Source organism: Capricornis sumatraensis, chromosome 3 (assembly GCF_032405125.1).
Source record: "Capricornis sumatraensis isolate serow.1 chromosome 3, serow.2, whole genome shotgun sequence".
Classification (NCBI taxonomy): Eukaryota; Metazoa; Chordata; class Mammalia; order Artiodactyla; family Bovidae; genus Capricornis; species Capricornis sumatraensis.
The window spans coordinates 141565978-141710156 of NC_091071.1; the positions used below are offsets into that span (position 1 = coordinate 141565978).

General features: G+C 38.8%; 1 protein-coding gene and 1 pseudogene across 1 annotated transcript; one reads left to right on the forward strand and one right to left on the reverse strand.

Moving 5' to 3' along the window:
* The first annotated feature begins 6051 nt into the window (after positions 1-6051).
* On the forward strand, positions 6052-8334 carry LOC138076120 (gamma-crystallin F). Its single transcript, XM_068968347.1, has 3 exons — positions 6052-6060; positions 6140-6382; positions 8062-8334. The coding sequence occupies exons 1-3, from the start codon at positions 6052-6054 to the stop codon at positions 8332-8334; spliced, it is 525 nt and encodes a 174-aa protein (XP_068824448.1).
* Positions 8335-9142: 808 nt separating this feature from the next.
* Positions 9143-69775, reverse strand: LOC138076325 (protein salvador homolog 1-like; annotated as a pseudogene).
* Positions 69776-144179: the final 74404 nt, after the last annotated feature.

The following is a 144179-nucleotide window of genomic DNA, read 5'->3' on the forward strand; positions in this document are numbered from 1 at the left end:
TAGGATGGACTGGTTGAATCACTTTTATAGTAATGTTTAAAATTTATGAATTTGTTTACTTTTTAAAGAGTCAAAAGAGGAGCTAAAAATAAAAACCTCTTTGATTCCTTAGCATCCCAAAGTCATGAATTATTCCAAAATTATCAGTGTATATGTTTAGCCTTACTACTTAACACATTAATATGCTTTACAGAGTGACACAAGTTTGGCTAAATTAAACAAAATATGCTTTTCATGAAGAACTGGACACTATAAGAAAGTATAGAATAGTTATTGTACATTTACTATTACTGCCTTTTTCATTTTTCTAGCAGTGGTGGTTTAGACACTAAGTCGTGTCTGACTCTTATGACCCCAAGGACTGTATAGCCTGCTAGTTTCCTCCGTCCATGTGATTTCCCAGGCAAGAATACTGGAGCGGGTTGCCATTTCCTTCTCCACATTTTTATAGTAAGCCCTGTCAGTAAATAATATTAATTTAGGATCGGGTAAAGGAAGCTTCAAAAGCTCTGTTTTGTGACTGAACACAAATTGAACAAACATAGTCATAACATTCTCTTTCATTGGATAAGATTAGTAAGATTGGTTGTTACACTAGTTATGTGAAAACAGTTAAACAGTTATATGAAAAAGAAAAAGTAGAAGTATTTCATAATGCTGAAACAAAACTACTAGAAAGAAGCAGGTTAAATGATTCTAGGAACTCTTATATGCTGATATTAGTTCATGATCCCACCATCCAGAGTGGGAAAAACCTTTTGTAGCTTTCACATGACTTATCACATCTAAAATTCTAATTTAATTAGTCTACTTTTAGCATCCATCTACATTGGCTAGAATAAAATTCAAAAGGGTAGGCTCTCCACCTATTTTGTGCAATAATTATTCTAAACACCTAGGGCAGTTATTTGGCAAAGAATAGTAAGAACATTCAATAAGAATAAACTTTTCTTTCTGAATCATAGTAGTAAAAGGATAAAGTTTAAGAATTTTAGAAATTAGATATTAACTAGGGTGGGACTATGGGAAGTATTATTCAATTATTTTAGCTGCTGCTTTATGTTCTTGTCCTCTATGAAAAGGTAATTTGATGATAGAGGTCTGAAACAGATTTCTCTATGGAGTAATAATTCTTTTTGTAATCTGCACATAGAAGAACAGTTAATATATCTGTAAAACTAAATAACTTGAAAGAACAACAGAAAGTACAACATACTATTTCCTCATATCTTAATTTTCAGTTTTTTAAGAAAGGATCATAAAACCTGTGTGGCTATTTTTGTATTTTCTGACACTTGTTTCTCTCTTTTTAGTGATGAATAGAATATTATGTGATAAAGATAAGTATCTTCTAAAGCCTCTGGTATCTCCAAACTGAACATCTTCATTTTGTAGAAAAAGTAAACCAGAGAGATTTCTTGAGTTATTTACTGTCATAGAGCTAATTAAAATACTAAATTTCTTTTAATCATAAATTATATCATTATATATAATTCAAATGTTCAAATATATACTATCATATATTCTATTGTAGTGTTTTAGTATGCAGCTTAATTTTAGAATTCAATATTATTCTTTTCTGTTGTAGCAGGCAATTTTAAAAAAATTTTCCTGTTAAAAATGAAAAAAATCTTTGCTACTTTTTGAGAAGGAGGCCAATTATATTTTTTCATTTTCCTTAGAACAAAATGTAGACTTCCTGTTGTTGAGGTTGAATTACATAACTATTTATTTAATAATGACATATAAGAAGCTCTTAGAACAAAAAGGAATAAACAATTGAGAAAAGTTTTCTCTAGGCTATGATTGCTGCTACTGCTAAGTCACTTCAGTCGTGTCTGACTCTGTGCAACCCCATAGACGGCAGCCCACCAGGCTCCCCCGTCCCTGGGATTCTCCAGGCAAGAACACTGGAGTGGGTTGCCATTTCCTTCTCCAAAGCATGAAAGTGAAAAGTGAAAGTGAAGTCGCTCAGTTGTGTCCGACTCCTAGTGACCCCATGGACTGCAGCCTACCAGGCTCCTCCGTCCATGGGGTTTGCCAGGCAAGAGTACTAGAGTGGGTTGATTAGATTTTTCTTATTCATATTTTATATATAGGATATGTATGACAATAGCACAAAGAAATGAAGAGTGAAATATGAATCAAGATCTGTTTTTGATGTTTACTGACTTATGTGTTTCTTTTGTTTAGGACTTAATATTTTAAGAAGATTAAAAAAAAAAGTCTGCTATAATTCCCAGTTTAACCATTAATGACTGTTTAGTAAATAAAGAAAATGACTAAAATCTTTCAAGTAAAAAAATTCACCAGTCTTGCTTCCTGAGTAATTTTTAATATCTTTTTCTTGGTTTAATTAAATTATTTGACATCAGACATTTAAAATATATTATGCTTTAAGAAGGACTCCCCTGGTGGCTCAGATGGTAAAGAATCTGTCTATAATGTGGGAGACCTGGGTTTGATTCCTGGTTTGGGAAGATCCCTGGAGGAGGGCATGGCAACCTACTCCAGTGTTCTTGCCTGGAGAATCCCCATGAACAGAGCACCTGGTGGGCTATAGTCCATGGGGTCACCAGAAGTCAGACACAACTGAATAACTAAGCACAGCACAGAGAAAAGTTTAGCAATTTTAAAAGAGAAAGAATAATCTTGTACTTTAAATGTAAGTTTATTTTCTCCTCTGCTATTCTGAGGTAGAATTCTTCTCCAGTAAATACATGTTTTATCACAGAATGTATTTAGAATTTGGATAACTTAAAGTGCATATGATACAATTTACTTCTTCCTCTTTTTCTTATTACCATGAAACTGAAAATTTTACTTCATAAAAGGAGAGATACTTTATACATTTTATAGTCTGCATTTCACAACTGCTCTCATAAATCGATCAAACATGAATTGCCTTTAAGTTATCTCCTGTTCTTAGCATGATTACACTAAATACATTAAAACAATGAATTCTCATATTAAATATGCAGACAGCTTGTAAGACCTTGATAGAAGACAATTTGGGGTTCCCTGATAGCTCAGTTGGTAAAGAATCCACCTGCAATGCAGGAGACCCTGGTTCGATCCCTGGGTTGGAAAGATCCCGTGGAGAAGGGAAAGGCTATCCACTCCAGTATTCTGGCTGGGAGAATTCCATGGACTTATTGTCCATGTGGTCATGAAGAGTCAAACACAACTGAGTGACTTCACTAGACTAGTGATGGAAAGAGTTGCCTTTGCCTCAACTGATTAATATTCAGGCTAATACTGCTTTGTATGTTTATACCAAGCTCCCTTGAGAACCCTGGTACCTTTCTGTGACCAGTGTTAGGGAACTGCAGCTGCTTCTTATTGAAACAAACTCAATTACAAAGTTTCATGGTATACAGCCTATGATTTTTAGAGTAAAAATATAATTTGTTAGCTTTAAATATTTTATTCTCAGGAGGCCTTAAAAATACTTCAGGAAAGATTACAGTTACTAGGAACTTCATTATTTGATACATATCTTTGGGAAAATAAACATTGATCCAGTTTCAAATAATAAATAATCGTTTGGGGGAAAGTTTGCCACATCCTTTTGGGAAAGCCTGCTTATAAGCCTTTAGAGGATAGACCCTCGTGATTCAAGCTTTTCACATTTTCTTGCCAACATACTTAGTCTTATATGCTTTATTTGACAGTGCTTCAATTCCCCATTTTATATCCTGAATTGTTTCCCAAAATACTGTTGTTACTCTTGTTGCTTTTCCCCAAGAGCTTAGAGGAAAAGCTTAAATGCCCTAGCAGCACATTTGGAATATGCAGGATAAGAACAGATTATATCATTGCTAACCTCTGTGCCCAATGTCTCTATACTACTTGTTTTTTTCTGTTCATACAGTAATAAAATCTTTCCCCATGACTTCCTAACTAATATAAGTTGATGCCCTCCAGTTTCAGTTTCCTGAAAAGTTATACTTACAAGGAAATCAACTCAGCTTTAAAGTTTGCAGGTTAGAAGGTTGAGGGTAACGGCGAAATTTAAAAAGCAACATGAATAACCAACTAATCCTCCAGGATCTAAAAAGCAAACCAATAAATCGCTGTTAAGATTCAGATGAAACAATTTCATCTTCAGACAACCGTTTAGAAACCTTCAAAATAGAGCCCCAAACTGCAGTCAGCTTCTAGACCAGGTTGTGAATTTGTCAAAGCCCAGTTTTAGTGCATTCTCATTGCCAGTGCTTCACAGCCCCCTTTCCCCAGCCCACTGTTCACAGACTAATCCCCAGTTGTCCAGAACTTTCCATGTGATATCCACCTCATTCTTTTTCTTTTTGGCCCAGTGCCATGAGCTAATGTTTCCAGAATTTATCACATCAGGATTTATCAGGCCCGTGTTTTGTTCTCTCAGGATCTTTTCATGATAAATTAGCAAGTCGTACTGGGAAATTCATCTACACTGAGCTGTAAAGGGAAAGCAATTTCATTATGTCCTGTGGCTAGCAGATAAAATATTTGTAGTTTAAAGGGTATTATGAGATTCACAATACCTTAAACTAGTAGTCTTCAAATATTTATCTTTTTAAAATGATCATCATCTAGTGATCAAACCGTGTTTTCAAATAAAATTTTCTATAAAATAGGTACAAGTGAAAACACTCCCATTCAAGTAGGGGATAGGACAGGGATACTCCATTTTCTCCTCTTTCCTGCTCTCTGAGTGGCCTCAGAGCATCTCTGAGGAATTTCTGCCGTTCCACAAACACAGCCTGCAAATGATCCTATTAATGCAGGGGGATAACTGCTTGTAAGAATGTCAGGTACATGTCTAGCACTTTGAAATCAGTGGTTTTTAACAGGACTGATTCTGCTCGCCATGGGGACTTTGGAAAATATCTGAACACAGTTGTCATAACTGGGAGAGGAAGGAAGCAGGTGCTACCGGCATCTAGTGGGCAGCAGACAGGACGTTGTTAAACATCCTACAATGTTCCAGCCTAAAATGTCACAATAGTACTGAGATTGAGAACGCCTGCTCACAGAGAGTAGGGCACCAGAAGCTGCTGGGAGTTGGGGGAGGAAACAGGGACTATAGGGGAGGAGGGAAGACTGATTCCAGTTCCTGGAATCAGAGACTTACCTAATGAGCAACCTAGGCTTGCTCAGGGTTGGGGAAGGTAGAGAAGGCAGAAACTTTGCAAAATTGTGGGATTTAAAACTTGGTTATATTTTCAGGGTAACTTGCATTTGACAGCAGCTAGATCCAAACAAAAAGGCTTAGCACTTAGCTAGCAAAAATATTAAATAGAAATTTACTATGTGACTAATAACCACCATGAGTTGCCTCATGAACTCCAAAGTTGAGGGCTTCCTGCCTGTGGTGCAGGAGGAACCGGCTGCGTCTGGAGGTGACCCTGGTCCACTCAGTCTCCAGGGAGCAGAGCTGAGCCAGGTGCATGAACAGGGCTTCCTGGGGTCCAGCGCCCCCCACCTTTCTTCCTCCGGTGTAATGTCTACTGCATCTGCTCCTGAGCCGTGAGAATGGGAAAAGGTTCTCCGGGGAAAATCCCATCCTCCTTCAACCATCCTGTGCAGAAGGCAGGTGCCTCTGTGTCCCACATCCTCACACCAAGGAAACGCTCTCTCATCTAGACGCCTCCCGCCGGGGCCCATCCTGACCTCTGACCTGGTCACTACCCCGTGTTGTTCCTCAAAAAGAGATCACTTAGAATATTTAAAAGATAAATAAAATATTTCATTACAAGTGTTAACCCGGTTAAGCGCGCTTTTGCTCGCTTCCCATCTCCTGAATAGGCTTCATTTAAAGGCCCCAGAGGCACCAAGTGACAGTTTTACGCGGGTCATCAGTTCGAAAGCTCTGGAGAGTCTAAGAGAAAACATACAGTGAGTCCCCCACCCCACCCCCGCCGTCATTATATAGAAAAGAGACAGAAAGGAAATCCTCCTCACCCGGGGGCCCCTTTTGTGTTGTTCCTGCCAACGCAGCAGCCCTCCCGCTATATAGACCGCGCGCCAGCCGCACCGCACTGAACTCCATCCCCGCGTCCAGCAGCCATGGGGAAGGTGAGCCCCGCGCCGGCGGGAGGGGCCCGCAGCCCGGCTGGAGGCCAGGCCTCTGAGCCTCTCCTTCCCTTCCTTGCAGATCACCTTCTACGAGGACCGGGGCTTCCAGGGCCGCCACTATGAGTGCAGCAGCGACCACTCCAACCTGCAGCCTTACCTGGGCCGCTGCAACTCCATCCGCGTGGACAGCGGCTGCTGGATGATCTATGAGCAGCCCAACTTCCAGGGCCCCCAGTACTTCCTGCGGAGGGGCGACTACCCCGACTACCAGCAGTGGATGGGCCTCAGCGACTCGGTCCGCTCCTGCCGCCTCATCCCCCACGTGAGTCCGGTCCCCCTGGGCCTGCCGTGGCCTCGGGTCAGCTGTGGTCAGGCTGTAGGATGGTGGCCTTCCTTTGCTGGTCCTAACCGGATTCTCTTTTCCTTTTTAATCTCTCTTAATTGAGAATGCAATGCTCTTAATTGAGATTGCATTTTCCTTTGCTAATATAAACTCACCTCTACTGGGGAAAAGTGGCATGGGATCTGTTCAGAGTGTCTGTGTGCCACAGGTGATGAACTCCTCACACTCAGGTGGTACTTGGGCTAGTCCCTGGGCTATTTGTCTCTTTCCTCACCTGTAAAATGGGGCTACTAGGGCGGCTAATTCATAGAGCTGTGATGAGGCGGATAGGAGATTGCCTGGTACCTGGCAAGCCACCCTTCCCCCTCCAGAGATTGACTACTTTGAACATCCAGGGTCGCTCAAGTCCTGCTTTTTGATTCGTCAAAACAACTAACCAGCAATGTGATTCCAGTAGCCCCTGCAAAGCCATTGCTATCCAAATAAAGCCCAAACAGCCCGGAATTCCACAGTTAGGGATGCTGTAATTTGACTGTGACCCAGTCCTGTGGAAAATGTACCGCTTTGGGTAAGTTTGAAAGCCCCTCAGAGGGTTTAATGCCTTGATAGGACCCAGACTGGCATTAGGAGCCTGGAAATCTCAGCTTCCACCTTCCAGTGCTGACTCTTCTGATTACAGCCTGAAAGCTCTAGTCATTAGTTTCTCATAAAAGAAGACAACATGGTGTGTGTCAGGCGGTTGTGAAGATCAGATTAGGCAACGGACATGTGAACCCTTTGCAAACCATGGGAGATGCCTTATTAGCAGTTTTTATGCCTCAGAATGAATTGCTTATGAGGACCTTTGCTAAGGAGGGTTTGATGGTGGAAGAAGGAAAACTGAATATGTACATGCCAGGAAGAAACAAGCAGATAAAAGCACAAGTGCTTAGAAGAGACAGACAGGATTCACCCAGGACTAACAGCAGCCTCCCTTCCATTTTCCTAAAGGTCTATAACCTATCCATCTAGGCAGGAATTATTTTGACAGATCACACATTAGAGCTGAGAAATGAAACTTAACTGTTAACAATGGCTCTTGCTTTTCAGGACTTCAGAATAGCAGGACTCAAAGCAGAAAGGCAGAAATTAGATGTCTGGGCTGAATAGTCATCATTCTGTGCCTTACTTACTCTGGGGAAAGGAATTCTGCTTCCTCTCTCCCCAGCCTCTTCCAATGCTACTGAGATCCAAAATAATGCCTTTTGCAAGGGATATATTTGCTTTTTTACTTTAACATCTAATTATTTTATATCCTCCAAGGGGACTCCAGACCACCAGAAATCTATCAAGGAAAGAACAAAAAATTATATATAAAAACTGTTACTTAAGAGTAGTACTATGTAGGCACTAAATATGGTTCATGTAGTTTGTGGCCCTGGAAATCTCTAGGGAGAACCATGCATATCTTGATCTATGTGAATAGCACTCCCTTCAGTTCTGCAGTTTGCATTCTACCCTGTGGCACACAGTGGCTCTGGTGTTGCCTGTCTTTTAAACTTGTCATCTCTGATGTAAACAAGATTTTGTAGATGCCCATTCCCCCAGGGCTGTGAGTGATTAGTGGCTAAGGACTAGGTTCTCTGACTTCTCCCATGTGCCGATTGCTGAACCCACAGACTGGTTCCCACCGGCTGAGGATCTATGAGCGAGAGGACTACCGAGGCCAGATGGTGGAAATCACAGAGGACTGCTCCTCACTCCACGACCGCTTCCACTTCAGTGAGATCCACTCCTTCAATGTGCTGGAGGGCTGGTGGGTCCTCTACGAGATGCCCAACTACCGGGGGCGGCAGTACCTGCTGCGGCCGGGGGATTACAGGCGCTACCACGACTGGGGGGCTACAAGTGCCCGAGTAGGCTCCTTGAGGAGGGCTGTGGATTTCTATTGAAATATTTTTACTCTACCCTTTTCTCCACATGAAAGTTAATAAAATATTTCTTGTGTGCTTGATGCAATAATGCGTTTCTCTCTTCCTTTCAAGCTCCTTGAAAGGGCTCAACAAAAAGAAAGCTGGGAATGATGCAAATTTTCTTACAAGTATCAGCGGGAAAGGTGATGCAGAGTTGCAGTAAAGAGGACAGGCTCAGGACAGAATGCCTGGTGCCACAACCACTAAAGAGCTTTAGTTGATCAACAAGTTGCTCAACATTTCTGTGCCTCAGTTTCCTAATTTGCAAAACTTGGTGTAATGATACTCTTCATTTCTTAAGTTTGTGGGGTGGACTAAATAAGTTCTTATTTTAAAATCCTTGACACATTTCAGCTTTGCATATAGTAGTTTTTAGGAAACTTCTGCAAGCTTGCTGGTGAAACATCTGGTCATCTTCTTAGTACTCTTTCCTTAGTAGAACTCCCTTTTGGAGACCACAAGTAAGATGGCTATGTGCAATTGCATCAGAGGAAGACAGAGTTAGATAGAGATAGATGTGTCTAACACATCTTTGGTATAAATATATGTGACTACCAGAATAGTTTAATTAATATATATGTATCCAGAGCACAAGGATAAGAACTAAGCGCTACCTAATGAACAGCCCAACAGTCTCTTCCAAACCTTTTTCTACTTAGGCGGGATACAAAACATTCAGATAGTGTGCACTGATAAAAATAAGCACAGAGGGACAGAAGTAAAGGCACAAGGCACATGATCAGGAAAATTACTTGCAACCATGCAAAGTTCTTGAATCTACCATTGGCTAGGCTGATATTGTCCCCATACTTGGATCAATTTTCATTACCTCTTGCTCATGAATCAGCATTTGATAATAATCATAGCACTAAGGATGAAACAGGGGGACTGATCATTTAATTGAATTCAAAATTTCTTTGCAGGAAGATAAAGTTTATCAAATGTAATCTATGTAGGTATTCTATTATCTACTGAATTTTCTTCAGTTGAAAATACTAGACTTCTTGATTTCAGATGCTGACACATAATTGAGAAAAAAAAAAAATTACTTCCCAGCTTAAGGGTTTGACTTAATTTTGAAAATGGCAACCTCTTATTGAAATAAGTTCTTGGTGAGTTGAGTGGCCATGATTAGCAAAGAACTACTGCAAATCATTTTTTTACTTGAAAATATCTAGCAGTTAAGAAATAAGTTGTTCCCGAAATCCTAAATATAGTAGTCAAATTATGTAACAGTTTACTTTCCTAACACACATGCACATTACAAGATATTTGAAGAAGCTCTAAGGATATTCAGATCTGTGCTAAGACAGTAGTCACTATCATATGACTCTATTTGGCTAGACTTCATCTGGCTAAGTCCAGATTTCAAAGACTTAGTAGGGAAATAAGAATGCAAAATATCTGAATATTTTTCCAATTCATTTAATGTTGAAATGATAATATTTTGGATATATTAGATTTAATAAAATCTGTTATTAAAGTTGATTTTACTTGTTTGATTTAACTGTTTCAGAAAAGTTACATTTATGCCTCTTACTATAATTCTGTTGATCAGACTTTCAGGCTAAAAAGATGAGTTGTAATTTGTTTTCAGATACAACTCAACCTGAAACTTGAGTTACATGAAAACCTCACAGTTAGGAGATGGCAGAGAACATGGTTAAGCTTTACATAGTCATTGAATATCCACTGCCTTATGAGGAGATACACAATGAAATTATAATATCCACCTATCACTGACTGAGGGAGTGGGAGAGTGGGCCCTCATTTTGTCTTATCATAGGTTTGTTCCATTAACTACATTGAATTGAAGTTTCAGCAACAAATGAGAATGATCCTACCTTCTACAGATAAAAGTCCCCTCTTTCCACAGCTAATTTTCCTTCCTTTCCCTCTCCCTGTCCAGGATGGCCCTTCAATTATAGCATTTTCTTTCTGGAAGCTGCCATGGTTGCCTCCCTAAAGTTTTTCAAACACTGTTGACAATGTTATAGATTTTATAAAGAGCTTGAAAAATAACTGGCTAAAAATAATCATCTTTGACCCTTTAACTACTCTGGCCAAATCAATGCATTAACCATTGTGGAGCAAGATCGCATGCTACTATTTAGGAGAACAACCAGTTTTTTAAGAGTTATAATGATGAGAAAAAGACAGCCAACTGCTAAAGAGATTTTAAAAATGGTAAGTACATGGAAAGTGAGAAAGAATAGTTGAACATTCTAGAAGCCACGTCATCCAGTACTGGAATATCAAGAGGAATTAGAGCTGAATAGAGGTGGTACAAGGCTGTGGTCCATGTGATTGGTTTGATTAGTTTTCTGTGACTGTGGTTTTCATTCTGTCTGCCCTCTGATGGAGAAGGATAGAGCTTATGGAAGCTTCCTGATGGGAGAGACTGACTGTGGGGGAAATTGGGTCTTGTTCTGATGGGCGGGACCATGCTCAGTAAATCTTTAACCCAATTTTCTGTTGATGGGTGGGGTTGGGTTCCCTCCCTGTTGTTTGACCTGAGACCTGGGCTGCAGCATGCCTCCCCTGATTCAGTGGCATTCTTTGGAAGATACCATGGCTGTGTTCATAATCCCTATGGTCTTTGTGTGCATGATCTCCAAGTGGGCGCCTCCTCCGACCATCAGAATAATTATCTGAATAATAATATTTGGAACCAGAGTCTCCATTTTAGGAAATAAAGTTAACTTTTGTTAAAAATGACTGAGAAGAGCCATATTCCCTAGGGACATATGCTAGCCTCCCGGCAAGGTAAGAAAGTGCAGATAATCTGTTGCTTTCTCTTCTCATTACTTCATGAGGTGTTCTTTGAATTGAAGTTCTAAGGAAACTATGGTTTCTTGAAACTATTCCATCTCCAGAAGCTGAAAAGGCATTAGTGCTTGAATTTGGAAGACAGTATCAGTTTGTCTTGGAATTGTTGGGCCATGCTGGATAAATGCGGAGAAGGCAATGGCACCCCACTCCAGTACTCCTGCCTGGAAAATCCCATGGATGGAGGAGCCTGGTGGGCTGCAGTCCATGGGGTCGCTAGGAGTTGGACATGACTGAGAGACTTCACTTTCACTTTTCACTTTCATGCATTGGAGAAGGAAATGGAAACCCACTCCAGTGTTCTTGCCAGGAGAATCCCAGGGATGGGGGAGCCTGGTGGGCCGCCGTCTATGGGGTCGCACAGAGTCGGACACGACTGAAGTGACTTAGCAGCAGCAACAGCTGGATAAATGACGGCACAAGATTCCACAGCAGAGGTGATGTCTCCTTCTTCACCTACTTCCCCTGTACTTTGGCCAGTTTGGACACTTTGTTTTTGGTTTTCTTTCGGGAAAGAAAACAACCTTGACCATGAGGCCCCAGACTCTCATAGAGTTGGATACAACTGAGTGACTGAACTGAACTGAACTGAAGAGGTGGTACAATTCTGTTTTTTAAAAGGTTATATATTGTGCATAGAATTCAGATTGCAAATGTTCAGCAAGAGGACACCAGTTCTCATTCATACACAGGAGGTTTGTTTTTTTTTTACCATCTATTTGTTTACTCTACTTTTTCAATAATTGGAAAAAATCAGATAAGGTGGAGTTTAATTTATTAATCCCTGAAATTTAAAGAATGTATATATGGTCCTGGAGGAAGGGTAAGAAAACAAGAGGGATCCTAGGTTTTTCCTTCCTTATTAATGGTCCTGATGAGAGGATAAAAGGCAGGAAGGCTAGAGATCTTCAAATGGAAGAAATAGGCTGCAAGTGTCAGACATTTTTTATCTCTCTCATAAGCAGCAGGAAGAAACAAACTACAAGTGTCAGATTTTTTCCCCTTTTCTATACAAATTTAAAAGGAGGTTTCTCTTAAAATTCTGTGTTTCCATGACGACATCTGGTTCCACCTGAACTTAACTTTTCTCAAATCTTGAACTAACCAACGCATTTTTCTTATGGAAATGTTTTTCTTAAGCTATGTTACTGAACTATGTATTTACCCCAGACTCTTTCTTCAAGTCCTTTGCCTAAGACTCAGAACCTATGTTTTACTCATGCAAATATTCTAAGCTACATTTCCTTTATCTAATTAGCAGCCTGCTAGTAGCTTATACCACTTCCTGCTAAAGACTAGCAGGGGAGCACTCTTTTCTGCCCCCTTTTGATATCTATGTCAGAAGCTTTCTCTAACTCTTTTATACTTTACTAAAACTTTATTACACAAATGCTCTGAGTGATCAAGCCTCATCACTGGTCCCGGATTGAATCCCTTTCCTCTGGAGGCCAAGAATCCCGTCATCTTTCATGGTTCAGCAACAACCTTTCACTGACACATCCACAGGCTTTTTCTAGGTATAAAGAATAAATTCTTCCTCCAAATATGTGTGTGTTTAGGTATGGGATAACAATTTTGCATTTTATTTATGTTGTTGCTGCTGTTCAGTTGCTAAGTCATGTCTGACTCTTTGCAACCCCACAGACTGTAGCATGCTAGGCTTCTCCGTCCATTGTCTCCCAGAGTTTGCTCAAACTCATGTCCATTGAGTTGGTGATGCTATCTAACTATCTCATCCTCTGCCACTGCCTTTTTCCTTTGCCTTTAATCTTTCCCAGCATCAGGGTCTTTTCCAGTGAGTCAGCTCTTCCCAATAGGTAGCCAAAGTATTGGCACATCAGCTTCAACATCAACCCTTTCAATGAATGTTCAGGGTTAATTTCCTTTAGGATGGACTGGTTGGATACCCTTGTTGTCCAAGCGACTCTCAAGAGTCTTCTCTAGCACCACAATTCAAAAGCATCAATTCTTTGGCACATAGCCTTCTTTATGGTCCAACACTCACATCAGGACACGACTACTGGAAAAACCATAGCTTTGACTATATGGACCTTTGTTGGCAAAGTGATGTCTCTGCTTTTTAATATGCTGTCTAGGTTTGTAATGTGTGACTTCCCTGGTGGTCAGATGGTAAAGTATTTGCCCACAATGCGGGAGACCCAGGTTTGATCCTTGGGTTGGGAAGATCCTCTGGAGAAGGAAATGGCAGCCCACTCCAGTACTCTTGCCTGGAAAAATGGAGGAGCATGGATGGAGGAGCATGGTAGGCTATAGTCCATGGGTTGCAAAGAGTCGGACACGACTGAGCAACTGAACTGAACTGAACTGGAACTTGCCTGGCACCTCTGGGTGTGTCATTTAGCTTGCAGATTGAGGATCAAGGTTTAGTTGAATTTGACTAGTCATCTTAGGCCCATTTGATTTTAATCAGTTTATGTTATGTCCTTGGGCTATGTCATTCTTTCAAAAGTTGTGCCCTTCCCCCTTCCCTCCTGTTTCTTGCTCTTTTCCTGAGCCCCATCTGGGCCCACAATGTTGCCTCTACAATCTTCAGGGGGACAACCAGAAAATAGCTGGTTCTTGGGAGGGAAATACTGTATAATACCCAATCCCCCTAGATATTCAGGCCTTCATCTTCCGCAATTCCTACAACTTGTGCAACAACAGCATTTCTCAGTGAACCCGCTAGGGCAGATGACAGGCACACAATGCCTGCTAGAAGTCCATCTATTGGTGGCATCCTTTCAAGGGCAATTGGGCTTCCAGGGATAATGTTTGCCACTTTGGGAGTTAGCCCTGCAGGCTATTTGTGCCCAAACCCTTGCTACCTTTCTCCTAAAGTTACAAACATACCTACCCCTGGATCAAGTCTCCACTCTACTTTTATGGAACATCTGGTCTGTTGCCTCTTCTCAATTTGTTCTTAAGCCACTTACTAATTCCTGCAACCAGGACCCTGCCCTCTTATAGGCAACATTGTTCCACCTCACTTATTATTAAAATACTCTTAAGGCCCCTAACAGGACCAGATAACCCACTCCTTTGTCATTACTTCAGTTATTACCTAGGGCATGACAATAGAGTGGATCTATGACAATGAAATGTTTACCACTGGAGACATCCTAAGCTGCTCTTATGAAAGACTAGGGGAGGAAATCAGTGACTTACCTTCCCTCAGAGCGATAAGAGGATAAGGCTTATGTCTATTTCCAGGTTCCCAGTCTCAGGGCATAGACTTGAATTACTTTAAATCATGGTATCTATTCCCATCTGCAGTGGACAAACCAGCAATAAGTTAAGATTACAACCTCTTATTCCTACCCAGTACATTGGGGACACCCAACTCCAGCCTGGGGATCCCAGAGAGTCAACCTGCCTTGACCTGCCCAGGGATCTGGTCCTCAGAAGGTTGTCACACCTGAATCTGTTCAGGGATCCACCAGTCCAGGGGTCCCAGGAGGTCAACATGCCTCAACCTGTCCAGGGACCCAATTCTCAGGAGGCCAACCTGCCTCAATCTGCCCAGGGATTTGATCTCCAGGAGGCTGTCATGCTGCAGCCTGCCTGGGGACCTGCACGCTGACCCAGGGACTCCTGGATCTCAGATTGCAAGAGTACTGGCTAGAATAAGCTTCAGAACGACTCACCCCTAAGTCCACCCATGGAATTAGAAAGAAGCCCATTAGTGGTGGGACTGCACCCGGTCTCAGCAATAACTCAGGAGTCCAGTGGAAAGTCTGAAAGAGGCCCTCCAAAAGTTCACCAATCTGGACTTACACTCTTACGAGGGACAGGTGATTTTAAAGGACAAATCTCTGCCCCAGTGTGCATCAGACATCAGGATAAAGCTACAACAGCTACAGCAGCAGGATCCTGATGCCTCTTTTGATAAGATGGTCCAGACAGCCACCAATATCTTTTATAACAGAGAACAGGAGATGGAAGCCAAGGCCCAGGAAAGGGAGAAAAGGAAAGAGACAAGGCATGCCCAGATGCTGGGTGCCCTCCAGGGAAGCCCTATGGCAAACCCCGAGTCCTTAAAAGACAAGGCACAAGGCAAATGCCTAATCTGTAGACAGGTGGGACATTAGGCCAAAAAGGGTCCAAAATGTGACAAGTCTCCTAAAATGGCTTGCTACAAATGCCATCAATTAGGACATTGGGCAGCACTCTACCCTCAGTACCCAAGAGCCTCAAGGTCAAGCACCAAGCCTTCCCTCAGGGTGGTTCAACAGGACTGAAGCAGCCTGTTCCAGCCAGCCTGCCTGTCACAGATAACCATCATGAGGCTGGAGCCAAGGGTGTCACTGGATGTGGTAGATAGGTCCAAGAATTTCTCGGTTGACACAGGGGGTACCTACTCTGTCCTGACCTCCTACTTTGGAGACTTCTCCTCCCAAACCTGTGCTATTTTGGGTGCTACAGGAAAACAATTACAAAAATATTCACCCAAGCACTTCTTTGTTACTGGGATGGACAAATATTTTCCCACCAGTTTTTGGTCATCCCTGAGTGTCCTACTCCCTTATTGGGAAGAATCTTTCCCTACCTTCAAAATCTTACAGCTATTCCACTCCTGATAGAAGACACTTTAAAACTCTCTTGGGGCAAACTATTTTCACCAGCTACCAAGTGAAACAACTCCTGAATGGGAGAGACCACTTATGGATGTCTGATGAAAGGATCCTCAGATATCAAGTAGTGCTGATGGAAAATCCAGGCCTGACTATATCCCCTTGTGAAGTTCTTAACCCAGCTACCCTCCTGCCTACTCCTGAGGGCTCTCTCCCCTTTCACTCTTGCCTAGAAACCTTAGACCACTGGACAAAACCCCAAGAGGGGTTGTCAAAAGATCCTCTGACCAATCCTGAGGAAATCTGGTACATTGATGGAAGCAGCTTTGTCTTGGATGGAAAAAAGAAGAGCTGGATAATGCAATAGTATCCAATGTTGAGACCATGGAGGCTAAACCTTTGCCGCCAGGTACTTCAGTCCAAGTAGCTGAGCTCATAGCCCTGATTTAGCTTTAGAGCAGGGAGAAGGGAAAAGAGTGGCCATTTACACTGACTCCAAGTATGCCTTTCTGTGCTACTTGCACTTGCTGCTATTTGGAAAGAAAGAGGCCACTCGACCATCCGAGGGTCCCCAGTCTAATATGGTGATAAAATCCTAGGCTCTTGGAGGCAGTCCATCTGCCCACTGAAGTTTCAGTCTTCCACTGTAAAGGACACCAAAAAGGGGGCACAGAAGTGGTGCAAGGAAACGAAGCAGCCAATCAGGCAGCTAAGAGAGCAGCATTACAGAACCACGACCTAATAGGGGTGGCCACCCTACTTCCACAGACTAATTTGCCAGAAACTCCTGCATATTCTGAAGGTGAGACTCTTAAAGATAAGAGTGAGGGCTTTTAAGAAGATCATATGGGGTGGGTCCAAAAGGAGGGACTCCTTTTTCTTCCTGAGAATCTCCAATGGAAGTTAGTTAACTCCTTATATGCCATCACTCCCTTAGCGGAGAAGGCCCTCCAAAGATTACTAGAAAGATCCTTCAGAGGAACAGGCCTTGAAACAACTATAAGGCAAGTGGTCTCCTCTTGTCCCACTTGCCAGTTAAACAACCCCCATGGAGCTCGAAGTCCCCAGCTGGCCCTGGCCATCCAATGGCATGGGACCCACCCAGGAGAGGACTGGCAGATGGACTTCACCCACATTCTAGTTTCTCAAGGGTATAAATACCTACTAGTCATGATACATATATTCACAGGATGGATTGAAGGCTTTCCCACTCAGACAGAGAAGGCTGAGGAGGTGGTAAAAGAACTGCCCCGTGAGATTATTCCAATATTTGGTCTGCCCAGGTCATTACAAAGTGACAGTGGGACATCATTTACTTCTAAGGTCACCCAAGGGGTCTCTAAAGCACTGAGCATTACTTATTATCTCTGATGTGCCTGGAGGTCTCATCTTCAGGAAAAGTAGAAAGAGCCAACCAATTCTTAAAATTAGCGATAAAATAGATAACCCAGGAGATCTCCCTGGGATGGAAGGCGGCTTTACCAATAAATAGCTCTCCTTTGCACCCATACTGCCCCTAAGGAACAGCTTGGTCTTAGTCCTTATGAGATGCTATATGGGAGGCCTTTTGTTATGTCAATGGCCCCTTCCTAGACCCAGAGGCTCAGACCCTCTGGTCTTATACCATGGCCATTGGGCAATTCCAACAAGATATATCTTGTGGGATGTCAACCAGGACCCAAAATATTCTAAAGAGCCACCACTATATGCTCCAGGGACTCAAGTCCTAATTAAAGTCTGGAAAGATGGGTCCCCAAAGGCTCAACTCCAGCCCACATAGAAGGGCCCCTACCCTGTAATACTTTCTACCCCATAAGTCAGCCAAGGTACTAGGACACGACTCCTGGATTCACTACTCATGAGTCAAGCCCTGGAAGAAAACAGAAGAGGACACTCAATACGCCTGTGAGCCCCTGGGAAATCTCAGATACCTATCAGAACTACAAATGAGTGCCATTCTAATGAACACCCCCAAAATTAAGTTTCTGGGGATAGGATTTCTCAGGACAGCTCTAAAGAGCCAACACAACTTGGCAGGGGTTGTACTCCAAGATAGACAGGAAATAGATCTCCTGATCCCTTAGCAAGGAGGGACTTGAGCCATCTTGAATGAGACATGTTGTTTCCGGATAAATATCCCCAGTTATGTTAAAAAAAAAAGTCTCACAGTCCTCAAGAAAAACACTCTAGATCCTACAGGACCTCAAAGAACAGGCTTGAGAGTTCTTGGGGGGGATCCTTCTCCTGAAAATGGGGAATTTGGAGTTGACTAATGCCCCTACTAATCCTTGTTATCACCATATTGATGCTGCTTATGATTGCTCCATTTATTATCAATTGTATAACCCATTTTGTCTCTGCCCAGGTCAACAGGCTACAACATGCAGTGCCAGTTTAACAAGGATATATAAAATTATAGCTGACCATGGAAAATATCACTCACCTTTAGATGGACACGACTAAAAGGACTCCGAGCCTTGAGACTAGCAAGAGGCGGAGGTCCAATGCCCCTCACTGTTCCAGTCAACTGGAAGTAGCCAGAGATAACTTGACCCCCCTATTCCCAAAGAATTGGGCCTCCAAGGGGGGAAGGTTATGTAGTTTGAATAGGAAAAAGGAGTCCAAAACGGTGGTGGCTAAAAGACAAAGAAAGGAAAAGCCCACGAAAATAGAACAAAGGAAGATCCAAGGACCGGAGTGAGGACCTCAGGTAAAACAAACAGCCCTCTTGGCCAGCCCAGTTTACACAGGGCAGGCTCAGGGGGAGGAGAAAAAACATATAAAAGGAGGAACCAAAATTGAGCCGGGGGCTTCTCTTCTCTTCCGTCTTTTGGGTCAACCCGCCCTCACTCCTTGAGGATGTATTTTCCTTTGCTTTCTAAATAAAACTGAGCTGAAACATGGAACTATAACACTGATCTATCCATTGCTTCAAAGTTTTGCTGCAGCAATACAGAACCGAGGAAATTACAAGCTCCCCTGACAAAATATTCCCTTGATATCTCCAGTTTTCTTGAAGAGATTTTCAGTCTTCCCATTCTATTATTTTCTTCTATTTCTTTGCATTGTTCACTTGACATCCTTGTCTCTCCTTGCTATTCTCTGGAACTGCATTCAGTTGGGATATATTTTCCTTTCTTTGTCTTCCACTTCTCTTCTTTTCTCAGCTATTTGTAATGCCTCCTCAGACAACCACTTTGCCTTCTTGCATTTCTTTCATTAGGGAAGGTTTTGGTCACCGCCTCATGCACAATGTTAAGAACCTCTTTCCATAGTTCTTTAGGCACTCTACAAGATCTAATCCCTTGAATCTATTTTGTCACCTCCTCCATATCATCATAAGGGATTTGAATTATAATCATCTCAGTTATAGATGAATTCAAAGGGAGAGATTTTCCCTTCAAGATGCAAGCCTTAATATTTTGCAGAAACACATGAAAATATTTGTCAAATAGCTGGATGAGAGTAACATTTTATGGAATTCTAAAACTAAAACCTAGAGAATTTGGATAATGATGAAATATTTATTAACATGTGCAACAGAAAACCTGAAAATGCTGTTCTCTGTGAACAGAATGCTAGTAGATCAAAGGCAAAGAAAAAGACATACCAAAAAGGGAAACTTTTTTGTTTGTTTCAAATCATATGCTACCTTTCAAAACTCAATTCAAGTACTTTTTTTTGTTGTTGTTTTTAACAAGATGAGGCCAACAGAAAGTTTCCAGGATGTTTGTTCTGACACGCAGGTTTTTTTTACCCTGCCACATTTGTAGCCATAGAGAAAGATACTGTCAGGCTGACTTATTGAAGGAGTTCTCCACAGTCAAGCAAAATAAAATTTTGATAAAAGACTAAATAATGAAGTGATAAATTGTTTATGGCACTTGAAAGGTAAAGAGTTACTTTTGCAAGAGTTATATGTATTGATTGGCTTTATGAAAAATCTTTGCCCTAGACAGCAGAGGAGCTGTGTGTCATACTTAATAATTAAAAGGAAAAAGAAACACTGAAAGATTTAATAATCACTCAACCTGACAAATAGTGTGCATTTCACACAAGAGGTTCAGTAGTGATACATATGTATGGATTATGTGCACTCACATGCTTTTGTCAGATGTTAGCCAAATCAATTATAATATCAAATTAGAGAAGGGAAGGGGAGCATGCAGAAAGAGTGGATTTGTCAGCAAGGTTCAGAGTTTACTTAATATTTTATAATTTATATATCAACTTTGTGAAAAATGATAACAGTGAAATATTTTCCAAACTATATTTTCAGAAACTCTCAGGCTACAGGCAATGTCCTCAGAACAGCGATTAGTGAAGGAGAGGATATCACACATTCTCAATTAATTGAAAATCCATGCCGTGGAACACCATCTTTGGTAGTACAGTGGCTAAGACTCTGTGCTTCCAATGCAGGGGGCTAGGTTTGGTCCCTGGTCAGGAAACTAGATCTCATGTGCTGTGGGTAAGAGTTCACAGGCAGAAGTGAAGATCAAAGATCCCACGTGCCCCAACTAAGAACGACCTGGCACAGCCAAATAAATAAACAATTTTTTAAAAAAGAAAGGAAAAGCTATGCCTTTCTCATGTCCTTTTTCTTTGAGTGAGTGAGTGAAGTTGCTCAGTTGTGTCCGACTCTTTGTGACCCCATGGACTGTAGCCTATCAAGCTCCTCCGTCCACGGGATTTTCCAGGCAAGAGTGCTGGAGTGGATTGCCATTTCCTTCTCCAGGGGATCTTCCCGACCCAGGAATCAAACCCGGGTCTCCAGCATTGCAGGCAGACGCTTTACCATCTGAGCCATAATTGGGTGCATATTCTTTGTATTTGTTAAAACTGGTATTCCCAATTACTAACAGCTCAGTTCCTGTAAGAATACTTCCGTGTTAGTTTGCTTCTACAGGCACAGACCTGTAGCTTTGGGCATATCATCAAATCTTTCAAAATCGATTTATTTATTTATTATTTACTTTGTCAGTTAAATGGAGTGAGATATTTTATTAATTGGTAGTCTCCTTGCACAGTGCCAAGACTGGGTGTTCAGTAACTATGCATGTCTTTTCCTTTCCTCATAGAAACTGATTGCTCTGTCTACCTAGTGATTCATGATGGGATAGTGCTATTTTGAAAGCATTAGGAAAATCATGGATTTCAGAACCTTCCCCTTGCTCATCAGTCATTTGAGGATATTGAGAAAAGTGAGACAAAGCATCTAGCTGAGCTGCTAGCATGTAATATCATAAATGCTAGTTTGATTTTCTTTCTTTTCTTAATTTAAAGGGACTGTTTTTGAGACAATAATTGACTACATTAGATTTAAGAAATATAACAATCTGATCTTTCCATTATTGGATTGGTTTTACCTAAATGAGTAAATGCAATTTGTTGTTGCTTAGTTGCTAAGTCGTGTGTGACTCTTCTGTGACCCCATAGACTATAACCAGGCTCCTCTGTACTAGAGTGGGTTGCCATTTCCTACTTCAGGGGATCTTCCCAACCCAGGGATTGAACCTGTGTCTCCTGAGATTCCTGCATTGGCAGGAGGATTCTTTATCACTGAGCCACCAGGGAAGCCCCATAACAAAATTTACTTGTTAATAAATAACAACTTAATTTTGTCATCTCTAACTAACAAAATAATTTTTTAAAGTGACTTAGAAAATCTTGGTTCTCTGAATTCCACTTTGTCTCTATTACATATTGATAAGATTACAGCCAATCTCTTCCTATTTTAACTCTGTGAGTAAATTATTTCAGCCTATAAAATATTGTCAAAATACAGTCAGGGTTTATCACCCATTCATAAAGCTTCACTTGTCCTGGTCCTGGTCTTCTTTTCTTAGAAAGGAAGCTGATCAATGGAAAAAGGGAGGGAGCCAGGAAGCGGATGTTGACATCTGAACTGAAATCTGCTCTGATCTGAGAAATGAACTTCTGGATGTTTTGTCTTCTTTGCTGCAAATGCTGTTTACAAATTGCCAGTCAATGCACTGTGATGCACAAAACCTAGTGCGAAATGGAAATTTCTCTTTTAGGAACCAGGAAATAAGTTCTGAATAAAAGAATACTCATTCAGTGAAAGGAGATGGTTATTCTCTCTGGGCATCAGAGTTGACTGGATGCAGAGAAACTGGAAATTTATTCAGAAGTTTCTGGAACTCTAAAGAACAACAAAAAATCACTGAACATCATCAAGATTCTCAAATTCTATCCAATATGGAAACCAGATGAGTAGTGGTTGCTTTGAATAGTTTTTAAAACTGAAATCTGATGGTTTCTAGAGTGGTACTCCTGAGAGACCATATTTTATTCAGGCAGGTTTTATGCATATTGTCAGCCAAGTGTTAAAAGAAGAAACATCATTGTCACAAGAATAATTTGTCTCTGTATTCCTCATCAATTGCTGTCTCTTCCTTTCTGAATATGGTTGTGTCCTGACCATTGATGGCTAAATATCCTCTGTCTATTATCTCTTTTCTTCTTTCAAAATACAAATCCTGTTCAAGTCTTCAACCTTCTCTATGTGCTCTATGACTCCCAGGAAAGGTGATCCCATCTCCAGCTCAAAAGTGATTACTAGTCCTGGACCAGCTGTGAGAATCCTACCTGCCTGTCCAATAACAGATTTCAGCTTTCAACCAGACAGATCACAGCACTCTCCTGGAGACTGATAGGAGATGAAAGTTGACATATGACCCAAATCGGTCCAAACATACTAAAATAAATGTTGAGTAAATGTAACTTTATTTTTGGAATAGTTTTTTCTTTGTCCTTCTGGGTCATTCAAGTTGCTGTTTTTGCTACCTTCAAACTTCATGGGTAGGATAATAGTACTTGAAAAGTCCAGAAACGATCCCATCTTAAGAAAGCCAATTCATGGAGACAGGCAGAGCCAAGGAAACTGCAGAGAAGCAGGAGTCCTATTTTAACTATACTTGGAGACTGCTTTCTCAGAACTTCCTACTATTCTACATACTAAATATTGTTTAAGCTAATTAGAGAGGGAATTTCTATTACATGGTGTCCAAGGCATTGTATCTGAAGGGGAAAAACTGATCCTATCTTAAGCTCCTGAGAAGGCCCTCCTGAGTTTAATTACACTTTTACAAATTACATTTTACAATTATATTTTTCCAAATCCGAGACACTAGATAGATCATGTTCGACCCATGATGGTCAAAGATCTTCAGATCCACAAACTCAAAATTTGGGGAAACTGAACTTTCTTTCAATTCCTCACTGGATAAGAATGAACCAAGATAATGTATCAGGCTCTGGTGTGTACAGTAAACCAATGATCCCCCACCTTTTTAAATGCCATTTTAGATCAGATTTTCTGTTCCTTGCAACTGAAAGCATTTACATGAAAGTTAACCCTCTAGAACATATGAGTTTTGGTATATGTCTCACTGAGTTTTCACTTTTTGAGTCTGTGATTGACAGTCTAATGACATCAGTCACTTTTCAAAAAGTCTGAAGGATTTGGAAGGGCCAGAAACCCATTTTTTAAAAAAAAAATAAATAAATCTTCAATCAGGAAATTAAACCAATGTGAAGAAATGGAAGACATATCTTTTCCCTTTCAAAACTTACAGCCAATAGAGAACCTCTCCTGAGTTCCTTCCTTTTCCTTCCTTTACTCCATTCCAGTAGAGACTGTAGCAGATTGGTTTCCGTGAGGCCCTGTGTTTTCCAAGCAGCCACGAGAAATCGAGAGAAAGTAAGAGATCATCTGATCATAATAGCTGTGCTGTGTCTTCACTTGTCTCAGGCCAAGCACAGTCCATATTCCAGAGTAGAAAAATGGCAAAAGTTCATACCTGCAAAAGTTTTATTTGTATAATAACATGCTTCACATTTTTTAAAAACAGTTAAACACTGATATTAATGCTAGATTTTTCAAATAGTCCTGCTGGGAGATTATTTGCATTTTTATTGTTCAGAAGTAGTTCTGGAATTACATTTTTTTGAAACCCTGCTATAACATTTGGCATATTCTTTTGATAACTGTCCATGAAAACAGATTTTGTATTCAATGTAGAAATGACATTCATCAACATCGATGACTGAGAGGGACAAATTAGGTGAGTGATTAAACTGGGCAATATGGTTTTTAATCAAAAAAGAATTAACTGATGTCAATTAAAAGAAAAACCTATATGTTCAAGAAAATGCAAAATATTTCCCCTCCAATTTGAATAAGACCAAATCTTCAGAAAAATTCTTTAAAGTTTAATAAATCAACAGAAATTCTTCTGGAAGAATACTAGACCTCTAGGAGAAATGCATTCTTATGGTTACGGAAAGGGCTTCCCAGGTGGGGCTAGTGGTAAAGAACTTGCCTGCCAATGCAGCAAACATACACCAGAGGCAGGTTTGGTCCCTGGGTCAGGAAGATCCTCTGGAGGAGGGCACAGCAAACCACTCCAGTATCCTTGCCTGAAGAATTCCATGGACAGAAGAGCCTGGTGGGTTACAGTCCATGGGGTAAAGATCGGATACAACTGGAGCCTCTTGACATGAACACATGCATGGTTATGAAAGTTCTTTTCTCTTTAAGAATATTCTTTAAAAGTGAAAATATTCCTGTTTGGGAGTGTTGGAGAATAAACTAATAATCAAAAATAATTTGGCGAAAAAAGTGGGAAGTGGAAGAGATAGGATTAAGTATATGATTGTTGAAAGGAAAGGCGAGATATCTACCTGAAAAAATTCTCTATCTACTCTGAAAACTTGCCTAGGTCTTACCTATAGGGCAGGAAGAAAATAGCTACTATGTGCGACCTCCACATAACGAAAATCCATTGCAGGTAATGGGAACAGGTGCAACCATCAGTTCAGTTCAGTTCAGCCGCTCAGACGTGTCTGACTGTGACCCCATGAACTGCAGCACGCCAGGCCTCCCTGTCCATCACCAATTCCCTGATTTCACTCAAACTCACGTCCATTGAGTCGGTGATGCCATCCAGCCATCTCATCCTCTGTCATTCCCTTCTCCTCCTGCCCCTAATCCCTCCCAGCATCAGAGTCTTTTCCAATGAGTCAACGCTTTGCATGAGGTGCCCAAAGTACTGGAGTTTCAGCTTTAGCATCATTCCTTCCAAAGAAATCCCAGGGTTGATCTCCTTCAGAATGGACTGGTTGGATCTCCTTGCAGACCAAGGGATTCTCAAGAGTCTTCTCCAACACCACAGTTCAAAAGCATCAATTCTTCAGTGCTCAGCTTTCTTCACAGTCCAACTCTCACATCCATACATGATCACTGGAAAAAACATAGCCTTGACTAGATGGACCTTAGTTGGCAAAGCAATGTCTCTGCTTTTGAATATGCTATCTAGGTTGGTCATAACTTTCCTTCCAAGGAGTAAGCGTCTTTTAATTTCATGGCTGCAAACACCACCTGTAGTGATTGTGGAGCCCAAAAAATTAAATCTGACACTGTTTCTACTGTTTCCCCATCTATTTCCCATGAAGTGATGGGAACAGATGCCATGATCTTCGTTTTCTGAATGTTGAGCTTTAAGCCAACTTTTTCACTCTCCATTTCCACTTTCATCAACAGGCTTTTTAGCTCCTCTTCACTTTCTGCCATAAGGGTGGTGTCATCTGCATATCTGAGGTGATTGATATTTCTCCTGGCAATCTTGATTCCAGCTTGTGCTTCTTTCAGTTCAGCGTTTCTCATGATATACTTTGCATAGAAGTTAAATAAGCAAGGTGACAATATACAGCCTTGACATACTCCTTTTCCTATTTGGAACCAGTCTGTTGTTGCATGTCCAGTTCTAACTGCTGCTTCCCGACCTGCATATAGGTTTCTCAAGAGGCAGATTAGGTGGTCTGGTATTCCCATCTCATTCAGAATTTTCCACAGTTGATTGTGATCCACACAGTCAAAGGCTTTGGCATAGTCAATGAAGCAGAAATAGATGTTTTTCTGGAACTCTATTGCTTTTTCCATGATCCAGCGGATGTTGGCAATTTGATCTCTGGTTTCTCTGCCTTTTCTAAAACCAGCTTGAACATCAGGGAGTTCACGGTTCACGTATTGCTGAAGTCTGGCTTGGAGAATTTTGAGCATTACTTTACTAGCATGTGAGATGAGTGTAATTGTGCAGTAGTTTGAGCATTCTTTAACACACCACAGGGAGTTTTAGGCTTCATTCTCAACGATACTGCTCATTTTCTGTGGCATAAAGGGAAAAAAATCGACTTTTTTCTTTAAAAGATAAAGAATTTTAAGTACATTTGACACATCTCACAGCATTTTATATCAAAGATTTGCCATGTCTGTTTCTGAAAGGGATTAGGATGACTTAGATATGAAAACATACCAGAAAGAGGCATTTAAGCCTAAAACAAACCAGATCCCATTTCAAATAAACAACATGAACTTTAGGTGAATAGATCTAAAGCATTTTTGGGCAGTGAAGTAATTGTCTCCAGGCTCTGAAGCATCTACCACAAATATGAAGAATACAATGGGCTGTATAGCTTTCATTTTCTGACAATATAAAGTGGGTTCATTCATCTCTAGATAAACATTTTTGCTCAGATTGATGTATGTGCTCATTCACTCAATCATGCAACTCCATGGCATGTAGCCTGCCAGGCTCCTCTGTCCTTAGGATTTCCCAGGAAAGAATACTGGAGTGGGTTGCCATTTCCTTCTCCAGGGGATCTTCCCGACCCAGGTATCAAATATGCATCTTTGGCTTAGACTGAAACCCCAGCTTACATTTAGCATGAAAATCCTTGTTTACAAATGGAGGGGCTTTCTTCTGGAAAATGTATAGTCAGGAGAATGTGGTTATCTAGGAGCAAGTAGATACTTTTCTTCATCAAGTAAAACCAACTGTGCCAGGAATAACAGGACTTGGACACTTGGAAAAAACTGGAGAAGGGAATGGCAAGCCACTTCAGTATTCTTCCCTTGAGAACCCCATGAACAGTATGAAAAGGCAAAATGATAGGATGCCAAAAGAGGAACTCCCCAGGTCATTAGGTGCCCAATATGCTACTGGAAATCAGTGGAGAAATAACTCCAGAAAGAATGAAGGGATGGAGCCAAACCAAAAACAATACCCAGTTGTGGGTGTGACTGGTGATAGAAGCAAGGTCCGATGTTGTAAAGAGCAAAATTGCACAGGAACCTGGAATGTCAGGTCCATGAATCAAGGCAAATTGGAAGCGGTCAAACAAGAGATGGCAAGGGTGAACGTCGATATTCTAGGAATCAGTGAACTAAAATAGACTGGAATGGGTGAATTTAACTCAGATTATATTTACTACTGCGGGCAGGAATCCCTCAGAAGAAATGGAGTAGCCATCATGGTCAACAAAAGAGTCCAAAATGCAGTACTTGGATGCAGTCTCAAAAACGACAGAATGACCTCTGTTCGTCTCCAAGGCAAACCATATAATATCACAGTTATCCAAGTCTATGCCCCAACCAGTAACACTGAAGAAACTGAAGTTGAACGGTTTTATGAAGACCTACAAGACCTTTTAGAACTAACACCCAAAAGAGATGTCCTTTTCATTATAGGGGACTGGAATGCAAAAGTAGGAAGTCAAGAAACACCTGGAGTAACAGGCAAATTTGGCCTTGGAATGCGGACTGAAGCAGGGAAAAGACTAATAGAGTTTTGTCAAAAGAATGCACAGGTCATAGCAAACACCCTCTTCCAACAACACAAGAGAAGACTCTACACATGGACATCAGCAGATGGTCAACACTGAAATCAGATTGATTATATTCTTTGCAGCCAAAGATGGAGAAGCTCTATACAGTCAACAAAAACAAGACCGGGAGCTGACTGTGGCTCTGATCATGAACTCCTTATTGCCAAATTCAGACTTAAATTAAAGAAAGTAGGGAAAACCGCTAGACCATTCAGGTATGACCTAAATCATATCCCTTATGATTATACTATTCCACTATATTATATATAGTGGAAGTGAGAAATAGATTTAAGGGTCTAGATCTGATAGATAGAGTGCCTGATGAACTATGGAATGAGGTTTGTGACATTGTACAGGAGACAGGGATCAAGACCATCCCCATGGAAAAGAAATGCAAAAAAGCAAAATGGCTGTTTGGGGAGGCCTTACAAATAGCTGTGAACAGAAGAGAGGTGAAAAGTAAAGGAGAAAAGGAAAGATATAAGCATCTGAATGCAGAGTTCCAAGGAATAGCAAAAAGAGATAAGAAAGCCTTCTTCAACGATCAATGCAAAGAAATAGAGGAAAACAACAGAATGGGAAAGACTAGAGATCTCTTCAAGAAAATTAGAGATACCAAGGGAACATTTCATGCAAAGATGGACTCGATAAAGGACAGAAATGGTATGGACCTAACAGAAGCAGAAGATATTAAAGAGATGGCAAGAATACACGGAAGAACTGTACAAAAAAGATCTTCACGACCCAGATAATCATGATGATGTGATCACTAATCTAGAGCCAGACACCTTGGAATGTAAAGTCAAGTGGGCCTTAGAAAGCATCACTATGAACAAAGCTAGTGGAGGTGACGAAATTCCAGTGGAGCTGTTTCAAATCCTGAAAGATGATGCTGCGAAAGTGCTGCACTCAATATGCCAACAAATTTGGAAAACTCAGCAGTGGCCACAGGACTGGAAAAGGTCAGTTTTCATTCCAATTCCAAAGAAAGGCAATGCCAAAGAATGTTCAAACTACCACATAATTGCACTCACCTCACATGCTAGTAAAGTAATGCTCAAAATTCTCCAAGCCAGGCTTCAGCAATACGTGAACTGTGAACTTCCTGATGTTCAAGCTGGTTTTAGAAAAGGCAGAGGAACCAGAGATCAAATTGCCAACATCCACTGGATCATGGAAAAAGCAAGAGAGTTCCAGAAAAACATCTATTTCTGCTTCATTGACTATGCCAAAGCCTTTGACTGTGTGGATCACAATAAACTGTGGAAAATCCTGAATGAGATGGGAATACCAGACCACCTAACCTGCCTCTTGAGAAATCTGTATGCAGGTCGGGAAGCAGCAGTTAGAACTGGACATGCAACAACAGACTGGTTCCAAATAGGAAAAGGAGTACGTCAAGGCTGTATATTGTCACCCTGCTTATTTAACTTATATGCAGAGTATATCATGAGAAACGCTGGACTGGAAGAAGCACAAGCTGGAATCAAGATTGCCAGGAGAAATATCAATCACCTCAGATATGCAGATGACACCACCCTTATGGCAGAAAGTGAAGAGGAGCTAAAAAGCCTGTTGACAAAAGTGGAAATGGAGAGTAAAAAAGTTGGCTTAAAGCTCAACATTCAGAAAACGAAGATCATGGCATCTGTTCCCATCACTTCATGGGAAATAGATGGGGAAACAGTAGAAACAGTGTCAGACTTAAATTTTTTGGGCTCCAAAATCACTGCAGATGGTGACTGCAGCCCTGAAATTACAAGACGCTTACTCCTTGGAAGAAAAGTTATGACCAACCTAGATAGTATATTCAAAAGCAGAGACATTACTTTGCCGTCTAATGTCCATCTAGTCAAGGCTATGGTTTTTCCTGTGGTCATGTATGGATGTGAGATTTGGACTGTGAAGAAGGCTGAGCGCCCAAGAATTGATGCTTTTGAACTGTGGTATTAGAGAAGACTCTTGAGAGTCCCTTGGACTGCAAGGAGATCCAACCAGTCCATTCTGAAGGAGACCAACCCTGGGATTTCTTTGGAAGGAATGATGCTAAAGCTGAAGCTCCAGTACTTTGGCCACCTCATGCGAAGAGTTGACTCATTCAAAAAGACTCTGATTCTGGGCAGGATATGGGGCAGGAGGAGAAGGGAATGACCGAGGATGAGATGGCTGGATGGCATCATGGACTCGATGGACATGAGTCTGAGTGAATCCCGGGAAATGGTGATGGACAGGGAGGCCTGGCGTGCTGCGATTCATGGGATCGCCAAGAGTCGGACATGACTGAGCGACTGAACTGAACTGATTACAATTCAAAAATTAAAAGAAACAGAACTGAGTTTAAAATGAGTGAAAAGGGACTTCCCTGGTGTTAGTCCATGTGCCAATGCAGGGAACACAAGTTTGATCCTTGGTCCAGAAAAATCTCACATGCCACAGAGCAACTAAGCCCATGCGCCACAACCACTGAGCCTGTGCTCTAGAGCTCACATCCATGGCCCAACTACTGAGCCCACATACCTGCAACTACTGAAGGCCGCACGCCTAGAGCCCTGTGCTCCACAACAAGGAGAGCCACCACAATGAGAAGTCTGTGCACAGCAAGAAAGAGTAGCCCCACTCACTGCAACCAGAGAAAGCCCACACAAACGAAGACACAGTGCAACCAAAAATAAATAAATAAATGAAATAAAAATAAAATTAGTGCAATGATCTGAATAGGTATTTCTCCAAAGGAAATGTAAAAGAAGCTCAACATTATCAGCCATCAGAGAAATGCAAACCAAAAGCCCCATGAAAGAACACTTCACACTCACTGCTGCTACTGCTGCTGCTGCTGCTGCCACTGCTGCTGCTGCTACTAAGTTGCTTCTGTCGTGTCCGACTCTGTGTGACCCCATAGATGGCAGCCCACCAGGCTCCGCTGTCCCTGGGATTCTCCAGGCAAGAATACTGGAGTGGGTCGTCATTTCCTTCTCCAATGCGTGAAAATGAAAAGTGAAAGTGAAGTCGCTCAGTTGTGTCCGACTAGTAGCGACCCCATGGACTGCAGCCTACCAGGCTCCTCCACCCATGAGATTTTCTAGGCAAGAGTACTGGAGTGGGGTGCCATTGCCTTCTCCTTCACACTCACTAGTGTGGTTAAAAAATAAAATAAACAGATAAAACAAGTGTTGGGCAGGATGTGGAGAAATTGGAAGTCTCATACATGACCAATGGAAAGGTAGACACATAGTACAGTACAAGAAAACAATCTGGCAGTTCCTCTAATAGTTAAAGTTACATTTACCATGCTACCCAGTAATTCCAATTACCCAAGAGAAATGAAAACATATGTTCACATAAAAGCTTTCAAATGTCCATAGCAGCATTATTTATAATAACCTAAGATGGAAACAACCCCAAAATATCCATCTACTGATGAATGGGTAGAAAAAATATGATATATAATGAACCGTGAAATTCCAGATGTTCAAGCTGGTTTTAGAAAAGGCAGAGGAACCAGAGATCAAATTGCCAACACCCACTGGATCATGGAAAAAGCAAGAGAGTTCCAGAAAAACATCTATTTCTGCTTTATTGACTATGCCAAAGCCTTTGACTGTGTGGATCACAATAAACTGTGGAATATTCTGAAAGAGATGGGAATACCAGAGCACCTGAACTGCCTCTTGAGAAACCTATATGCAGGTCAAGAAGCAACAGTTAGAACCGGACATGGAACAACAGACTGGTTCCAAATACGAAAAGGAGTACATCAAAGCTGCGTATTGTCACCCTGCTTATTTAACTTATATGCAGAGTACATCATGAGAAACGCTGGACTGGAACAAACACAAGCTGGAATCAAGATTGCCAGGAGAAATATCAATAACCTCAGATATGCAGATGATACCACCCTGATGGCAGAAAGTGAAGAGGAGCTAAAAAGCCTCTTGTTGAAAGTGAAAGAGGAGAGTGAAAAAGTTGGCTTAAAGCTCAACATTCAGAAAACGAAGATCATGGCATCGGGTCCCATAAATTCATGGGAAATAGATGGGGAAACAGTGGAAACAGTGTCAGACTTTATTTTGGGGGGCTCCAAAATCACTGCAGATGGTGATTGCAGCCCTGAAATTAAAAGACGCTTACTCCTTGGAAGGAAAGTTATGACCAACCTAGATAGCATATTGAAAAGCAGAGACATTACTTTGCCGTCTAAGGTCCGTCTAGTCAAGGCTATGGTTTTTCCTGTGGTGATGTATGGATGTGAGAGTTGGACTGTGAAGAAAACTGAGTGCCGAAGAATTGATGCCTTTGAACTGTGGTGTTGGAGAAGACTCTTGAGAATCCCTTGGACTGCAAGGAGATCCAACCAGTCCATTCTGAAGGAGATCAGCCCTGGGATTTCTTTGGAGGGAATGATGCTAAAGCTGAAACTCCAGTACTTTGGCCATCTCATGTGAACAGCTGACTCACTGGAAAAGACTTTGATGCTGGGAGGGATTGGGGACAGGAGGAGAAGGGGACGACAGAGGATGAAATGGCTGGATGGCATCTCTGACTCGATGGACGTTAGTCTGAGTGAACTTCGGGAGTTGGTGAAGGACAGGGAGGCCTGGTGTCCTGCGATTCATAGGGTCGCAAAGAGTCAGACACGACTGAGCGACTGAACTGAACTGAAGATGGAAACAACCCAAATATCCATCTACTGATGAATGGGTAGAAAAAATATGATATATTCATACAATGAAATACTGTTCAACAATGAAATAACTGATGTGGGACAACATGGATGAATATTTTGTTAAACAAAGAAAGAAAAATCACAAGGATCATATATTATATGATTCAATTAATAGGAAATTTCCAGAATAGACAAAGACAGAAAGTACTGACGGTTGCCTAGGGGTCAGTGAATTACTGAGTTATGTACATAGACAAAGGCTTCAGGGTATACATCTCAGAATGCTATAAACAAAATAACCTTAGAATTTTAAAAACCAATTTTCCCTTCCTACACATAACTTTCTTAATTTCCTGCTCTGCAGTAGAATTTTATATTTGATTCTTTAGCAGTGAAGTTGATAAAAAGATAAATTTTTTGAACAAGTGGATAAGCATAAGGTATAAGTGGTTTTTACAATGTCCTACATGATCAGTAACAGATGTGCAAAAAGAATCCTGGTTTTCTGATTTTCAACCTAAATTTGGTCTCTTAGCAACATAACCCTTCAAGTTTCTGGTTCCAAATACTTAAGCCCAGAAAATAGAATTGTTTTAAAAAGCAAGGAAATATAGTCATATGGATGTCTGCTAAGTCACTTCAGTCGTGTTCGACTCTGTGCAACCCCATAGACGGCAGCCCACCAGGCTCCCCCATCCCTGGGATTCTCCAGGCAAGAACACTGGAGGGGGTTGCCATTGCCTTCTCCAATGCATGAAAGTGAAAAGTGAAAGTGAAGTCACTCAGTCATGTCTGACTCTTTGCCACCCCATGGACTGCAGCCTTCCAGGCTCCTCCATCCATGGGATTTTCCAGGCAAGAGTACTGGAGTGGGGTGCCATTGCCTTATTAGAATAAAAATGTATGTAATTTGACTCCAGACCTTTAGAAAATACAGTACAAATAGGTCAGAACTCATTCAAGCCAAAGTTAAATAGAATCATTTCTTACCTCAAATTGTGATTTTTAAAAGGGACTTTTTTGTTGTTGTTATTCCTTGCAAGAGTGATTTCTTAGGGAAAAGACACAATCTGTTGATTGACAATCAGTTTTTTTTTCCCCTGACCTCTCATTCACTGATTTTAAAACTATATTTAGAGCTCAGTATATGGTTGGGATGAAGAAATACTTGTGGAAAATAGGAGGACAGGAAGAACAGAATGCTCCAAAACAAACTAGGAGGAGCTGAAGGTTGAAGAGAGCTTTTTGGCAACTCAAACCCTCATTTCAATCAGCTCTGTCCTTTTTAATAGCTCAAATGAAGTCTTTAATGTCATCTCTGTTCTGCAGAGAAAATACAGAGCTCCCTAGCTGAAATGGACAAAGAAAGGCAGATACAGTCCTAAAAATTTTGTTTGGTCTTCTAAACCTTTTATTAAAATTATGTTTATTTGTTTATTTATTGGTGTGTATATATATATATATTCTACTTTCTATCCATTTACAAATATATATATTTTTAAATTCATCTATTTTTAATTGAAGGATAATTGCTTTACAGTATTGTGTTGATCTCTGCTGTATATCAACATGTATCAGCCAAATGTATACACATGTCCCCTCCCTCTTAAAGCTCCCTCCCATCTCCCACCCCATCCCATTCCTCTAGGTTGTCAGAGAGCACTGGTTTTGAGCTCCCTGCATCATACAGCAAATCTCCCTGCATCATACTGGCTATCTATTTTGCATATGGTAATGTACATGTTTCCAAGCTCCTCTCTCCATTCAGCTCACCCTGCCTTCACTCACTGTGTCCACAAGTCTGTTCCCTATGTCTGCATCTCCATTGCTGCCCTGCAAATACCTCCAGACCTTTAACTTCTCATTTTTTTGTATTCCTGTTGACATTTCTATTATCCTCCCCTTAGGGCTCTGAGCCATGTTTCAGACGTTTGGTCTCTGGTACCTAGATGAGTTCCTTCTTATAGTAGAGACTCAAAAATGTGGCTGAAGGTGTTGGTCTTTGTTTCAGTGGATAGCGGGGTTTTATTCCCCTGCTTTTATACTGTCAGCACCTAAAAATCCCAACTGTTTGTGACCTGCCTTTGTCTTCCTCCTGTCTCTTCACAAAATGAATTATATTTCTAGGAATGAGCCCATGTCTAGTTTGGGACCATGCTTTGGTTTTTCTGAAAATCAACTTGAAAAGTGTAGAGGCTGCTTTGCAGCTGACAGGATGGAACAGAAAGATCAGCCGGGAAACAGAAAGGGTGATCACTAAGACTTCAGAAGAAAACGCCAAGCTTTTCTAAAATCAAAAACAAACTGTGTTTTTTTAAATGTTGTCTCAGTTGGCTGTGTCTTTGTTGTACACTCAATTCACAATTTGGCTGATTAACCACGTAAAGGTAAGTATTGCTGGCCTCTGGTGACTGGAATTAAAAGAAGCCAGGTATGGCCTCTTCACAACCCCACGTATACCATGCAGAAAGGAGCTAAACTTTGGCTAAACATAAAAGCGTATTGGCAAGTAGGCAAGGAGAAAAAAACACAAACAGAGGGGTCAATAACTGAATCAGAGAGTGCACACCGCAAAACTGTTCACAGCAGCAGTCTTTGGACAATGTAACTATTTGTGGCAGACAATTTGGTCATGTACCTCCATTATTGATTCTCCCTTCTTAAAATTTGATTCTTATTTTCTTGTTGTTTTCCTAGTATCTGCTTTTTGGAGATTCACAATTTTACTTCAGTTTTGGGAAGTGGAGTATAAATAAATTTAACAGGGGGCACTATGTGAGGTGCCAGGCTGAGACAAACTGCTCCTTTAAAAATAATGCTGTGCCCACTTAAGCCTCACCCAGTGCTCTGATAAATTTTTGAGTGATTTCACTCACTGTTACTACCTAAAATACCTTTCCCTTTTTAGACTGCCAAAGCATGCCATTCTCTCCTTCACAACCTGTTTTTCAGTTTATATCCCTCATCCTTCCTGTTACTCAAAATTTTAAAACGATCAAAATCAACAACTCTTGTGTTACGTTTGATTATTCTTCTTTTACTCTTCTATATGTAACTAACCTTTTGGCTTTTTCTTCAGTGTATATCAAGTAACAACATCGTTTCTCATTAGCTCTGATACTTACACACAAGACCCAGCCTACTACCATTATTCCTTGCCTGGATTACCACAATAGTTTCATAATAAGGTTCTCTGCTTCCACCTTTTCCTTCTACAGTCTATTTACACAGCAGCTAGCATGATCCTTTTTAACATAAGTCATATGATACTACTTTCCTGCTAAAACTCTGGCGAAATGTCTCCATAAAATCAAAGTAAAAGCTTAAGTCCTTAATATGACCACAAGTCTCTGCATAACCCAACTCTGTTATCTCTCTGACCTCCTTATCTACAATTCCCCTGTTATATTACTCTGAAACACACAGAGGAAGTCAGTACGCCCTTACTCTAAAGCTTTCTCTCTAGCCATAACTGTCTCTGGTAAATTATTCTCCAGATTACTTGACTAGCAATTTCATAACCTTCAGATCTACTCAGTTAACCACTTTCTGAGCATCCCAGTTAATTCTGCAATCTGCATTTTATACTCCAACTCACTTGCTCCAGTCGCCATTACTCTACTTCTTTTTTTAACCAATAGAAATTCCCTCCCTCTAACATATACTAAATTATTTATTGTAGCCTGTCTTCATGCACTAACATTAAGCTCATTGTATATTGAATTAAAATACATATAATTTTATAGTTTTATATGTATAAAAATTTTTAATATAATTTTTGTATATCAATTAAAATACATGAACTTTTGTTTTGTTCATTGATGATTCCCTTGTCCATTAAACAGTGCCTAGTACATGAAAAATAAATCAATGAGTCTATTCATGTTAAGATACTCAGTCACTTAAATGGAGACTTGAGTTTTACTAGTTTAGTCAGTTTTGTAAGAATATGTGTTCTTCATGGAACTACATGGATAGCAGCATGTTGGGTGTTGACATGTATATTTATCACCCTCATTACCTCAACTTAAATAGAATGTCTAATAAAGATTCATTTATGGACCAATGAGTTTTTAAAGAACAATACCTCACTCATGACAACTGTTTGTCATTTGCTTCACCAAATCCTCATGTAGAACAAGAGAGACAGAGATGATTAAGCTCCATGATTCATCAATTTTTTCATGACCTGCTAATAGATTCTTTTCACTGTTTCTATTCTGCAAGTCATTTTCCTTTTTATAGTTTCTCCATATCTCTCTTCTTTTTCCTATAATAAAGCTTCAATAAAAATGATTTAAAAAATCCAAAAAAAATTAAGATAGTTATAAATTTTTTTCTTATGATGAGACCATTTAAGATCTGTTCTCTTAGTAACTTTGAAATATATAATACAGTATTATTGACTACAGTCACTATGCTGTATGTTACATCCCCATGATCTATTTACTTTATAACTGGAAGTTTATAACTTGATTTGGGAGATGTTGAGTTCAAGACATATATCAAATGTCTAAGTGGAGATGTTAAATAATCAATTCTTTCCAAGAATCTAGGGGTCAGGAGGAAAATTTATGTGACTATGAAAGAGAAGATATCCTGGACTACTTCCTTGTTTTATCCATGGCATAGAGGAAAGGAGATGAGAGGAAGCTTGCAAAGGAGACTGAAAAAGAGTGGACAGGGGTGTCGGGGGAGAAAAGGGATGAGGACCAGCTGGGGGTGTTATCATGAAAGCCAGATGAAGGAAGTATTTCAGGACCATGTCAAACATAACCAACATAACCATATGTTATGTTGGAAATGCCTAAATTATATGACGATACCATGGGCCCTATTAAAACCCATTACCATTGGAAAAGTTAAGAACACTGTTAAATATACACTTGCTTGCCGATTTGTAGCACTTCTTGTACTTCTTGGATTTTTTAAAATGTTTTGTTTAGTACTTTACTGATAGAAGCTGAGGAGATACAAATATAATGATGCATGGTCCCTACTGAGATCTGCAGCCTGATGAGCATCTCATGGTTTTTTTCCATCCTTTGATTTTTCTCCATCTTACTACTTTGTAATTTGTGTGAGAAGAGAGTGAGGCAGAAGGAGAGAAAACAGCACTCCTGGCAGGGCTACCATGCTGTAAGTGCCCTAGTCCTACCCAGAGAACAATCTGCCCAGAGAACATTCAGTGACTTTTTATTGACCAGTTCAGTCAAGAAAATTCCAGTAGAGCTGGATAATACAGTAAAGTTCTAGGGATGAAATGTCAGATACTTTCAGCATTCTAGTTTTGGAAAAGGCAAATATTCATTATAGTTGAAAATCAAATTTGTAGCACAAGGATTAGAAAGAGACTAAAATACTAAATTCTAATATTGCAAAGAGTTATTTTTCAAAACAATTGGGATTCAATATTAGGTGATTTTTTTTTTTTAGATTTTTAATTAAACCTTAATTTGGACATGACATTTTGATAGATTTAGACAATTTTCAGCCTTCCCACAGAGGTTTGTCATTTTCCTCTTCTGACAATGAGTTCTTCCCACACAGGGAATCTCAGCTTAAAGAGCCTCAGTTTAACAAATATCATTAATAACACACAGCCTTCAACTTCATGTTTAAATGCATTTAAAAGAATTATTAATGACTTTGAAATAATGAAAGAAGTGGAAAGAAATTACTTTTCATTATGAAGAAGAGAATCAAAATATTTCAGACAAGTCTTTGGGAAAAGTGAAACAAGGAGAAAGATGTGGGGGAGGAAAGGAAGGGTGAAGAGGAAAAAGAGACATATCCAGAGCTTTTAATGACTTTTATAGGATCTCTGTGCAGGATACCCCCATTTCCATGCTACTCCTCTTTTTCAACAACAGAAATAAATAAATTTCTGATACCCTACACATTTCACAAAGAGCCATTTCCCTAGCCATCAGGTTTTAAGCTACTCCTAAGTTATAGGGATAGTGATAATGTGCAGTCTCAAAAGCGATAAATGAAATGCATAAAAGGGCAGATTTGGTAGATATTAATAGATCGATTGTAAAATTTAAAAACAAGTCAAAGCAACAACAAAGGCACACATGTATTTTTAATTTGTTATTTATCTTAAATAGGTATAAATATTGAGTGAAATCATAACATAGAGAACATTATTTTGTTTTTTTTAATTTATTTTTATTGAAGTATAGTTGATTTATAATATTGTGTTGATATGCTTATATGTAGGACTTCCCTGTAGCTCAAATGGTAAAGAACCTGCCTTCAATGCAGGAGACCAGGGTTCAATTCCTGGGTGGGGAAGAACCTCTGGAGAAAGGAATGGCAATCCACTCCAGTAATCCTGCCTGTACAATCCCATGGACAGAGAAGCCTGGCAGGCTATAATCCATGGGGTCACAAAGAGTTGGACATGACTAAGTGACTAACACACAAACACATGCTTGTATGTATTACTAACCAGGAAAATAAATCATAATAAGATATCATTGCTTATATAACAAATAGGTTAAAATGTTAAGTCTTGTTGTAACAAATCTTTGTGAAAATAAGAACCAATAGTGCCCTGACACAAGGATAGATGGAGTGTAAATTATAGAACCACTTTGTAGACAGTTTAGCATTAGTAATATTAATGAAACCCTACCTATCACTTCTTCTGCTACTAATACATATGCCCCATGTACAGAATAGTTTATTGTACTCCCAACCTGGAAATATTCCTACCTGGAATAATTCCTCTTGATACACAGTGACTTCCTGATATTTTCAACTAAGTCTCATAAGTAAGAGTTACATTTAAAGAATATTTTCTCAGTACTCACCACTGCTCTCAGACTGATTCAGAAAAGGCAAGAAAGAGGTGGGAGAGTTGCCGACCACTTTTTAGAAAGTTTGCATCGTGTCTGAGAGAGCCACATGAAGAGTTGGACAATAGGATGCCTTTAGACTCTTATCGAAGACTGTCAGGACTTATAGGAGTGATGCTGAAGCCAAAACTCCAATCCTTTGGCCACCTGATGTGAAGAGCTGACTCATTTGAAAAGACCCTGATGCTGGGAAAGATTGAGGGCAGGAGGAGAAGGGGACGATGACAGAGGATGAGATGGCTGGATAGCATCATTGACTCAATGGACATGAGTTTGGTAAACTCCAGGAGTTGGTGATGGACAGGGAAGCCTGGCGTGCTGTGGTTTATGGGGTTCCAAAGAGTCAGACACGACTGAGCGACTGAACTGAACTGAGGAGACTGTCATGCTGTAACAGGAGACTGTTACAGCTATTCTACAAACAGGGTAAGGAAGAAGTTCACATCAGGGATGGTATAGACTAGGGACAGAAAGAACCATAGTCTTTGATGACTGTATTAGCCCATTTCTATGAATGAACTCCTGTGTGTGTGTGTTAGTTGACTCAGTCGTGCCTGACTCTGTGACCTCATGAACTATAGCCCGCCAGGCTCCTCTGTCCACGGAATTCTCCAGGAAAATACTGGAGTGGGTTGCCAGTCCCTTCTCCAGGGGATCTTCGTGACCCAGGGATCAAAACTGGGTCTCCTGCATTACAGGTGGATTCTTTACCATATGAGCCACCAGGGAAGTCCAAGTTTACCCTACTGCTTGATGTATTGATTTCTTCAGCCATATTGGATCAAGGTTTGTTACTTTGGGTGAAACTATCCAAACTGCTACAGGAAGCAAGTGTATCAATGCCAGTGTTGTTCATATGCATAACTTTCTCCTTATTTTGTTTCAATATATCTAATGAAAATATCAAGGTAAACTCTTCAGGCAAGATCCATACACAGCCCATACAATAATATAATGTATTTAAAAGCATCATAACATAATCCTGAAACTCCAATACTTTGGCCACCTCATGCGAAGAGTTGACTCACTGGAAAAGACCCTGATGCTGGGAGGGATTGGGGGCAGGAGGAGAAGGGGACGACAGAGGATGAGATGGCTGGATGGCATCACTGACTTGATGGACGTGAGTCTGAGTGAACTCTGGGGGTTGGTGATGGACAGGGAGGCCTGGCGTGCTGCAGTTCACGGGGTCGCAAAGAGTCGGACACGACTGAGCGACTGAACTAAACTGAACTGAACTGAATATAGTCCTCTAACTATTTGTAATCCTAACAAGAAATTTTAGAAATCTTCCTATTGTTATTCTTGAAGGCATAAATCACAGGACTTCCTAGCAATGTCCTCCTATGTATGTGACCATGCTAGGCTAAAATATATCTTGCCTTTCATTTTTCTGAAAAGGAAATTTTAACATTTCAAAACAATTTTTTTTAGTTTTTATACAAATAATCCGGGTTTTACTAGAGAAAAATTACAAATTATATACAACTAAAAAACTATCCAAATATAGTCAGTCTTTACATTTTGTTTTTATATGTTTTCTGAAATTTTAAGAACTATGAACACAGACTCTTACAAAAACTGGGCTAATTAATGCATGTTGACCTGAAATATCCTTTTAAATTCCCCATTGTACTAGCAAAACTGTTCCAACCGCATAATTCATCTATCTGATTTATCTGGAACTATGTAGAAAATGTCTTTGGATAATTTCAATAAGTACTCATTGTAGAGGGAGTAAACCACTGACCCGAAAACATGGTCAAGTTCTTTTCAGTTATAGTAGCCACCTCAAAAGTCAGTGCTGAAGAAGTTTTGAATTAGAATAACAGGGGACAACTGATTTGACAATCTTTAAAGAAAATAATTCTGGAAATACCATCCATTACTCAAACCAGAAAGTCATGAGCCATGTTCTGAAAACATGCATTATGTTTATGTTTTTCTCTTTCATTTTGTCAGTTTTTGGCTGAAAGATACAGAAAGGTCTTCATTTTTCTTATGCATGTTATAGGATATTAGTTTTGCCTTTATCCTTTTCTTTCCCATGTAGTAGTGAAAACCTACTTAATGAGCTCTGCCATTAAGTGCTGCCAGAAAGTACCAGTAATTTCACTGTCTTGACATCAGAGCTATAAAAATTAATCTATTTGGAGAGTTACTATGGAAACACGCAGATGCTGCCTTTGTCTACCAAAGACCATAAATTCTGTTCTCACACATATCCTATGAAAAGCCCTAGAGGTTAGTGGGCTAGAAGAAAGCTATTAAACCTCAGGGAATGGAAAATATCTGTACATATTTTATTGGAGTGGTTTGGACTCAGTGTAGTTTGTTTGCCTGGAAAGCACCTGCCTTGCATGCATAAAACACAGAATTAACGGTGTTTAAATTGCTCTCAAATTCTTTCTCATTGCAAAGTTCATCCTGGTTCTCAGTTTATGGTCCTTTAATGTCATCAGTCTGCAAGGTCTCCTTATTTTACTTATTCTTTTTTATTTTTGTTTCTCAATGCCATCCAACTCTACCCACCTACCATAGGTAGGTAGACATGACATCTGCTTTAGGATATAGTTTTAATGTGATCTAATGCCACCACACCACTCTGCAGGTGGGCTGCAGAGTTTACACGTTCACCCAAACTGAATCTCTTCCAGTATCCAACCTCCAAATTTGACTTTTGATTATAAGTATGTTTCTGATTATATTTTGATTATAAGTATGTTTGATTATATATGTGCTCGCTTAGTAATCCTTCTGTGAGTTCTCTTTTCATTTGCTCTGATTTTGCACTACTCATCCTGCAGACACCCTGGGTCCTTCTGTTACCCCAGGGCCCTCTGAGTAGTGAACTTTTAAAACTTTCTCCTCTTTGAGCATCACTGCCATGATCTAGATTTTCTCTGCCTCTTCTCCTCCAACAGAAATGTGACTCTGTCCATAGTCTTATTTCCCTTAGAGAAAAATGGCAAAATAATGTAATGGATTAGTCCATGAAAATGAAAAGAGTTAGTTTCTCAGGTGTGTCTGACGCATGCAGCCACATTGACTGTAGCCCGCCTGGCTCCTCTGTCCATGGAATTCTCCAGGCAAGAATACTGGAGTGGATAGCGTTCCCTTCTCCTGGGGATCTTCCCAACCCTGGGGTTGAACCCAGATCTCCTGCATTGCAGGTAGATTCTTTACTGTCTGAGCCACCAGGGAAGCTCTGGATTAGTCCACGCTGGCATTTTAAAGAACTTCAGTTTCTCTGATGACCCTCTTGACTGCTTGCAGGAGGTGAACACTATCATCTCAGATTGGTTGCTAGTCAATACAAACCAACTACCTATAGATTCATAGGCAGCTTTTGGCTTTTTTGTTTGTTTTTCTTGGGAACAAATTTCATTGCTTCTTTTCTTTTTCTTGGTTCTTCAATAATTTTTTATGAGTATTTATTCTCGAGAATATTTAATTTGTCAATCCTCCTTTTTTTTTTTTTTCCACCTTGTCTACTTAGTCTCTAACCAGCATGCATTAAGCATTGTATCTCAACTGGCCTATAGGTCACTTTTGTCCATTTTCAACCAACACCAACAATTTGTAATAAATCCCCAAAGCTGGCAACTTATACATTTCATGTATTCGGTATGTATTCCTGTGTTTTAGAGGACCATCCATTATCTTTCTCATCACTTAAACTCAACGTGTCCTGGTGCATTGGTGGTATAGCGGTGAGCGTAGAAGCCTTCCAACATGTGCTGGTTATTTTCTCAGTTTTACTTTTTATCTAATACATTGCTAAATCTGCATTCCTCTTTCTTACTCCATCTCTCAAATATCTCCCTTCCTCTTCAAATCACTGAAGTCCTGATAACCTGGATTTCTTGGCTAGGATGATTTCTATATCCTTCTCTCTAGTCTTTTCTCCAACAGTTTCTTATTTTCTTCTTTTTAGAAATAAGAGATGTGAGTGAGAAGAAAACATATTGAATTGAAAATAAGAAATGGATTCAGCATCCTATTTTACATTATCTAGTTGACAAGTCTAGAGAACACTATTTGACGTGGTTTATTTATCCCTATGTATGAAAACTGCATGCAGAAAAAGAAAGTCTATAAGAATTACACTTCTACAATACGTTTCTATTGGGAATATACCTTCCATTTTTCTGATCACATCACTATCTTCTAATCCTATAGAAGCTCAACAAAAGCACAGAACCACTGGCAGGGGTCCAGTTTGGATGTTTGCAGTTGCATACTCGCCCCATCTCTTTCTTCTTGGCCACTGAGGCTCCTTCCTCCCCACAGAGACTGGGAGACAGGGATGCTGTCACATTTCAAAGAGAAGGCTTCCAGGTCTTTGAGAAAGGAAGTCCTGGGTTGTAAAACTGGCAAGAAATTTTAAAAAAAGATTTATATCTCAAAAGGCTTCCCAGGTGGCACAGTGGTAAAGAATCCACCTACCAATGCAGGAGATGCAAGAGACACGGGTTTGATCCTTGAGTCCAGAAGCTCTAATGGAGGAAGGAATGGTAAACCACTCCCTCCAAGTATTCTTGCCTGGAGACTCCCATGGACAGAGGAGCCTGGAGGGCTACAGTCTATGGGGTCGCAAAGAGTCAGACACGACTGAGCACGCACACACATACACACACATACCCTCAAAGGGGCAAAGAAAGAATAATACATTTCCTAGAGTAAATGCTCTTAGGAAAGGAAGTTCAGGCAGGAAGAAGTCTAAAGTTAAGCTGAAGGGAATTTTTAAGGCAGCCCTGGTCAGTTCATTTCATTCGTGGCAGCCTTCATGAATAAATATCCATGCAGTTAAAGGCACTGGATGTTCCCAATGGACATTACCTTAGCTTTAATTGTAATATTCTCCCAATTCATTTGTCAGGCATTCCCTAGAATGAGCTCATTTCCCCCCTGAATCATAACTACTTGGGTACCTCCTGGACTAGTCCAGACACCAGGAGGATACTCACTGCATTAAAATTCAATTCAATCCAATCAGAGGAAAACAGTATTAACTGCACTGCAAAAAAACATGTCAAGTCATTATTGCTAAGCAATAATGCTCAGCATTATTCTAAATAGAAAATTGTCTACTCTCTCCTTTAATGAATTTCTAAATACCCACAGAGGCTCTTCTCCAAATAAAATTTGACTTTGTGCATGATGTGTGTGTTAGTTGCTCAGTCGTGTCTGACTCTTTGTGACCCTATGGACTGTAGCCCACCAGGCTCCTCTGTCCATGGAATTCTCCAGGCAAGAATACTGGCGTGGATTGCCATTTCCTTCTCCAGAGGAATCTTCCCAACCCAAGAAACTAATATGGGTCTCCTGCATTTCAGGCAGACTCTTTACCATCTGAGTCATCAGGGAAGTTCCATTGCATGATACCAGTACCTAAAAACTAGTTTAAAATGGAACAAGGGGACACATGGTGTGAAAGGCTCACAGTTGTACAAGTATAGAGTGAAACAGTGAAATAGTGAACACAGTAACTTGTTGTACCAGGCTTTAAATATAAGCATTGGTCACTGCCTGTCTACTCATTCATTGAGACAGACCTTTCTGCTGACATCACAGCTGACAGTGTCTGCTGGGACACTGACTTGGTGTGTGTCTACATACATTGCACAACCACCCACATCTTGGCAGCCCAGTCTTCTGAAAAGGTACAGCTGCCTGATGAGATGACTCAGGAGTGTACCAACTGAAAACAGCCTGGCTTGGGCTGGCAGGTTGCTCTGTGTTCAAGGACAAAGCCAAGAAAGCAAAGGACTCAAAAAATGTTTGTTAAAAAACAGTGGTACCTCGGCCTTCCCTGGTGGCTCAATGGTAAAGAATCCGCCGACCAAAGCAGTAGACATGGGTTCAATCCCTTGTTCTGGAGGATCCCACATGTCATGGGGCGACTGAGCCCATGTGTCACAACTGTTGAGCCTGTGCTTTTGGAAACCACAACTAATGAGCCCAATCACTGAAGCTCGAGCATTCTAGAACCCATGCTCTGCAACAAGAGAAGCCACCACAGTGAGAAGTCTGAGCACCAGAATGGAGTAGCCCCCGCTCACTGCAACTAGAGAAAAGCCTGCACAGCAATGAAGATCCAGCACAGCCAAAACTAAGTAAATAGTTTTTATGGGCCAAAGAACTAAACAGACATGTCTCCAAAGACACACGGATGGCTAACAAACACATGAAAAGATGCTCAACATCACTCATTATCAGAGAAATGCAAATCAAAACCACAATGAGGTACCACTTCACACCAGTCAGAATGGCTGCGATCCAAAAGTCTACAAGCAATAAATGCTGGAGAAGGTGTGGAGAAAAGGGAACCCTCCTACACTGTTGGTGGGAATGCAAACTAGTACAGCCACTATGGAGAATAGTGTGGAGATTCCTTAAAAAACTGGAAATAGCACTGCCATACGACCCAGCAATCCCACTGCCGGGCATACACACCAAGGAAACCAGAACTGAAAGAGACACGGGTACCCTAATGTTCATCGCAGCACTGTTTATAATAGCCAGGACATGGAAGCAACCTAGATGTCCATCAGCAGATGAATGGATAAGAAAGCTGTGGTACATATACACAATGGAGTATTACTCAGCCATTAAAAAGAATACATTTGAATCAGTTCTAATGAGATGGATGAAACTGGAGCCTATTATACAGAGTGAAGTAAGCCAGAAAGAAAAACACCAATACAGTATACTAACACATATATATGGAATTTAGAAAGATGGTAATGATAACCCTGTATGAGACAGCAAAAGAGACACAGATGTATAGAATAGTCTTTTGGACTCTGTGGGAGAGGGAGAGGGTGGGATGATTTGGGAGAATGGCATTGAAACATGTATAATATCATATATGAAACGAATCACCAGTCCAGGTTCAATGCATGATACTGGATGCTTGGGGCTGGTGCACTGAGACAACCCAGAGGGATGGTACAGGGATGAGGAACACGTGTATACCTGTGGTGGATTCATGTTGATGTATGGAAAAACCAATACAAAAAAAAAAAGAAAAGAAAATGAAAAAAATAATAATAGATGTCACTAACTGATGTGTTAAAAAAAATACACTGAGTCAGGTGTGATACTGTAAATAGGATGATAGATTTTAAAAAATGAACTGTAAATGAATGGAACTTATATGCCAAATAAACAATAAATACAGAAAAAAAGTAGTGCCTCAAAACTCACTATTCCCCAAACATATGACATAGTCTTCTGACATCATGTCTTTCCAAATTCACACTTGTTTAACCAGTAATACTGTGAATTTCTCTTACTGTTCTGCTATTTTTCCATCTGACAAATCTCAACAGTCAATTTCGCTCAAGAATCATCACTCCTATAAAACCTCTTTGATGTCTCATGAGGCTGAATCAATCTTCACTTCCATATTCCCAGAGCACTTTATATATGCATCTCTCCTGGCACTTACCTCATTTACTTCAACGCTCTGATTGGTGAAAGATGAATGCGGCATGTCTCCAGCTCTGAAAAAACCCACAATCTAGCAGAAGAGACAGAAAACCAATTACCATTGTCAGTCTAAACCTGGATAAACCTGCCTGATCATTGTTCCAGGTATTCCCTGGTCGGGTTTCTTAAATAGTCTTTGCCTTCCAGCTTTTTAAATTCCTCCAAACTGGGGTAAACTATTTCTGAATTGTTGTAGTTATTTAGGAAATAATTTTATTTTTCAAAATAGAATTTTAATCCTAGAGCAAATTATACGATTTTTTTCTAAGCATAATAGAAACAAAAAGTTAGCTTTTTTGTCATTAAAATAAAGTAGAGCAACTATATTTTGTTGACAAAGCCCTCTCACACTCAAGACTCACCTGTGATTCACTCGTGACTTACCTACATAAAAGGTGGAGTTTATAACAAATAATTTTCACACTTTCAGCCTAAAACCACAATTATTGTCCCAAGAATTTATAGGAATACCTCTTTTAGGACATAAAAGAGACTTATTCCCCTAACTTTTGGTAGTATTGATGGCTAACAGCTCACAGCTGAGTCTCTGCTCCTGGAAATTATTCTCAGCTGAAGAGTGTCCCCCAGACCAAGCCCAAGGAAGGCTAGCTTGCAGGGGAAATCTAGTGTTCAGTAATGGGTTGATGTGAGGGTACAGAGACCAAAGTCCTCGCCAGCTTAACACAATTCTGCAAGGCCATCCCAGCTCTAGGGCTCCTGGTGGGATTGGCTGAGGCCCTGGTTACAACTGGATCATGGTTCCGTCTCTGCCCGTCTGCTTCCTTTACTTTCCATGGGAATGTTGATCTCAAGAGCATTCACCCCCCAATAAACTTCCAGCAGTCAAATCCCCATCCTCATGCCAGTTTCCAGGGAAGCTGGCTAGCAACACGGAACACCCTGGGAAAAATATATAATATGATCACCAGAATTGCCCAGGGCTGGGGTTCTTCCCCTGGCAGGTGTGTTCAGCAGCCCTCTGACTGCAACTTGGGTCTCTGACAGATGAAGAGAAATCAGAGGGACCTGAAGTTGTCTCTTAAGGCTGACCAGACTCTTTGCCCAATAAGCCTCTTACTTACCCGTGCTATATAACATGATAGAATAAATCCTGAACCCAGGCCAGAAGAGAGGGAGAAACAACAGTACCCAACCTAGAACAATAATAACAAACTGCCTAATGGGACAAAGCAGTAAACCTGCCTTCTCTGAAACGTAATCTAAATATATTTTCCATTATCTTTTTCTTACATTGAGATATCCATTTGAAATTGCACCATCTTTGTCACAAAGAGATCATAGATTCTTAGCTAACAATAGTATCTAAATTAATATATGTGAAATTTTGTAAAATTGGAGACTTTCTGTCACTTATGCTTGTATACTTTGGTATTTAAAATGGTTCATCCTCAACTCTGACATTTATGAATTTACCAACTGATTTCAAGGCCTGATCTTGTTTCTCTATCACTCAGAACTATTTGGATCATCCGTCACAAGCCTTGTTTGTTTATCTATATAAAATAACTTTAAAATATTATTCAAATTGTATTAGAATGTAAATATGCTTTAAAAAGTAATATGTGATGCTACTAAACCTATATAAATGACTTTTTTGCCAGCCATGAATTACCCTTCACTTCAGGTAGGATTCTTCAGTACAGGCAGTAATGGACTATTTTAAGGAATAGAATTATAGACAGATATAGTTATAATTCATTAATTCAAATAATTATTGTCATTGTTGGAGGAATATAGTAGAGTCCAGATTCTGGGTTAGAATACAGCTATGTCTGTATCTTCATTTACCAAATCCAGTGGAAGCAGATACCATTGAGTCTCATTCTTGGAGAATTAAATAAAGAGACAGGTGGTTTTGACTGGTCACAAAATTATGCAAGAGAGCTGGTTAAATGATTTCCTTTCTTCTGCCCTAGAGTTATGAGAGAAACTAACCTTAATGGGTTAAAAAAATTACCAAAACTTTATTATACACTCTTCCTTGAAAAAAAAGCTACCAGTTATTCCTGGATACTATTCTCCTAACCTAGTTTGAAAAATACAAATATGCTTAAAAATACCAATATGTTTTGTAACCCTTCATTTGTTGTTTAACCTGGAGGAAAATTAGGAGAGCGTAAATTAAAAAAAATGTTTCTAATGAGAGAACACCATCCAGGTGTCAAGCGATTTGAATTGCATTCCTAGGTCTTACCTGGATAAATGACTCCAGAAAATTTCTTATCTTCTCTGAATATCTAGCCCTTACTTAAAAAATGAAAATAAATTAAAATATAAATATTTGGGGTTCTTTTTGGTTTGAAAAGCTTATGAATATTATTCAATATATTATTCAATATAACTACAAGAGGCTGATCTATATACATATATGGCCATATTAAATATGTTAACAAAAAGACCTCAAGATTTTTACTATGTAATTACATAACTTCACCCACACTCTATCCTCTTGTTATGATTTATTTTTCTCTACATACATCTGACATATTAAATATTTGTGTTTAATTTGTATGCCCCACCTCCTAAAAAAGTAAGCCCATGAAAGCAAGAAGTTTATTTCATTCACTGCTGAATGTCTCAGTTTAAAATAAGGTTTATCGCAGAGACATTTATTCAACAATAAACACATGCTCAATGAAATGAGTAGGTTAATGCATGAATTAATGAATAAATTGAGGCTTTGAGGAAGCAGAAAAGAAGGGAGGATGGAAGGAAGAAAGGGGAGAGATGGAAGGAGGAGGGAGAGAGGAAGGAAGGAAGGAATTCACTCTTTACCTTACTGATGCCAACTCCTATTACTCACCTGCACACTCTTTATACACCGGTCACCCTGGCCTCCTTTCTCTTCCTCAGACGTGTTAGGCATAAAGTTCCCATATTAGAACTTCCTGGAGTGGATTGGTTTACACATGCTTATGCCCAGTGTCTTCAGTCATGTTTGACTCTTTGCGACCCCAGAGCCCACCAGGCTGCTCTGTCCACAGGATTATCCCGACAAGAATATGGAATAGGTTGCTATTTCCTCCTCTAGGGGATATTTCTGACCCAGGAATCGAACCCACGTCTCCTGTTTGGCAGGCAGATTCTTTACCACTGAGCCACCTGGGAAGCCTGGATTGATTTGTAGCAACACATAACTAATAAACCCTGTCTGATATATTCTTCCTCCAGATATCAATATGGCTGTTTCATCCTCTTCAAGTTTTTGCTCACATGTCACCTTCTCAATAGGACCCACCCTGACCACCATATTTAAAATTGTAACCATCCACATTGTCTGGCTCTCTGGATATGTTTACTTAAACTCTAACATTTCTTAACATTTTTTTCCTCTGAGACAATATTAATACTGTATGATTTACTTATCATTTTTCTTGGTTATAGCATTCTCCTCATATACAACAACCAAAATGTAAGTCCATAAAACCACATATCTCAATTGAATGTATTCACAATAACTTGTTAAATAAATATTTTTGAAGTTAAATGGAGATAAATTCAAAATGAGTTAGAAACACTATCACCCAATCTGGCCTCAGGTTTTAAGCTAAAATAAATAACACAGAGTTGATAAACAGTAATTATGTTTAAAATATTAATTTACACTTTTGAAGAATTTCCACAAATATATAAAAGCCTTTATTTTATCTTCCCTAATTAAATCCCTTCAGTTGGCAATGGTAAAAGAGAAAGAGAACTTATAAGACAATTATCAGGGATAAAGTATAGTGGAGTTTTGTTTATTCTAAATGAAATTTTTTATGGTTAGAAGTCATTGGTACAAAGAACAATAAAATGATTTTTATAGTTTTACTAAGGTGGTTAATACATTTTTATAATGTATTGGCTAAACTCTTATTAACAAAAATAAAGATTTGCAATAGGTAATGTGTTGTAAAGTTCACACTGTATAAATATGAATATACAAGCACATTGAGGATTCTCTATATAATTGTGTTCTCTATACTTTTGTTTCTGTCTACCTGTTTAACTCAGCCTTGTGTAGGTAACCTAACTTGTTAGTCTTTTTTAAGGTACCGTTAAGTGTCTCATTTAGTTACATATGCACAAACAGATATGTATTATTTTTAATCATATTTTAGAAAAGATAAAATATATACTCACTTACAAGGTACCTTCTTCATTTCACAGCATATTCTTGACTTTTTTTCCTCTCTATCATACATAGAGACCTCCAATGCCCAGGATCTCATTAGGTGGATGGATGAGAGTTTAACTAATGAGTCCTCTATAACAAAATACTTTCTCAAGCCAAATTAAAACAGACATTTTTAAGTGACTAAGTCTGACTACCATACATTTAAGATACAGAAATTATAGACATCTCATTATGTAACATTTCTTAAGGTCACACACAGATATCTATTTTTCACATTACACAAGAACAGAAAGAAAACTTATTAATCAAAAGGTATTGTTCTTGCAGAAGATGTATTACTCTCTGCTGGAAGAACTCTCTGCCATAAGGAAGGTGATATATTGAATGACTATAAATCAAACAATAATTCACAAGCTACAAAATCTATTGGATTTCTCAGTGTTGACATTTTGAAATTCTCCGAGAAATCTTTTTCCTCGTGGGAAATACAAAATGTTTTTAAATTGTTTTAATGATAGTCATCATTCTGATGATATCTCTAAAAATAGTGAGATTCAATTACATAATTCTAACACCGTAAAACAGTTGTTCTTGGGAGTAAATCAAAATCAGTTTTGTCTTAAAACTTTTGAAATTGAACATTTGACCATATATGGACATTTTTAGTATAAGGAAAACAACTGAGCATTTAGATACTATTTAGAGAAATGCTATTGATTCTGGTTTTTCATTAAATCTTCAGATGTCCTTGCTTTGCTCTCAGTATTGAATTTATCAACATAGCCCTTGAACTGCCCTCCATTTAGGACTCTCCTTTTGGTACAATTACAAGATTTCATTCTACCTTTCTTCCCTGGCCCACTACACCTGGATATCAGAGTAGGGAATCAAAAACATTTATCCTCATAGAGCCCTCACCAGCTGCATTGCTAGGTACTATTATTTTAATTTTCAAATAAAGAAAATGAACTTAATATAATGACTATGAAGTTGAAGAGCTGCACTCAGATTGACTCCAGGAATAATGTCCTTCCTTTAAACTGACAGACTACTCTTGTATGATATGAATACAGCATGATAGAGGAGGAACAAAATGAACTTGGGTTTGGAAAGATTTAGATATAAAACCCATAAACGTACAATTTGGATGATGTTGGCAATTAATTTATCCGAGCTTTCCCCACTTATACCCTGCACCATAACATGAGGACAATACTTTCCATGTAGCAGTTATTATACAGGGCATGTCTAGTCCAGTTGGCTCAATTTTTATTACCATTATCTTTATCATTATTTGCTATAGGGCATCCCAGGTGGGGCTAGTGGTAAAGAACTCACCTGCCAATGCAGGAGACATAAGATATGCAGGCTCAATTCCTGAGTTGGGAAGATCCCCTGGAGGAGGGTATGGCAATCCATTCCAGTATTCTTGCCTGGCGAATCCCATGGACAGAGAAGCCTGGCAGGCTATGGTCTATAGGGTCACAAAGAGTTGGATATAACTGAAGAAACTTAGCACACACACAAGATAACATAAAGCTCTGTATATCAAAGTGTTATAAAATAACGTACATGTTTATTATAACTCATATGTTATGTGAATCCAGTTGTCACTTTTAAAAACTCAGTTCTTATGTATGAAACAATCCCATTTACCATCGCATGAAAAAGAAAAAAATACCTAGGAAAAATCTATCTAAGCAAGCAAAAGACCTGTACTCTGAAGACTAAAGCAGTGATGAAAAAAATTGAAGATGACACAAACAGATGGAAAGATATACCATGTTCTTGGATTGGAAGAATCAATGTTGTCAACATGTCTATACTACCCAAGGCAATCACAGATTCAATGCAATCCCTATCAAATTACCAACATCATTTTTCACAGAACTAGAACAAAAAAATTTACAAATTTGTATTGAAACACCAAAGACTCCAAATAGCCAAAGAAATCCTGAGGAGAAAAATGGAGCTGGAGTAATCAAACTCCTTGACTTCAGACTATAATATAAATCTACAGTAAACAAAACAGTATGGTACTGCCACAAAAACAGAAAGATAGATCCATGGAACAAGAGCATGGGTGGCTGCGACAGCACACAGAGCGAGGCCGAGAGGAGCTATCCCACGTCCGAGGTCAGGGGCAGAAGCCGGGAGGAGCTACCCCGCATCCAAGGTCAGGGGTGGCAGCTGAGAGGAGCTACGTGGTGTCTGAGGTCAGGGGCAGTGGCCAAGAGTGCCAGGCTGTGACAGTGCAGGAGCAGCCGAGAGGAACTACCCCCGCCCAAGGCTAGGGGAGGTGGCTGGGAGGAGCGACCCCACGTCCAAAGAGTGGTGGCTGCGAGGGCGCCGGAGGGCCTAGAGGAGCTATTCCAAGTTCAAGGTCGGGAGGGGCAGCAGTGAGGAGATACCCCTTGTCCAAGGTACGGAGCAACAGCTGCGCTTTGCTGGAGCAGCCGTGAAGAGATACCCCGCGTCCAAGGTAAGAGAAACCCAAGTAAGACGGTAGGTGTTGCAAGAGGGCGTCAGAGGGCAGACACACTGAAACCACAATCACAGAAAATTAGTCAATCTAATCACACTAGGACCACAGCCTTGTCTAACTCAATGAAACTAAGCCATGCCCTGTAGGGCCACCCAAGACAGGCGGGCATGGTGGAGAGTCTGACACAATGTGGTCCACTGGAGGAGGGAATGGCAAACCACTTCAGTATTCTTGCCTTGAGAACCCATGAACAGTATGAAAAGGCAAAATGATAGGATACTGAAAGAGGAATTCTTCAGGTCAGTAGGTGCCCAATATGCTACTGGAGATCAGTGGAGAAATAACTCCAGAAAGAATGAAGGGATGGAGCCAAAGCAAAAACAATACCCAGTTGTGGATGTGACTGGTGATAAAAGCAAGGTCCGATGCTGTAAAGAGCAATATTGCACAGGAACCTGGAATGTCAGGTCCATGAATCAAAGCAAATTGGAAGTGGTCAAACAAGAGATGGCAAGGGTGAACGTCGACATCCTAGGAATCAGCGAACTACGATGGACTGAAATGGGTGAATTTAACTCAGATGACCATTATATCTACTACTGTGGGCGGGAATCCCTTAGAAGAAATGGAGTAGCCATCATGGTGTACAAAAGAGTCCAAAATGCAGTACTTGGATGCAATCTCAAAAATGACAGAATGATCTCTGTTCATTTCCAAGGCAAACCGTTCAATATCACAGTAATCCAAGTCTATGCCCCAACCAGTAACGCTGAAGAAGCTGAATTTGAACGGTTCTATGAAGACCTACAAGACCTTTTAGAACCAACACCCAAAAAAGATGTCCTTCTCATTATAAGGGACTGGAATGCAAAAGTAGGAAGTCAAGAAACACCTGGAGTAACAGGCAAATTTAGCCTTGGAATATGGAATGAAGCAGGACAAAGACTAATATAGTTTTGCCAAGAGAACGCACTGATCATAGCAAACACCCTCTTCCAACAACACAAGAGAAGACTCTACACATGGACATCACCATATGGTCAACACCGAAATCAGATTGATTATATTCTTTGCAGCCAAAGATGGAGAAGCTCTATACAGTCAACAAAAACAAGACTGGGAGCTGACTGTGGCTCAGATCATGAACTCCTTATTGCCAAATTCAGACTTAAATTGAAGAAAGTAGGGAAAACCACTAGACCATTCAGGTATGACCTAAATCAAATCCCTTATGATTATACAGTGGAAGTGAGAAATAGATTTAAGGGTCTAGATCTGATAGATAGAGTGCTTGATGAACTATGGACTGAGGTTCATGACACTGTACAGGAGACAGGGATCAAGACCATCCCCATGGAAAAGAAATGCAAAAAAGCAAAATGGCTGTCTGAGGCAGCCTTACAAATAGCTGTGAAAAGAAGAGAATTGAAAAGCAAAGGAGAAAAGGAAAGATGTAAACTTCTGAATGCAGAGTTCCAAAGAATAGCAAGAAGAGATAAGAAAGACTTCCTCAGTGATCAATGCAAAGAAATAGAGGAAAACAACAGAATGGGAAAGACTAGAGATCTCTTCAAGAAAATTAGAGATACCAAGGGAATATTTCATGCAAAGATGGGCTCGATAAAGGACAGAAATGTTGTGGACCTAACAGAAGCAGAAGATAATGAGAAAAGGTGGCAAGAATACACAGAAAAACTGTACAAAAAAGATCTTCACAACCTAGGTAATCAGGATGGTGTGATCACTCACCTAGAGCCAGACATCCTGGAATGTGAAGTCAAGTGGGCCTTAGGAAGCATCACTACGAACAAAGCTAGTGGAGGTGATGGAATTCCAGTGGAGCTATTTCATATCCTGAAAGATGATGCTGTGAAAGTGCTACACTCAATATGCCAGCAAATTTGGAAAACTCAGCAGTGGCCACAGGACTGGGAAAGGTCAGTTTTCATTCCAATCCCAAAGAAAGGCTATGCCAAAGAATGCTCAAACTACCACAGAATTGCACTTATCTCACACACTAGTAAAGTAATGCTCAAAATTCTCCAAAACAGGCTTCAGCAATATGTGAACCGTGAACTTCCAGATGTTCAAGCTGGTTTTAGAAAAGGCAGAGGAACCAGAGATCAAATTGCCAACATCCGCTGGATCATGGGAAAAGCAAGAGAGTTCCAGAAAAACATCTATTTCTGCTTTATTGACTATGCCAAAGCCTTTGACTGTGTGGATCACAATCAACTGTGGAAAATTCTGAAAGAGATGGGAATACCAGACCACCTGACCTGCCTCTTGAGAAACCTATATGCAGGTCAGGAAGCAACAGTTAGAACTGGACATGGAACAACAGACTGGTTCCAAATAGGAAAAGGAGTACATCAAGGCTGTATATTGTCACCCTGCTTATTTAACTTATATGCAGAGTACATCATGAGAAACACTGGGCTGCAAGAAGCACAAGCTGGAATCAAGATTACTGGGAGAAATATCAGTAACCTCATATATGCAGATGACACCACCCTTATAGCAGAAAGTGAAGAGACACTAAAAAGCCTGTTGATGAAAGTGAAAGTGGAGAGTGAAAAAGTTGGCTTAAAGCTCAACATTCAGAAAACAAAGATCATGACATCTGGTCCCATCACTTCCTGGGAAATAGATGGGGAAACAGTGGTAACAGTGTCAGACTTTATTTTGGGGGGTTCCAAAATCACTGCAGATGGTGACTGCAGCCATGAAATTAAAGGACACTTACTCCTTGGAAGAAAAGTTATGACCAACCTAGTTAGCATATTGAAAGCAGAGACATTACTTTGCCAACAAAGGTCCACCTAGTCAAGGCTGTGGTTTTTCCACTGGTCTCATATGGATGTGAGAGTTGGACTGTGAAAAAGGCTGAGCGCCGAAGAATTAATGCTTTTGAACTGTGGTGTTGGAGTAGACTCTTGAGAGTCCCTTGGACTGCAAGGAGATCCAACCTATCCATTCTGAAGGAGTACATCCTTGGGATTTCTTTGGAGGGAATGATGCTAAGGCTGAAGCTCCAGTACTTTGGCCACCTCATGCAAAGAATTGACTCATCAGAAAAGACTCTGATGCTGGGAAGGATTGGGAGCAGGAGGAGAAGGGGACGACAGAGGATGAAATGGCTGGATGGCATCACTGACTCGATGGCCGTGAGTCTGAGTGAACTCCGGGAGTTGGTGATGGACAGGGAGGCCTGGCGTGCTGCGATTCATGGGGTTGCATACAGTCTGAGTCGACTGAGTGACTGAACTGAATTGAACAGGATAGAAAGCCCAGAAATAAACCCATGCACTTATGGTCAATTAAGCTATGACAAAAGAGGTAAGAATATACAAGGGAGAAGAGAGTCTTTTCAACAAGTGATTCTGGGAAAACTAGACATCTACATATGTAAAAATTAAATTAGAACACTCTCTAACACCATATGGGCTTCCCTGGTTGCTCAGATGGTAAAGCATCTGACTCCAATGTTGGAGATCCAGGCTCAATCCCTGGGTTGGGAAGATCCCCTGGAGAGGCAAATGGCAACCCACTCTAATATTCTTGCCTGGAGAATTCCATGGACAGAGGAGCCTGGCGGGCTATGGTCTTTAGGGCTGCAAAGAGTTGGACATGTCTGAGCAGCTAACACTACACTAATACCATACACAAAACTAAACTCAAATGGATCAAAGACCCATATGTAAGACTGAATACAATAACGCTCCTAGAGGAAAACATATACAGAACACTGCTTGACATAAATCACAGTAGCTTTTTGGATCCACCTCCTAGAGTAATGGAAGTGAATACAAAAATAAACAGGACCTTATTAAACTTAAAAGCTCTACACAGCAAAGGAAACCATAAACAAAACTAAAAGACAACCCTTAGAATCTGGGAAAATATTTGCAAATGAAACTACTGACGAGAATTTAATCTCCAAAATATAAAAATAGTTCATGCAGCTCTATGTCAAACAAACAAACTAATCAAAAATTGGGCAGAAGATCTAAATAGACATTTCTCCAAAGAAAACATACAGATGACCAAAAAACACATGAAAAGATTCTCAATATCACTAATCAGATAAATGCAAATCAAAACTACAATAGGTATCATCTCCCAATGGTCAGAATGGTCATCATTAAAAAGTCTGCAAACAGTAAATGATGGAGAGGTTGTGGAGAAAAGAGAAACCCTTTACATTGTTGGTGGGAATGTAAATCAGTACAACTACTATGAAGATAAGTAAAGAGGATCCTTAAAAAACTAAAAATAGAGCTACCATATGATCCAGCAATCCTACTCCTAGGCATATATCCAGAGAAAAACATACTTCAAAATGATACATGCACCCCAATGGTCATTGTAGCAGTATTTACAACTGAAGCAACCTAAACGTCCATTGATAGAGGAATGGCTAAAGAAGATGTGTTACATACATACAATGGAGTGTTACTCAGCCATAAAAAAAGAATGAAATAATGCCATTTGCAGCAACATGGATGGATCTAGAGATTATCGTACTGAGTGAAGGAAGTCAGACATAGAAAGACAAATATCATATGGTAGCACTCATATGTGGAATCTTATTTTTGTTAAGAATGATACAGATGAACTTTTTTTACAAAACAGAAATAGGCTCACACATTTAAAAAGCTTATGGTTACCGAAGGGAAAAGATAGAGGAAGGAAGAAATAAATCAGGACCTTGGGATTAATACACATACATGACTATATATAAAATAGGTCAACTATTTATAGGACTAGATATAGGACCTACTGCATAGCACAGGGAACTCTTCTCAATATTCTGCAATAGCCTATATTGGTAAAGAATCTGAAAAAGTATGACTATGTTTATACATAACTGAATCACTTTCCTGTATACCTGAAACTAATACAACATTGTAAATCAGCTATATTCCCAAAAAATTTACAAAATTTTAAAAATAATGAAAATTTAAAAATACAAAGGAAGGAAAAAGAAGCAGTTTTATGAACTTGTGAAATTTTGCAGGTGGTATACATAATGAACCTATAGAATATCTACTAGTCTACATGAAACTTCTTTGTGAAGGATTTTATATATTTCTCTGATAATTCAGAACATGAATCTAGGTTGTGATTTTTAATGGTTTCAAAGGACTAAATGTAATGTGATACCTAGTGTATTTAAGACCTGGACCACTGAGAAATTAGAGTTAATTTGATTTCAAAACTGTATGTGACACATATGAACTATGGAATTAATAAAGTATAAGTATAGTGAAAGAAAGGAAATGATTTTTAATCATGAGGCAAAAGCTCAGCTAACAAGAAGAAAAATTTACCACAGACTCTCTATGAGCCTATAGTATTTTTTCTAATTGTTTTATTTCTATAAAGAATAGTCAGTGTGTGCAGCCCTAGCATTGTACTGTGGATTTATTTCTTCTCCCTGAAGTATTTGGGGGGGTGGGGTAAGGGGGAAAAGCAGAGGGCAGAGGTATTTCTTTGTCCTTTTAGATGTTTGCTTTAAAAGTAATGTTGTTCTTGTTATTTAACTTCTTTTCATTGTTGAGGTCTCTACCTGGAGATCACTTTCTCTCAGAAACCTTCCTAGACTCTTCTGAAAGAGCCCTCTTACAGCTGCTACAGACTTTCCCAACCAGAGTATTGCTACTATTTTAATCGCTACCAGCGCTCCTAAGGCTTTGGCTTCTATTTCCATATTACATTCATTAATTGAGGATGTTTTATGTGCCAATATTGAGTTAAACATTTTATTTGTCAGTTAATTAAATCATTTTAAAATTCCTACATGAAAAAGATGCAATGTTATTCTCCTTTTACTTTAGGAAAGGAAGGTTAACTCAGGTTAAGCCATTGGCGTAAGTTGGCCCAGCTAGAAGACAGCAAAGTCAGAATTTGAATCCAGGTTAACATAGTTTAGCCATTTTCCTGTATCTTCCCTCTCATAAAAATAGTGTCTCCTCTCTGCTAGCTAGGAAGCTCTGAATGCAAGAGGGTCTGTGTCTGTATTTGTTAACATTAAACTTCTCATACTTAAGAGAAGCCATGGCGCTTGGTAACACACAATACATAACTGTTGACTGGGTGTGTGTAAAAATATACGGACATCATTTGAAAACTTTAGGGGAAAACTGATAACTCAAAAACCGGACTCAAATTAAATAAAGGCTCTAGAAGCTAACAGAAAAGTAATACTGTTGTGAAGTAGGTAGCTACTTAATCATACTATTACTTAAGGTAATGCACAAAGTAACTACACTGGCAAATTACATTGCCTTTTCATTGCTTATGTTTGACTATAACAGCAAATCTTTCAGATCTGATTGATGTTCTACTTTCTTCTTTTTTTTTCATTAAATCTATAACATGAAAAATGAACATTTCAGTGTTCATTCATCATTGACCCCCTAAAGAGAAACAGACAACTGGGCACTCTTCCCAGTGTCCATGATAAGCCAATTAAAAACTTTCTCTAGGCATCCTGCAGACAGGATGTGTGTGGAGTAAGATATGTGTGAGAAAGATATGTGTGGAGTAGGCACAGGACAATCTGCCAGACTTATCATGAATAGCGGGAGACATTCTATCAAGGTTTTCTTTTCCATTTATATATAAAACAACCAGATCTTACTAATTAGTAATTCCCTGACCAACTCAGTATTTATCTAGAACTTGAAGTTTACAAAATGCTTTCCGAGATGGAGTTTCACTAGCAACATGAAGACTCACAATCTTAGTTACAAGGTAAGAACATTATCCTCACTACACTCTAACCAAGCCTGAGAATATACTACAGCTAATAAATGGAAGAGAAATCATGTCTCCTAATCATTCTCAGCTTGTATTAACACAAAGCTTAAAAGTAATCAATAAACAATATCATTCCAAAACTATAGCCAAACAGATCACAATGACTCAATCAATAAACATTGCAAAGCCTTCTACTACTGAACATAGTACTTTTGACACAAAATAGGAGTTTTGTATTGAAAGGCACGTTTACTACTGCCCATATGGAACTCCTGGTTTTGTTGACAAGATGTTTTCACATTCAGTGTTTCAGAAGAGACAGATAATATGTACAAAAATTGTATGAAACAATCTAGAGATTTAATGTCATAGGAATTTAATAGGAAACAAGATTATGTACTAGAATATTATATTTTAGATATATTTTAGATAATACAGCATTTAAAAGTCACAGTTTTCCCTTCTGAACACCACAAATTCAGGTATTTCATGTGTAATTTTATTTTGTGAACAGAGAAAAAATTTTCTACCAGATAATTCCACATGTATAGTAAATGTACTGCCATAAATTCACATCTTAACAAAAATATGAATTGTTAAAGAAGGCATGATAGGCAATAAAGTATTTTTTACTTTAAAAAGTGAATGAAGACCAAGTAGTAAAGATCAAAAGGATAGAAACAGTAATGAGGAGACTGACAATTAATGTAAGAAAAACTCTTCAATGTACAATGGGAAGAATATAAACGTGTATTCTTGATTCCTGAACCTGCTAAAATAGCTAAGAGATGAGGGCCTGTCAGTGCTATTACAAAGTCAGTATGATTGCACTGGCAGAATCTGTCCAATATAAGTATCTTGGAACTCTGGAGTGAGCTGAAATCTTGCAACTTTCAAAGAGGCAGCTCAATAGCAATGAGTAGGCAGAATGCTAACTTCTTGATTTTTAAACACCATTATGTATTTAAAAATAAACATGGATCCTTGGAAAAATTGATTCTAGGTCTTTACCAAAAAAACTACAAAATAACCCAGAATTTTTTTTCACCAAAAAGCAAGAATATGTTCAAAGAAAGATGGCAACATATTAAAAGGAGAGAAAACTCAGCTTGAAAGAATCCTCACTGGCCAAACTAGTAACAGTCTGATCATCAAAGGAGAACAGCTTGACTAACATAGTACTGAATTCAAAACAAAATTACCTAACCAGACCTCAAACCCTGCAAGTCTTTTCTGACATTCTCTTTCTGAGATGCCCCATGGTGCTCTATGGTTTGTAGTCTATCACATCACATTGAGGCTAAAAAACCTTGACAGTGAAAACTAGAAATAAATAGTAGCACAAAAAAAGCATAGGTGAAAGAAATCTTTTGTTCATTTATAAGCTTCAACATTTTACATTTTATTGTATCAAAAAGTTAAGTATACTTTTAGCTATAAAGTGTTTTGTAAACAATAGACCTTACAAATTCAAAATTGCTGTTATGACACAAACCGTGAGAAAGGAAAACACAAAATGAAACTGCTTGTCTTTTTGAGGTCAGGGTCTTCAACATAAATACTTATATTCCCCATAACGTGTACTTACTTAAGGTAGAAATTGGGTTTTTTTTGATAGATAATAAACTGAAACTCCAATACTTTGGCCACCTCATGCGAAGAGTTGACTTATTGGAAAAGACCCTGATGCTGGGAGGGATTGGAGGCAGGAGAAGGTGACGACAGAGGATGAGATGGCTGGATAGCATCACTGACTCAATGCACATGAGTTTGTGTGAACTCCGGGGGTTGGTGATGGACAGGGAGGCCTGGCGTGCTGCGATTCATGGGGTCGCAAAGAGTCAGACACGACTGAGTGACTAAACTGAACTGAAACTAGAATCCTTGGGCATTCTGACTTCTGACAAAATCTGTGTATGAAATATTCTTGTTTGATGCTTGGCAGTAAAGAAGTGACTGCATGATATCCTCAGGATGAACACTCTCATGTCATGTATGCACACTGCTGTCACTTCTAACAGCAGGGCAATTGGGTTGGTTATTATGATAGTAGTAAAATATCATTTTTAATAAAAATGGAGAAATAAGGCCAAATCTTTTTATGTACAGAAATTTATGAAGATGAAAGAGAAAAAAGAACCAGGAGTCAAATTTCCTTATTTACGTGAAGATAATGAGTCAGGGACAGGGGATAATCAGAATGCAAATGAAGAAAAAGAAAATATAAACCTTTAGTATTCACCTTTGTTTTTATATTCATCATGTTTTATAATAAAGAGAAATGTAAAAACGTTCAATTTCAATATTTGTCTTTAATTCAGCAAAGACAACTCAGGTAAGATACATTTTCATTCTGCAAGAGTGTAATTTATTTTTCATCCAAATTTATTAAGTTTGGCAAAATCAGTAAGTAAAATAGCTTCACTTATCAACACAGTGTAACATAATTCTGAGAACTTATTTAGTCAGATAAAACTTAAAATTTTAACTATTTTGGTCCACATGAGTAACAAAGAAAAGACCTTCTAGCAACTTCTCTAGGGAAACAAATATATTGCATGATTGCAAGAAATGAAACTATATTCATTATGAATTACTCAAAGATTTCTACAAAACATCTATAATATTAATGATCATTATGTATCTTATGGGATTTCAGTAAGAGGAATTCAGAATCAAAAAATTTTTTAAACTGCATAGAAAAGAAAGAGATTATGCATTTTATCATGGATGATACAATTTGTTTTAATTACTTAAATGCTATCAACTATTCACTCAATAGTTACAGAGTGACTTAGTTACAGAGGTAAGAACAAAACCCTCAAAAGACAAAGAAAGGTCATAAGTAGTACAGGGAAACACTGAAGTCAAGCATGGTGACAAATGGAGCACTGTTTCATTATTATCAATTCACCTGTGTTCTCTCTTAAACCTCTTTGGGGTAAAGGCCACATCTTAATCACTGGACATTCACAGTCTATATATTGCTCCAGTATCTCAGTTTCTATTGTCTCTGTGACCCCATGGACTGTAGCCTGCCAGGTTCCTCTGTCCATAGAATTCACCAGGCAAGAATACTGGAATGGGTAGCCATTTCCTACCTCAGGGGATCTTCCCAACCCAGGGATCGAACCCATGTTTCCTGCATTGGTGTCAGTCCCAGTGAGCCTCTAGCAAAGTCCTCAGTATCTCAGTAAAATATGTTATTTTGAAAATGTAAGATCTAAGGAAAAATAATTTTAAGTGAGAGAATCTTTTATCCATGTTTACCTACATTTCAGACAAAATTCTACTGGTACATCAGCAAAGGCTACAGAGTTCACTCTTTCTACAAAGATAGCAAATCTCTCTCCATGGGCACTATGGCAGAAGGTAGACAGGCAAGACAAGGTTATGGCCGCCAAGTATTTAACAGGAATGATACATTTGCAAGCATCTATGATACAAGTAAGTATGTAACAACTTCCGTCTGTGGTCCCAAAAGCCATAGGCCTACAAACAGAATGCCATGACTAATATTACTAATCTGCTGCATAATGGTATGATCTGATGTACTTGGAACTGATTTAGTAGATATTTTTTAGCCTGCAGATAAAGTACCAAAGGATTTTGCAAGCATTGTTTTCTCTTGAGATTTCTTTAGGCTTTCAGATAGCTCCAGGCCATGTTTTTCAATGTAAAAAAAATGCACTGAAGTTTTGTGCACATGACAACCAAAGGCTTTAAGAACTTTCATCTTGCAGATATTTCTCATCCAGAAAATGAACTTCCAGAAAGTGTAATGAGACTAGGAGTTGCATTCTGAAACTCATGTTTATCTTTCTAAGGCTAGAAACCACATTCTCTTTTACTATAGACGGAAAAATAGGGATGCACATATACATCTCAAGGCCGCTCAGTTGACCCAAATACATGGTAAATACATAAAAAATCCTCTCTTTTATAGGAAACAGAGTCAATCCAACCACATTAGTAATATAAGTGACTGATTTGTACTTTATCAAAAATGTCTGACTTGTTGGCTAACTGTCAAGTTGAATTGTATATTGACTTTTATAACTTTAGTCATACAGATGTCATCCAACATTTGATGAGCATCTACTAGGTGTCAGTCCCAGTGAACAAGTATGAAGAATCAGTTTTACCTTCAGCCCAAAATCTGGAGTGGTGATGGTGCAGTTAGTTGCCAAGTCATGTCCAATTCTTATGAGCCCATGGATTGTGGCCCACCAGGCTCCTCTGTCCATGGGATTTCCCAGATAAGAATACTGCAGTGGGTTGCCATCTCCTTCTCCAGGGTATATTCCTGACCAGGGATTGAACCCTCGTCTCTTGCACGGCAGGAAGATTCTTTACCACTAAACCACCGGGTAAACCCAAAATCTGGAGTTCAGTTCAGTTCAGTTGCTCAGTCGTGTCCGACTCTTTGCAACCCCATGAATCGCACCATGCCGGGCCTCCCTGTCCATCACCAACTCCCAGAGTTCACTCAGACTCACGGCCATGGAGTCAGTGATGCCATCCAGCCATCTCATCCTCGGTCGTCCCCTTCTCCTCCTGCCCCCAATCCCTCCCAGCATCAGAGTCTTTTCCAATGAGTCAACTCTTCGCATGAGGTGGCCAAAGCACTGGAGTTTCAGCTTCAGCATCATTCCTTCCAAAGAAATCCCAGGGTTGATCTCCTTCAGAATGCACTGGTTGGATCTCCTTGCAGTCCAAGGGACTCTCAAGAGTCTTCTCCAACACCACAGTTCAAACTCATCAATTCTTCAGCGCTCAGCCTTCTTCACAGTCCAACTCTCACATCCATACATGACCGCAGGAAAAACCATAGCCTTGACTAGACGGACCTTAGTCGGCAAAGTAATGTCTCTGCTTTTGAATATACTATCTAAGTTGGTCATAACTTTCCTTCCAAGGAGCAAGCGTCTTTTAATTTCATGGCTGCAGTCACCATCGGCAGTGATTTTGGAGCACCCCCCCAAAAAAAGTCTGACACTGTTTCCACTGTTTCCCCATCTATTTCCCAGGAAGTGATGGGACCCAATGCCATGATCTTCATTTTCTGAATGTTGAGCTTTAGGCCAACTTTTTCACTCTCCACTTTCACTTTCATCAAGAGGCTCTGTAGTAATAAAGTAAAAATAAAAATTAAAAAAAAAAGAGGCTCTGTAGTTCTTCTTCACTTTCTGCCATAAGGGTGGTGTCATCTGCATATATGAGGTTACTGATATTTCTCCCAGGAATCTTGATTCCAGCCTGTGTTTCTTCCAGTCCAGCGTTTCTCATGATGTACTCTGCATAGAAGTTAAATAAAGCAGGGTGACAATATACAGCCTTGATGTACTCCTTTTCCTATTTGGAACCAGTCTGTTGTTCCATGTCCAGTTCTAACAGTTGCTTCCTGACCTGCATACAGATTTCTCAAGAGGCAGGTCAGGTGGTCTGGTATTCCCATCTCCTTCAGAATTTTCCACAGTTTATTGTGATCCACACAGTCAAAGGCTTTGGCATAGTCAATAAAGCAGAAATAGATGTTTTTTTGGAACTGTCTTGCTTTTTCCATGATCCAGCGGATGTTGGCAATTTGATCTCTGGTTCCTCTGCCTTTTCGAAAACCAGCTTGAACATCAGGAACTTCACGGTTCACATATTGCTAAGCCTGGCTTGGAGAATTTTGAGCATTACTTTATTAGCATGTGAGATGAGTGCAATTGTGCGGTAGTTTGAGCATTCTTTGGCATTGCTTTTCTTTGGGATTGGAATGAAAACTGACCTTTTCCAGTCCTGTGGCCACTGCTGAGTTTTCCAAACTTGCTGGCATATTGAGTGCAGCACTTTCACAGCATCATCTTTTAGGATTTGAAACAGCTCCACTGGAATTCCATCACCTCCACTACTTTGTTCATAGCAATGCTTTCCAAGGCCCACTTGACTTCACATTCCAGGATGTCTGGCTCTACATGAGTGATCACACCATCATGATTATCTGGGTCGTGAAGATCTTTTTTGTACAGTTCTTCTGTGTATTCTTGCCACCTCTTCTTAATATCTTCTGCTTCTGTTAGGTCCAGACCATTTCTCTACTTTATCGAGCCTATCTTTGCATGAAATGTTCCCTTGGTATCTCTAATTTTCTTGATGAGATCTCTAGTCTTTCCCATTTTGTTCTTTCCCTCTATTTCTTTGCATTGATCACTGAAGAAGGCTTTCTTATCTCTTCTTGCTATTCTCTGAAACTCTGCATTCAGATGCTTATATCTTTCCTTTTCTCCTTTGCTTTTCGCCTCTCTTCTTTTCACCGCTATTTGTAAGGCCTCCCCAGACAGCCATTTTGCTTTTTTGCATTTCTTTTCCATGGGGATGGTCTTGATCCCTGTCTCCTGTACAATGTCAAAATCTGGAGTAGGGTGTCAATATAACTTATTGTGTGAGGTGTTAGTCACCTGGTCACTATTTCCATTCACTCAAAATAAATTGTGCTGTAATTTTAAATGAAATTTTGAAAATTTTAAATTCAAATTTATATCTTTTGGAATAATTCAATACTTTTCTTACATTTAGTCAAGTCATCAAGCTTATAAATTATGTTATACTCTCCAAAAACTTAAGCAATATACCTGGAGAGATTTCTTTTTTTTTTAACCAACAAATATTGGATGCCTCATCAATACTAGTGCAGGAACAAGAGAATCTACAATGGTTATAAAAATTAGTACATAAAACAGCGATGGAATGGTGGTAATTAATGATGTGTAACACTTTCTATATGATTACTATATATCAATCACTGATGAGGGTAAATGTTTTCATTGGGTTGTTTCATGTAATCCTTGCAACATTCCAATAAAATTTTCTCTTGCTATTATCACTTTATAGAATAAGAACTGAGTTTTCAAGATGCTAAATAACACACTGCTATACTAATTCACAGCTGGTCTATACCTTAAATTCAATTATCAGATATCATAGGCTATAATTGGCCATTGTGTTTGCTGTATTTCTTCTTCTGAAAAACAATTTTCTTTTTATGGGACTCTTATACCCCATCAGCCATCAGTATAATTGTTAAGAGCAAAACTTAGCCTGCTCTGAATATCAGTTAAAAGAAAAGAGCAGCATTTTTTAATATTCAGAAGAAATGCTTTACCAGAAACACACAACTATTGCTTTCATTTGTCTTTATCCATGTGGATTCTATCACCTGTACTTGGCTTTAGAACACAATTACTTATTTAAAAACAAGATTAAAAATGATTAGAAACTTAAATTTCAAATGGGGTTAAGAGGATAATGTTTTTCTACAAGATGAAGTACATTCTCCTTTAAAAATGTGTTTGAGTCCAAAAGTCCGTTCTAAACATCTGTGTCTCTTTTGCTGTCTCGCATACAGAGTTATCATTACCATCTTTCTAAATTCCACATATATGTGTTAGTATACTGTATTGGTGTTTTTCCTTCTGGCTCTGTATAATAGGCTCCAGTTTCATCCACCTCATGAGAACTGATTCAAATGTATTCTTTTTAATGGCTGAGTAATACTCCATTGTGTATATATACCACAGCTTTCTTATCTATTCATCTGCTGATGGACATCTAGGTTGTTTCCATGTCCTGGCTATTATAAACAGTGCTGTGATGAACATTAAATCGCCAGTCTATGTTCGATACAGGAGACAGGAGGCTTGGGGCTGGTACCTGGGGATGATCCAGAGAGATGATATGGGGTGGGAGGTGGGAGGGGGGTTCAGGATTGGGAACCCAAGTTCACCCGTGGCTGATTCATGTCAATGTATGGCAAAACCAATACAGTATTATAAAGCAAAATCAAGTAAAATTAAAAACTAAAAAAATTAAAATTGAAAAAAAGAATTAAAAAAAATGTATTTGAGCATCTATCACAGGTGATACAAAACTGTTTCTAATCTACCATGAATCTAATAGAATTTCAGTCTGCATGTTTCTCCAAAAGAACGAATTTGGTTAATCAGACTTTTCTTACTAAGCTCTTCTTAAATAAATTTATTTACATATGGAGTTTCAGCTCTCACTGAATTAAGACCTTAAATCTGCACTATGAATCCAGTTCTCTTTCTGAAACTCTATAACGAAGTATTCAACCAGCTTAGACTTCTTCAAGGAGGCTACACAAACATCTTATCTAAAATTGAACATAGTTTTTCTCTTCATTCATCTTCATTTCACTCTTTCCTAAATTGCTATATCTTATCTTAACATTAATAATCACTATTTAATGCACATTAAACATTTGTTACACACTAGCAGAAGAAAGTGAATGACTTTCTCTTGGACCTTTAAAATAGTATGTCCAATTAACTTTGAGCCTGTTTAAATTGGCAGCATTAACTATGTATACACTGTCTTTCAAAAATACTATCATACATGTACTAATAAAAATAGCAACTAAATATTGAATATTCAAATGGGATAATATCTTCAGATAAGTAAGTGAAATATCAGAACAACCATAACTCAAAATTGAGCCTGAGAATTGTGGAGTTGAAGAAAGATTGGTCTAATGACAATGTTTGAAAAATTAAGAAACTGAAGGTCAAAAAAGTGTTATGTGTAAATATCAATTTCATTTAGTGTTTAGAGTTTTTGAAGCATCAAATACTTGGTCCCCTCTTATGTATCACCATAAATCACCATTTTATATGATTCTCATAAATTCTCATCAGTTTAAAGTTACTTTGAAAATAACAATTTTTGGAAAATATTTGGAAAAATAACAATTTTCCACTATAGTTTGGTTTTTTAAAACTAGATGCTAATTGTGATTATAAATACAAATATCATACATATAATCCTTCAGTGATTTTTCTCTTTGCTCAACAAAACAGCAACTCTCCATTACCTTAAAAAAAGGAAATTGGAACACTTCTGCTGGAGAACATACATTGTTATAGTTCATTTGTACCGTTTATAAGCAAGAAATGTTTTTCAGTATTTTTATCCTAGTAACCCATGAGATGGGGTTTAAGGACCTGTTTTTGTACCAGTGTCATGCAAATTTAGTACCAAAGTCTTTAAAGATAGATAGATTCCTGGGCACTCATATTCCTCCTACTAAGTCAGTGGCAATATTCAGGGTAAATTATGAGATCAATTTACATTCAACATGCGTTACTCATTTAGTTAGCTATAGCATGCAACGGAAGTGGCTCGACTTTAGAATCAGTCTGTTTTATACCTCCGAACACACTGGTTAAAGTTAAAGAACTTAGAGTTGCTTTTCTTTAGTAGGAATAACTTATTTTGATTGACAAGAAGTTTAAAGGGGAATTGTATTGGGGAATAACTGGACTTTGATCTAGTCATCTGAAAGCCAGTGTACTGTATTATTTCACGAATCAATAATGAAACATGCGCCTTAAACTTTCATCAGACGGTCTCAGCGCGCCCCCTACCATACAGAGGTTAAAATAAAAAGTGACTAAAAGCTGAGTGTAAATCTTAAACTTACTTGGTTCAGTAGATCTACAGATGAATGGTCATTTTCATATCGCAGAGGTACCACTGTGAAATAATCCACGCATTGTCTAAACTGATATATATAGCTACTTTATGAAACCAAAACTCTTCACTACCGTCGCTAACAATTCTTCCCTCCCTTTGTGTGTTACTGCATGGATGTGTTAGCGTGAGTGCCGGCTCGCGCCTTGTCTACCGTCTCCCTAATGCGGAGTCCTGGCGGGAGGCTCAGAGGAACTGGGGGGCCAGGGGCTCGTACCTGGATTCCAGCCAAGCCTGGACCAGCCCGAGGAAGGAAGGGGAACGCTCTCCACGGAACCCCAGGGAAAAACCATACTCGTAAGGCGAGCAAGCAAGTTTGTGAGCTGGAGCGCCGCGAGCGCCGCCAGCTGGAAGGTGAGGTTTGGGGATCATCGCCGGGAGTGCCTGGCGCCAGGCTGCCTGCGTCCCACACCCACTAGGATGTCAGTCCTGCAGCGTGTCCGCACTTCCGGGTACAGCCATTGACAACCTGCGGGCTTTGACTTCGGCAGCTACAAGAGGGGCTGGGAGATGCTCCCGCTCTTCCTCGGAGTCGCTGCCATGCAGCTCAGGGGGAGCCAAGAACAGCGCATCCAGGGCACTGCGCCTGCCATCTCCAGCCCACACCGTCTCTGCTTCCCTCCTCTCTGTCCCAGCTCCACCCGACCTGTCTCTAGGGCTACCCTGGCTCCTCCCAGAGTGTCTGAATGTTCCCTCTGTGTAGATGCCTGCTGACCACCAGCCTCCAAGAACCTGGACAGTGTGGTTGAAGGAGGGGACCCCGACCTCTGAGATCTAATGCCTGATGATCTGAGGTGGAGCTGATGTAATAATAATTATAAAAATAAAATTCTCAATAATGTAAAGCATTTGAATCATCCCCACACTATCCCACCTCCTTCATCCATGGAAAAATTGTCTTCCAGGAAACCAGTCCCTGGTGCCAAAAAGGTTGAGGACGGCTGGACAGGTTTCTGGGGCCAGGGGAGTTCTCCAGCTGTGGCTCTGGGCTCAAGTGTTAACAGTTCTACAATTCTCTGATTATCCCCTTCTGGAAGCATGTTAGCATTGCCCTTCCCTGGTGGCTCAGATGGTAAAGAATCTGCCTGCTAAGGCAGGAGATTTGGGTTTGATCCCTGGGTCAAGAAGATCCCCTGGAAAAGGAAATGGCTACCCACTCCAGTATTCTTGACTGGAGAATCCCATGGACAGAGGAACCTGGTGGGTTACAGTCCATGGGATCACAGAGTTAGATGTGACTCTAATACTTTCACTTTTATTTTCACTTCAATATTTATAGTGAAATGCTGTCAACTTGTGGCCTAAAATACTGAACTTGGGCATAGATAAGTTTTAATCTCATATCTATTAAAGAAGTACTTTGTGTTTACATGTTAGTCACTCAGTTGTGTCTGACTCTTTGCGACCCCACAGACTGCAGGCTGCCAGACTCCTCTGTCCATTGCCTTCTCCAGGCAAGAATACTGGAGTGGAACCTGGGTCTTCTGCATTGTAGGCAGATTCTTTACCGTCTGAGCCAGGAAGCAGTTTAGCTAGTTATGAAAAGGTAAGTTTTTATTATGGTGGCTGATGCTCCAGATATTTAATGAAATTTAAGAACAAAAGCTATTTCCCTTATTGTAGCATTTCACTGTGTCATCCTTACTCAAATTTTATTTATCCTTCTTTTCTGAAGTAAGTTGTGCAAAATGTTAGAGACACTTAATAAAATTGTGTAGTGGATATATGCAAATCATATGAATTGTCCCCCATTTGTCACACTATTAAAAGAAATAGAAGATTACTTAATGATCTTCTATGTTTTGTTTTTTACCAATGCTCATGGGACATCTACATGCAAAAAAATAAATAAATCTAGATATTGACTTTAGGCCTCTCAAAAATTTCTTCAAAAAGGATTACTAAATAAGACATAAAACACAACACTATAAAACACATAGTAAATAACAATAGAGAAAATCGAGATGTCTTTGGCTTTGGCAATGATCTTGTAGATGTAACATCAAAGATATAATCCAATAAAGAAGGAATTGATAAATTGGACTTCATTAAAATTAAAAATTTTATTCTATGAAAGATAAAGTCCAGAGAATGAAAAGACAAGTCACTGACTTGGAGAAAATTTTGCAATAGATACAGACACATCTGATAGAAGACTGTTATTTAGAATATACAAAACCTGTTAAAACTCAACAATAAGAAAACAACACAACTGAGAAAATGAGCCAGAGAATTTAACATATTCCCACCAAATAAGATATACACACGGGAAAATAAGTATATGAAAAGATACTCCACGTCATGTCACCAAGGAAATACTAATTAAAACAGTGAGATACCAGTACACACCTAACAGAGTGGCCAAAATCCAAAATATTGACAACACCAAAAGCTGGTGGTGACACAGCAACAGAAATTCTCATTCATTGTTAGTGGGGTACAAAATAGTGCAACCATTTTAGAAGATAAGTGTGCAGTTTCTTATGAAACCAAACATACTTTTATCAAGTGATCCAGCAATCACACTTTTTAGTATTAACCCAGAGGAGCTGTAAATTTATGTACACACAAAAACTTGCACACAAATATTTATAACAACTTTATTCATAAAGTCAAAACTTGGAAGCAACAAAAATGTCCTTCAGTAGGTGAATGGGCAAACTGTGGCATATTTAAATAATGGAATAGTATTCAGGACTAAAGTGAAATGAGCTATCAAGCCAGGGATAGATAAGGACAAAACAAACATGTATATTACTAAGTGAAAGCAGCCAATCTGAAAAGGCTGTTATTCTATAACTCTAATATGTAGCATGTTGGAAAAGCTAAAACTGTGAGGACAGTAAAACATATCAGTGATTTCCAGGGTTAGGGAGGGGGTGTGTGAATAATAGGTGGAGAACAGAGGATTTTTAGGGCAGTGAAACTCTTGTGTATGATATTATAATGGTGGATACATGCCATTATAAATTTGTCCAAACCAGTAGAATATACAACATCAGGAATGAACCCTACTATAAAATGTGAATTTGGGATGATAATTATATGCCAGTGTAGATTCATCAGTTGTAATAACTGTCCCATTCTGGTGGGGTATGTTGATAATGGAAGAGGCTATGCCTGTTTGGAGTATGGTGAAACTTCTGTACCTTCCACTCAAATTTACTGTAAACCTAAAAATTCTCTTTTTTTAAAAAGTCTGTTTTAAAAGATATTTTATCAAGAGTAACACATATCAAAGTCCCTAGGATTGGTGTAACTATTGATTTCTTTTCTTTTGAGAAATGTATTTTTTCTATTTTTTAAAACATTGCTATAGGAAAAGACTGCTTTTCATATGTTACAAGAAACAAAGGTTTAATGAATGAATCAAATTTTCCTTTACTATGGTCCAAATATATAATGTCCATTTATACATTTAGAGGGGCTTCCCAGGTGGCTCATTGGGTGAGGAATCTGCCTGCAATGCAGGAGACACAGGAGACGTTGGTTTAATCCCTGGATTAGGAAGATCCCCTGGAGGAGGGTGTGGTAACCCACTCCAGAATTCTTGCCTGGAGAATCCCATAGACAGAGGAGTCTAGCAGGCTACAGTCCATGGGGTCAAAAAGAGTCCAGCACGACTAAAGTGACTTAACATGCGGGCACACACAGAAGAAGTCAAGGCAGCACATTGGGACAGTGATTTAAGAATGAATCAGAAGATAAAGGCTATCACAGACACGTAGGCATATCTACATGGAAGAGTCAGATATTATAACCGGAATCAGTTTCCTATGAATCTATGTGTTTTGATCTTCAACAAATTATGCTTTCCAGTTATTGGCTAGTTCTGAATTATAGGCTGTCAAAATGTTATCTGATTGGAACAATCAAATGGAACAATGTCCCTCCTCAGAAAAAGAATAGTTACTGCTAGGTCATTATAGGAACCATTAAGATTCATTTTGCCTAGGAGATTATTGATAAAAAAATTCTCAGCATTTATTTGGCATGTAATTTATTTATGATAAATAAAACAAACACAATTTTAGATTTGTAAAATTGATACAGAAAATAGAATGTGACCTCTTTTCAGACAAAGACTTCTTTAAAAATGTGGTGCTTCAGAACGCAGTCTGATGTTTATACTTAAAGTGAATATACATCAATTCCCTACAGAAAGCAATTTCATCTTTCTTGTCCTGAGAAAGCATTGTTATTATTTTAGTAGTATTTTTAGTCCCATCATCACATCTTATTAAATATTCAAGGCGATTACTTCATAGAAGACTACCAAGTATCATAGAAAGACGGCCACAAAGCCAAACACATTTCAAGTTTAAAGAAAGGCAAACAGTTTATACATCAACACTTCAGTTCAGTGTCATTCAGTCGTGTCCGACTCTTTGGGACCCCATGGACCACAGCCTGCCAGGCTTTCTTGTCCATCACCAGTTCCAGGAGCTTACTCAAACTCATGTCCATTGAGTCAGAGATGCCATCCAACCATCTCATTCTCTGTCGTCCCCTTCTCCTTCCTTCAATCTTTCCCAGCATCAGGGCCTTTTCCAATGATTCAGTTCTTATCAGGTGACTAAAATATTAGAGTTTCAGCTTTCGCATCAATCCTTCCAATGAATATTCAGGACCAATTTCCTTTCGGATGGACTCTGAAGAGTCTTCTCCAACACCACAGTTCGAAAACATTAATACCTTGGCACTCAGTGTTCTTTATAGTCCAGCTCTCACATCCATACATGACTACTGGAAAAACCATAGCTTTGGTGGACAAAATAATCTCTCTGCTTTTTAATATGCTGTCTAGGTTGGTCACAGCTTTTCTTCCAAGGAGTAAGCATCTTAATTTCATAACTGCAGTCACCATCTTCAGTGATTTTGGAGCCCAGAAAAATAAAGTCTATCACTGTTTCCATTGTTTTCCCATCTATTTGCCGTGAAGTGATGGGACTAGATGTCATGATCTTGGTATTCTGGATGTTGAGTTTTAAGCCAACTTTTTCAATCTCCTCTTCCACTTTCATCAAGAGGCTCTTTAGTTCGTCTTCACTTTCTGCTATAAGGGTGGTGTCATCTGCATATCTGATGTTATTGATGTTTCTCCCGGCAATCTTGATTCCAGCTTGTGCTTCATCCAGCCCAGTGTTTCTCATAATGTACTCTGCATATAAGTTAAATAAGCAAGATGACAATATACAGCCTTGACATACTTCTTTCCCTATTAAGAACCAGTCTGTTGTTCCATGTTCAGTTCTAACTGTTGCTTCTTGACCTGCATACAGATTTCTCAGGAGGCAGGTCAGGTGGTCTGGTATTCCCATCTCTTGAAGAATTTTCCACAGTTTGTTGTGATCCACACAGTCAAAGGCTTTGGTGAAGTTGATAAAGCAGAAGTAGATGTTTTTTCGGAACTCTTGTGCCTTTTCAATGATCCAATGGATGTTGGCAATTTGATCTCTGGTTCCTCTGCCTTTTCTAAATCCAACTTGAACATCTGGAAATTCATGATTCATGTACTGTTGAAGCCTGGCTTGGAGAATTTTAAGCATTACCTTGCTAGAGTGTGAGATGAGTTCAATCGTGTGGTAGTTTGTGCATTCTTTGGCATTGCCCCTCTTTGGGATTGGAATGAAAACAGACCTTTTCCAGTCCTGTGGCCACTAATGAGTTTTCCAATTTTGCTGGCATATTGAGTGCAGCACTTTAACAGCATCATCTTTTAGGAGTTGATATAGCTTAACTGGAATTCCATCACTTCCACTAGCTTTGTTCGTAGTGATACTTGATAAGGCCCACTTGACTTTGCATTCCAGGATGTCTGGCTCTAGGTGAGTGATCATACCATCTGGTTATCTGGGTCATGAAGATCTTCTGTGTATTCTTGCCACCTCTTCTTAATGTCTTCTGCTTCTGTTAGGTCCATAACATTTCTGTCCTTTATTGAGCCCATCTTTGCATGAAATGTTTCTTTGGTATCTCTAATTTTCTTGAAGAGATCTCCAGTCTTTCCCCATTCTATTATTTTCCTCTATTTCTTTGCATTGATTGCTAAGGAAGGCTTTCTTATCTCTCCTTGCTATTCTTTCAAGCTTTAAATTCAAATGGGTATCTTTCCTTTTGTCATTTGCCCTTTGCATCTTTCCTTTTCTCAGCTATTTGTAAGGCCTCCTCAGACAACCATCTTACCTTTTTACATTACTTTTTCTTGGGAATGGTCTTGATCCCTGCCTCCTATACAGTGTCACAAACTTCTGTCCATAGTTCTTCAAGCACTCTGTCTATCAGATCTAATCCCTGAATCTATTTCTCACTTTCACTGTATAATCATAAGGGATTTGATTTAGGTCATACCTGAATGGTCTAGTGGTTTTCCCTACTTTCTTCAATTTAAGTCTGATTTTGGCAGTAAGGAGTTCATGATCTGAGCCACAGTTAGCTCCCAGTCTTGTTTTGCTGACTGTATAGAGCTTCTCCATCTTTGCCTGCAAAAAATAAAATCAATCTGATTTTGGTATTGACCATGTGGTGATGTCCATGTGTAGAGTCTTCCCTTGTGTTGTTGGAAGAGGGTGTTTGCTGTGACCAGTGTGTTTTTTCGGCAAAACTCTTATCAGCATTTGCCCTGCTTCATTCTGTACTCCAAGGCGAAATTTTCCTGTTATTCCAGGTATCTCTTGACTTCCTACTTTTGCATTCCAATCCGCTATAATGAAAAGAACATCTTTTGGGTGTTAGTTCTAGAAGGTCTTGTAGGCCTTCATAGAACCGTTCAACATCAGCTTCTTCAGCATTACTGATTGGGGTATAAACTTGGATTACTGTGATATTGAATGGCTTGCCTTGGAAATGAACAGAGATCATTCTGTCATTTTTGAGATTGTATCCAAGTACATCCAAGTATACATCAACAAAACTACTTCAGAAGGTGAAATTTTATTCTGTGTAATTCTTTGGCCAATTTCCTATGATGGATTTTCTTATTGATCACTGTTATACACTCAAATGCACCGAGATATGAAAGTGCTTATCTTAAAAAGGAAAAGATAAATACCAAGAAGAAAAAGGAATTGTATAGACATCAATTGTGAGACATGATATGCTATCAATAAAACCAAAATATTTTTCTTATCATTTTTATTTACCTAGTAATTTTTCTTTGATGTAAAAACAGAGGTAACATAAGGAGTGGACTCTTTGCAATAATAATAGATCCCTTTTTGTTTACATTTATTCAATATTTCAGCCCAAATATATAATAACACTTGAGATAGTTTGAAAAAACTGTATTACATTTGTAGTGCTTCTGAATTCTCATGAACTTGCTGTAGACAGTTAAATCTCTGTCATTCCACAACTTTATCATCTCAGGATGATGAATGTTCTTAGGTTTCCTCCTGTTCTACTCCAGTGTGAACATTTTAGTAATGCGGTAAGGTACTGTGTGGATCACAATAAACTGTGGAAAATTCTTCAAGAGATGGAATACCAGACCACCTAACCTGCCTCTTGAGAAATCTGTATGCAGGTCAGGAAGCAACAGTTAGAACTGGACATGGAACAACAGACTGGTTCCAAATAGGAAAAGGAGTACGTCAAGGCTGTATATTGTCACCCTGCTTATTTAACTTATATGCAGAGTACATCATGAGAAATGCTGGGCTGGAAGAAGCACAAGCTGGAATCAAGATTGCCAGGAGAAATATCAATAACTTCAGATATGCAGATGACACCACCCTTATGGCAGAAAATGAAGAGGAACTAAAAAGCCTGCTGATGAAAGTGAAAGAGGAGAGTGAAAAAGTTGGCTTAAAGCTCAACATTCAGAAAACGAAGATCATGGCATCTGGTCCCATCACTTCATGGGAAATAGATGGGGAAATAGTGGACACAATGTTCGACTTTATTTTTCTGGGCTCCCAAATCACTGCAGATGGTGACCGCAGCCATGAAATTAAAAGACGCTTACTCCTTGGAAGAAAAGTTATGATTGACCTAGATAGTATATTCAAAAGCAGAGACATTACTTTGCCAACTAAGGTCCATCTAGTCAAGGCTATGGTTTTTCCTGTGGTCATGTATGGATGTGAGAGTTGGACTGTGAAGAAGGCTGAGTGCCGAAGAATTGATGCTTTTGAACTGTGGTGTTGGAGAAGACTCTTGAGAGTCTCTTGGACTGCAAGGAAGTCCAACCAGTCCATTCTGAAGGAGATCAACTCTGGGATTTCTTTGGAAGGAATGATGCTAAAGCTGAAACTCCAGTACTTTGGCCACCTCATGCGAAGAGTTGACTCATTGGAAAAGACTCTGATGCTGGAAGGGTTTGGGGGCAGGAGGGGAAGGGGATGACAGAGGATGAGATGGCTGGATGGCATCACAGACTCGATGGACGTGAGTCTGAGTGAACTCCGGGAGTTGGTGATGGACAAGGAGGCCTGGTGTGCTGCGATTCATGGGGTCGCAAAGAGTTGGACATGACTGAGCGACTGAAAACTGAACTGAATGACATGATTATTTATACTTGAGGTAGCTTATCTGATAATATTAAGAATTGTACTTTGACTTATGACCTAAGCATAGTCACTTTACTCCAATCCCAATTATTTACAGTTTAATAAGTACATGTCATAAGAGCAAGAATGAATACATAGCCATTACTGCACATGCAATAAGTTAAACATGACATTTGCTTTGGAAAATGTTTATGAAAATTAATTTTCAGTTTAAGTAGCTGGCATAATTTTCTGGATGCTCCAGAAAACTTACCCTTAATCATATGTCCAGCTTATGAAGATTTTTTTTCTCTAATCATAATCTGGATATCATAAATCTCCAGAAAAAGTAGACATTTGATTCTGATAAAAGGCCAGTATTTTTACCTGTAATTGGAGGTGGAATATGCTTCATATCTTGAGAGATGACAGTATTTCAGAATAAATATCTTGAGTGTTATAAAGAATTTTAAAATAATTCTTTAATTCTTATGTATATAGAATTTCAGTAGACAAAATAGCAATCTGTCAGTGCAGCAGGCAATGTATTTTGTTTGATGTCAAGTTCCAACTTTCAATAACTGCTGGACAGAATCCAAAAAGCATTGTTGAGAACATATATTGAATATGCTGTAGGCTTTGCAAATATTTAAAAGGAAGTAGAAACATTTTTAATATTATTGGAATAAACAAAAATGTCCCCTGGTAAATGTTCTCTATATGTGAGGTATTATTTTTTACTGAGTAAATATCTGAAAACAACTTGAGTCAATAAAAAGAATAGTGAAGCAGTCAGGATTATAGCTATGCATAGTATTTCCAGGATTTTAATCTAACTAAATATACTACTTCATATACTCAGGACTTAAAAGAAAGAAGGATGAGCTTAAGAAAATGGCAGTAATGCTTTATTGACTGTCTTCTCACTTTCCTGAATTTAAAATTTTTCTCATTGCTTTTATGAAATTCTTGACTTTAGAGTGCTCCTTACTCTACAGTGAAAATGCCAGCATATTTCTAATCTTAATATATTTTTAAGGTTTTTATTTTTCATTTTGCTTTTACCTAATAAAACAGGTATGTAACAGACCTGGGTGTGTGAATTATAGCCATATTTGCAAGATGCTTTGAAATCCAGAGTGGTATAAGTTAGGGAAAGTATACATATTTTCAAAATTCCCATGTTAACCAGGTCTATCTAAATTGAATTTATAAGCAAACTAAAACAAATTAAAGCATCTATCTAGCATTCTTTGTCAAAAATAGATCTAGATTCTTCTAGGACTCAAGTAAATCTTAGATACTGAAGAACGTTAGCTTTGTGTAGGAGACAAAATGCATCTGCATAATTGAATGGATTCATCTATTTTATTTTGAATTTTTCTTCCTATGTGCACAGAGAAAGTGATTTTCTCAAGCCCCTGCGTTGCCCTCAGGACACTAAACAGAGTAGGTGATTACATTCTACATTCAATACATTAAAGGCATTTTCCAGGAAAGAAGATGAGGACAGGAGTATATGGTACAGGGAACATAAGAAAGGGAATAAAATGCACACAAGAGAATGCATATTTATTAAATTTTACAGAGTTAAGGCATTCTGCTAACTAGTATTAGCTACAGAAACTGCACACTGGATCACTGAGAATAGCCACAATACACATAGATGATTCAGATGATGATTTTCTTTTATTACTTCTTTTACTTAACTGTCTGAGTGGGTTGAAAAGTCAGTCCTAAAACAACAATTAAAACTTAGAGGCGCTTTCAAAACCACTTTGCATATTTATGTGTTTCTGCTCAGTCATTCTGTGGCAACAGAAAATTTTAACTGCATATATGCTGAAGGTTTGCAAAAGTATTTAATCTTCAGTTAGGCAGAGACCATGGAGAAAATGACATATTTGTCTACCTTAAGTTTATTTAAATTGCCAAGAAAGAATTCTTTAAAAATATACTTTAATTTGAATAAAAACTATTTTAATTTAGATCCTAAAATCCCTTCTTGAGATTTCCTTTTTAGTTTTCTTTGTAATATTTTTTAAAAGATGTGTGGTCATAAAGAAACCTGATATTTCAATCAATAGCGTTCCACACTACTCATATGATTTTGGCAAAAACATACAATCATTGATGACTATACACCATTAGAAATAGTATAAAGCTAAATGTTAATAGTTTGGGGTGAGATTGGCTTGATGTTAAGAATGTGTGCTACAAAGACAGGAATATAGATCAGTAGAACAAAATAGAAAGCCCAGAGATAAATCCATGCACCTATGGACACCTTATCTTTGACAAAGGAGCCAAGAATATACAATGGAGAAAAAACAATCTCTTTAACAAGTGGTGCTGGGAAAACTGGTCAACCACTTGTAAAAGAATGAATGTTAGAACACTTTCTAACACCATACACAAAAATAAACTCAAAATGGATTAAAGATCTAAGTGTAAGAACAGAAACTATAAAACTCCTAGAGGAAAACATAGGCAAAACACTCTCTGATATAAATCACAGCAGGATCCTCTATGACCCACCTCCCAGAGTAATGGCAATAAAAGCAAAACTAAACAAATGGGACCTAATTAAACTTAAGAGATTTTGCACAACGAAGGAAACTATAAGGAAGGTGAAAAGACAGCCTTCAGAATGGGAGAAAATAATAGCAAACAAAGCAACTGACAAAGAATTAATCGCAAAAATATACAAGCAACTCCTGCAGCTCAATTCCAGCAAAATAAGCGACCCAATCAAAAAATGGGCCAAAGAACCAAGCATTCATTTCTCCAAAGAAGACATATAGTTGGCTAACAAACACATGAAAAGATGCTCAACATCACTCATTATCAGAGAAATGTAAACTAAAACCACAATGAGGTACCATCTCACGCTGGTCAGAATGGCTGCTATCCAAAAGTCTACAAACAATAAATGCTGGAGAGGGTGCGAAGAAAAGGGAACCCTCTTACACTGTTGGTGGGAATGCAAACTAGTACAGCCACTATGGAAAACAGTGTGAAGATTCCTTAAACAACTGGAAATAGAACTGCCATACGACCCAACAATCCCACTGCTGGGCATACACATCGAGGAAACCAGAATTGAAAGAGACACATGTACCCCAGTGTTCATCACAGCACTGTTTACAATAGGCAGGACATGGAAGCAACCTAGATGCCCATTGGCAGACGAATGGATAAGAAAGCTGTGGTACATTAGCCATTAAAAAGAATGCATTTGAATCAGTTCTAATGAGGTGGATGAAACTGGATCCTATTATACAGAGTGAAGTAAGTCTGAAAGAAATACACCAAAACAGTGTACTAACGCATATATATGGAATTTGGAAAGATGGTAACAATGACCCTATATGCGAGACAGCAAAAGAGACACAGATGTAAAAAACAGGCTTTTGGACTCTGTGGGAGAAGGCGAAGGTGGGATGATTTGAGAGGGTAGCGTTGAAACATGTATATTATCATATGTGAAGCGGATCGCCAATCCAGGTTCGATGCATGAGACAGGGTGCTCAGGGCTGGTGCACTGGGATGACCCTGGGGGATGGGATGGTGAGGGATGTGGGAGGGGGATTCTGGATGGGGAATACATGTGCGCCCGTGGCTGATTCATGTCGATGTATGGCAAGAACCACCACAAGATTGTAAAGTATTAGCCTCCAATTAAAACAAATAATTTTTTTAAAAAGAGTGTGTGCTATAGTAGTAGGATTATCATTTATTTCATTTTTATCAGTGCATAAACATTGTTCGAGAATTTTCTAACAAGGATTGAGGAATACCAGGGTCACCCGATAGAGATTTATTACCTGAATGCCAGAAAGTAAGGAAACTCAGAAACTGTTCTGAACCTTTGAAGCATTGGAAGACTGTAACTATTCAAGACCCAATTGTGAGTTAGATGAACCAAAGGAAGTTCTGCAGTTCTGGGCATCTTATCCCTCAGAAGCCAGCTCACCCTTACTCTCCACTCTAGTGACAGTACCCTACTTACAGACCAGGTCCTTGTCAGATCCTCCCTCAATATCCTGCAGTATACTTATAGTTCTTACTTCTACCACCCTCTCTACAACTCAAAATATCCCAAGAAACAGGATTGAAATAGATTTTTCAATCACTATGCAACACAGAGCATTATTATTGGATAAGAGTCATGTCATAGGTTTCTGTGCTCTGGTACATCTAGCGATGCAGCTAATAATCAGAGTCATTTGTGAACAACATGCAGGTAACAAGCATATATAAGTTCACGAGGACATTCATTCAGTTGAGTCTGGTAGGCAAAGATGGTGGCAACTCCAGGAGTGTGGCTCAGGTTGGCTTGCTCCCAGGTACGTGGTCTGTCCTGAAGATGGTGGCGAGTGTGTGTGTCACTACAACTGGTGATGCCACAGAACATGGACCCTCATCACCTATTCTTGCAGACTGAATTGAAGGTCTCTCTTAATTATAGTATCTATTCTGATTTGTAGCATTTCATGTAACTTCAGTTTTAAGGAGGAAGTGGTGGTTGGATTTTTCAAAATTATTTCATCTAATAAATAGATAAAAAAATATTTTTTATTTTCATAAGGAAAACGTTTCAGACATAAGTATTTAACCTTGTTACAGTTCTTATACTATAACTGAGTGAAATCTTTGGTTTGACTTTATTATCCCTATAAACAGAACAACAAATTAATTTATTGTGTTTTGCTAATATTTAGAAGAAGATATTTCTTTATTCAGACAAAGGGCTTGCCTATTGTTACAAAGATAAATATCATTTATTACCAGCATGGGAAACAGTGAAATTGAATTTGAAACAAATTCAAACTAAATTTGAAACTCATATATACTACTTTCCATTTTTTCATAAATTAATTTTTTCGAACAGTTTTAGGTTCACAGCAAAAATAAGCAGAAAGTACAGAGATGTTCCATATATTCTTGCTCCCTCACATACACAGACTCTCCCATTATCAATATCCTCCCCTCAACCTCTGGAGAGGTATATTTTTTACAAATGATGAACCTACATTGAAACATGATTATCATCCATAAGCTCTACCTTACATTAATGAGCTCTAGTGTAAATGATAGATTATAGATGATAATGATGTTTCAATGTAGGTTCATCAGTTGTAAAATATATACTTCTCCAGTGGGGATACTGATTTACATTAGGATTCAATATTGGTGTGGTATGGGCTTCCTACATGGTGCAGGTGATAAAGAATCTGCCTGCCAAAGCAGAAGACAGTAAGAGACCTGGGTTCTATCCCTGAGTCAAGAAGATCCCCTGGAGGAGGGCATGGCAACACACTCCAGTATTACTGCCTGGAGAATCCCATGGACAGAGGAGCCTGGTGGGCTACAATCTATGGGGTTGCAAGGAGTCAGACATGACTTAGCATGCACACATGCATTGGTGTTGTACATTCTATGGGTTTCAACAAGTATCTGACATATATCCACCATGAGAGCATCACAAAGAGCATTTTAACTGCCTTAAAGATCCAAGAATACACGGAAGAACTGTACAAAAAAGATCTTCATGACCCAGATAATCATGAGGATGTGATCACTAATCTAGAGCCAGACATCTTGGAATGTGAAGTCAAGTGGGCCTTATGAAGTCTCACTATGAACAAAGCTAGTGGAGGTGATGGAATTCCAGTGGAGCTGTTTCAAATCCTAAAAGATGATGCTGCAAAAGTGCTGCACTCAATATGCCAGCAAGTTTGGAAAACTCAGCAGTGGCCACAGGACTGGAAAAGGTCAGTTTTCATTTCAATCTCAAAGAAAGGCAATGCAAAAAAATGCTCAAACTACCGCACAATTGCACTCATCTCACATGCTAATAAAGTAATGCTCAAAATTCTCCAAGCCAGACTTCAGCAATACGTGAACCGTGAAGTTCCTGATGTTCAAGCTGGTTTTCGAAAAGGCAGAGGAACCAGAGATCAAATTGCCAACATCCGCTGGATTATGGAAAAAGCAAGAGAGTTCCAGAAAAACATCTGTTTCTGCTTTATTGACTATGCCAAAGCCTTTGACTGTGTGGATCACAATAAACTGTGGAGAATTCTGAAAGAGATGGGAATACCAGACCACCTGACCTGCCTCTTGAGAAATCTGTATGCAGGTCAGGAAGCAACTGTTAGAACTGGACATGGAACAACAGACTGTTTCCAAATAGGAAAAGGAGTACGTCAAGGCTGTATATTGTCACCCTGCTTATTTAACTTATATGCAGAGTACATCATGAGAAATCCTGGACTGGAAGAAGCACAAGCTGGAATCAAGATTGCCAGGAGAAATATCAATAACCTCAGATATGCAGATGACACCACCCTTATGGCAGAAAATGAAGAGGAACTAAAAAGCCTCTTGATGAAAGTGAAAGTGGAGAGTGAAAAAGTTGGCTTAAAGCTCAACACTCAGAAAACGAAGACCATGGCATCTGGTCCCATCACTTCATGGGAAATAGATGGGGAAACAGTAGAAACAGTTGTCAGACTTTGTTTTTTGGGGCTCCCAAATCACTGCAGATGGTGACTGCAGCCATAAAATTAAAAGACACTTACTCCTTGGAAGAAAAGTTATGACCGACCTAGATAGTATATTCAAAAGCAGAGACATTACTTTGCCGACTAAGGTCCGTCTAGTCAAGGCTATGGTTTTTCCTGTGGTCATGTATGGATGTGAGAGTTGGACTGTGAAGAAGGCTGAGCGCTGAAGAATTGATGAGTTTGAACTGTGGTGTTGGAGAAGACTCTTGAGAGTCCCTTGGACTGCAAGGAGATCCAACCAGTCCATTCTGAAGGAGATCAACCCTGGGATTTCTTTGGAAGGAATGATGCTAAAGCTGAAACTCCAGTACTTTGGCCACCTCATGCGAAGAGTTGACTCATTGGAAAAGACTCTGATGCTGGGAGGGACTGGGGGCAGGAGGAGAAGGGGACGACCCAGGATGAGATGGCTGGATGGCATCATGGACTCGATGGACATGAGTCTGAGTGAACTCCGGGAGTTGGTGATGGACAGGGAGGCCTGGCGTGCTGTGATTCATGGGGTCACAAAGAGTCGGACACGACTGAGTGACTGAACTGAACTGAACTGAAAGATCCTCTGTGGTCTGTCTATTCATATCTCCTTTCCACTGAAACCCAGCAATCACTAGTTTTTTCTTACTGTCTCCGTACTTTTGTGTCTTTCAGAATGTCATTGGAATCATACAGTAGGTAGCCTTTCACTAGAAGTACATTTAAATTAAATACATCTGAATTTATTTCATTCATTTTTATTGGATGATATTGGTGAAGATGATGATAATGACAATTCTACAGTAGGATGCTGTGCAGTGTTATATAAAGAATATTGAATAGAATTTTTTTGTGTTGTTACTATAATTTTTTACACAATTCCTAAATAATAAATGTCATAAATAATATCCAAGCAGGACACAACATGAACCCAAGGGAAATCTCACTGTTTTCTAAAGACACAGAAAAACTTACTTGCTCAGCTCTTTCAAAAACACAGAAAGCCTGTCATGCAACCTGACATTACATCACATAACAGCTTTGATATCTGATTACTAGAAATATTTAGTGATATTTATGCAAACTGATCAACCAATAATCTACAGTATCTATCTGATTAAAAACACAATACATTTTCTTTCTTTACATCATTGTTGTTTTGTAACTCCAAAAGCAAAAATTATCACCCTCATGCTATAATTACAACAACCAGAATATTTTCCTACTAATGCTGTTGATTGCTTTAGGCTTATGCTTCAGTCTACTTACATTTCCTTCTTTCCTATAACAATGATTTATTTTTATAGAGAATAAGACATGTCATTTAAACAAATCCTATGTGGAGAAATGAAGAGATATATATGAAATGTCTTAGAATAACAGAATTTTAGGTACGAGGTGAGGGGACAATGGTAAGTGCTATTATCTGTGACAAGTTAGTTCTATGAAGCTTGAACTCTCCCAATTTTTATTACCAGAAGTTATAAGAACAATGCCTAAATGTCTGGCCTTCAGCTGCTATAAAAAATTTGACAAGATAAAACTCTAAAATCTCAGATTCCTTTCTATTTGTATGTCAAGGCTATAATACTATATAAAGTTCCTCACCATGCCATTCATCAAATAGCTTCATGATGAGAAATCCTCATGATAACAAGGACTTAAGAAAAATGGAAACAATGTACAGACATCCTCTATTGTAGATATAGGAATCTGATGCTGAAAAGGAGGCTTAACTTGAGAATCTTTCATTTTTACTAACAATAGAAATTGCTGTCTCAGTTTGGAATTCTTGGACTCTTTTGTTTCAAACACTTGAGTAATTGAAGCAGAATGGTATAAACAGCCAGTCACTTTGTGACAAATGTGAAGCAGTGACAATACTTTAACACTTCTTAAAATCATGTGGAGTTACTGTGATCTCCATAAGTACAAAAGGAACCTTGACCCTTCTACTTTGTTCTCTACATTGATTCTCAGATATGACTGGGAAGTTTTTACAAAACAGAGATTCCTGGACCTCCATCTGTGGGCTTCCCTGAAAGCTCAGTCGGTAAAGAATCCTCCTGCAATGCAGGAGACCCCGGTTCGATTCCTGGGTCAGGAAGATCCGCTGGAGAAGGGACAGGCTACCCACTGCAGTATTCTTGGGCTTCGCTTGTGGCTCAGCTGGTAAAGAATCTGCCTGCAATGCAGGAGACCTTGGTTTGATCCCTGAGTTGGGAAGATCCCCAGGAGAAGGGAACAGCTACCCACTCCAGTATTCTGGCCTGGAGAATTCCATCGACTATATAGTCCATGGGGTCACAAACAGTAGGACACAAGTGAAAATTCAAAATTTGTTGTTTGAGATATAGAAATATCTATACATGTTTTTAATTTTCATGTAATATTTTCATGAGGTTAGCACATTAGCAAGAAGAATGAATGGACTTCAGATATAAATTGATTTTTTAACCTAGAAATTAAATCTATCTCTTTCTGGAGACTTGCATTCATTTCAGGTAGCTATGTTAGCTTTCTCATTTCTCTTCTCTTCTGAGCTTTCTCTTAATTATTTCTGTGTGACCATTTCCAACCTGGAAACTCTTCTTAATAGAAAAGATGGAAAGATCAATCAACTCATGTATTTTTGTCTATTCAAAAATGTCTATCAAGCAGCACCTGTGTTCCAGGCACTCATGTGCTGGGGTAAATGGGTAAAGAATATTAAATAAGTACATTTTCAAATCCACAAACCACAATTGTGTTACATGCTACATGGGAAAAGGCAACAAGCACTATGCCAGTTAAAAGAGACAAAGAATGCTTTCTCTACCATTATAACAAATCTTCTCCACTAAGATGTAAGGTAGATTTGTGTTATACATTTTAATTTTTATCTAAACTAAATAATTCCGATTAGCCTGTGTTTATTTAAGATTAGACTCCCTGAAATGACAAGTTTTACTTGGTAAAGTAATCTGCAGTTAATTGAGCCAAACACTAATGATTTTAAGATTCATCATACATGGTTTTATTATCTTATCCTTTATTATAAAAGGTAGGTTTGGCATTATTAGTCATTTGGAATTTGTTATTAAGGTTTAGGATGTTAGTGGTTAAAATACAGTAACAGGGCATAAATATAAATGAATCTGCAACTAATTAGTTTTAGGATTTATAGTAGTGTCAAATTTGTAGACCAGTGCTTTCCTAGTTTTTCTTTAAAAATTCTATAATCTTTTCCCTTCACTCATAGGCCTACAATCTTACTATGATATAAAGATTGCTTTAATGGTTAACTTAAAAGATATAAGAAGTACAAATATGTTTTCTCATGTAAAGTTTATAGTTTAAACTACTAACAACAGATCTAACTTCTCAAACAAATGTTAAAGAGAATTGTTTTTCCAGAAATTTTTACCTGGAAGGAAATACAACTTAACATATTATGCTTGGGTACTAAGTCACTTCAGTCCTGTCCAACTCTTTGCAACTCCATGGACTGTAGCCCACCAGGCTCTTCTGCCCATGGGAGTCTCCAGACAAGAATACTGGAATGAATTGCCATTCCGTCTTCCAGGGGATGTTTCCAACCCAGGAATCAATCCCATCTCTCTTACGTCTCCTGCATTGGCAGGCAGGTTCTTTACCACTAGTGCCACCTGGAAAGCTAACATATCATACTCTTATTCAATAAAAAGTCACAAAAGAAAGGAGAGTAATGCAAAAACTGATAATAAGTTTTGAGTGAATTTGGGGTAAAGAGTGACATTTTAATAAGATATCTTAGGATATCCCACATTCAAATCCAAGCTGTTTTAGTCATTTAGAATAACTTGAAAAGGGAAATCAAGGCTAAAAATATTATTCCATTTCTCATTACATTTACTGTAGCATAAAAAGTAATAACACAGAAATTAGAGCCCAATTGTCTCAGTTTAAATTTTGGCTCCATCTATTCTAGCTGTGTGACCTTGGACTAGTTACTTCTCTGTGCCTCAGTTCTCTCTGCTCTAAAATGGGCACTAGATAGTATCTACTCCCATATACTTGTGAGAATTGAATGAGCACATACACACAATAGAGCATCCATCTGTACAGAAGTAGCATCCAATAAATGTAACTTGTAATTATTGTTGTCCCTAGTATTATTTTCTCTAGTTCAAAAAATGGCTGGGAAGATTTGACTTTTTTGTAAAAACAGCTTTTGTTAGCTGTCATTTAATGGGCTAAGGGCATTTTAAAAATTTAGCTATTATATATTGCTTATGTAACTTTTCTTTGTTATCTTTGTATTTTATGAACACAATCATAAATGTTTATTACCTTACTTCCATTTCATAGTAATTGGAGAAATTAATTTCTCAAAGTGCCTTAATTTCTCCAAGTGTTTTGGAACTCTCTTAAATGTCCTTAAAATTATTGAGAAAAAACAAACCAGAGTAGACTAAACCCAAACATCTTTTGAGTGTCACTGTACAACTGTATCCATGGTTTGAAGTTTAAGGCATATAAAGTCCATGCTGAACGTATAACTTACCTATACTTGCCACATCTCACATTAGCACTCGTGTCACAGTGAAAGCAAGACCTCTGTCTTCAACCAGAAATTTCACCAGGATATGCCATTAGTCATAAAATGTAAGCAAGGGTCAGATATTTCAATATAGCTATCAACCCACTGAAGAAACAATACAAATGCATGTTCCATAAGTCCATGGAACTAAACATACAATGAGCATTAACTCCTTTCCTATTTCATTTTCAACATACAAGAAATTAATCGAATTTTAAGGACATTTAAATAATCATATTTTGAAATATTTTCCAATTAAATTTATTCATGTTGATTATTAAGAACACTTAAAAGTGCATACACAAATGAAAGAAAAGCAAAAATCATCTACATGCTCACAACCCAGAGATAAAGTTATCTGCTCACCCAATACTCACTCCCTTGCCTCCCCAAGCCCAGGTATTTGGTCACACAATATAACCCCACTCCCTGGCTACCAGTAATTAAAGCAGGAGTCAGTTAGGCTGATCTTGGTTAATCATAGTCCCTTCAGCAGGAATTTATATGTGAAGGTAAGAAATTTCAGAGCATTTGCTATATCCATCTTTTTTCCAAAAAGACTTAATAAAACATTTTTAATGTTTAAAATGTTTCTCTCTTTTATTAAAAATTCTTACTTCTTATGAATTGAGTCAGGTATATTCATTACTCATGGACATTCAAGTTCTCCACAGATATAGTCACAATTTTGTAATTGTTGATTTTGCTATGTCTCTTAATTTGAGCTCATAATTAATAAGCAATTTTCAAGGTAAATTTCTCATGTGTTATGTATTAGTTTAATTGTAGTAGGACATTTTTCTCAAACCTCTGTGAAACATAGCTTTGGCTTCGTCTGTCACAGAGTTCAAGCATCTAAGAATCCCCCACCCCTTTTGCTAAATGATCTCAGCTGAAATGCCAAGCTATTCAATTTTTCCATAAAAGATATCACATGATGTTCATAAATATCCAAAGTTATAAGTGAGTACCTAAAAATTTTGGTTAACACTAAACATCTAGATATTTAGAAATATTTGGAAGAATACACATTTTCAAATTATTATACAGACACTTTCTGTCCTTCTTCCATTATTCAATCTATTTCCCTTTAGAGAATTAAAACTTTTCTTGACTAAATTTGTGAGGTTTGGAAAAGAAAGTAACTTTGCTTGGCTTAGACCTCTTGGGGGCCAGCTGCTCCAAGAGCATGTGGCCTCTAACCTGCTTCACATTCTACCAAACAATTTCAGCTGGAGAAGTTCCAAGTGTTTCTTCATCACCAGACCTGAAGGCCAGTCATTCTCTGTCCAGGCTAGTGGGTCTACTAGGTATGTGGTAATATAATAATTGCCACCATGATTTTCTGGTAAATTTGCTCTGCAGTTGAGTTTTGGATGAGATTTCTCAAACCACAACTGTGAAGGAAGTGTTAGGGCCTGGAAGGTGGCCACAGACCCAAGTCAAATCCAATTTGTCTAAAGAGTTTGTGGGTCAGATGGTAAAGAATCTACCTTCAATGCATGAGATCCAAGCTCAATCCCTGGGTTGGAAAGATCCCCCTGGAGAAGGGAAAGGCTACCTACTCTGGTATTCTTACCTGGAGAGTTCCATGAACAGAGGAGCCTGGCAGGCTATAGTACATGGGGTCACAAAGAATTGGACATGACTGAGTGACTAACATTTTCACTTTCAAAGAGTTTTTGGTTATCTCAAAACACAAAGAAGAAATAATGCCATTATCATATCTACAAACTCCAACATATATATTTGTAGCTAAGCAGTCTTGTCTCATATAACTACTTTTAAAGAATGCATCGTTCTACTGAAATTATTTACTTTAAAAACTTCAAATCTCTTGTGTAATGCCATTACACTTTAGAACAGGATGAACTGTCAAGATACAGTTCATAGACTATCATGTCATTTAATGTTAACCAACAAAAGAGAAGACTCTACACATGGACATCACCAGATGGTCCACACTGAATTCAGATTTATTATATTCTTTGCAGCCAAAGATGGAGAAGCTGTATACAGTCAGCAAAAACAAGACGGGGAGCTGACTGTGGCTCAGATCATGAACTTCTAACTGCCAAATTCAGACTTAAATTGAAAAAAGTGGGGAAAACCACTAGACCATCCAGGTATGAACCTAAATCAAATCCCTTATGATTATTCAGTGGAAGTGAGAAATAGATTTAAGGGGCTAGACCTGATAGACAGAGTGCCTGATGAACTATGGACAAAGGTTTGTGACACTGTACAGGAGACAGTGATCAAGACCATCCAAAGAAAAAGAAATGTAACAAAGCAAAACGGCTGTCTGAGGAGGCCTTACAAATAGCTGTGAAAAGAAGAGAAGTGAAAAGCAAAGGAGAAAAGGAAAGATATACCCATTTGAATGCAGAGTTTCAGAGAATAGCAAGGAGAGATAAGAAAGCCTTCCTCAGTGATCAATGAAAAGAAATAGAGGAAAACAACAGAATAGGAAAGACTAGAGATCTCTTCAAGAAAATTAAAGATACCAAAGGAATATTTCATGCAAAGATGGGCTCAATAAAGGACTGAAATGGTAGGGACCTAACAGAAGCAGAAGATAATGAGAAAAGGTGGCAAGAATACACAGAAGAACTGTACAAAAAAGATCTTCACGACCCAGATAATCACAATGGTGTGATCACTCACCTAGAGCCAGACATCCTAGAATGTGAAGTCAAGTGGGCCTTAGGAAGCCTCACTATGAACAAAGCTAGTGGAGGTGATGGAATTCCAGTTGAGCTATTTCAAATCCTGAAAGATGATGCTGTGAAAGTGCTGCACTCAATATGCCAGCAAATTTGGAAAACTCAGCAGTGGCCACAGGACTGGAAAAGGTCAGTTTTCATTCCAATCCCAAAGAAAGGCAATGCCAAAGAATGCTCAGACTACCACACAATTGCACTCATCTCACACGCTAGTAAAGTAATGCTCAAAATTCTCCAAGCCAGGCTTTAGTAATACGTGAACAGTGAACTTCCAAATGTTCAAGCTGGTTTTAGAAAAGGCAGAGAGAGGAACCAGAGATCAAATTGCCAACATCTGCTGGATCATCAAAAAAGCAAGAGAGTTCCAGATAAACATCTATTTCTGTTTTATTGACTATGCCAAAGCCTTTGACTGTGTGGATCATAATAAACTGTGGAAAATTCTGAAAGAGATGGGAATACCAGACCACCTGACCTGCCTCTTGAGAAATCTGTATGCAGGTCAGGAAGCAACAGTTAGAACTGGACATGGAACAACAGACTGGTTTCAAATAGGAAAAGGAGTACGTCAAGGCTGTATATTGTCACCCTGCTTATTTAACTTACATGCAGAGCACATCATGAGAAACGCTGGGCTGGATGAAGCACAAGTTGGAATCAAGATTGCTGGGAGAAATATCAATAACCTCAGATATGCAGATGACACCACCCTTATGGCAGAAAGTGAAGAGGAACTAAAAAGCCTCTTGATGAAAGTGGAGAGTGAAAAAGTTGGCTTAAAGCTCAACATTCAGAAAACGAAAATCATGGCATCTGGTCCCATCACTTCTTGGCAAATAGATGGGGAAACAGTGGAAACAGAGTTAGACTTTGTTTTTTGGGGCTCCAAAATCACTGCAGATGGTGACTGCAGCCATGAAGTTAAAAGACGCTTACTCCTTGGAAGGAAAGTTATGATCAACCTAGACAGCATATTAAAAAGCAGAGACATTACTTTGTCAACTAAGGTCCATCTAGTCAAGGCTCTGGTTTTTCCAGTAGTCATGTATGGATGTGAGAGTTGGACTATAAAGAAAGCTGAGCACAGAATTGATGCTTTTGAACTGTGGTGTTGGAGAAGACTCTTGAGAATCCCTTGGACTGCAAGAAGATCCAACCGGTCCAGCCTAAAGGAAATCAGTCCTGGGTGTTCATTGTAAGGACTGATGTTGGAGCTGAAGCTCCAATATTTTGTCCACCTGATGGGATGAGCTGACTCATTCGAAAAGACCCTGGTGTTGGGAAAGATTGAGGGCAGGAGGAGAAGGGGACGACAGAGGATGAGATGGTTGGATGGCATCACTGACTCAATGGACATGAATTTGGGTAAACTCTGGGAGTTGGTGATGGACAGGAAGCCCTGGAGTGCTGCAGTTCCGGGGTTCGCAGGGTGTCGGACATGACTGAGCAACTGAACTGAACATTTCTAAATAAATGTGCTTCTTAGAGTTTTCTTTCCTGGTGAAAATTGCTTAGATTTCACATGCACAAAAATACAAGGTTCACATTAGAATATGAAATATCTTAAAATTTTGAAAGAGGAGCATATTCTAAGCCATTTATGATGAAAGGATCAGAAATAGATACAGATATAGTTTTCCCACTTCTATGATTCATAATATAGCTAATTTACCTCATTTAATTGATTATTTTTTAAACTTATCTGACCATTAAATATGCCAGCTCTCACTGTTTATAAACAAAAAACTAACAGCCCTTGAACTCATATTTTAGTGACTATCTCTGGAAAATACTTGGTGAATTGAGTGTGTATAAGGATAGTATATTTGTTTACAGAATTTCTATATAGATTGAAAGATCTGAAGTAGTTTTGTTAGAAGTAAAAGAACCATTTAAAGCTGTAAGCCATCTAGTTTTCTTTGTTCACTTTAAGGAAACATACTACTTTGACAGAAGCTTAAAAAGATTTTATACAGCTATGAATCTAACTTTTTCCCACAATAATTTTAGGTTCACTTTTTCTAACAGTAATTGATCACTCTCCTAGGGAGGTGGTGAAGTGAGCTAGCCAGAAGGAGCATAGCAGGCCACTTCACACTGGGCTGAGTTATGTCTTGGTTCACTGGGTTTGGGGGGGAGTTATTACTTGTTAAAATTTTTTCTCCTTTTTTTCACGAGAACCTTGTCATTTTAAAATGTGGTATTTTATTCAAATATTGTCAGACAGGAAAAAGCACAATACTAAAAAACATGAAAAATATTCACTGAAATCAATTTGCTTTTAAAGACTGTTAGCTGAAGGAGCAATTGGAAATTATTTTTGAAAGCCTTTTGGTTAGCTCTTTTGAATTTACAAATAGAGATTATATTCAACTTTCTATCACAGCTTTGATCCACAATGGACTATTAAAAAATCCTAATGATTAAGCAATGTCCATTGCAAAGATGACATAAAAGGAAGAAATATTTTATTCACAGTAAAAGTTTAAAACATTCATGCCATAGTAATTAGTTTACCATGAGTCTAAAATTACACATAAATATAAAACACTTACATGTCATGAGCTATATATATCTTTCAGACTATTTCACATTTCAGACTTCATAGGTATGTCCACGATGTAATATATCCTTTAAAATAAATGACAAGTAATTTTCAACTTTACTTGAATCACTTGGTCATTTATTCTTTATACTAGATATAAAGTAGGAACAGCATGATAGGGTAAGGAACACAAATTTGTAAACCATGCAGAAAAATTTATAGCACATTGTTGAATAAAGAAACCAGAAATCAGAAACAGCAACAGAAAGCATATGTGAAGACATGGTGTGTGTGTGTGTATGTATGGGTGACTGAAATGATGATACATATTTTTTTAGGAAAAAAGTATAAATATGGACACTGAAAAATCACAAATTTTACACAAGATTATTGTGTTTAGTCAGATTTTGAAATGTAAAACCAGAGGCTTAAAAGTAATTGCAGAGATTTTAACCTCACTACATTCATAACAAAGACAGTGGCATTTTAGACCCCTTATTTTATCCTGAATACTGGAATTAAGATTGCCAGGAGAAATATCAATAACCTCAGATATGCAGATGATACCACCCTTATGGCAAAAAGTGAAGAGGAACTGAAGAGCCTCTTGATGAAAGTGAAAGAAGAGAGTGAAAAACCTGGCTTAAAACTCAACATTCAGAACACTAAGATTATGATATCGGGTCCCATCACTTCATGGCAAGTAGACGGGGAAACAATGGAAACAGTGACAGACTTTATTTTCTTGGGCTCCAAAATCACTGCAGACAATGACTACAGCCACAAAATTTAAAAAATGCTTGTTCCTTGGAAGAAAAGCTATGACCAACCTAGACAGCCTATTGAAAAGCAGAGACATCACTTTGCCAACAAAGGTCTGTCTAGTCAAAGGTATGGTTTTTCAAGTAGTCATGTATGGGTGTGAGAGTTGGACCATAAAGAAAGCTGAGCACTGAAGAATTGATGCTTTTGAACTGTGGTGTTGGAGAAGACTCTTGAAAGTCCCTTGGACTGTAAGGAGATCAAACCAGTCAATCCTAAAGGAAATCAACTCTGAATATTCATTGGAAGGACTGATGCTGAAGCTGAAACTCCAATACTTTGACCACCTGCTGTGAAGAACTGACTCCTTAGAAATGACCCTGATGCTGGGAAAGATTGAAGGCAGGAGGAGAAGGGGATGACAGAGAATGAGATGTTTGGATGGCATCTCCAATTCAACAGACATGAGTTTGGGTAAACTCTGGGAGTTGGTGATGGACAGGGAAGCCTGGCATGCTGCAAATTCATTGGATTGCAAAGAGTTGGACATGACTGAGTGACTGAACTGAACTGAAATGCATTAAAAAATGGCTACAATAATGATAGAAGAAAAAGACCAGGGGAACTTATCAAGATTTTTTCTGAGTATAAAATAAACTATTTTATATTAATATTTTAATTTTCCCATATTTATTTTATTCACTTCAGGCAAAAATACATAAGTTTAAAACTATCAACATATATAGAGCCTTTTCAAAATAGCTCCTTGTAGTTAAACATGTCAAAAGATTTTTGAGTTTTTTGGGGGCAGTAATTAAGTGAGAGCACAGGTTGATTAACAGAGCTATAAGTAGAAAGAAAGTAGTTGTGATTATTAGAAGCATGTGTTAAATATGAATGACCTAATGGGTCCTAATAAATCTACATACCAAGGCTAAAGATTTTCTACTAATTAGAAAATAATAAAATTAATTCAATAAAATATATAAAGTGTGAAAATGATCTTTCAGAATTGTTTTGAAAATATTTAATTGACAGAGGAAATGTAAAGAGAGGCATGCTGAAGAATTGGCTTCAATGGTCTCACAAAAATAGGCTGCAAACATATCTTGGCTCTAAAATCACTGCAGAAGGTGACTGCAGTCATGAAATTAAAGACGCTTGCTCCTTGAAAGGAAGGCTATGACAACTCTAGATAGCATATTAAAAAGCAAAGACATCATTTTGCCGACAAAGTCAGAATTATGGTTTTTCCAGTAGTCATGTACGGATGTGAGAGATGGACATAAGGAAGGGTGAATACTGGAGAATTGATGCTTTTGAACTTTGTTGCTGGAGGAGACTCTTAAGAGTCCCTTGGACTGCATGGAGATCAAACCAGTCAATCCTAAAGGAAATCAATCCTAAATACTCATTGGAGAGAGAGATGTTAAGCTGAAACACCAGTATTTTGACCACCTGATGCAAAGAGCCAACTCTTTGGAAAAGACCCTGATATTGGGAAAGACTGAAAGCAAAAGGAGAAGAGATCAACAGAGGATGAGATGGCTAGATAGCATCACCAACTCAACGGACATGAATTTGAGCAAACTCCAGGAGGTAGTGAAAGACAGGGAAGCCTGGCATTTTGCAGTCCATGGGGCACAGAATCAACACAACTTAGCGACTGAGCACCAACATATCTTGATTCTTTTGAGATACTCTATATAAATGAGTAAAGACAAGAGTTTTTATTTGAACAGAAGTGGTATCATCCAGCACAGGAATACAACAAATACAACCTTCATAAAAGCAGAGTGGAGGGTCTTAATAATGGGATACCACATTTTGACAGAGGAATGGTTAGGAAGTCCCAACCAAACTAATGCAACTTCAAAAGCTATCTTTTCTACTTCAACGTGTCTCCATTGTCCAAAAAGAGAAAACAACAGCAACAATAAAACCTATCAAGCTTGTGCGTTGACACATGGGCAGAATTTCATTTGGTTTATTGTCTTGCTCAAACAATCCAATCATCACATCTTTTACCCTGATAAAACAAATGCTTTTAGCTTTAATATAATTTGCTACTGTGGTTAAGAGAGACTTCAGTGACACTGAAGTTGCATTTCAGTTTTAGGGTCTTTTTCCTTCTCAATAGCAATGGAGGGATAATAATTTGATCTCAGTCAAAATAACTCATTTTTGTCAAATTACTATAATAAAGAATTTATGAAAGGTAACAGAATGACAACCTTGGGAGAGTGAGGTTTTTAACTCAATAAATGTGGGCAGTTGTGTTTTTACTGCTTTGTATTTTATGCTTCTATTTTTCTTGTTTAGTATATCCTTTGGAGCACTAGTCTCATTGAAAGCTCAGGAAGCAGACAGAATATGAATGCTGTTTGTCAAATAAAACATTGTCTACTCTTAATGAGGACAAGCGTTTATGTACTGATCTCCATGCTTTGAGCACAGGACTCAAAGTTTCTGGTTCAGATTCACTGATGTGGATGAACAAAACAGAGTTACACTGGATAGTCTCTGGAGTACCTCATTCAAATTATTCTTATCCTCAGCTTTGTTTAAATGGTAACATTCAGCACTTTCAAAAGAGAAAAACAGTGTAGGAACTGCATTGGAGTGTGTGGACAAGGAAATCATTCAAGTGACACCAGTTCACTTCCCCCTTTTTTCACCCCCAACTGAATAATGGTGTGAGAAGCTAATATACACTGTAATTTCCTTGGTTTGTACATGGCCCTATGTTTACCCATGGACTTTATTTTGAGGTAAAATTTTTAAATAGGTAATTTAGTTAAAGGAGCTTCCCTGATGGCTCAGTGGTAAAGAATCCGCCGGCCAATGCAGGAGACAAGGGTTTGATCCCTGGGTCCAGACGATCCCCTAGAGAAGAAAGTGGCAATCTACTCCAGTATTCTTGCCTGCAAAATCCCGTGGACAGAGGATCCTGGGAGGCTACAGTACAGGGGGTCATAAAGTCAGACATGACTAAAGTTATTTAGCATGCAAGCACACACACACTCTGTTTTTTGATTCAAAACTGGGCAACCTGGACTGATAATAGGACAACCAGAGTAAATCATATAATTATGAAAAATCTGTGCCATGCTGTCATGGTTTAGAGAGGGTTATGAAGATTACAGATATGTAAGGGCAAGAGCAAAGTATTCAATAAAACATCCAGGCCAATATGAAAGCTATTAGCTATGACAACATTCCCATCCCAAAGAAAGGCAATGCCAAAGAATGTTCAAACTACCACACAGTTGCACTCATCTCACCTGCTAGCAAAGTAATGCTCAAAATTCTCCAAGCCAGGCTTCAACAGTACGTGAACCGTGAACTTCCAGATGTTCAAGCTGGATTTAGAAAAGGCAGAGGAACCAGAGATCAAATTGCCAACATCTGCTGGATCATCGGAAAAGCAAGAGAGTTCCAGAAAAACATCTATTTCTGCTTTATTGATTATGCCAAAGCCTTTGACAGTGTAGATCACAACAAACTATGGAAAATTCTGAAAGAGATGGGAATACCAGACCATCTTATCTGCCTCCTGAGAAATCTGTATGCAGGTCAAGAAGCAACCATTAGAACCAGACATGGAACAACAGACTAGCTCCAAATCAGGAAAGGAGTACATCAAGGCTGTATATTGTCACCCTGCTTTATTTAACTTATATGCAGAGTACATCATGTGAAATGCCGGGCTGGATGAAGCACACACTGGAATCAAGATTGCCAGGAAAAATATCAATAACCTCAGATATGCAGATGATACCACTCTTATGGTAGAAAGTGAAGAGGAACTAAAGATCCTCTTGATGAAAGTGGAAGAGATGAGTGAAAAAGCTGGCTTAAAACTCAACACTCAAAAAACAAAGATCATGGCATCCAGTCCCATCACTTTATGGCAAATAGATGGGGAAATAATGGAAAGAGTGACAGGCTTTATGTTTAGGATCTCCAAAATCACTGCAGATGGTGACTGCACCCATGACATTAAAAGATGCTTGCTCCTTGGAAGAAAAGCTATGACCAACCTAGACAGCATATTCAAAAGCAGAGACATTACTTTGCCAACAAAGGTCCATCTAGTCAAAGCTATGGTTTTTCCAGTAGTCATGTATGAATGTGAGAGTTGGAGTATAGAGAAAGCTGAGCATCGAAGAATTGATGCTTTTGGACTGTGATGTTGGAGAAAACTCTTTTTTTTAATTTTTATTTTTTATTTTACTTTATAATACTGTATTGGTTTTGCCATACATTAACTCTTGAGAGTCCCCTGGACTTCAAGATCAAACCAGTTAATCCTAAAGGAAATCGACTCTGAATAGCCATTGGAAGGACTGATGCTGAAGCTGAAACTCCAATACTTTGACCACCTGATGTGAAGAACTGACTCCTTAGAAATGACCCTAATGCTGGGAAAGATTGAAGGCAGAAGAAGGGGATGACAGAGGATGAGATGTTTGGATGGCATCACTGACTCAATGAACATGAGTCTGAGCAAGCTCCAGGAGTTGGTGACAGACAGGGAAGCCTGGTGCGCTACAGTTCATGTGGTCGCAAAGAGTCTGACATGACTGAGTGACTGAACTGAATGGGATCATGTTTCAGAAATAGACTGTGCCACTATTACACAAATTCAAAAATAAGATCCAGATCTCAGACCAATGTACGGACATAAGCAAGTTCAGATTTCACAAGGGAAGCAAAAAAAAAAAAAAAGGACATACATCATAGCCTTATACATTCAATTTCTAGGGCCAATTAGAAGGGGTTCAAAGAAACTAAGTCTAAGTACATGGTTTAGATAGTGATATGTGTAAAAAATATGAATGTAGTTTGAACCACACACTAGCCTCATCCTTTCATGCTTGGGACATGCATCTCAAGATTCAGCATAGATGCAAATGGCTTTTAAGTTTCAATTCCAGGGAGTGAAAGTTGCTCAGTCATGTCTGACTCTTTGCAATCCCATGGACTATACAGTCCTTGGAATTCTCCAGGCCAAAATACTGGAGTGAGTAGCTGTTTCCTTCTCCAGGAGATCTTCCCAACCCAGGGATCAAATCCAGGTCTCCCATATTGCAGGTGGATTCTTTACCAGCTGAGCCACCAGGGAAGCCCCAATTCCAGGGAAGAAACAGACCAATTTTGACAATTTTCTTAGGAGAGTAAATGACAGCTGGCTGATGATGATGCCTCCAAGACTACAACAGCCTTCTAAAGGCCCCTGTGGTGACAAGAGAGGGTTGAAAAGCTGGGATTAACTAGTTAGGTGAGCAAAGAGTAATGTCTGTTAATGCATGTTCAATGGGTTTGTATGTTCAAAATCCAATATTTATTGAATTTTGTCAAAAGGTTCTTCTGCATTGAGATGATTATGAGATTTTTTTATACTTCAGTTTGTTGATGTGGTGTATCACACTGACTGACTTGCAGATATTGAAAAATCCCTGTACCCTAAGGATAAATCCAACTTGATCATGGTGCGTGATCCTTTTAATGTACTGTTAGATTCAGATTGCTAGTATTCTGCTGAAGATTCAATGTCTATGTTCATCAGTGATATTGACCTGCAATGTTCTCTCTTTTTGTGTGGTATCTTTGGTTCTGGTATCAGGGTGATGGTGGCCTCATAGAATGAGTTTGGGAGTATTTCTTCCTCTGCACTTTTCTGGAATAGTATGAGAAGGGTGGGTGTTAGCTCTTCTCTAAATGTTTGATAGAATTCACCTGTGAAGCCATCTGGTCCTGGACTTTCGTTTGTTGGGAGTTTTTTTTTAATCAGTTTCAATTTCAGTACTTGTAACTGATCAGTTCATATTTTCTATTTCTTTCTGGTTAAGAGATTGTACCTTTCTAAGAATTTGTCCATTTCTTCCTTGTTGTCCATTTTATTGGCATATAGTTGCTTGTAGTAGTCTATGATCCTTTGATGATCTTTTGTATTTCTGTGGTGTCCATTGTAACTTTGACTTCTTCATTTCTAATTTTATTAATTTGAACCCTCTCCTGATTTTTCTTTATGAGCCTGGCTAAAGGTTTATCAATTTTGTTTATCTTCTCAGAAAACTAGCTTTTAGTTTAATTGATCTTTTCTATTGTTTTCTTCATTTCTGTTCCACTTATTTCTGCTCTGATCTTTAAGATTTTTTTCCTTCCACTAATTGGGTTTTGTTTGTTTTTCTTTCTCTAGTTGCTTTATGTGTTAAGGTTAGGCTGTTTATTTGAGATTTTCTTAATTTCCTGAGATAAGATTGTATTGCTATTGTGAAGTCAGTCGTGTCCGACTCTTTGCGATCATGGACTGTAGCCCACCAGGTTTCTCTGTCCATGAGATTTTCCAGGCAAGAGTACTGGAGTGGGGTGCCAGTTCCTTCTCCAGGGGGTCTTCCTGACCCAGGGATCAAACCCAGGTCTCCCGCATCGCAGGCAGACGCTTTACCCTCTGAGCCACTTTATGTGTTAAGGTTAGGCTGTTTATCTGAGATTTCCCTAATTTCCTGAGATAAGATTGTATTGCTATTAGCTTCCCTCTTAGACCTGCTTTTGCTACACACCATAGGCTTTGAATCATCATGCTTTCATTTTCACTTGTCTGTAGGTATTTTTTTTTAATTTCCTCTTTGATTTCTTCTGTGATACATCAGTTGTTTAGTAGCATATTGTTGGCAGGTTTCCCTGGTAGCTCGGTTGGTAAAAAATCAGCCTGCAATGCAGGAGATAACGATTCCTGGGTTGGGAAGATCCCCCTGGAGGAGGGCATGGCAACTGAATCCAGTATACTTGCCTGGAGAATCCCTATGGACAAAGAAGCCTGGAGGGCTGCAGTCCATGGGATCACAAAGAGTTGGACATGACTGAGTGACTAAGCACAGCACCCAGCATATTGTTTAGCCTTCAAGTATTTGTTTCTTATAGTTTCTTTTCTTGTTTATTTTTAATCTCATAATGTGTGGTCAGAAAAAATGCTTGAGATGCTTTCAATTTTCTTAAATTTATTGAGGCTCTCTTTGTGGCCCAGAATGTGATCAATCTCCAAAAAACCAGTGCAATCTTGAGAAAGAAAAATGGAGTGTGAGGAATCAGGCTCCTCAACTTCAAACTATTGCTATAAAGTTACATTCACTAAAACCGAATGGTAGTGTTGCAGGAAGGCGGACCCCTTCCAGGGCCCGAATCTGGGCTCTTGTCTAACACTCGGAAATGAGTTGTCCAAGGAGACACATCTGCTGACAAAGCAAGAGATTTTATTGGGAAAGGGCATCTGGGTGGAGAGCAGTAGGGTAAGGGAACCCAGGAGAACTGCTCTGCCGTGTGACTCGCAATGTTGGGTTTTATGGTGATGGGATTAGTTTCTGGGTGGTCTTTGACCAATCATTCTGATTCAGAGTCTTTCCTGGTGGCGCACGCATCGCTCAGCCAAGATGGATGCTAGCGAGAGGGATTCTGGGAAGTGGACGGACACACCGTGTCTCCTTTAGACCTTTCCCAAACTCTTCCGGTTGGTGGTGACTTACTAGTTCTGTGTTCCTTATCAGGATCTCCTGTCATAAAACAACTCATGAAAATGGTTACTACGGTACCTGGCCAGGGTGGGCAGCTTCAATCAGTGTGCTTCCCCTAACAGTAGTAGCACAAAAACAGACATATAGGTCAATGGAACAGGATATAAAGCCCAGAAATAAACAAACACACCTACAGTCAATTAATTTATAACAAAGGACACAAGACTATACAATGGAGAAAAAGTCTCTTCAATAAATGAAGCTGGGAAAACTGGACAGTTATACATAAACGGATGAAATTATAATATTCTTTAGCATTCTATATAAAAATAAACTTAAAAATGGATTAAAAGCCTAAATTTAAGACTGGATACTATAAAAGTCTTAATAGGAATACACAGAAAACACTCCTTGACATAAATCTCAGCAATGTCTTTTTTGAGCCATCTCCTAGAATAACGGAAATAAAAACAATAATAAAACAAATGAGTCCTAACTAAACTCAGTATCTTTTGCACAGCAAAGGAAATCATAAATAAAACAAAAGACAACTCATAGAATGTGACAAAACATTTGCAAACAATGCAACTGACAAGGGATTAGTCTCCAAAATTTACAAAAAGCACACATGGCTTAATATCATCAAAACAAACAAACCAATCAAAAAATAGGCAGAAGACCTAAATAGACACCTCTCCAAAGAAGACATACGGATGGACAAGAGTCATGTGAAAAGATGTTCAACATCACTAATTAGCGTTGTTTAGTCGCTCAGTCTTGTTTGATTCTTTGAAACCCCATGGACTGAAGCACATCAGGCTTCTCTATCCTTCACCATCTCCTAGAGCTTGCCCAAACTCATGTCCATTGAGTCAGTGATGCCATCCAACAATTTTGTCCTCTGTCGTCCCCTTCTCTTTTTGCCTTCAATCTTTCCCAGCATCAGAGTCTTTTCCAATGACTCATCTCTTTGTGTCAGGTGGCCAAAGAATCGGAGCTTCAGCTTCAGCAACGGTTCTTCCAATGAATATTCAGGATTGATTTCCTTTAGGATGGACTGGTTGGATCTCCTTGCAGTCCAAGGGACTCTGAAGAGTCTTCTCCAACACCACAGTTGGAGAAATCAATTATTTGGTGCTTGGCCTTCTTTATGGTCCAGCTTTCACATCCATACATGACTATTGGAAGAACCATAGTTTTGAATAGACGGACCTTTGTGGGCAAAGTAATGTCTCTGCTTTTTAATATGCTGTCTAGTTTGGTCATAGGTTTTCTTCCAAGAAGCAAGGGTCTTTTAATTTTGTGGCTGCAGTCCCCATCTGCAGTGATTTTGGAGCCCAAGAAAATAAAGTCTGTCACTGTTTCTACTGTTTCCCCATCTATTTGCCATGAAGTGTTGGGACCAGATGCCATGATCTTTGTTTTTTGAATGCTGAGTTTTAAACCAGCTTTTTCAGTCTCCTCTTTCTCTTTCATGAAGAGGCTCTTTAGTTTCTCTTCACTGTCTGCTGTAAGTGTGGTGTCATCTACATATCTGAGGTTACTGATATTTCTCCCAGCAAGCTTGATTCCAGCTTGTGCTTCATCCAGCCTAGCATTTCTCAGGATGTACTCTGCATAAGTTAAACAAGCAGGGTGACAATATATAGCCCTTGATGTACTTCTTTCCCTGTTTGGAACCAGTCTGTTGTTCCATGTCCAGTTTTAACTGTTACTTCTTGACCTGCATACAGATATCTCAGGATGCTGGCAAGGTGGTCTGGTATTCCCATCTCTTGAAGAATTTGCTGTGATCCACACAGTCAAAAGCTTTAACGTAGTCAATGAAGCAGAAGTAGATGTTTTTCCCTGAAATTCTCTTGCTTTTTCTATGATCCAACAGATGCTGGCAATTTGATTTCTGGTTGCTCTGCCTTTTCTAAATCCAACCTTTATGTCTGGAAGTTCACAGTTCACATACAGTTGAAGCCTAGCTTGGAGAATTTTGAGCATTACTTTGCTAGCATGTGAGATGAGTGCAATTATGCGGTAGTTTGAACATTCTTTGGCATTGCCTTTCTTTGGGATCAGAATGAAAACTGACCTTTTCCAGTCCTGTGGCCAGTGCCAAGTTTTCCAAATTTGCTGGCATATTGAGTGCAGTACTAATTATTAGAGAAATACAAATCAAAACTACACAAAGGTATTATCTCACACAGGTCCACCAGGGAAGCCCAACAGGTCAGAATGGCCATCATCAAAGAGTCTACAAACAATAAATTCTGGAGAGTATGTGGAGTAAAGTGAATCCTCCTACACTGTTTGTGGGAATATAATTTGGTCAAAAGCAGAGACATTACTTTGCCGACTAAGGTCCGTCTAGTAAAAGTCCGTCTATGGTTTTTCCTGTGGTCATGTATGGATGTGAGAGTTGCACTGTGAAGAAGGCTGAGCACCGAAGAATTGATTCTTTTGAACTGTGGTGTTGGAGAAGACTCTTGAGAGTCCCTTGGACTGCAAGGAGATCCAACCAGTCCATTCTAAAGGAGATCAGCCCTGGGATGTCTTTGGAAGGAATGATGCTAAAGCTGAAACTCCAGTACTTTGGCCACCTCGTGCGAAGAGTTGACTCATTGGAAAAGACTTTGATGCTGGGAGGGATTTGGGGCAGGAGGAGAAGGGGATGACAGAGGATGAGATGGCTGGATGGCATCACGGACTCGCTGGACGTGAGTCTGAGTGAACTCCGGGAGTTGGTGATGGGCAAGGAGGCCTGGCGTGCTGCGATTCATGGGGTCGCAAAGAAACGGACACTACTGAGCGACTGAACTGAACTGAACTGAACAGCCACTATGAAGAACAGATTGAAGGTTCCGTAAAAAACTAAAACTAGAGCTACCATGTGATCTAGCAATTCCACTCCTGGGCATATAACTGGAGAATGACATAGTTCAAAAGGTTATATGCAACCCAGTGTGCATTTCAATGCTGTTAAAATAGCCAAGATATGGAAGCTATAAATGTCCATTAATAGATGAATGGATAAAGAAGATATGGTACATATACACAATGGACTATTACTTAGTCATTAAAAGAGTGAAATAATGTCTTTTACAGGGGCTTCCCTAGTGGCTCAGTTAGTAAAGAATCAGTTTGTAATGCAGGAGAGTGCCTGCAATGTAGGAGATGTGGGTTCGATTCCTGGGTTGACAAGATCCCTTGGAGAAGGAAAATGGCCTCCTGCTCCAGTATTCTTGCCTGGGAAATCCCATGGACAGAGAAGCCTGGCAGGCTACAGTCCATGGGTTCACAAGAGTTGGACATGACTTAGTGACTAAACCACCAATGTCACTTGCAGCATTTGCATGGATGGACCTGGATATTATCATACTAAGTGAATTAAATCAGACAGAGGAAGACAAATGTCATGTGATATCATGTATATGTGGGATTAAAAAAAATGATATAAAGGAACTCATTTACAAAACAGAAACAGACTCACAGACTTAGAGAATGAATTTATGGTGACCAGGCATGGAAGATGAGGGTAGGAATACATTGGGAGTTTGGGATTGACATGCACACACTTTTATATTTAAAATAAATAGCAGTGACCTAGTACTCAATAGCCTGTAATTATTTAAATAGGAAATTAATTTGAAAAAGAATAGATACATGTCATGTATGGATGTGAGAGTTGGACTATAAAGAAAGCTGAGTGCTGAAGAATTGATGCTTTTCAACTGTGCTGTTGGAGAAGAGTCTTGAGAGTCCCTTGGACTGCAAGGAGATCCAACCAGTCCATCCTAAAAGAGATCAGTCCTGAATATTCATTGGAAGGACTGATGTTGAATCTGAAACTCCAATACTTTGGCCACCTGATGCCAAAAGCTGACTCATTGAAAAGATCTTGATGCTGGGAAAGATTGAGGGCAGGAGGAGAAGGGGACGACAGAGGATGAGATGGTAGGATGGCATCACTGACTCGATGGACATGGGTTTGGGTGGACTCCAGGAGTTGGCGATGGACAGGGAGGCCTGGCATGATGCGGTTCATGGGGTCACAAAGAGTCAGACACGACTGAGTGACTAAACTGAACTGAACTGAACTGAACTGATACAGTTAAGTGGTTCACCTGGCTGTATACCTAAAACTAACACAACAATGTTAATTGACTATACTTAAATAAAATAAAGATTACAAAAAGAGTAATATCTGTGTCCAAATTTATCAACCTCTAGAGCCTATTTCCATTCACTTTGTCAATGCAGGAGGATGACAGAATTTAGGAGGATCATAATTAGGAGTACATATTTGCTTGAATTCCCAACTTCTATCTGCAAATTTCTAAGGCAAATATGAAAAAGAAAAGAGTAATTGTAACAGATAACAGGATCTAGAATTCTGTTAGAGAAATGTCTCATTTTGCTGTCTCAATTTAGTTTCATAAAAGTGATGACAGATGACCAATTCCCTCAATGAGTTCATGATGTCATCAAGTTTTAAACAAGAATAAGTTAAAAAATTATTTGTTTCAAGAAGTTATTTCATATCTAATAGATTTATCACTTTGTAGAAGCCTTAGCAGATACCATTTCAATATTACACTAAAAAAACAAGCTTACATATGTCCTACATCCTTTCAATGAACTGAATACCTGAAATAACATCTTATAATTTTTCCCAAATTATAGTTAAATGATGATGAAAATAATCAAATGGTTATTTAAAGATAGTACATTTTTAAAACCTCTCAATGCCTAGGTAAATTTAATACTTACTCAAAGTAAGATAAATTGTTGTGATACAATGCTATTCAATCTGCTAAGACTAGATTAAAATTTTTCTTTTGAAGGGCAGTCAGGTAAACTAACTTTGCATTGTCCTCTGATGTTAAATCCTCAATTTATGTCTTTAGGATCTATATCTCACTTCTTCTTATGTGGTAAAATTATTTGGCTGAACAAAAAGAATATATCTCACAATTTAAAAATCAGCATCATCTTTTCTTTGCAATTTTGGCTGTTAAATGATTCCCATCATTACCTAAATACAAAACTAAAGAAAGAGGCAATTATATTTTTAAAATATCAGTTAAATCTATTTCTTTAAATTGGACTCTTTTCATCTGAATTGATTTCTCAAGAGAAAAACTATCAAATTCTTCTTTTTCTATGAAAAGACTAAATCATCTGGATTTTATCATGTATTCACAAATCCAAAATATCTGAAAGTGCAGATATCACACTGTGATTGGTGAAAGAAGGCAGAATACTTGGCTTGTGACATGAAGCAGTGCAGACATGTGTGATGACTCCTGTGGTGCAGGATCAAACGTGTTCAGACATGGTACCACATGAACATAGGAATGCCATGGCCATTTGTTCCTTTCTTGTCCCAGTGATTTATTTGCAGGTCACTGGAACATATATCAGTGGCTAAAAATAGGTAGGCATATTTCTTCAGTGACATTGCTTTCCACTATTTGTTGTATTAACCATCTGTCTCCTAATATCATTCAAACTCACACTTATCTATGTAAAGGACCATGATGTCATAATGGTAAACAGGACCTCCCCAGAAATACTTGCTGTCACCATCAGCAACACCTGAATCCCTTATAAGAATCTGTTAGCAGCTTGTTGGCTTATAAGAGAAATGTACAGATCTTTCTTAAGAGTAAGTTCACAAATATTAGTTTACCTTAAGAAAAGTCTTACTAGAATTACTAGTCTTACAGAATTACTAGATTTCTTCAACTTTCACAATTGCCAAAAATAAAATTTTAAGTATATTGATTAGCTTAATTTTAAGACTTCCTAAAGTGTTAGCATGAGGCCTCTTATCACTCATCTTCTGTCAGCTAATCACCTCAACAATCTATCTCTGGTTACCTGTGTAGGGACATAGGTTCTGTGCAGTATTTGTAACTCCTTCCAATTCTTATTACTGCATATTGCAATTATTTAATATGAGACTAGTTGAATGATGTCTGTCATAACAAAGAATTGTTAGAGAAAAAAATGCTGTCTTTTGCCACCTTCAGTTTACTACTATTCAATATCAAACAACACTTAAATCTTCCATAAAAGGGTGTAAGTAATAGTTTATGTCAACCAGAATAATTCAAACTGCTAAGAGGAACAGAAATTAGGATGATTTGGCAAAGCATGAAAAGCAAATGAGAACCAGAAATTCTCAAGAAGCAGAGTTTAGAAAAGGTTATAAAGAGATAGGGAAGTCAGAATATGATACTAGTATTGTGGTTTTGAAAATGTTTTCAAAGATAACCTAATTTTAGCTCACTGAACAACAGTATTTTGATTCAATTAGATAGCTTGGTAAATAGGAAAAACCTGTAGCTGAAAGTCCTCCAGGTAATTATGAAAATTGTTAAGTGTGTTTGAGACATTCACGTGTCCAAAAACAAAGCCAAATTTTAGTTTCTCATGTCAAGTTAATATCAAGTAGACTAGAAGTGAAAATACATATATACTTAACTATTAAGACACTAACATATGTGGTTGAGAAAGATTTTTCAATTAGGATGTGTGACTTAGCTTCCCAATGTTAAGAGTCAAAGAAGGGAAAAACTAGATTCCTGTATTTAGTTCTGAGATTATTCTTTAATTCTACAGATACATCTTGGGTATCAGTAAAGTTCCCAATAGTGTAAAACATGACTCAAGCTCTCTCTTCTCAAAGGGTCCACAACCTAATGGTGAGAGTAACACACAGGCGGTCAATGAGGTATAGATGTAGAGAATGAACTTGTGGACATGGGGTGGGGGCAGAAAGAGAGCCAGGGACAAACTGAGAAAGAAGCATTGACATGTATACACTACAATGTGTAACAGTGAATAGCCAGTGGGACGCTGCTGTATAGCACAGAGAGCAAACAGTGTAGGGCTCTGTGATGACCAAGAGGGGTGGAAAGGGATGGTGAAAGGGAAGCTCAAGAGGGAGGGGATATATGTATACATATGGCTGACTCACAGTGTTATACAGCAGAAACTAATACAACATTTATTAATAAAGCAATATCCTCCAATTAAAAAAATAATAGAGTAACTAACAGGAAGTGAAACAGAGAGGCAAAGTGTTTACCTCTGTGTGGGGCTGTTGATGGTGGTGGCTTAGTTGCTAAGTAGTGTCCAACTCTTGTGACCCCGTGGACTGTAGCCTGCCAAGCTCCTTTGTCCATGGGATTCTCCAGGCAAGAATACTGGAGTGGGTTGCCATTTCCTTCTCCATGGGATCTTCCCAACCCAGGAATCGAACCCAGGTCTCCTGCATTGAAGGCAGATTCTTTACCATGTGGGACTGTTAGAGGTTTCACAAAAATAATCTGCTAATTTTTATGAGAAGATTTACATGATGGGAATCTTGAGGTATGCTTCAGAGTGTGTTCCTACAAAGAGAACAACCAGAGCCTGGGTTAAGTAGCAGAGAACGAAGTATTCACAAGACATCTCATTGCTTTCAGTTTAGAACAACCCAGTTCAGAGCGGTCTTTATCTCTTTCTCTCATACAGTACCACTTAGAATTACTTGCTTTATTAGCCTTATGAGTAAACATTGAGCTGTTAAAGAATGATCAAAGTAAGACTGTTTATAGAGACCAAGGGACATTGAGGTATCCTAATGATCTGAGACAATAATACAGTTTCAATGTGATGGACTTTTAAATGGGAGTCTGTATGTATCTTAGAAAACAATTAGGTCTCAAATTCTGAGATTCAAAAAATTACTTAGTCAACACTTTAATGTTGTGATCTTGCTCTTAGATTATTTAGAATTCAATTTTTTGTGTGTACTGAAACCACCCCATGGTAGCAAGTTAGCTATGTTCTAATAATTCCTGAGATTATTACAGTACTATTTCTCAGCAGATAATGCACCGAAGTGTTTATTTTCCAGGCCAAGAATATTTAAGCTGCAATAGTGTACACCATTCAGATGGTGTTTCAGATTATTGTAATGCCATTAAAATAAATTCTAAGAATATACCTACTTGTAAAATTCTAATTAGTGTGATTACTATGGAATTGGAAATTATTCCTTTAAAAAATATAAGAACTTATTTTGGAAAATAATCAATGGTAGAATAAGAAACTGCCAAAGAAGCCATTCAGTATGATAAAATACCATTCCCTTGTATTCTGCTGAATACGTTATTTTTCAGGTTCAAAGATAGCACATTAAAGATTACTTTGCAGATTTTTTCTAAGGAAAGCATGATATAAATAAGTCCAAATCAACAAAAGAGGAGGAAAAAATCTAAGAAATATAGACAAATGAGCCAAATTAGAACCATTAAGAACTGATTTGGAGTTTAGTTAGAATTATATTAGCCCTAAGTTTCTGTCCTGAAGTTTTGAATAGTAATAAAGAATAAATCAAGAATGAAAAACAGAAGTATTTTTTAATAAAGTAACTATCAGTTATTTTAGAAACAGTAAATACCAACAAATTATTTGCAGATGTATATCAGTAAGCTGCTTCCACAGAAATACACGTATCAGACAACCCCAAAACTCAGCAGTGTATGACAGGAAGAATTTATTTCTCTTTGATCTGGCAAGTTCTGGGCATTCAGCTGTTTCCAGAGAAGATCGAGAGAGACTGGATTTAGATTATAGGTTTGTGTCTACTCCACATGCCTTTTGTTCTCTGGAAACCCACAGGCTGCCCATGATATGCCTTTCTCTTGGCAATGAGAGAAATGCAAGAAACCAAGCATCAAGGGGTTTAACTCTGTTTTACTTTGTGCCAGAGGACACACTACATCCTGGTGTTAAGAGCACATATGATGACTCTGGCTAGATTCAAATCCCAATTCCCCACTTACTCTTTGGCCTTGCTAAGAAACTTCAAAAGGGGATAGCTTATAAAATGTAGGTACATTCCTCTCATGCTTTAAATAACTATGTATGTACTTGGAACACTTTGTCATTATTACTATACTCTGAGAGTAGGTTCTGTAGGAATCTCCAGAATGTCATATCTTATTCTCTAAGTTCCACAGATTGTAAGCTCTTTGGGTAATGGTTTCTTTCTTTCCTCCATGTGGTTACAGAAAAGAGATAGCTGACCAGTTGACTGATGGTGTTAGGAGGTATAAGGGCAGCTAGAAGACAGAAAAGTTGTTGCAACTTTGAAGTTAATGAGACCTCCATGAAAGCCAACCTCCAACTCTAAGTCAGTATTGACCTGAAAAATTACACTCACAACATGAAGGATGACACATTGCCCGAGATGCTATGGCCCCAGAGTGTCCACAAGACAGAACAAAAGAAAAAGTATTTTCTTTAAATGGATGACATTGGTTAAAAACTCAAATGGCCAGTATAAATCTTTCATAACTCATGCAAAATCCAAAGAAAGTGCATTTCTCACTGACTCTGAGTAATAGTAGCTTAGAGATAAAAATCAGCATTTGAATGATACCCATAAGTATGGATGTGCTTCCCAGGTGGTGCTGTGTGTGCTTAGTAATTCAGTCATGTCCCACTCTTTGCTACCCAAGGACTGTCCATGGAATTGCAGGCAGATTCTTAACCATCTGAGCCAAAGAACTGATGCTTTTGAACTGTGGTGCTGGAGAAGACTCTTGAGAGTCCCTTGCACTGCAAGGAGATCCAACCAGTCCATTCTGAAGGAGATCAGTCCTTGGTATTCTTTGGAAGGAATGATGCTAAAGCTGAAACTCCAGTACTTTGGCCACCTCATGCGAAGAGTTGACTCATTGGAAAAGACTCATGCTGGGAGGGGTTGGGGGCAGGAGGAGAAGGGGACGACAGAGGATGAGATGGCTGGATGGCATCACTGACTCGATGGACGTGAGTCTGAGTGAACTCCGGGAGTTGGTGATGGACAGGGAGGCCTGGCATGCTGCGATTCACGGGGGTGGCAAAGAGTCGGACATGACTGAGCGACTGAACTGAACTGAACTGAACTGAGCTACCAGGGAGGGAAGCCCTCCAGGTGGCGCTAGTGGTAAAGAATCTGCCTGCCAACACAGGAGACCCAGAGATGTGGGTTTGATCCCTGGATTGGGAAGATCCCCTGGAATAGGAAATGGCAACACACTCTAGTATTCTTGCCTGGAAAATCCCATAGACAGAGGAGCCTTGCAGGCTACAGTCAGTCCATGGGTCCCAAAGAGTAGGACAAAACGTCGAGATTGAGCATGTATGTATGCTTTTGTGCTATTAATATATTTATTATCTGGCCCTTTCAGAAAGTTTACCAACCTGTGATTTAAACAGTGGGATTGGGCATAGGTTAATTTCTTTGTTAATTAGATCAGTTAACTATGTTTTTTCTCAAATAGTTTTTGAAAAAATAGATGCAACCTAACAGTCTAGTGGGCCTTAGGAAGCATCACTATAAACAAAGCTAGTGGAGGTGATGGAATTCCAGTGGAGCTATTTCAAATCCTGGAAGATGATGCTGTGAAAGTGCTGCACTCAATATGCCAGCAAATTTGGAAAACTCAGCAGTGGCCACAGGACTGGAAAAGGTCAGTTTTCATCCCAATCCCAAAGAAAGGCAATGCCAAAGAATGCTCAAACTACCACACAATTGAACTCATCTCACACCCTAGCAAAGTAATGCTCAAAATTCTCCAAGCCAGGCTTCAGCAATATGTGAACTGTGAATTTCCAGATGTTGCAGCTGGTTTTAGAAAAGGCAGAGGACCCAGAGGTCAAATTGCCAACATCCACTGGATCATCAAAAAAGCAAGAGAGTTCCAGAAAAACATCTATTTCTGCTTTATTGACTATGCCAAAGCCTTTGACTGTATAGATCACAATAAACTGTGGAAAATTCTGAAAGAGATGGGAATACCAGATCACCTGACCTGCTGAGAAATCTGTATTCAGGTCAGGAAGCAACAGTTAGAACTGGACATGCAACAGCAGACTGGTTTCAAATAGTGAAAGGAGTACATCAAGGCTGTATATTGTCACCCTGCTTATTTAACTTCTATGCAGAGCACATCATGAGAAACACTGGGCTGGATGAAGCACAAGCTGGAATCAAGATTGCTGGGAGAAATATCAATAACCTCAGATATGCAGATGACACCACCCTTATGGCAGAAAGTGAAGAGGAACTAAAGAGCCTCTTCATGAAAGTGAAAAACAAGAGTGAAAAAGTTGGCTTAAAGCTCAACATTCAGATAACGAAGATCATGGCATCCGGTCCCATCACTTCATGGCAAATAGATGGGAAAACAGTAAAAACAGTTGCTGACTTTATTTTTGGGGACTCCAAAATCACTGCAGATGGTGACTGCAGTTACGAAATTAAAACATGCTTACTCCTTGGAAGGAAAATTATGACCAACCTAGCCAGTATATTAAAAAGCAGAGACATTACTTTGCCAACAAAGGTCCATGTAGTCAAGGCTATGGTTTTCCCGGTAGTCACGTATGGATGTGAGAGTTGGACTATAAAGAATGCTGCAAGCTGAAGAATTGATGCTTTTGAACTGTGGTGTTGGAGAAGACTCTTGAGAGTCTCTTGGACTCAACGAGATCCAACCAGGCCATCCTAAAGGAGATCAGTGCTGGGTGTTCACTGGAAGGACTGATGCTAAAGCTGAAACTCCAATACTTTGGCCACCTGATGTGAAGAGCTGACCCATTTGAAAAGACCCTGATGCTGGGAAAGATTGAGGGCAGGAGGAGAAGGGGATAACAGATGATAAGATGGTTGGATGGCATCACTGACTCAATGGACATGAGTTTGGGTAACTCTGGGAGTTGGTGATGGACAGGGAGGCTTTGCGTGCTCCAGGCCATGGGGTCACAAAGAGTCGTACATGACTGAGCGACTGAACTGAACTGAATAGATGAAATAAAGAGATGATTAGTGCCAAGCTTTATGAAATAAGAAATTTGAATATTTGTATAGTAACATAGCACCATCTTGTGGAATATTACAGAAACTGTCAGAAAATTTTATTGAACTACTGTTGTTAAGAACGTAGCATGGTTTGGTCTAACTTCTAAATTTTACTGAAAATAATGTGTAAAAAAAAAGCCCAATGTTTTGAATAAAAAGAATTTATAAAAGTTAGAGAATATCTTACTCAAATGATTATTTTCTGGATAAGGAAACTGGTCTTCCATAATCAAATAACTTAGTATACTTCCATAGTAAGTTTAATAGTGGGTTTTTAGAATTTGTCTATGAAAAATGAAGGTGCATTTATATATATGATCATGCATGTTTAATATATGCAGTTACATATTTCAGTAATAGTTTTTTTAATCAATTCAGGAAATTTAAATAGAACTTTTTAGTTATAAGAATTTTAGATTTACAGAAAAATTGCAAAGATAGAAAGCAGAGCTAATTTTCATAGACAAAAATATAAAATTACTTACATGGATACCAAAATTGTAGAGATGAAGTTATTTGGGTTATTATGTTCAGTTCTGCACATGTAGGTCAGGAGAAACAGAAAAACTGCAACGTGTTAAGAATAAATTGCAAATAGGTAGATGAGATCATGTGATTCAGCAAACCATTTCACCCAAGAAGCTGTGGAGGGAACTGGTGCTAGTAATTGTGGAGAAAACATGGTATCAGGTCAGGAAGTGAGGCTTTACGTGTCTCAATGGCTGCTCTGGGAAACGTGAGTTATGCTTCATTTCATGCAACTGTTAAGGTAAGAATGAGTTCTGATTGACCAAAGGTATAGGAAGACAGTTCTGTTTCATGGCAAATCCCATCATTCTAACTGAAAACAGAATGAGCAATCTGATGAGTAATGAGTTTTCTGTCATAAGGGACACCCATTCAGAAAAATCAGACTCTCCTTGAGAGTTTGGTATGGCAGGGGATACTGTTCAATAGAAAGTTAAGAGATGAAATTTGCTCCTGAAACCACTATTATATATTTGAATTTTTATATTTGTGGTAGAGAAATATAAGGGATATAGGTGATTCCAAAACCACGACCAGCTAAGGGTGCTCATTTAAAGGTTAAATGTATTCTGATGTATCTTGTTAGATAGACAGATGCCACTGTGTCTATCTGTGTGTCTCACTGACCAGGAAGGGCAGACAGGAGGAAATCTGTGGGACATTCTGGAATTTTTGAACATGCTCACACCTGATGAGGATGTTCTGGACTCCGCTGGTGGAAAATGCTGGTCAGTGTTTCTCTAAGAAACCAAGGAGACCAGAGCAACTATTCCAAGAACATCCCTTGCCTTCTCATTGACATTTCCTGAGTTGAGATACTATAAAATGTGGAACTTCATAAAATCCAATGCTGAAGACAGTCATTAACATCATAGGATGACTTTGTATCATAACCATAAGAGCAAAGATTTCATCCTAGTAGGCAAATTTGATTTTTAGTGCGTTCAGTCTACTGTTTTAAATCCAAGTGTGCTGAGACCCATTTTCATGTCTACCACCCCTCACAGGACTACCTCAGATGCTCAGTTATATGCTTTGCAGACTGTGATTCTGCATACCAGGCCTTTGCCCACTGCCATGTGCATGCCCTCATCACTCTGCTTGGGCTTGGACACACAAGGTCATGCTGCCCCACAGTGGGGACGCCATTCACACTGAGTCCTCAGGTTCAGATGCTCCACACTGGGTGTGCAGGGTCACCCTGCTCAGCCCATCATGACTTCCATACTGTGCCTTCTTCCTCCCATATGTATTTCTTCCTCCCCTTGAGTGGGCTGACTCCCCACATCAGATCTCTTCCCTGCCCGGATTCTCTCCTAACTCTCCTACGATACCGCTAGCTGAGGGCCCTCTGAGTTCAGCTTCCTTTTGTCTTTGTTCAGGCTCTGCACCAAGTTGCCCTTCAAGGCAGATGGCCTTGTATTCTTTAGTCTCTCTTTCTTTCTCTCTCTCCATCTCTCTCTGTCTGTCTGTCTCCCTTTCCTCCCTACATTTCTCTGCCCTGTCTAAAGCTTTAGGACTAAATTGCTCTGGAAAAATATTTAGGAATGAAAAGAAAGGGAAGAGAAAGGAAGGGGAAGAAAAAGCACACAACTGGTTTGGTTCCACAATGCAAACAGCAACAATGACAGACTCAAGTGGAAATGAAGTGTTGTAAAGGCACGTTTATATATAGAGGTTATTTATATACAAATTGAGTGTTTGTAAATTGGAAGACAAACGATCAATGTATTCCACTGAAAACTCTCCCAAATTAACTAAGACAATGCTGTCAGAAAGAATAATGTATCCAGGAAAAAACATCAGAAAGGATATTGTAACCTGAGTCCACAGGTCTCTATAAATAAACCTTATCAGTCAAATCTTCAAAGTTAACTTTTAGCATATAAATGCATGTACACCCATGGTGGAGTCATGTCAATGTATGGCGAAACCAATACAGTATTGTAAAGTAAAATAAAGTAAAAATAAAAATTTTTTTAAAAAAGAGGAAAAAAACAAAAAAAATAAATGGTATGCACTCTCAGAGCAAAATATACCTTTTCCTAATATGAGAAACTATATATTTTGAGTAAAATAGAAAAATAATATTCAATAAAGCATTTATCACTGAAGTTTCTAAGCCAATGAAAGTTTACATATGACTTCTCAATCCCATTCTTATTTCCGTTCAGTGGTAAAACATGTCCATTTCCCATCTTTAGCATATGTCCACCTCTCATCTTTAGTACAATCAATTGACTATTTACACTTCATCAAAACCCTAGGCAACACTGTTTGCTATTTCTCTGATGGAACTGCATCTCTCATACTAAAACTCACGTTTGATTAGGTATGCATTTTGGAGAAAGCTGTTTTTAATGCTCCATCCACTTTCCTGATGTCACTCACCTGAAAAATGAATTCAAGAAAGGTGTTGTGAGTAATTTTTAGTATTATCCATTAAGTTTTACTGTACTTTTTATACTGAAGAACTTAAAATTAAGAACTAACTTAATGACAGCTGTCAGAATGTGTACTTCTCTGAAAGCTTCACTGTTAGCATTTTTTCCTATTTGCACTTTTTATTGCTTTGTGAAAGCCTGCCTAGTTTGTCAAATAACTTAAATTTAAGTATTTTTGTAAATTGCTTAAGTATAAGTTGTATTCTGTAACTTTTAAAAGGTATATAACTGTTAAATAAAGGGAAATAAAAATACTTTAAATTCTCTGGAAAAAATTAAAATATAAGGCAAATAGCACCATCTACTGATAAATCCACTTATTTATAAGACAGCTTAATTTTATTTCAATGAAAATTAAAAACAAAAATGACACGAAATATGATTCTATTTATTCTGTGGCCACTCCAAAGATTTTAATTCCTAGTCTGTCATTGATAGTTGTTATTGATATAATGCAAAAGAAAATAAGATCCATTTTATTAGAAACAGGTTTCAGTGTGCCAGCTACCAGCTTATTGCCTCTCAGTTCCAAATCCATTCCATTCTTGATTGTACGGCTCGTGGAGCTGAATCTTAAAATCGTTTCTCTTTCCAGCCGTCTAGATGGTAAGCTTTGCCAGTAGAGTCATCCTGAGGGACACAGCAGGGTAGGAAGGACCGTCTCTTATCATTCCCCTGTGCTTTTCTTTTTTTTTTCCTTTCTTGCTTCTACAGCATTCAGCTGACAAGTGGGACTCACAGCTGAACTTACTCCCAGTGAGCTTCCATGACACATCCATGGACTTCTTCCCAGAAAGTTCTGCAGGCAGCACAAGCAACTTCTCAGCAAGTTCAGCAACACCCTCCCTGGGTGACTGCCAACAAGAGGAAAAGATGGGCTCTCTTGAAACGTACACAGAATTCTTACTAAAATAGACTCTATCCTGAGCCTTAAATAAACTCTCAGTATATTGGAAACAAATGAAATCATGCAAAACTATTTTCTCTGACCAAAGTGGAATTGAATCACAAATTAACAAAGGAGAGCTATCTGCAAAATTCCCAAATGTCTAGAAAAGAAATAATATTTCCAAATAACCAGACATCAAAGAAGTTAAAAGAAAAAATTTAAATATTTTGAGCTGAATGAGAATAAAATACAACATATTAAAAATTTGTGAAATATCATCAAGGCTGCCAGTAATTGGTTGTACATCTATTTGAGACAGTCATTTAAACGTTCAATGTCTTCATTTACCTGACCACAGTTAGCTGGCTGAGTTGGGCCTCTTCCAACTTTGAGTACTTATGAATTTATGATATGAGAAAGCATTAAATCTGAAAATACAACCTCAATAAAACTTTATAGGTCAGAGTGTTAGAGAAAAATTATGACAGATTTAGAATTTTAATTTCCTTATGAAGTATCAACTGACATGGAGTTTTAGTCTAGGCTTGCCATTTTTACTTCATTCCTGAAAACCTAAAGCGCATAGTGTTGGCAGACTAACAAAACACTCATTGTCATATAGCCTCAGGTGCATTAGTGAAGTAAGACACTCTGTAATGTCCTCTGTAATTCTACAGCTGAAAAAAATGTCCAAACGTACAGAAATAAGTGCCCTTGTTACCTCTTGTTAGAAATAAAAAATTATGATTTTGTATTTGTAAATTATATTTTATTTTCTTTTGGGTAAAATAGTTCAAACTCACATTTCAAGTTTTGAAAAATAAAAACAGCAACCTAGAGTTCTTATTGCATGCACATAAAGTTGTTTCAGTCGTGTCCAACTCTGCAACCCTATGGACTGCAGCCTGCCTGGCTCTTCTGTCCTTGGAATTCTCCACGCATGAATATTGGAGTGGGTTGCCATGCCCTCCTCCAGGGGATCTTCCTGACCCATGGATTGAGCCCACATCTCTTATGTCTCCTGCACTGGCAGACAGGTTCTTTACTACTAGCACCACCTGGGAAGCTCAGAGTTACCACTAGCTCTAGCTAAAACTGAGCTGTAATATGATAAAATAAAATATTGCAAAATAAATTATTCATAAAAAGAGTTTAAAAGATAACTATATTTTTCCAGATAAGACTCTCTGGTTGGAAAAGAAAAACTGCACTTTTATAAGCTTGGTCTGATATTTTGAAATTTGCTTAGTAAAAAGCCTCCAAGCTCTTGTCTGCTCTGTCACTGAAGAGGGTGAAAAGCTTAAAGTACAGCAAGTACAGGGTAAGAGTCAGGGCAACTAAAAATAAAATGCCTCATTAAGCCTTTATTGACTTAAATTAGCTAAAGGTGCCAGGTGCACCAAGTCCTAAGCAAGGTGAAGGTGAGGTGAACTCGCTCAGTCGTGTCTGACTCTTTGCAACCCAGGGATCGAACCCGGGTCTCCCGCATTGGAGGCAGATGCTTTAACCTCTGAGTCACCAGGGAAGTCCTAAGCAAAACCAGTCATTATATACCCTTAAAATCAGATGTTATCAGATAAGAAGTAAAAAATCACTCCAGCTAGAATTGTCACTCATTCTAGACCAATACTAACAATTACATAATTTTAGAAAATTAATTTATTTTACCTTGCTTCGTAAACACTGATTTGTAAAATAAAGACTTCTAGTCCTAAAGTCCCTTGGTCTGATGACAATAGGCATTTTCTTTCTTTTAAAGTTTCTTCTTACATCATCTCTTGCTTAAGCATTATGTGGCTTCTGCTATGATTTAATAACCATTTTATTTGTTTATCACTCCTCCCATCTGAAATCCCAGTAAAATGATGGTAAATCTAGGATTTCTCAGCCTCCAAAACTGTGAGAAATAAATTTCTGTTTATAAGCCACCCAGTCTATGGTATTTTGTTATAGCAGCACAAATAGACTAAGATAATTAAATTATTTAATAATTCCAAATATATACACAGATCCTGTTTTTGAGTACTGTAGAAAGACATTTAATCTAAGTTTACTTTCAAAAAAACAAAAACATTTTAATTGAATATCTAAATATCATAACCTGACCTAAACATCATACCCTAAGGTACCACACTATAAGTAGGGGTGCACATTTGTGGCATAAAGTTACAGAAAAATTTAAGCAACTGAAGAAAACCAAACCTATTTAACAGAAGAGAAATATCATATCCCATTCCAGTATAAATGGTGCCAAAATTATAGTATCCAGACCTCTAAGAATAATGTTTAATTTTGATCATTCAAATGGGCCCATGCTGTTCATTTAACTCAGTTTCAGTTCAGTTCAGTCGCTCAGTTGTGTTCGACTCTTTGCGACCCCATGAATCGCAGCATGCCAGGCCTCCCTGTCCATCACCAACTCCCGGAGTTCACTCAGACTCACGGCCATCGAGTCAGTGATGCCATCCAGCCATCTCATCCTCGGTCGTCCCCTTCTCCTCCTCCTGCCCCCAATTCCTCCCAGCATCAGAGTCTTTTCCAATGAGTCACCTCTTCGCATGAGGTGGCCAAAGTACTGGAGTTTCAGCTTTAGCATCATTCCCTCCAAAGAAATCCCAGAGTTGATCTCCTTCAGAATGGACTGGTTGGATCTCCTTGCAGTCCAAGGGACTCTCAAGAGTCTTCTCCAACACCACACTTCAAAAGCATCAATTCTTTGGTGCTCAGTCTTCTTCACAGTCCAACTCTCACATCCATACATGACCACAGGAAAAACCATAGCCTTGACTAGACGGACCTTAGTCGGCAAAGTAATGTCTCTGCTTTTGAATATACTATCTAGGTTGGTCATAACTTTTCTTCCAAGGAGTAAGCGTCTTTTAATTTTATGGCTGCAGTCACCATCTGCAGTGATTTTGGAGCCCCAAAAAATAAAGTCTGACACTGTTTCCACTGTTTCCCCATCTATTTCCCATGAAGTGTTGGGACCGGACGCCATGATCTTCGTTTTCTGAATGTTGAGCTTTAAGCCAACTTTTTCACTCTCCTCTTTCACTTTCATCAAGAGGCTTTTTAGTTCCTCTTCAGTTTCTGCCATAAGGGTGGTGTCATCTGCATATCTGAGGTTATTGATATTTCTCCCGGCAATCTTGATTCCAGCTTGTGCTTCTTCCAGTCCAGCGTTTCTCATGATATACTCTGCATATAAGTTAAATAAGCAGGGTGACAATATGCATCCTTGACGTACTCCTTTTCCTATTTGGAACCAGTGTGTTGTTGCATGTCCAGTTCTAACTGTTGCTTCCTGACCTGCATACAGATTTCTCAAGAGGCAGGTCAGGTGGTCTGGTATTCCCATCTCTCTCAGAATTTTCCAAAGTTTAGCTGAGTGTAAATGACCTAGCTGAGAAATAATGACCTGATTAGTATCAATCCTTATAACAATGCCTTAATTTAAATATCACTTTATAAAAACATGCCAAGATGGAATATACGATAAAGCACATAGATAACTAGAACCAGATTTCCCAAGATGGATTTGGGTCCAACACTTATAAACTGTGTCAACTTTGGCAATTTATTAAAATGTTTTCTACCTTGCTTTCCTCTTTTGAAAGATGAGGAAAATAGTCCCTTTGTTTAAAGATTGTTGTGAGAGTCAAGTTGTTATATGTGAAGAACTTATAACCATGTCCAGCATGATAAGTCTTAGGTGTTTTTACATGAATTTCTTATTTAGCCTAAAAAACAAAACAAAAACCTTAGCAGAATTTGTTGTTTAGTCGCTCAGTCATGTTTGACTCTTTGTGAGCCCATGGACTGTAGCCTGAGAGGCTCCTCTGTCCATGGTATTTCCCAGCAAAGAATGTTGGAGTGGGCTGATATTTCCTTCTCCAGGGGATCTTCCCGACCTAGGGATCGAATGCATGTCTCGCGTCTCCTGCGCTGACAGGCAGATTCTTTGCCACTAAGCCACCTGGGAAGGCTCTTAGTGGCATTAGGATGCTGTTATTCTCCATACATAGAGAAGAGGACAAAACTAGAGCTTGTTTCTTTACCAAGAGTCAGGGAGTTGCAAATTAGTCCATGTCCGAAAACTGTCAAGAAAAAGGTTGTAAATAAATCTAACCAACAGCTTAAGTTTGACCCTGAGCAAAGACTGCAAGCTTAGGTTTCTAATTAAGAAAAAAATATGCATAACATTGACCTTACATGGCTTTTTTTTATTGTGCTTGAAACGTGTTTATATCGTGTCCGTTTTTCAATTTTTTATACAAAATGTATTTACTGAGACATATTTTCATTGAAGACTATGTAGAGCCTTTGTCCACGATGCCTGCTTTCTTCCACAACCCTCAGCAGTTCCATACTCACCCTAGCTTGCTCTGTTCTCACATAAAATTGTAAGACTTAATTGATAGAGTGATAATTCTTTCAGAGGTCCTGTACGCCATGTGGTTTACATAAAATATTTGTCTTACAATAAACCAATTAGGAAGAAATTAACTTCGTTGCACAGATAAGAACTCCGAGGCTCAGAGATGTTCAATAATACGTTGAAAGTTGTGAGGCAGTGAAGGAGAAAGTGAGGTTCTGACTGCTGTGTCCTCATTACAGAGAGCGTTCTTTGCAAGATGAAACAGCCTCTCAAACACTTTAAATTTTAAAGAAAAATCTACTCTCGCCATCACCAAGTCTGTTTCTCTACTCCCCCTTTAAGAAATAATCATCCTGAATTAACTGAACAATGTAAAAAGTTGTTATATGAGTGTTGCATTACAGTTACATAACACCTATATGCAGAAAAAAGTTAAAAAACAACCGAAGGGCATTAGGAAAACATGTTCTTTGACATTTCCAATTCACCCTATGTCCACTGCCATGCAAACAGCCCAGGGTAGCCTGCTGAAGGCTGAGACATGTCATTGGCATCTCCTTGGCTAATAGCTATTCAAGAACAGCCATAGAAAGCCACTAGACGAGGCAATTTGCCTCAAGGCTTCCGTTGCAAACACTTTAGGACTGTAGAGCATATATTTGTCCTGCAGAGGGCACCAGTGACCCAGACAGCAGAATTCAGTGCCTCTCATAAGACAGCCTTGGGAGGAAAAACTCCCCTTACCCCATGTACTGGCTGTGGACTGCGGGGGGGGTCACTGAATGCCAGTGCTACCATTTCCTCTCCTGGAGATCTGAGTATCATTTAAGACTTTCATGGCAGAGTTTTCACATTTTTATCAAATATTTGATAATCATCTATTTTGATATATGATGAAAAGTGAAAGTGAAGTCACTAAGTCGTATCCAACTCTGTGATCTCATGGACTGTAGCCTACCAGGTTCCTCCCTCCATGAGATTTTCCAGGCAAGAGTACTGGAGTGGGTTGCCATTTCCTTTGCCAGAGGATATTCCCGACACGGGGATCCAATCTGGGTCTCCTGCATTGTAGGCAGATGAGCCACCATCTGAGCCACCAGATAGATATATTTATATATCATATATTTGCATACTGTAGTTACATTGAAAACTCTGCAAACTGTTTAGATCATTATTTTTATTTTTAAATCAACATTTTTAGAACATTGGGATGCACTTCAAGTTCTAAAACCATTCAATCCCCAATATTATAATACAAAAATGTTAATAGTGAAACTTCCTTACTTTACCCTTCCCGAAAGACCTAGCTGATCTAGTAGAAACCCCAATTCACATACTTAAATACTGTTAAATCGCTTTTTGTAAATATATTTCTTCCTTATTAAGCTAACATCCTTTTATTCACTCAGGTTGTTTCCTAGGAAGGGAATATTAAACATAAGAGCAAAGCTGATGAAGTGTATGCTCTTTGGCATCAAACTGACCTGGGTCTAAATTCTACTTCTGCCACTTAGTAGCTGTGTAACCTTGAGAAGTCACATTACATCTATGAGCCTCAATTCTTTCATCTGTAAGGAAAATAAGGATACTTGCTTCACATAACATTGTGAGAATCAAATTACATAATGCACAGAAATGCTTAGCACACTGTTGAGTGTGGTTATATAACTGATTAGCCAGATCATATTGATTTGTAACTAGCATGGTAGTAATATTCGTGTGGTGCTTGTGGCAGGGAGGACAAAAACTTTGATATGTGTCACTGACTCTAATATATGAACTATTCAATATATTATATGGTTTTTAGCAAAATCTTTGACCCCAAAATTCGCTTTCAAAGAAGAAAATATTTTTAGGGCAAGGGCAGAGTGTAGTTATTTACATATCTATTTGCAAGTAAAATATAACATCCAAAATACTAGAAAAATTTATTCTCTTGGAAGTTTTGCAAGATTAATCCTTATAATTTGGACATTTGATTAATAATTGAATACATTTATAATTTGATAAATGATTTAGTTTATAAAAATAATTCATTAATTAAATATAACTGTATCTGAAGTTTTGTCTGAATTATGAAACGGTGTGAATTACCAAACTTTCACCAAGTTTGGAACAATCTATTATTAAAATAATGGCTTCCCAGGTGGCACTAGTGGTAAAGAACCTGCCAGCCAGTGCAGGAGATAAAAGAGATGAGGGTTCAATACCTGGGTTGGGAAGAGCCCCTGGAAGAGAGCATGGCAATCCACTCCGATATACTTGCCTGGAGAATCCCATTGACAGGAGCCTGATGGGCTACAGTCCATAGGGTCACAAAGAGTTTGACACAACTGAAATAAATTAGCACACATTATTAAAATAAGAATGTTAAGTAGGGACTTATAAGCTTGAGTTCAATCCAACGATCATGAACTGAGCAAAATAAAGAAATTTTATAATCATCAATTAGAGCAAACCACATTAACTACCTGTCAATAGCATTTATGCATCAAATTACAGACCATTAAAATAAAAACTGCAAAAATTGTAAATGGGATTAGATACAAACAAAATAGTCGGGAACAACCTCATCTCTGTGAGCTCAGCACAAAGCGAGATCTAAAACAGAGAATCCAAATTTAAAAAATGACTGAGCAGGTCTCACAGATAGGTATCATAAACTGAAAATTAATTGATGCATTTTATTTTTCTATAATTATCCATGACATTTCTAAATACTGTTTTCAAGATAAATTTCTTGCTTTATTGACTATGCCAAAGGCTTTGACTGTGTGTATCACAAGAAACTGTGGAAAATTCTGAAAGAGATGGGAATACCAGACCACCTGACCTGCCTCTTGAGAAATCTGTATGCAGGTCAGGAAGCAACAGTTAGAACTGGACATGCAACAACACACTGGTTCCAAATAGGAAAAGGAGTACGTCAAGGCTGTATATTGTCACCCTGCTTATTTAACTTATATGCAAAGCACATCATGAGAAACGCTGGACTGGAAGAAACACAAGCTGGAATCAAGATTGCCGGGAGAAATATCAATAACCTCAGATACGCAGATGACACCACCCTTATGGCAGAAAGTGAAGAGGAGCTAAAAAGCCTCTTTATGAAAGTAAAAGAGGAGAGCGAAAAAGTTGGCTTAAAGCTCAACATTCAGAAAACGAAGATCATGGCATCCGGTCCCATCACTTCATGGGAAATAGATGGGGAAACAGTAGAAACAGTGTCCGACTTTATTTTTTGGGGCTGCAAAATCACTGCAGATGGTGACCACAGCCATGAAATTAAATGATGCTTACTCCTTGGAAGAAAAGTTATGACCAACCTAGATAGCATATTCAAAAGCAGAGACATTACTTTGCCGACTAAGGTCCGTCTAGTCAAGGCTATGGTTTTTCCTGTGGTCATGTATGGATGTGAGAGTTGGACTGTGAAGAAAGCTGAGCACCAAAGAATTGATGCTTTTGAACTGTGGTGTTGGAGAAGACTCTTGAGAGTCTCTTGGACTGCAAGGAGATCCAACCAGTCCATTCTGAAGGAGATCAATCCTGGGATTTCTTTGGAGGGAATGATGCTAAAGCTGAAGCTCCAGTACTTTGGCCACCTCATGCGAAGAGTTGACTTACTGGAAAAGACTCTGATGCTGGGAGGGATTTGGGGCAGGAGGAGAAGGGGACGACCGAGGATGAGATGGCTGGATGGCATCACTGACTCGATGGACGTGAGTCTGAGTGAACTCCGGGAGTTGGTGATGGACAGGGAGGCCTGGCATGCTGTGATTCATGGGGTCGCAAAGAGTCGGACACGACTGAGTGACTGAAATTAACTGAACTGAACTGAAATGTTAACTTCACTATTATGTTATTGTTGATAGTAATATTAACAAAAATATAAATAACAGGAATAAAATTTGCAATTAACATACAACACCTATAAGAAAAATTTTTCAAGTAGTTGAGGGGCATAAGGAAGACTTATTCTTTGAAACTTTCAGTCCTCTCTGTGACCACTACCACATAAACGGTGCTGGCTGGCCTACTAATGATGAGAGACGTCCCTATCATCACGCCAGCTAACACCAATGACCAGACACAGGAATGAAGGTATTCTAGGCAATCCAGCCCCAGGCAACCTGCCAGCTGACCCCAGAATAGTCATGTGGTTGATGCATTAAAATGACAGACATTTGCTGTGTTAAACCATTAAATTTTTGATTGGTTTCTTACACAGCAAAGTCTAACTGATACAAGACTTAGGCAAGAACAAAGACAAGCTCACACTCTTTCTTCTGACATGACCTCTTTTGGGCATAGAAGAAACACACAGCTTTGCCCTGCTGAACTTCTGAGTGTAGCACAATTCTGAAGCCACAACAATCTCCCTTCTATCAGCCCCAGAAAGGCAGCCTAGGACTTGCCCTTGGAGTTTTCTCAAGCACGAATCAGATGGCCATAGGAAGGGAATGTATTGAGTTGGCCAAAAAGTGCATTTGGACTTTTCCATACCATTTTAACAGAAAAAAAAGAACTTTCTGGCCAACCCAATATTAAGCTCTCCAAGTTCTTTTCTCGCATCCCCTTGATTTGCCTGAAAAAAAAAAAAAAAGAAAAGGAAAAGCACTTTGCTTTTTGCAGTTTGGAAAAACAATAGAACACCAACACCCTTTTCAAAAATTCTATTTGAATTTCTTCTCTATTTTCTTAGCCTATCCAAGATCTATTAGAGGTAAGTAACCTACCAATGATGGAAACCAATATTCTGATACAACCTTTTTTACATCTCATGTCTCACTGTGGGTTGTGCACCTGTCATTATATTGCCTCAGCCAAAACTGGGTCTAAAATAGCTCCATTATAACATCCTTTATCATGATTTGATAGAATCTTTGCAGAGAGGAGAACTTTGCCATTTTATTCAAAATGAAGATGCTCTAAAGAGAAATGATGATGTGTTATATCTTATTTAATCTGGCTATTGTTCGTTGTGCTTCTCCGTTCAAACTCCTACTGCTAAACCCACAAGTGCTCCATAATCCTAAACCCACTGTTTCATTTCAGTCCTCCTATCACTCAACTTCTCAGGAGTATTAAACGCAGTAGAAATAGTTGGCACAGTTGGTTTGCAGGACACAATATGATCCTGATTTTCTTCCTACTTTGTGAGCTAATTTTGCTCAACTTTGTTGCATTTACTACCTCCTTCTGATCTCTAAATGTCGGAGTTCTCTAGGTCTTTATCTCCTCACTGTCATTAAACTCATACAGTAACATGACTTTAAATACCATCCATACACTAGTGATTTTCACATTTATATGCCCCACTCTGTCCTCCTCTTCTGACTTCCATAATTAATTGTCTACTTGATATCTCTACTTGGATATCTCATAGTTATTTCACAAATAATATGTCAAACACAACTTGATCCCCTTCTATAAATCTATTCTTCACTTTTTCTTTGATATTTCAGTAAATAATACTGTCATCAGTTGCTCAAGCTAAAACCTTTGACATCATCTGTGAGTCTCCCTTTTCTCTCTTCCCCATCATTTCATAACAAAATTCTACTTTCAAACTAGCCAAATACAACTACTTCTTACCAATTTCCTTCCTACTACCTTAGTCCAAGTCACTATATCTCACACTCAGATGATTGGGTAGTGAGGGTAGTAACTCCTAAAAACATACCAAGTCATTTCCCTGCTGAAAATCTTCCAATAATTTTTCTTAACATATAGGGAAAAAACCACAAGTCTTTCTACAGCCTTTTGGACCATATGTAATCTGGTCAACCTATTCAATTCCATCTGTTGCTTATTCCCATTTGCTCACTCTTCAAGTCACAGTGGCCCTTTCTGGTTCCAGAACATATCAAACCTGTGCCTGAGTGAGGATTTGCATTTGCTGTCCCATCTGTCTGGAACTCTTTTAAAATTAATTTTTATTAGATTATAGTTGCTTTACAATGTTCTGTTAGTTTCCACTGTACAGCAAAATGAATCAGCCATACATATACATATATCCACTCTTTTTTAGATTTCCTTCCCATTTAGGTTATCACAGTGCATTAAGTAGAGTTCCTTGTGCTATTCAGTATGTTCTCTTTAGTTGTCTATTTTACACATAGTGTCAATCAGTCAGTTAGTTCAGTCGCTCAGTTGTGTCTGACTCTGTGACACCATGGAATGCAGCATGCCAGGCTTCTCTCTCCATCACCAAATCCCAGAGCTTGTTCAAACTCATGTCCATCAAGTCAGTGACGCCATCCAACCATCTCATCCTCTGTCATCCCCTTCTCCTCCTGCCTTCAGTCTTTCCCAGCATCAGGGTCTTTCCCAATGAGTCAGTTCTCCTCACCAGGTGTCCAAAGTATTGGCATTTCAGCTTTAACATCAGGACTTCCAATTAATATTCAGGACTGATTTCTTTTAGGATGGACTGGTTGGATCTCCTTACAGTCCAAGGGACTCTCAAGAGTCTTATCCAACACCACAGTTCAAAAGCATCAATTCTTCAGCGCTCAGCTTTCTTTATAGTCCAAATCTTACATCCATACATGACTACTGAAAAAACCATAGCTTTCAATAGATGGACTTTTATTGACGAAGTGATGTCTCTGCTTTTTAATATGCTGTCTAGGGTGGTCATAGCTTTTCTTCCAAGGAGCAAACGTTTTTTAATTTTGTGGCTGCAGTCATCGTCTGCAGTGATTTTGGAGTGCGAGAAACTAAAGTGTGTCACTGTTTCCATTGTTTCCCCGTCTACTTGCCATGAAATGATGGGACTGTATGCCATGATCTTCTTTTTGAATGCTGAGTTTTAAGCCAGGCTTTTCACTCCCCTCTTTCACTTTCATGAAGAGGCTCTTTAGTTTTCCTTCACTTTCTACCATAAGGGTGGTGTCTTTTGCATATCTGATGTTATTGATATTTCTCCCAGCAATCTTGATATTATTAATATCAAATTATTGATATTTCTTCTGGCAATAGTATCAATAGTATATATGTATTAATCTCAATCTTCCAATTTCTCATATTCCCCTCCACCCCCATGGAATCCACACATTTGTTCTCTATATCTGTGTCTCTATTTCTAATTTGCAAATAAGATCATCTATACTATTTTTCTAGATTCCACATATGTGTGTTAATATATGATGTTTGTTTTTCTCTTTCTGACTTATTTCACTCTGTATGACAATCTCTTAGTCCATTCAAGTCTCTACTAATGACCCAGTTTCATTCCTTTTATGGCTGAGTAATAGTCCATTGTAGGAGAAGGCGATGGCACCCCACTCCAGTACCCTTGCCTGGAAAATCCCATGGATGGAGCAGCCTGGTAGGCTGCAACCCATGGGGTTGCAAAGAGTTGGACATAACTGAGTGACCTCACTTTCACTTTTCACTTTCATGCATTGGAGAAGCAAATGGCAACCCACTCCAGTATTCTTGTCTGAAGAATCCCAGGGATGGGGGAGCCTGGTGGGCTGCCATCTATGGGGTCGCACAGAGTCGGACACTACTGAAGAGACTTAGCAGCAGCAGCAGTGCCACATATATACATCTTAAATGAAATAACATTTTGGCCCATAGGCAAAAATTCAAACACCATAAATAAAGTCAAAAGAAAATAATCAAGCTGTGAAAACAAAAGGTTGCATACATGTGATGCACATAAAGCTAATTAACTAACAATATAAAATGTGTAGGTCAATAGCATATAGGTCAATAAGAAAAATATACATGTAAAAAAATAAAATCAGGACATGAATAAGCAATTTATAAGATGAGAAGTACAAATATCCAGTAAACTTTTGAAGAGGTGAAGGGGCTATAGGCATTTCACAAGCATTACCTCAAGCAATCCTTGAAATAACCCAGTATGGTATGTTTCATTATGATGGTCACCACATAGATAAAAAAATAAATCTAAGATGAAGAGATGTTAAGCAATTTGCCAAAGACCAGAATACTAGGTTCAGATGTATATATTATGATATTGAAAAATTCTAATTTTATCTCTATGTGGTAAAGATAGGGAAATCATTTTGTAGAGTGTGACTCCGTTCATGACAATAGCACATTAAAGCTATGATGCCCATAGCGGCACGAATGTACAAATGTACAGGAAAAGTGTCTGGAAGGGTAAAGACAAAACTGATTGACGTGGTTTCCTCTGGGGATAAAATCTATAGTGGCTGGAAGAGTCACCAGGTTTTAACTTATTAGTTTTCATGAGTAATTGATTTTTTAACAATGATAAAATACTTATACATTACTTTTACAGCAAGGAGAGATAAGAAAGCCTTCCTCAGTGATCAATGCAAAGAAATAGAGGAAAACAATAGAATGGGAAAGACTAGAGATTTCTTCAAGATAAAAATACCAGGGATATTTATTGTGCAAAGATGGGCACAATAAAGAACAGAAATGGTATGAACCTAACAGAAGCAGAAGATAAGAAGAGGTGATAAGAATACACAGAAGAACAATACAGAAAAGATCTTCATGACCCAGGTAATCACGATGCTGTGATCACTCACCTAGAGTCAGACATCCTGGAATGCAAAGTCAAGTGGGCCTTATCAAGTATTACTACAAACAAAGCTAGCGGAGGTGATGGAATTTTAGCTGAGCTACTTCAAATCCTAAAAGATGATGCTGTGAAACTGCTGCACTCAATATACCAGCAAATCTGGAAAACTCAGTAGTGGCCACAGGACGAAAAAGGTCTGTATTCATTCCAATCCCAAAGAAAGGCAATGCCAAAGAATGTTCAAGCTACTGAACAATTGCACTCATCTCACACGCACTAGCAAAGTGATGCTCAAAATTCTCCAAACCAGGTTTCAACAGTACGTGAACTGTGAAATTCCAAATGTTCAATCTGGACTTAGAAAAGGCAGAGGAACCAGAGATCAAATTGCTAACATCCGTTCAGTTCAGTTCAGTTCAGTCGCTCAGTCGTGTCCAACTCTTTGCTACCCCATGAATCGCAGCACATCAGGCCTCCCTGTCCATCATCAACTCCCGGAGTTCACTGAGACTCACGTCCATCAAGTCCGTGATGCCATCCAGCCATCTCATCCTCTGTTGTCTCCTTCTCCTCCTGCCCTCAATCCCTCCCAGCATCAAAGTCTTTTCCAACGAGTCAACTCTTCGCATGAGGTGGCCAAAGTACTGGAGTTTCAGCTTTAGCATCATTCCTTTCAAAGAAATCCCAGGGTTGATCTCCTTCAGAATGGACTGGTTGGATCTCCTTGCAGTCCAAGGGACCCTCAAGAGTCTTCTCCAACACCACAGTTCAAAAGCATCAATTCTTTGGTGCTCAGCTTTCTTCACAGTCCAACTCTCACATCCATACATGACCACAGGAAAAACCATAGCCCTAACTAGACGGACCTTAGTCAGCAAAGTAATGTCTCTGCTTTTGAATATACTGTCTAGGTTGGTCATAACTTTTCTTCCAAGGAGTAAGCGTCTTTTAATTTCATGGCTGCAGTAACCATCTGCAGTGATTTTGGAGCCCCCCAAAATAAAGTTTGATGCTGTTTCCACTGTTTCCCCATCTATTTCCCATGAAGTGATGGGACCAGATGCCATGATCTTCGTTTTCTGAATGTTGAGCTTTAAGCCAGCTTTTTTACTGTCCTCTTTCACTTTCATCAAGAGGCTTTTTAGTTCCTCTTCAGTTTCTGCCATAAGGGTGGTGTCATCTGCATATCTGAGGTTAGTTAGATCATAGTAAAAGCAAGAGGGTTCTAGAAAAACATCTACTTCTGCCTTATTGACTACGCCAAAGCCCTTGACTGTGTGGATCACAATAAACTGTGGAAAATTCTGAAAGAGTTGGGAATACCAGACCACCTGACCTGCCTCCTGAGAAATCTTATGCAGTTCAAGAAGCAACAGTTGGAACTGGATGTGGAATAACAGACTGGTTCCAAATTGGGAAAGGAGTACGTCAAGGCTATATATTGTCACCCTGCTTATTTAACTTTTATACAGAGTACATCATGCTAAATGACAGGCTGGATGAAGCACAAGCTGTAATCAAGATTTCTGGGAGAAATATCAGTAACCTCAGATATCCAGATGACACCACCCTTACGGCAGAAAGTGAAGAACCAAACAGCCTCTTGGTGAAAATGAAAGGGGAGAGTGAAAAAGTTGGCTTAAAACTCAACATTCAAAAAATGAAGATCATGGCATCCAGTCCCATCACTTCATGGCAAATATATAGGGAAACAGTGGAAACAGTGAGAGACTTTATTTTGGGGGAGCTCCAAAATCACTGCAGATGGTGACTGCAGCCATGAAATTAAATGGCACTTGCTCCTTTGAAGAAAAGCTATGATCAACCTAAACAGCATATTAAAAAGCAAAAACATTACTTTGCCAACAAAGGTCTGTCTAGTCAATGCTATGGTTTTTCAAGTAGTCATGTCTGGATGTAAGAGTTGGACTATAAAGAAAACTGAGCACCAAAGAATTGATGCTTTTGAACTGTGGTGTTGGAGAAGACTCTTGAGAGTATCTTGGACAGGAAGGATATCCAACCAGTCTATCCTAAAGGAAATCAGTCCTGAATATTCATTGAAAGGACTGATGTTGAAGCTGAAACTCCAATACTTTGGCCTCCTGATGCGAGGAACTAACCCCTTTGAAAGACCCTGATGCTGGGAAAGATTGAAGGAGGGAGAAGAAGAGCATGACAGAGGATGAGATGGTTGGATGGCATCACCAACTCGATGGACATGAGTTTGAGTAAGCTCTGGGAGTTGGTGATGGACAGGGAAGCCTGGTGTGCTGCAGTCCATGGGGTCACAAAGAGTCAAACTGGACAGAGTGACTGAACTGAACTGAACTTTTATAACTTAACAATTCCTAGTTAAAACATAAAAATTACTTTTGAGGGAGAGTAAAACGAATCTTGCTGTCTTTAAAAATTAATCTTTAATTCTCCATTCTATGTAGGGTACAAAGACAAAGCCTAAGGGGGCTATGCATGAGAGACTTCTGTTTCCACATCATATTAATTTGCCTCTCTCCTTTTTGTTTAGGAAAAAAAATGTTTGATGAATATACAGACTACATTCAGATCTTAATAACTGATGCCACAAAATATAGAGTTGGCTAAAAATTTCATTCAGGTTTTTTTCTATAAGATGTCCCCAATGAAATTTTTGGCCAGTCCAATACACAGTGAAAACTGACATGTGGAATTGAATAGGTCAGTGTCACATGTCAGGAAATAACTATTCGACATGCTCATCCACAAGGTCCATCTTAATTCATTGCCATCAGAAGTTAAATGGGAAGCTAACATCCAATGTCTGTCCTCTAGGAAATGCATAAGGTGTTAATACAAATACTCCCCTGCTGTTTCTCCTGAAAGAGGAACTACTCAGGAAAAAGAAATTGAGGTCTAGAGAATTCTCTGCATCTTGATCAGTACTCTTAGAAGAGTCCTCTCTACAGTCTCATAGCAAAATTTACTCATAAGTTGTAACCCAGATGAACTGCTCTATACCTGGGCATCAGGGCACTGGAAAGGATGAGAAATCTTATTTTTATCTGCTTATACTTACAGAAAGAAACTTTAGAAGAATACATTAAATATTGATATTAGTGGTTCTCTGTGGGAATGGGAGGTGGGGACCACGCCAATTATAGCAGAAATGTGAGACATTTTATGAATCATATAAATATACATATTCAGAAATATTTTAACTATAAATAATGCACCAAAGAAAACTATGTTGGATATAATGATGCTTGATGATGGATTCTGAGGCCGATAAAACAGCAGAGTTGGAGATCCTTTTGCCTCTGAGCCACCTCATTGGAAAAGACCCTGATGCTGGGAAAGATTGAAGGCAGGAGGAGAATGAGGAGACACACAGAAATTTGAGATGGTTGGATGGCATCACCAACTCAATAGACAAGCGTTTGAGCAAACTCCAGGAGATGGAGGAGGACAGTGAAGCCTGGCTTGCTGCAGACCATGGCATCTCAAACAGTTGGACAACTTAGCAACTAAACAACAAAGCTTTGGTTAAAAAAAAAAAAAATGCTTGCTGGGTCAGTTCACGTGATTTGCCTACAGTTTATAGACTTTATTGTTTTCGTAGGTAGAATCCAGGATCAGGATCTTCTTTAAAACATCCCATTAATTATCTATTAAAAGGTTGACAGTTCTAAGAGACAGTCTCTTCTGATGCAGAATCACTATTATCATATCCATTTCTCCTAATTAGCTCTTTGCTCTGTCATGTTTCTCCTGGGATGAAGTGAAACATAAAACTATCCTATCTTCAGACTTAAAAAATTACAAATGAGCTTGCTATATTCCTTAAAATTTCTAAACATATTTCCTTTTTAACACTGGAAGATTGGGTTCCTCAACTCTGGGAAACGAATTGAATTGAGGTATTCCTGAACTTTCCTGTCCTGCCTCAGCTCCAAGAGAGAAGACTTGAGGGTTTTTTAGAGTTCATCAATTATTGTGCTAGACTGAATTTCCCAGAAGCTGATCTTACAAAGAGGAAAAGAGATTCTATGCACAAATATTCAGGAAGTGCCCCCCAACTAATCCTGCAAGGGAACCCTGAAGTATGGGGTACTCTGCAGAGCTGTCCCTAGCAGGGATGAGGGAACTGAAATTTAATATTCCCATAGGGGAGTGCTGGGCCACATAAACTAGGCCTAGGGCAGTGGGCTGAAAGAAAGCCTTAGGTCTGGCCATTGAAAACATTCTGAAAGCCAAGGAGTGAAATGTGTTGGGGGAAGTAGGCAGGGAAGGAAAGTACAGAAACGTACTAATGGATTAGGGGTTGGGAATGCAGTGCCAACATTATCTTACATGATTATTCAACAGATCTTAATCCTAGACTCAGAATGTATTTACATATAATCCTTGTATTATATAATACTGGGGGACAGAATACATATTTAGTAGTTTTGTATGTTCATGTGAATTTAGACATTTTATTTCCCCACATAAGGAGTGTGATAGCTATTTATGTGAACACTTTATGCTCTTACATCCTGGGATTCAGATATAAATTTTAAATGCAGTAAGAGTAGCTTTCTAATCCTAAATTTCTGATGCAGCAGTCAGTCTCTTTTCATGCAGATCTAAAATTAAAAATTTTATTTCAAGGTTTATTTTGGGTGTGTATCCAAACCATTAGTTACCCCAAATCCTTTTAGAAAATAGATGAACTACAAGACATTTAAACAACTAGAAAATCATATTTAAATGCATGTATTTAAATGCTTTTTATCCTGCATTCTCCATTGCTATCCAATATTCGATATTAGACATCAACTCGGCAAAGTAACCCTGAACCATACTTATATTACAAAATAATTCTAGCACACCTCAAAAGTGACAGTACAAGAGTAGTTCTAAGGAAATCCAGGTGTGAGAGTTTGGGTAGGAGCAACAGCATCCACCAATGGACTGGTCAAGTACAAACAACACTGGAGTACGCAGCAGCTAGAGGCAATAAATGTTTCCGTTGTTTTCTATGCAATACATATCAGAAATGTAGCAAATAACATTTTCCTCAAGCCCTCAGGCTCCTAACTAAAAGCTCATTTCCTCTGTTTGAACCGTGGAAGGTCTGCAGGCTTATCCCAACTTGGCAGTCCTCAGATAGAAGCCTGACTCAACAACCAGCTTCCTACTGTCTCTTTCTTTAAACTTTATCAGTGTAGGGAACCAGTGGCTCTTCATATGAGTGTGATAATTACCCATAACAAACGACTCTCAGAGTTATTTGATGACAAAAACAACAGCAACACTATGGCAAGAAGGAAATAATGTCTCAACAGCCTTACCATGAAATGTAAACGTGTTAATGGCAAAAGCATTTCTGGGTTTTAGTCTTGTACTTTTTGACTTATATTCATATTTAATTAACTGAGCACCTTCTAAGCCTATTAACATATTTAATCCTGGAAGCATCCCTGAGAGATAGATATAATTTTCCTCATTTTATACTAATAGATCATTGAAGCTCTGGGATAATAATAGCTTGTGCAAGATAACAGTACGAAATTGAAGTTATTTATAAAAGATGTATATTAGATGTGCTATTTAGACCACCCAGGATCTCAAGAAATAAAAATCCCAGATTATCCATAATTGTATATGTTTATTGCAAGGATGAAGGTGCCTGGGGTGGGAGCAGTAATCAGTTTATGCAACACATCAACTAGGGTTCAGTTATCCAAATTTCATGATAGAGATGAGTCTTCATAAATACACAGAAAATGTGTTTGAGAATTCTCAAGACAGAAATTCTGGCCACTCAAACCACCATTTTCCAAAGGGGAGAGTCAGCTTGGGGTGGCTTGGATATCATTCAGTGTGCTCTAGTTCTATTAGGCAGTTTTAGCCAACTGTCTTGGTGGGATCAGAAACCTACTGTCCTTATACTCAAGCAACAGGGCCCTCTCCGCTGAGCCACTCTATTCAGAGAGCTCTGCATATCATGCGTGCTAAGTCCCTCAGTTGTGTCCCACTCTTTGCGACTCCATGGACTGTAGCCCACAGGGTACTCTGTCCATGGGATTCTCTAGACACGAATACTGGAGTGGATTGCCATTCCTTTCTCCATGCTCTTGCAAACTAATAAGTATACTGAAGAACACAAGGATGTGTTCTTGGGGCAGACAGCCTGTAACCTGGGTGTCCTCCCTTTCGATAAACACCTTTCAAGCTCAGGAAAATAAAGCTTCTCAACATCTCTGCTCTATGCTATCAAAAGAAAAACATACAGACAAATATTATCAAAATTTAGAGGTTTTACCATGCTATGTTGGAAAAAGAGTATGGGAGATATTTGAGTAGTTTCAGCCCTTAAGTAATTGAAAAGACTAAGTAATGTGGCAATATTCTTCTCAGATACCACGTTTTTGATTCTTAAGTTATTAAATATTGTTTCCCATGAACAATGATAGTCCATTTTATTGCTTCCTTTTATATCACAATTTGTAGAAATTTACAAATCAGTATTTTCAACAGTTGCAAAAGGCTACTGAATAATATTTGTGATATTAAATAACAATATATATATACATAATAAGACAGAGAGACATGAGGAGTCATATTGTTTTATTCATTGGCAACTGGGAAGATACTGAACACTAGAACTCTAGATAATTATTTTCTTTATAAAATATTTTAAAATGTACTTAAAATTTTTTAATCAACTTGAAAATCTCAGATTCATCAGAGTAATGCTGTTTCAATTTATGATTTCAACTAATTTGGAGATAATGCTATGTGGCCTTTCATTTGTTTTCTTGATGCAAAATGCCAATAGTTAGGAACCAGCCTACTCTGGGGTCAGGCAACAGTCAAGATAAAATTGGATATGACCAGTTCAGTGCCTAGGGCTTCCCTGGTGGCCCAGTGGTAAAGAATCCACCTGCGATGCACAGACACAGTTTCAGTTTCTGGGTTGGGAAGATCCCCTGGAGGAGGAAATGGCAACCTACTCCAGTACTCTTGCCTGAAAAATCCCATGAACAGAGGAGCCTGGTGGGCTACAGTCCATGGGGTCACGAGAGTCAGACACGACTTAGCGACTAAACCACCATCATAGTGCAGTGACTGGTTACTCCCTGCTTGGTAGCAATGGCTGCTAAGATGGGGAAGGACCAGGATGGGTCAATTTCTTCCAAAAACAGCAGTGTATGTGGCAAATGCTAAGGATATTTGGACTTTTCTTTCAGTTCATCTGCAACATAATAATACCTGATGGAAGATATTTTTGAAGCTTTAAATCAGAGATCAGCTCTCTTTCTGGGACAGGAAACTTTTTATTTCCTCACTAGCAACAGAGGAAGTGAGTCTAGGATCTGCCACAGAGATAAGTACTGGATCACAAGAGTGAATCATCACTCTTCCCTATAATTCTAGAGTGAATGACAGGGTGTGGATGCTTATCCAGACTCCAGTAACAGTCCAGAAACAACTGAGAAGAGAGGTGACCTGAAGGCCATTTGGACAATATCCTTCCATGACCAATAGTCTTTTAGACTCTCCTTTTGAAAGGAAAGCATAGAAAGAGATGGAGGACTTCCCTGGTGGCTCAGTGGTAAAAACATCCGCCTGCCAATGCGAGAGATGCAGGTTTAATCCCTGATCCAGGAAAATCCCACACACCGTGGAGCAAGTAAGTCTGTGTGCCACAATCATAGAGCCTGAGCCTGGGAGCCACAACTACTGAGCCCAGGCGCCACGACTATTGAAGCCTTTGTGCCCTAAGGCCTGTGTTCTGCAACAAGAGAACGCCACCACAGTGAAAAGCCGGTGCACTGCAACTAGAGAGTAGCCCCTGCTGTCCGCAACTAGAGAAAAGCCCAGGCGGCATTGAAGACCCAGCACAGACAAGAATAAATAAACATATATATCAGATCAGTTCAGTTCAGTCGCTCAGTTGTGTTTGACTCTTTGCGACCCCATGAACTGCAGCACGCCAGGCCTCCCTGTCCATCACCAACTCCCGGAGTTCACTCAGACTCACGGCCATCGAGTCCGTGATGCCATCCAGCCATCTCATCCTCTGTTATCCCCTTTTCCTCCTGCCCCCATTCCCTCCCAATGAGGGAGTCTTTTCCAATGAGTCAACTCTTTGCATGAGGTGGCCAAAGTACTGGAGTTTCAGCTTTAGCATCATTCCTTCTAAAGAAATCCCAGGGCTGATCTCCTTCAGAATGGACTGGTTGGATCTCCTTGCAGTCCAAGGTCCTCTCAAGAGTCTTCTCCAACACCACAGTTCAAAAGCATCAATTCTTTGGCGCTTAAATATATATATATATATATTTGGGTTTTTTTTTACCTAAGAGATGGAGAGATTAATCATTAAACCATTATTAGTTAGACATATCCCTTAGCTAACATGAATTATGCAGGGAAATTCAGGGTTGTAAAAATGATTGGAATCATAGCAATAATTAAAGCTACCAGTTATTAAGCCTCAAATATGTGTCAGAGACTCAACAAACATTAATTAACACAGAAAACATGTGATGAATGCATTAATATGCATTACTAAGATAAGAAAACTGTGATTAAGTAAAGTGGAGTCAGTTATCCAGAGTTCCACAAAGTAACTAACTGTGAGCCAAGAACCCCAAGTTTGTCTGACTCCCAAACTCAGGAAAACATTGACCTTTTGCTAAAGCCTGTTGCCTGCTTTGCCAAAGAGAGAATCTGTAGGGAAGGAGATACACAAAGAAAAGTACAACTTAGGGTAATGTAAAAACCATCTAAGATAGTGCTTTTTAAACTTGATGCACATAGGAAGAATCCATAGCTTATGTTAAATACTATTTCTGCTTCAGTAGATCTTGGTATAATCCAGTATTCTGCATTTTTTTAAGTTTCCAATAATGAGCATCTGGTCCAACTCCATTATTAATAATAATGCAGATGAATAAAGTGAGGTGCAGACAAGTTGGGTGACTGGTTCCAAGCCAAGCAATTTTTTCAATGTAGACAGATTGCTCTGGTACTCTTTCTAATTCTCTGAACAAGTTGTTCAAAATGGGCACATCCCCATTGCTAGAGCATTTCAGTCTACCCACATTATCTGTTTAGTATAAATGCTGTTCGCACATCCCTGCAACCTTGTGCTATTATATATACCCATAATCTGACATTCCCATTTCTCCCTTCCTATCTGCTATCATATTAAAGATTGCCCTACTTTATGAAGTAAATAGATTGCTAGAAATTACATGAAAACTGATTTTTTTTGTTAAATCATAATTTAAATGCTTTGAAAAATCTTTTTTTTTTGAGTAGAGAATAATGCATTCTACCAAATATAAAAATTTTTAGAAAATCTCAAAAGTTGGGATTTTGCTTACTATAATTCTTAAATTGGAAAAATGCTAGAAAATTAATAGACTTTAAAAACAAACTTAACTTATTCTAGATTCCAATTTGATGACATGGCACAGAACCATTAATGATTAATTACATTAATAATTTGAATATGTAAGATTATGTTATCTCCATTCAGATATATCGTCTTACACAAAGGACAGCAACCCAAATCTATTTTCCATTTCTTAAAGCTCATTATCTCAATTTGGGGAAAACTTTTTTCTGATCAAAGCATTGTGAGTAGATTTCTCTAGAACCTACTGCAGTGCAGCCTATTCTTGGCAAAAGGAAAAGTAATTCATTTTGTGATTTCATAAATCCTTTAAAAATAGTGTCAAAAATGAAAGTGATGTTTCATAATTGAATTTCTTATTAGAGATGGGGCATCCAATGGAGTAAACACGTACAAAATGGAATAAATTCCTCAGGCAAACTGATATTTATTTATCTAAGAGTCACTCTAATTAGGAGCAAAGTATTGCTCTTGAACAGAATTTGACCTATTATCACCAGGAGCAATGATGTTTATATACACTATTTTTAGGCAAATCACATATTACACTTACTTGAGTCATTTTTGGGGAGGTTTTGAACTGACTGTGTTTTAAAATCAGGTCTGTTTCTTTTGCCTTCCTCTGTACAGTTGCCAGCTCATAAGTAGCTTTTTTATGCCAACCTTAATCAGACACAATCACAGCAACCCCAGCAATGGGATAATGTTCTTCACAGCACACTGCAGCTATCTAGCCTCATTCCATTCTGCTTCTCTCCCTGCTCCTCCCCTCCTCCTGCTGTCTGCTTTTACATAATTTCACTTCCTTGTCCTTTCACTAAAGGATTAATCTGAGAATTAAATATGATTAAATTTTACAGAGTTTATTGTGATTACTATCAGAAAAAAATAATGTCAGCTATTTTCCCCTCTCCTTCACCTTACCCTCCTCCCCCACATGCACAAAATTATTCACTTTAACATTTCTGTTGCTGCTGCTTCAGTCATTTCCAACTCTGTGCGACCCCATAGATGGCAGCCCACCAGGCTCCCCCGTCCCTGGGATTCTCCAGGCAAGAACACTGGAGTGGGTTGCCATTTCCTTCTCCAATGCATGAAAGTGAAAAGTGAAAGTGAAGTCGTTCAGTCGTGTCCAACTCTTCGCGATCCCATGGACTGCAGCCTACCAGGCTCCTCCGTCCATGGGATTTTCCAGGCAAGAGTACTGGAGTGGGGTGCCATTGCCTTCTCTGTTAAAATTTCTAGACTGCAATAAATCATTGGGAAAATCAACACATCACTAGATCCTAGTCAACCTGGATCACTAACTATCTCTTCACATAGCACACAATTGTACATCTCTCTACCTAAGCCTGGGTCCATACTGTCCCCACTAATTAAGATGTATTCAATCCAAGGCCTGTTAAAATGCTACTCTTCCTCCAAGCATCTTCCCTGATGGGTCAGATGGTAAAGAATCTGTCTGCAGTGCAAGAAACTTGGGTTTTATCCCTGGGTCAGGAAGGATCCCCTGAAGACAGGAATCGCTACCCACTACAGTACTCTCGCCTGGAGAATTCCATGGACAGAGGAGCATGGTGGGCAACAGTCCATGGGTTGCAAACAGTCCAACATTACTGAGTGACTAACATTCACTTTCTTTAAGACCCAGCCAAATGCCACCCTCTTGCATCTATTTCTGCTTTGTACCTGGTCTGCCTGGCTTTACTCCCCTAAAAAACTAGGCACCTTGAAGTCAGAGCTAATGTCTCTACATAGGGACTATATTAGTGTCTCATTTGTGATGGAACTCACTACTAGTTTGACAGAGATCAGAGGATAGCAAATATCAATGATGCCATATAGAATCAGTGCTGTAAAAAACACACAGCTTTCTTGGAATGCCACCATGGATGGTACCCAGCCAGTCTCCTGGGTACTCACAACAGGTGTTGAAAAAATTATTGAATCAATTGATCCATGTCGAAGACTTTATAACAGAGAGTCTCAAAGGGTGGTATTCAGATTCTGAAAATAGAACCAACAGAAGCTCTGGTTTAAAATGGAAATTGCTGAACCCCATCTGAGATTTTCTGAATCAGTATCTTTAGAGATATCATCCAGTAATAAGGATTTTTTTTTTAACAACCACTCCACTTGGATCTTAAGCATACAGGTCTTTGAGAATCACTGATTTAGAGGAAGGACATTTCACCTTATTTACAACCAAGGGCATTAAAGGGCTGAAGGGAAAGAAACAGCTAGCAAAAATAAACATTATACTAAATGCAACCTCAGACTATATCTGACTGAGTCTGATCTAAGGTGGATTTCTCAAAGATAGAGAGAAGTGTAAAAGAGAATCTAAAATCCCTTCAAGCTAAACGTTTCCCTAATTTTTGTCACAGTTTGAGAACCACAATTTTCATTTATGAAATTGAAAATGGTTTGATTTTGAAAAACTGATCAACATGCCAAACTACAGAAAAGGTGGAGAAGCAGTTTGGCAAGATGATTCAAAATTAACCTCTTGTTTCTGTATTAAATAATATTCTGCCATTTCCCACACATTCTTCTCTTTTCTAACCTATCTTCCTTATTTTCTTTTAACCTGAGCAGCGTGTGATCTATGTAGAGTCTGCTGAATTGATATCTGGGGCGTTAGCTTTTCCTTAAGAGGAAGTTCTTAAAACGGCAAAAATTCAGTTTTGCTATAGGCTATGGTCATCCCTGGAAGCTGTATGACCAATGGTCATATAATGACTGTTTTCTTTTTTCCAGTCAGTTTGCATTAATTGCATCTCTTCCAGTGAGTAAATGAAGGCAAACAGATTTGACAAGAGATTTTTCAATAGTTTCTGGGTTATAGTTAGTGTTTTCCTGAAAATTGACTAGTTTTTTTTTCTCCTATTTTTCTTTACAAACATTTATATCTGAGAACTGAATCTCCCCACCATCTTACAGGGCTTCCTATACAGGAGACATAAGAGATGCTGTTTCGATCCCTAGGTGGGGAAGATCCCCTGGAGAAGGAAATGGCAACCCATTCCAGTATTCTTGCCTGGAGAATCCCATGGACAGAGGAGCTGGTGGACTACCGTCCAGAGGGTCACAAAGAGTCAGATACAACTGAAGTGACCTAGCACACATGAACGCATCCTTTTACAGCTTTAGGTATTGCCACTGGACTTGCTTTGGTGAATGGACAGGGAGTAAAGGAGTGAGTCATTTCTGGGGAACAGCACTTCTCTGCTAGTGGTTGAAGCTGCTGGGGCAATTGTGAGTGCACGTGTTAGTACAAAGGTGCCTCTCGTGAGAGAGAAGATCCAGGAACTTGTTTTAAGATTGTGTAGCTTTGTTTTCAGCTTCTTTCAGTAGTTGCCAGTTTCTCCTCAAACACTTGCTCTTAATTATCGGGTTAGACTGACCTAGAAAACTGAGGAAGACGTTGTAAAAACCTTCTTCCTGCTTCACAGAGGTCTCCAGGATGAAATGCTACCTGAGGTTATCTCATGCCATTCATCCTATTCTTTCCGGGCTTCAGTCTCCTGGGTATTTTCATTCAGTGTTCTCACGTACAGGTGCCTAATCTCTTA

Excerpts from the sequence above, each read along its gene's own strand:
- LOC138076120 (XM_068968347.1), top strand. Across the intron at positions 6,383-8,061 it reads CCTGCCGCCTCATCCCCCAC|ACTGGTTCCCACCGGCTGAG; the intron begins GTGAGTCCGGTC and ends CTGAACCCACAG.